Source organism: Somniosus microcephalus, unplaced genomic scaffold, assembly GCF_052327205.1.
Source record: "Somniosus microcephalus isolate GS21.2 unplaced genomic scaffold, FLI_Smic_1.0 unresolved_chr4, whole genome shotgun sequence".
In the NCBI taxonomy this organism is placed as follows: Eukaryota; Metazoa; Chordata; class Chondrichthyes; order Squaliformes; family Somniosidae; genus Somniosus; species Somniosus microcephalus.
In genome coordinates this window covers 1998782-2142960 of record NW_028225182.1, presented here as the reverse complement: position 1 = coordinate 2142960, position 144179 = coordinate 1998782, and the positions used below count along the sequence as shown (strand labels likewise).

The window sequence follows — 144179 nt, the reverse complement described above, 5'->3', positions numbered from 1 at the left end:
AGAGAGAAAAACCTTGAGTATTGTGTGCCATTTTGGTCGCCTTATCTGAGGAAGGATGTTCTTGCCATGGAGAGTGCAGCAACGATTCACCAGACAGATACCTGGGATGGCAGGAAAGACGTATGAGGAGAGATTGGGTTGATTAGGCTTATATTCGCTAGAGTTAAGAAGAATGAGGGGATCTCATTGAAACTTATAAAATTTTAACAGGACTAGACAAACTAGATGCAGGAAGCATGTTCCCGATGGCGGGGGATTCCAGAGCCAGTGGTCATAGACTAAGCATAGTGGGTAAGCCAATTAGGACTGAGATGAGGAGGAATTTCTTCACCCAGAGAGTGGTGAACCTGTGGAATTCTCTGCCACACGGGGCAGTTGAGGCACATTCATTAAATATATTCAAGAAGGAGTTGGATATATTTCTTGAGGCTAAAGGGATCAAGGTGTATGGGGAGAAAGCAGCGACAGGGTACTGAATTTGGATGATCAGCCATGATCTCATTAAATGACAGAGCGGGCTCGAGGGGCCGAATGGCCTACTCGTGCTCCGATCTTCTATGTTTCTATGAAACATACAGAGAGAAGCTGTCGGGGAATTGAATACTCACCGCTATACTATCAAGGACGTGGTAGAGGAAGTAGTTATGCAGTGTTTGTGACAAATGCTCAAACACACACAGACACAGACATGTGTCTCTTTGTGTGTGTATGTCTCAGATATCCATCTGAGTTTCATTGATTTACGGAGGCTTGCATTACATTGGAAGGCCATTCGGCCCATCGTGCCTGTGCTGTCTCTTTGAAAGAGAAGTCGTGCTTAGTCCCAAACCCCAGCGATTTGTGCGTAACCCTGTTAATCTCATTTGCTCTGCCCCTCTCTCCCTCCTCCGTGCCCCACACAAAAGGGAGAGGGAAACTATGCTAATGAGGAAATGTTGCAGGAAATTGTTATACATTTCTTCATATGCCAGTACATCTTTTAAAATTCATTTAGTTATTTTTTTCTGTTCAAAAAGGAGCATTTTAAGGTGATGTCCAACGGTTTATAATGGGGGATGTTAAAAATCATCTGCCCTGTCGGGGAATTGAACCATCGGTCTCACGCATGACATCTTTCATAACCATATTAACATATAACAGAATCTGTCAGAGTAACAGTCCAGCTGTGAATAGAGTGAGAAAGAGACGGACATAGAAAGAGCAATAGACAGAGCGAGAGACAGATAGAGACAAAGAGAGAGCAACAGACACATAGAGCGAGAGCCTCGGTTTGAAGTCTCAGAGTGGTCGCAGGGATGAGAGACTTCAGTTATGTGGAGAGACTGGAGAAGCTGGGATTCTTTTCCTCAGACGGTTAAGAGGAAGTTTAATAGAGGTTTTCAAAATTTCAAGGGGTTTTGATAGAGTAAATAAGGAGACACTGTTTCCAGTGGCAGGAGGGTTGGTAACCAGAGGACACCAATTGAGGATAACTGTCAAAAGGACCAGAGGGGAGATGAGGAGAATTTTTTTACGCTGTGAGTTATTCTGATTGGGAATGCACTGCCTGAATGGGTGGTGGAAGCAGATTCAATAGTAACTTTCAAAAGGGGAATATTGATAAGGAGAAATTTGGAGGGCTGTGAGGAAAGAGCAGGTGAGTGGGACTAATTGGAGAGCTCTTTCAATGTAACAGTGCAGACTTGATGGGCCGAATGGCCTCCTTCTGTGCCGTATCAATCTATGATTCTATGGTCTATGTCTCTCTCCACCCTTGTGTCAAAGGTGCAATGGATGTTCATCCAAATAATTCCCCCGTGAGATACGGTTTGGATTTGTTCCCTTATAAATTTTATATTTCAAATGTTATGAAACACCGTAAAATGATAAAAATATTCTGATGGCCCATGCGGTGATCAAGCCGTTGCTGAAGAGTTCATTAGATTCTTTTCTCAAAATCAACAATATTACCGTCTCCACCATTATACTTTGTCTCAGCTTGGTCTCATCCTTAACTTCAGCTTGCCCACTTACCCCTCTGCTAAGCCTCGCTTCTGAGCAAATCACACAGCTGCCTTGATGGCAATCGGTTCACAAATCTCTGCTTCTTTTTCACACTGCTCATAGCAGCTTGTATTGCAGTCCTGCCAGGTAAAATGTGTATAATCTTCGCAAGGCAATGCTGCACGAAAGAAAAACAATTGTTAACTTTTTTCGAGAGTACGAAGTGCAATGCGTGCGTTTCAAGAAGCACTGCTTTCAATTTCAAATATTTTGCCAGCCGAATGCTGCTTGCAAAGAAAATGTTGAGCAATCTGCTGTGCAGTCAAACGAAGCACTGGACAACACACATATTTCTGCCCCGCTTATTTGGAACTGGGAATGAGAGGTTAAGTCTATCATCTGATGTCGAGAACAATAAATCAATCAGCACTGATTCAGGCAGCAAACGGTCCAGTAACCGTGGTTGATATGCAGACGTCAAGCTCGTATGTCCCAAATTTGCAGCAGCTGGGACAAGAATTTAGATTCCACCGAGATTTGAACTCGGATCACTGGATTCCGCAGTCCCGAGTGCTCACCATTACACCATGGAACCTTTGCTGAAGAATTCATTAGATTCTTTTCTCAAAATCAACAACATTACCATCTCCACCATTATACTTTGTCTCGGCCTGGTCTCATCCTTAACTTCAGCTTGCCCACTTGCCCCTCTGCTCAGCCTCGGTTCTGAGCAAATCACACAGCTGCCTTGATGGCTATCGGTTCACAAATCTCTGCTTCTTTTTCACACTGTTCACAGCAGCTTGTATTGCAGTCCTGCCAGGTAAAATGAGTATAATCTTTGCAAGGCACTGCTGCACGAAAGAAAAGCTATTGTTAACTTTTTTCGAGAACACGAAGTGCAATGCCTACATTTCAAGAAGCACTGCTTTCAATTTCAACAATTATGCCAGCCGAATGCAGCTTGCAAAGAAAATGTTGAACAATCTGCTTTGCAGTCAAACGACGCACTGGACAACACACATCTTTCTGCCCCGCTTATTTGGAACTGGGAATGAGAGGGCAAGCCTATCATCTGATGTCGAGAACAATAAATCAACCGTCATTGATTCAGGCAGCAAACGGTCCAGTAACAGTAGTTGGTATGCAGATGCCAAGCTCGTATGTCACAAATTTCCAGCAGCTGGGACAACAATAAATCAACCATCATTGATTCAGGCAGCAAACAATCCAGTAACCGTGGTTGGTATGCAGATGCCAAGCTTGTACTGTAAGTGTTGGGGGGCTTCTTTAAACTGGTTTAAAGTAAATTTCCTGGTCTTGCAGCCTTTGCCTGCCATCAGGCCAATTCCAATAAAACCAATTTTAAAACAGCGGCTCCGAATCGCTACCCCTCCTTTAGTTCTGAGTGGAGGAACTGATAATTAATGATATTAAAATGGAACATGTCGTTTGGATGAGAGAAAAAAATCAAGTTTTATTAACTAAATAAACTACAATCCAAAGAATAAACTATACCACACGAACACATTAATTATATTAAAACTATATAACAGGGGGGTTGCAGACGGCGAAAACAAGGGATAGGATAACTACAATGTTATTTAAACAAGCTTAGCAATTACCCTCAAATCAGCACCCCAAACTCCTGCTAGGTTACCTTGTTGAGGAGTCAGAACACCCTGCTCACCTTTGGTCCAGCGAAGTAAGAGAGAGAGATAGGTTCTCAGCTGCTATCTTTATACCTGGTGAGGCCCCTGCTGTTCTGCCGCCTTGCAAGGGCTGTGAGCAAAATTCCCCACCCAAAGGGTCCAATACACAAGAGAAAGCTGTGATTGGCTAACTCAAAGTGGTTAGACTGGGTTAATGTGCCTTCCGGAGCTCCCTGGGCTGAAACAAAAGAATGCAACAGCCCTATTGTCCAGTGCTGGGTGATTTAAAACCCATTCAATTGTTAAACGTTTCCCATTCAAGGTACAAAAGTCTCTTTTGCAGTTTAGATGTATCCACTCGATATACAAACAAATGCTAATAGCATTCAATTGCGTTGTAAACAAAGCATTGTCCTTTGTCTTCAGCCATGTGGTGACCGCCAATTTTATCCCTGGAAATTTATAAGCACAACGCCCAGGGATTCCTTAATCAAAAAAAATTGATCTTCAGAACTGTAAATTATTGCGAATTCTTACAGTATGTCCCAAATTTCCAGCAGCTGGGACAACAAAAATACAGGCTTCATCGAAATTTGAACGCAGATCGCTGGATTCAGAGGCCAGAGTGCTCACCATTACACCATGGAACTGTTGCTAAACCAATCATTACATTATTTTCTCAAAATCAACAACATTACCGTCTCCACCATTATACTTTGTCTCGGCCTGGTCTCATCCTTAACTTCAGCTTGCACACTTGCCCCTCTGCTAAGCCTCGGTTCTGAGCAAATCACACAGCTGCCTTGATGGATATCTGTTCACAAATCTCTGCTTCTTTTTCACACTGCTCAGAGCAGATTGTATTGCAGTCCTGCCAGGTAAAATGTGTATAATCTTTGCAAGGCAATGCTGCACGAAAGAAAAGCAATTGTTAACTTTTTTCGTGAATACGAATGGCAATGCCTACGTTTCAAGAAGCACTGCTTTCAATTTCAACAATGAAGACAGCCGAATGCAGCTTGCAAAGAAAATGTTGAGCAATCTGCTGTGCAGTCAAACGAAGCACTGGACAACACACATCTTTCTGCCCCGCTTATTTGGAACTGAGAATGAGAGGTTGAGCCTATCATCTGATGTCGAGAACAATTAATCAACCGCCATTGATTGAGGCAGCAAACGGTCCAGTAACCGTGGTTGGTATGCAGATGCCACCTTGTATGTCCCCAATTTCCAGCAGCTGGGACAACAAGAATTCAGGTTCCACCGAGATTTGCACTCAGATCACTGGATTCAGAGCCCAGAGTGCTCACCATTACACCATGGAACGGTTGCTGAAGAATTAATTTGATTCTTTTCTCAAAATCAACAACATTACCATCTCCACCATTATACTTTGTCTCGGCCTGGTCTCATCCTTAACTTCAGCTTGCCCACTTGCCCCTCTGCTAAGCCTCGGTTCCGAGCAAATCACACAGCTGCCTTGATGGCTATCGGTTCACAAATCTCTGCTTCTTTTTCACACTGCTCATAGCAGCTTGTATTGCAGTCCTACCAGGTAAAATGTGTATAATCTTTGCAAGGCACTGCTGCACGAAAGAAAAGCAATTGTTAACTTTTGTCGAGAATACGAAGTGCAATGCCTACGTTTCAAGAAGCACTGCTTTCAATTTCAACAATTATGCCAGCCGAATGCAGCTTGCAAAGAAAATGTTGAGCAATCTGCTTTGCAGTCAAATGAAGCACTGGACAACACACATCTTTCTGCCCCGCTTACTTGGAACTGGGAATGAGAGGTTGAGCCTATCATCTGATGTCGAGAACAATAAATCAACCGTCATTGTGTAAGAATTCGCAATAATTTACAGTTCTGAGGATCAATTTTTTTGATTAAAGAATCCCTGGGCGTTGTGCATTTAAATTTCCAGGGATAAAAATGGCTGTCACCACATGGCCGAAGACAAAGGACAATGCTTTGTTTACAAAGCAATTGAATGCTATTAGCATTTGTTTGTATATCGAGTGGATACATCTAAACTGCAGAAGAGACTTTTGTACCTTGAATTGGAAACGTTTAACAATTGAATGGGTCTAAATCACTTAGCATTCTGGACAATAGGGCTGTTGCATTCTCTTTTGTTTCAGCCCAGGGAGCTCCAGAAGACACATTAACCCAGTCTAACCTCTTTGAGTTAGCCAATCACAGCTTTCTCTTGTGTATTGGACTCTTTGGGCGGGGAATTTTGCACACAGCCCTTGCAGGGCAGAACAGCAGGACCTGACCAGGTATAAAGATAGCTGCTGAGAAGCTATCTCTCTCTCTTACTTCGCTGGATCACAGGTGAGCAGTGTTTCTGACTCCTCAACAAGGCAACCTAGCAGGAGTTAAGGGGTGGTGATTTAAGGGCTTTGCTAAGATCGTTTAAATAACATTGTAGCCATCGTATCCCTTGTTTTCGCCATCTGCAACCCCCTGTTTTATAGTTTTACTGTAATTACTGTGTTCGTGCGGTATAGTTTGATATTTTGATTATAGTTTCTTTTAGTTAATAAAACTTGATTTTTTTCTCTCATCCAAACTCCGTGTCTGTTCTAATATCAATAATTATAAGCCCTGCAGTCAGAACTGGAAGGCGGGGTAGCGATTCGAAACCGCTGTTTTAAAATTGGTTTTATTGGAGTTGGTTGAGTGCAGGCATAGGCTGCAAGACCAGGAAAATTACTTTAATCCAGTTTAAAGAAGCCCCAACCCTTACAATGGCGACCACGGGCAGGACTGCAGGCCGTTTTTGATATGATGAGTGGTCTGGATCTAGAGAAAGCATCAGTTATTGTCTTTCTTGCTTTCAGTCTGTGGGCAGCCCTACGGAAGGTAGTGGCAGTGTGTAAGCTGACCTATCGGGGTATAGGTGGCTGGGATAGGAAGGGTGAGATGGGAGAGCAGGAGGAGTTTAAAGAGGCCAAGAATCGGGAGTCCCAGTTTGAGACATGCCAGGCATTTATAGAGCGCCTGGTGCAGGAAGTCACTGAGACCAGGGAAAGTGAGATGAGACTGCGGAAATAGAATGCCCGCCTCATCTCAGAAGTAAAAGAGCAGGAGGAAAGGTTTAGGGAACTAAGGACAGCTTATAAGCTGGCCTGCGCAAAAAAGTTTTGTGAAACCATCCCACAGGCAGCATCCATAACGGGGCTGGATAGGCATTTAGAGATCCCAAGCCTGCAGCCCACAGCTCCGAGTTCTGAGGAGCCCTGGCAGCGAGGAGGGGTGGACAATGGGGTGGTAGGAGAATACCAGCAGGTCCCGCTAGGCAGGCGGGGACCAGGACCAGTGTACCCCCTCCAACAATGGAGGTGCGGTCCACCCGTGAGGAGTGAGCCTGAGAATAGGAATCCTCAGCCCACACCAAGTTCGAGTTCACAGGCAAGCACTGTGGCTTGTGTGGAGGGAGGAGCCATTCATGTTCAGAGTAAGCTGTTTAAGCCAGGGAGCAGGGAAGGAGAGTTCTGGGACCCCTGTAGAGCAGGTCCAGTGGCAGAAATCCGGGACAAGGGAGGCACACAGGGGATAGTTTTGGCCCCAGAAAAAGAGCAGGTCCAAAATTTCCCAGTTAAAGCCACCTGGGTGAGGAAACATGAGTTTGCTGTCCATGCAAGTTCAAGTTCACCGCCTGTAAAGAGAGGCACTGTGGCCTGTTTAAAGGGACCAGCTTCCCAGCCCGCTTCTAGAGTGGTCCCCCCCATGAAGTGGGACCCTGCGGGGGCAGGGATAGCAATCCCTCTTGCAGGATACATAGGGAGGGAGCTGACACCAGGTTTTAAACATGGGGAGGAAACTTTCCAGCCACCAGCAGCGGGTGGTGAGAGTATACCTGCCCCCAGCGCAGGAGTAGGCAGGGAAGAGCTGACAAACCCAGAGAGAGATTTGCACCGGCAGGCTACCAGGTACATTATACAGTGCGGGCTATTTGGACATGGGGGAGAAGGTTCCCAGCCAGCTCGGGCTGTGACCCAAGCTCAGGGTCCGCCAGCCAATGTTTCCCCCAGAGAGACACCCCTCAGAAGGTCTCAGCGGGTGCCCCAGCCTAAGAAAGCATGGTCACGCACTTTACAGTGGAGTAGGGTGGTCTCCCGAGCCAGGGAGTAGCCAGAGAACAGAGGCCCACACTCAACAGCCATAAGCTGCGAGGGAACAGAGACAGGAGGCAGTCCAGTTTCGCTGCAGCCAGCAGCAATCTGTGACAGTGCCAGAGATTAGTCTGGCCGTTCGGAGATGGGCGGCATCTGTATTATAGCTATGTGTGTGTATATATCGTGCTTTTAAGGTGTATTTTAAGTTTTGTTGATTTAACTAGTTTTAAGTTAAAGTGCAAAGAGTTTAAGTTTACATGTGTGCCAAATGTTTGTATTTTTGGTTCGAGGTCGAGAGACCCGACCATGTCTCCAGCTAAGGCAGTAGTCAGTGAGACCTGGCTGCATGTCCCTTTTAAGTTTTTGCAGGAGATGGGAAAATAAAGCAGTCATGTTCGCCCAGCCCACCTGGACATCGAATGAAGATACGGAATGTTGGGGATCATCCAGGAGACCCTGCAGCGATCTTCGGGAAAAACCGGACAGAGTCCAGAGGAATATACCTACTCCCCCTACGGGGAGGAGATGGCCTCAGCTGGGTGGGGCACGGCCCCCAACCCAGCACTATCCTGACCGAAGTTCACTTGCGGGAGACCTCGCTGTTGAGGAGTCATGATGGGGAAGCGTGGGCACCTGGTGATAGCGACGCGTTCCTCGGTGGTGGGTGGTGATGGCCCGGTAAAGATCGTATAGAGGAGGGGGAGACCCAAGAGTCACGTGGGTGCGGTCGGGAGAGGGAGGAACTCACCCGGGGGCCCACAGGCAAAGAGGATAAGTGTGGCTGGGAAGGATTAGTGGGTGGCCGGATCCGTGTGGGCCCAGGGAGAGCCGCCACACAGCCACCCATCATTTTCTGCAGCCAGTGGAGGGAAGATGGGAGGGGGAGGGACTGGGAGTCATGAGATCCCATACACCCCAGTCTCGGACTGTGCCAAGTTAATTTTAAACGTGAGGAGTACCCCGCCTCCACAAAGCGACAAGGGAACGGTTCGGGGCTGGCAGAGCAGGCTGGTCGGTAAATCCATTCTGCCTGTTTTAAAGTTTAAGACGATCAAAGCGGGGTGGAAGGCACTTTTACTGCCCGAGTGAGAGGAGCAATGCCCACTCGAATCCCGTGACACATCATTGGCACGTGATGATCGGGCTTCATTTAAGCATGTTGTTTAATGATTTTTTTGTATTTTGTGTTGCAGCCCCAAGTTGAGCAGAGGCGTAGGCTCCTCTCCGTGCTTGGGACCAGTTTGTGACAACTCCAAGTTGAGCAGAGGCGTAGGACCCTCTCCGTGCTTGGGATCATTTTGATTACATTGCGTAACTAAGATTGCAACATTTTGTAATAACTTATGATGAAAAAAAGTGACTGTAAGTTTCGTTTACACTGTATAATTTTACAAGCGTGTAGGGGTATGAGACCCCTTATTGAGAACTGAAGTATCTGTAAGATGCCCACCGTACCATAGTTTTTTCTTGAATTTAAGGGGAATAGACGGGACGGGGATCAGTGGCAGGTAGCTATTAGGTAAATACAGGGGATGGTTGTTTGTGAGGGGTCAGAAATTATTGCTCATTTCTTCAAGAGGATACTACAAGCAAGCTGGAAGTATCCAAGGGCGGACTGGAAGAATTTGCAATAATTTACAGTTCTCAAGATCAATTTTTTTGATTAAAGAATCCCTGGGCGTTTTGCTTTTAAATTTCCAGGAATAAAAATGGCTGTCACTACATGGCCGAAGACAAAGGACAATGCTTTGTTTACAAAGCAATTGAATGCTATTAGCATTTGTTTGTATATCGAGTGGATACATCTAAACTGCAGGAGAGACTTTTGTACCTTGAATGGGAAACGTTGAACAATTGAATGGGTCTAAATCACTTAGCATTCTGGTCAATAGGGCTGTTGCATTCTCTTTTGTTTCAGCCCAGGGAGCTCCGGAAGACACATTAACCCAGTCTAACCACTTTGAGTTAGCCAATCACAGCTTTCTCTTGTGTATTGGACTCTTTGGGCGGGGAATTTTGCACACAGCCCTTGCAGGGCAGTATAGCAGTACCTGACCAGGTATAAAGATAGCTGCTGACAAGCTATCTGGCCTCTTACTTCGCTGGATCACAGGTGAGCAGAGTTTCTGACTCCTCAACAAGGCAACCTAGCAGGAGTTAAGTGGTGGTGATTTAAGGGTATTGCTAAGATTGTTTAAATAACATTGTAGCCATCGTATCCCTCGTTTTCGCCGTCTGCCACCCCCTGTTATATAGTTTTATTTACTGTAATTACTGTGTTCGTGTGGTATAGTTTGATATTTTGATTGTAGATCTTTCAGTTAATAAAACTTGATTTTTTTCTCTCATCCAAACTACGTGTCTGTTTTAATATCAATAATTATAAGCCCTGCAGTCAGAACTGGAAGGTGGGGTAGCGATTCGAAACCGCTGTTTTAAAATTGGTTTTATTGGAATTGGTCTAGGAGCAGGCAAAGGCTGCAAGACCAGGAAAATTACTTTAAACCAGTTTAAAGAAGCCCCAACCCTTACAATTGATTCAGGCAGCAAACCGTCCAGTAACCGTGGTTGGTATGCAGATGCCAAGCTTGTATGTCCCAAATTTCCAGCAGCTGGGACAACAAGAATTCAGGTTCCACGGAGATTTAAACTCGGATCGCTGGATTTAGTGTCCAGAGTGCTCACCATTACACCATGGAACCGTTGCTGAAGAGTTCATTCGATTCTTTTCTCAAAATCAACAACATTACCGTCTCCACCATTATACTTTGTCTCGGCCTGGTCTCATCCTTAATTCAGCTTGTCCACTTGCCCCTCTGCTAAGCCTCGGTTCTGAGCAAATCACACAGCTGCCTTGATGGCTATCGGTTCACAAATCTCTGCTTCTTTTTCACACTGCTCACAGCAGCTTGTATTGCAGTCCTGCTAGGTAAAATGTGTACAATCTTTGCAAGGTACTTGTGGTGTATGTGCCTTTAAGAGCCCCCTGTGTACTGTAATGCCGGTAATGGCCACTCGGGCTATATAAGCCTGTATATTGTCTTGTATCTGTTAGTTCACCTCCAGACTTTGTTCAGTAACCACCTGTGAAACCAAATACTGGCTTCCGTGTCTCCATTAACACACGGATACAACAGTGGTGACGAATTGGAAACGGACTTACCTGCAGTTCGGCAGCACCTCAAGGAGATCGAATCCTCAGACGAAAGTCGAAGAAAGGCAAGAAAGAAAAAAAAAAGAAAAAAAATCTGTTATTTCACCAGCTAGCCCAGCTGGTGGCAGGTACTGCAATAATCCTTCCTGGGCGGCGGGCTGGGGCTCCATCGGCTGGCTCTGCAGCAGGGCCGAGCAGCGAATGCGGACGCAAACAGAGAGAGAGGGGGGGAGCACTCGGGAGACGGCCGGCGCTGCAAAGCAGGTCGGTGTTTGGACCAAGCAGAGGGAGGGAAATGTCCCAGAGAGTCTGGCGGGAACGAGTCTCCACCTGTAAATAAAAACCACGGAAAACAGCGTTGTCAGCAGCAGCAGCGGCGGGAAAGCGCGGGAAGCGCCATTTTTTTTCTGCAGGGAAGAAAGGAAAGGGCGGGAGGCGCCATTTTTTTTTCAGGATGCCTAAGGCTGGCAATATTAATGCTATCGATAACGATACAGAGGATTGGACCTCATATCTGGAAAGAGTGGAGGTATATTGCACAGCAAATGATATAGAAGATGATAAAAAGGCATCAGTACTTCTAAATCTAATGGGCGCAAGGACATACGGGCTGTTACGAACCTTAGTCACTCCAGCCAAACCAAAGGACAAGAATTTTAAGGACATTGTTGATACCCTACAGGAGCACTTAAACCCAACACTGCTGCTGATAGCGGAACGATTCAAATTCTTCAAGAGGAATCAGCACAAGAATCAAAGTAACGCTGATTACCTCACCGAATTAAGGAAGCTATCAAAGCACTGCCAATTCGGGACAGGACTGGTACATTCTCTTCGAGACAAATTCGTCTGCGGTCTCCTAAGTGAAGGAACACAGAAAAGGCTACTTTCTGAAAAAGGTTTGACACTGCACAAGGCTTTCAGTATGGCTGTATCATACGAAGCAGCCGCAAGAGGAGCTGCAGAGATACAGCAAAAGCCACAGGACTTCGGCACCCATGAAATGACACAGGGTTTTGAGAGATGTTATCGCTGCGGCAGATCCACCCATGACCAGAGGGACTGCTGGTTCAAGGACAAAGCATGCAGGCAATGCGGAAAGATTGGACACATTGCACGTGTATGTCGATCTGGACACAAAAAAAATCCACGGACAGGAAAAAAGTCAATAAGGAAAAGTAAAGAAAGGTACAAATGATGATGGACAGCAGCTCCGAAGACCAGAAGAGCGATAGCAACTCCGGAAACAAGAGACTAATCTGTCTCAAATTACATAATGTAATTGCCAAAGAAGATTACCAGACGATTTGGGTTACCCTCACGATAGCGGTGTCCCCAGTTAAAATGGAGCTAGATACAGGATCAGCTCTGACCATCATAAGTCGACGGGATTACGAGCGGCTATTTCCGCATATACCTTTGAAAGACACATCCATTATCTTGATAACATATACGGGGTAGAAAGTATACCCCAAAGGGAAAATAAGGGTGCCTGTTGTATACAACGGCAAGGAAATACAGAAGTTGTATTTATACGTTCTGCAAGATGGTGATCCACTGCTGTTGGGACGTGAATGGATCAGGAAGATATGTTTAGACTGGCACTCCATTCAGGCACTGACGGTGACCAGTAAGAAAAAAAATGACGATGATGTCATACCTGAACGATTAAAAGACATCTTGGCCAACGCCAAGGAAGTGATTCCACAGATACTAGGAACCTTGAAAGGCTTCAGCGCCTCAATAAAAGTGGAAGATGCGGCAATTCCCAAGTTTTTTAAGGCAAGGCCGGTGCCATACGCAATTCGGCCAGCAGTCGAGGCAGAGCTGGAGAATTTGGAAAAGGCAGGCGTATTATCCAAGATAGATTGGAGCGAGTGGGCAACACCCATCGTCCCGGTCATGAAGAAAACGTTGAATAATGATAAATCTGAAGAACAGAGAAAAATTCGCATCTGTGGGGACTTCAAGGTGACTGTAAACCCGGTCCTTCACATGGTACAGTATCCTCTTCCGAGGATAGAAGATATTTTTGCCTCACTATCCGGAGGGAAACGTTTTACCAAAATTGACTTGGCACAGGCATATCTACAGATGGAGGTTGAAGAGGCCTCTAAAAAGAATCTCACGATAAATACACACAAAGGCCTGTACCAGTACAATCGACTGGTTTTCGGAGTAGCATCAGCTCCAGCTATCTGGCAAACAGATATGGAGCAAGTCATCCAAGAGATTCCGGGGGCTCAATGCTACCTAGACGACATCCTTGTAACAGGAGAAAACGACAACGAGCACCTTGCCAATTTGGATCAGGTGCTCACTAGGCTGAGAGAACGGGGCCTATGAGCAAATCGCCCCAAGTGCGAATTTTTCCAGAAACAACTATCATATTGTGGCCACATAATTAACGAGGAAGGGTTGCATAAGTCACCTGAAAAAATTGAAGCTGTCATAAAAGCCCCAGCACCTGAAAATGTCTCACAATTAAGGTCGTTCCTGGGATTGATAAATTACTATCATAAATTTTTACCGAACTTGTCAACTCTTCTGCACCCTCTTAACGAACTGCTACAAACGGGAGTAATTTGGAAATGGAGCGAAGATTGGAAACGTGCCTTCCATAAATGCAAAGGCTTGATCACGTCCAAGGAAGTTTTGGCTCATTACAACCCATCACTGCCAATCAGACTGGCGTGCGATGCATCCCCTTATGGCGTAGGAGCGGTATTATCGCATAGATTCCCTGATGGCTCGGAGCGGCCGACAGCTTTTGCGTCATGCTCATTGAACTCAGCTGAGCGTAACTATGCCCAGATCGACAGGGAAGCACTCAGCCTGGTATGGGGAGTGAAGAAATTCAACCATTACCTACACAGGCACAAATTTACCTTGTTGACTGACCATCAACCCCTCATCTCCATATTCAACCCTAAAAAGGGTGTTCCCATTATGACAGTGCAAAGGCTACAGAGGTGGTCCCTTTTCCTTGGGGCACACCAATATGACATAGAATACAAAGGATCAAAACAGCATGGGAATGCTGACGGTTTATCGCGCCTACCATTGCCAATGGTAGAAGAGGCACCTACAGTAGACCCAGTGGAGATGTTCCACTCAACCATAGTGGAATGTCTACCAGTAACAAATTCTGCCATTGGAAAGGAAACGAGAAATGACCCGACTCTCTCACGAGTCTACGATTTAACGGTGAAGGGATGGCCAGCACATGGCGAACCACTGTTGCCAGCATTCTCGCAAAGAAGAGAACAGCTGTCAGTGTGCCGAGGAACCTTGATGTGTGGATCCAGAGTGGTGATTCCACCCAAACTCCAGGATAAAGTGCTAAAGGAGCTTCACGAGGGGCATCTGGGTGGAGTGAAAATGAAGAACCAAGCCAGAGCGTTTGTGTGGTGGCCAGGTATCGATAGAGACATCGAAGAAGTGACCAAGAGCTGCCTAGGATGGCAGAAGGTCCAAAACGCCCCACCACAAGCCCCTCTACATCCATGGGAGAGGCCCTCATCTCCATGGCAAAGGGTACACATCGACTTTGCTGGTCCATTTATGGGCTCAATGTTCTTAATCACGGTTGATGCACACTCCAAATGGCCGGAGGTAATAAAGATGTCCTCCACCACCACGGAAAAAACCATCACAGTATTAAGGACCATATTTGCCAGGAATGGGCTGCCTGAACAGATCTGTTCTGATAATGGACCGCAATTTGTGTCCGAAGAATTCAGGAATTTCTTAAAAAACAATGGGGTTAAGCATTACACGTCCGCCCCATACCATCCCGCCACCAATGGATTGGCTGAAAGGTTTGTCCAGACCTTCAAGAAGGCCATAAAGGCCATGGGTAATGAAGACATAAAACTTCAGCATAAGGTAGATAACTTCTTGTTTGCATACAGGAATGCAACACATGTGGTTACAAACCAAACTCCCACTCTGATGTTCTTCAATAGAAGCCTAAGATGCCGGCTGGATTTGATCAAGCCAAACATCAGAAGGGACGTGGAGAACGGACAATTTCAAGGCATGAATGAAAGGCCAACTAGAACCTTCCAGATAGGTCAACAAGTTTTGGCCCGGGAGTACCGTACCGAGAAATGGCAGCCTGGAACTATTTGCACATGACTAGGACCACTGAAGTATACCGTGGACATTGGAGAAAGCATAATAAGGCGCCATGCTGACCAGATCATAGAGTCATCCGAAAAGGGACAACCTACACCACAACTCTATACGCCTAATGATGAAGCAGAGATACCCATAGTATCTACCTCCGATCCGGTGATACTGGAACCAGATGAACCTGACACTGGCATTCAAGCCGAATCAGCCTTGCCAAAAGAACCTACTACACCACCAGAAACTATTACACCACGGAGGCTTTATCCGGACCGAGTCAGGAAGCCTCCAGAGAGGCTGACTTATAATTGATTAACTGCAGCAAATGTGTAGATTATTGTTCATGTAACATATTAATTAATGATTACTTAAAATATTATGTACTGGTTGTCTAAAAGGGGAGGAATTGTGGTGTATGTGCCTTTAAGTGCCCCCTGTGTACTGTAATGCTGGTAATGGCCACTCGGGCTATATAAGCCTGTATATTGTCTTGTATCTGTTAGTTCACCTCCAGACTTTGTTCAGTAAACACCTGTGAAACCAACTCCTGCCTTCTGTGTCTCCATTAACACACGGATACAACAGCACTGCTGCACGAAAGAAAAGCAATTGTTAACTATTTTCGAGAATACGAAGTGCAATGCCTACGTTTCAAGAAGCACTGCTTTCAATTTCAACAATTATGCCAGCCGAATGCAGCTTGCAAAGAAAATGTTGAGCAATCTGCTGTGCAGTCAAACGAAGCACTGGACATCACACATCTTTCATGCCCTGCTTATTTGGAACTGGGAATGAGAGGTTGAGCTTATCATCTGATGTCGAGAACAATAAACCAACCGTCATTGATTCAGGCAGCAAACGGTCCAGTAACCGTGGTTGGTATGCAGATGCCACCTTGTATGTCCCAAATTTCCAGCAGCTGGGAGAACAAGAATTCAGGTTATACCGAGATTTCAACTCGGATCACTGGATTCAAAGCACAGAGTGCTCACCATTACACCATGGAACCGTTGCTGGAGGATTCCTTAGATTCTTTTCTCAAAATCAACAACATTACCGTCTCCACCATTATACTTTGTCTCGGCCTGGTCTCATCCTTAACTTCAGCTTGCCCACTTACCCCTCCGCTAAGCCTCGGTTCTGAGCAAATCACACAGCTTCCTTGATGGCTATCGGTTCACAAATCTCTGCTTCTTTTTCACACTGCTCCGAGCAGATGGTATTGCAGTCCTGCCAGGTAAAATGTGTATAATCTTTGCAAGGCAATGCTGCACGAAAGAAAAGCAATTGTTAACTTTTTTCGAGAATTCGAAGTGCAATGCCTACGTTTCAAGAAGCACTGCTTTCAATTTCAACAATTATGCAAGCTGAATGCAGCTTGCAAAGAAAATGTTGAGCAATCTGCTGTGCTGTCAAACCAAGCACTGGACAACACACATCTTTCTGCCCTGCTTATTTGGAACTGGGAAAGAGAGATTGAACCTATCATCTGATGTCGAGAACAATAAATCAACCGCCATTGATTCAGGCAGCAAACGGTCCACTAACCGTGGTTGGTATGCAGATGCCACCTTGTATGTCCCAAATTTCCAGCAGCTGGGACAAAAAAATTCAGGTTCCACCGAGATTTGAACACGGATCGCTGGTTTCAAAGTCCAGAGTGCGCACCATTACACCATGGAACCGTTGCTGCAGAGTGCATTAGATTCTTTTCTCAAAATCAACAACATTACCGTCTCCACCATTATACTTTGTCCCGGCCTGGGCACATCCTTAACTTCAGCTTGCCCACTTGCCCCTCTGCTAAGCCTCGGTTCTGAACAATTCACACAGCTGCCTTGATGGCTATCGGTTCCCCAGTCTCTGCTTCTTTTTCACACAGCTCAGAGCAGATTGTATTGCAGTCCTGCCAGGTAAAATGTGTATAATCTTTGCAAGGCAATGCTGCATGAAAGAAAAGCAATTGTTAACTTTTTTCGAGAATTCGAAGTGCAATGCCTACGTTTCAAGAAGCACTGCTTTCAATGTCAACAATTATGCCAGCCGAATGCAGCTTGCAAAGAAAATGTTGAGCAATCTGCTGTGCAGTCAAACGGAGCACTGGACAACACACATCTTTCTGCCCCGCTTATTTGGAAATGGGAATGAGAGGTTGAGCCTATTATCTGATGTCGAGAACAATAAATCAACCGGCATTGATTCAGGCAGCAAACGTGGTTGGTATGCAGATGCCAAGCTTGTATGTCCCAAATTTCCAGCAGCTGGGTCAACAGAAATTCAAGTTTCACCAAGATTTGATCTCGGATCGCTGGTTTCACATTCCAGTGTGCTCACCATTACACCATGGAACCGTTGCTGATTCATGCTTTACATTCTTTCTCAAAATCAACAACATTACCGTCTCCACCATTATACTTTGTCTCGGCCTGGTCTCATCCTTAACTTCAGCTTGCCCACTTGCCCCTCTGCTAAGCCTCGGTTCTGAGCAAATCACACAGCTGCCTTGATGGCTATCGGTTCTCAAATCTCTGCTTCTTTTCACACTGCTCATATCATCTTGTATTGCAGTCCTGCCAGGTAAAATGTGTATAATCTTTGCAAGGCACTGCTGCACGAAGGAAAAGCAATTGTTAAATTCTTTCGAGAATATATCTAGCAACCGTAATTGTAATTGTAATTAGTTATAATTTAGTTGTTAAATGAATGTTATGTACTGTTTATCTAAAAGGGGAGGAATTGTTGTGTATGTACCTTTAAGGGAAAAACTGGTCTCAGACTGCAGAACCGGCAGTGACCACCCCTGTATAAAAGGCCCTAGCAGGCTTCTGTAGTTTCAGTTTCCATGTTGTTTCCATTCAGTAAAGACTTGTTATAATCAACTCCTGCAGTCCGTGTCTCAATTATACACAGACATAATAATCACAGGCACGGCTATCAATCAATTCATTGCCAGTATCAAAAATGCAATATTTGAAAGTTAGCAACGTGTGCAAGACTGGAATCAGAGACTCCGTGGCCCGTGCTAACTTGAGCATTAAGATGTTCATTAGCCCTTCCTGTATTGCTCAGTAGCCCACCTTGTGAGGAACTATGAACTATGGGCATTTTCAGTTCTGTGTGGGGCTCAGCACCGTACCTGCAGCTGAAGATTGAACTTGATTTGGCTCGTGATCAGTGCGGCTCAGCGAGACTTCGGCCAGACTTTCCCTTCACATCCCATCAGTGTGGAGAAAAGAACAGGGAATTTTACACATGTTGAACATAGAAACATAGAAGATAGGAGCAGGAAAAGGACATTCGGCCTTTCGAGCCTGCTCCGCCATTCAATGAGATCATGGCTGATCATCCAAATTCAGTACCCTGTCCCTGCCTTCTCCCCATATCCCTTGATCCCTTTAGCCTCAAGAAATATATCCAACTCTTTCTTGAATATATTTAATGAACTGGCCTCCTCCGCCCTCTGTGGCAGAGAATTCCACAGGTTCACCACGCTCTGGGTGAAGAAATTCCTCCTCATTTCAGTCCTAAATGGCTTACCCCGTATCCTTAGACTATAACCCCTGGTTCTGGACTCCCCAGCCATCAGAAACATCCTTTCTGCATCTAGTCTGTCCAGACCTGACAGAATTTTATAGGTTTCGATGAGATCCCCTCTCAATCTTCTAAACTCCAGTGAGTATAAGCCCAATTGACACAATCTCTCCTCGTACGTCATTCCTGCCATCCCTGGTGAATCTTTGCTGCACTCCCTCCATGTCTCCCTACATGTGCTCGGTAAATTTATTTGGACATTTCATTGCATTTCACGCTGTGTCCAACACAGTGAGGTCCCCCGTGCTGTGTCAGCTTTGTATTTTTAGCAACACTCCAGCTTTACATTAACACAACCTGAGCTCCGAGATCTGGTCTGGTCATATTGCCCGAAGTGAGGAATGAGCGACAGGGGCAATGCCACCCGGGGTTAGAAAATGCTCCAAAAGAATGACAGAAAGCTATCTTTGAAGTGAAGCCGAAATAGCTCAGTTGGGAGAACGTTAGACTAAAGATCTAAAGGTCCCGGGTTTCAGGCAGGTTTTAGTTACTTTTTTCTCCTTCACTACAAGAGGAGCGAATCAGCAGAGATTTTACACGCCTGATGCCGCGTTTCCCAAACGAATGGGAGTGAAACCACATCGGACATGCTGGATCCAGCTCCAAGCGTCCGGTGCAGGTTTGAATCCGGTCGGGGTCTCGCCGTCTGCTTTTATGCCGGGACAGTTTTTGAGGGAGTGGCTGTGGTGCGATAATAAATTTTAGAATGAGGTTTGTTAGACCATAGATCTCTCTTTCTGTTACTTTCGATTTACACACTGCCCAGTTGTATATACGAACAGTTAACAAAGTTTAAGCGATGTGGTCTGTTCAAAGTTTGTGCCGTAACTCGGTCACCCAGTGTGAGCCTGAAAGACAATCTCCCAGCCTGGGTTCGAGCCTGCCCAACAGAAGCATTGTGGCTGGTTAGCTCAGTTGGTGAGAGAGTGGTGCTAATAACGCCAAGGTCGCGGGTTCGGGCCGTCGGAATATTTTTATAATTTTACTCTTTTCCCGCACATTTAAAATACAAACTTTATAAGGAAGCCAATGCACACAGAATCTCACAGGGAATTTATTTGGATTAACATCCATTGCACCTTTGCCACCGGGGCTGAGAGACACATCTTTCTGGTTGTTTATCTTTCTGGGTTTGCTATTGAAAGTTGAACAGGCGGCCTGTTCCCGATAATGGTCACATGCAGGTAAGAGACAGACAGAGCGGCTCTGACCGCGCGAGATGGGCAAAAGGCTTCAGATCAGGACAAATGCATCAATGAATTGTTTGCCCAGCATCGAGAGAGAAAACATCTAGAGAAAAACACAGGAGGAAATCGATTTCAAGTGGATGCCTACCCGCACTTGGTGCCGTGCTTTCACGAACACGTCTTTTGTGTGCTCATCTACAAAGTGTCATTTGTGCGAACATTTTGCCTGGCGTGAAAGGATCTGAATTGCAAAGGAGCAGGCAGGAAACACTGCATTGCTGTGCTTGCTGGCAGGCAACCTGCTGCAGCTTCCATGGTGGTCTAGTGGTTGGATTTGATACTTTCACTGCTTGTGGCCCGGGTTTGATTCCCACTCAGGAAACAGTGCATTTGGGGCTGTTTGAATTGCTACCATACAACGCACCCTTACAGAGCAATGCTCGCCCCTGATTCAACTTTCTCAAAGTCAGCAGGAATTGGTTTCTGTCAACTTTTAGACTGGCTGACTTTAAATGTTGCCAACATTTAACTGCAGCTCACAGTTTCAGGGCAGTCAAGGTTTTTATCAGTCTTCCGTGTATCTTCTTATGTACTGCATCTCCCTAACAAACTTACCTTATCACAGGCACGGCTATCAATCAATTCATTGCCAGTATGAAAAATGCACTATTTGAAACTTAGCAACGTGTGCAAGACTGGAATCAGAGAGTCCGTGGCCCGTGATAACTTGAGCATTAAGATGTTCATTAGCCCTTCCTGTATTGCTCAGTAGCCCACTGTGTGAGGAACTAAGAACCACGGGCATTTTCAGTTCTGTGTGGGGCTCAGCACCCTACCTGCTGCTGAAGATTGAACTTGATTTGGCTCGTGATCAGTGCGGCTCAGCGGGACTTCGGCCCGTCTCTCCCTTCACAACCCATCAGTGTGGAGAAAAGAACAGGGAATTTTACACATGTGTTGTGCTCTGTAGCTTTATTTGAACATGTCATTGCATTCCACGCTTTGTCCAACACGGTGAGGTCCCCCGTGCTGTATCAGCTTTGTATCTTTATCAACACTCCAGCTTTACATTAACACAACCTGAGCTCCGAGATCTGGTCTGGTCACATTGCCCGAAGTGAGGAATGAGCGAGAGGGGCAATGCCGCCCCGGGTTAGAGAATGCTCCAAAAGAACGACAGAATACTGCATTTGATGTGATCCGGAAATAGCTCAGTTGGGCGACCGTTAGACTGAAGATCTAAAGATCCCAGGTTTCGGCAAGTTGTAGTTACTTTTTGTGTCCTTCACTACAAGACGAGGAAATCAGGAGAGATTTTATGCGCCTGATGCCACGCTTCCCAAAGGAATGGGAGTGAAACCACATCGGACATGCTGGATGCGGCTCCGACCGTCCGCTGCAGGTTCGAATCCAGTCGGGGTCCTGCCGTCTGCTTTTATACCGGGTCAGAGTTTGAGGGAGGGGCTGTGGTGCGATAATACATTTTAGGATGAGGTTTGTTAGACCATAGAGCTCTCTTTCTATTACTTTCGATTTTCACACTGCCCAGTTGTATATACGAACAGCTAACAATGTTTAAGCGATGTGGTGTGTTCAATGTTTGTGCCGTAACTCGGTCACCCAGTGTAAGCCTAAAAGACAATCTTCCAGCCTGGCTTCAAGCCTGACCAACCAGAGCATTGCGGTCGGTTAGCTCAGCTGGTGAGAGCGTGGTGATACTAAAGGCAAAGTCGCAGGTTCCATCCCCGTGCGGACTATCTGAAATTTTTTATAATTTTACGCTTTTCCCGCACCTTTAAAATACAAACATTATAAGGAAGCCAATGCACACAAATTCTCACGGGGGATTTATTTGGATTAACATCCATTGCACCTTTGCCACCGGGGCTGGAGACTTGCTGCAGCTTCCCTGGTGGTCTAGTGGTTAGGATTCGGCGCTCTCACTGCTGCAGCCCGGGTTCAATTCCTGGTCAGAGAACAGTGTGTTTTGGGGCTGTTTGAATTGCCACCATACAAAGCACACTTACAGAATTAATGCTCTCCCCTGATTCAGCTTTCCACACCACTGCTCAACACCACTCTTCATACAGCGATACAAAATGAATTTCCTTGACTTCTGTAAAATGCGTGCTGTTTCAAAGTCAGCAGGAATTGATTTCTGTCATCATTAAGACTGACTGATTGAAACTTTAAACAGTGTCAGGACAGTCACGGTTTTTGTCAGTCTTCCGTGAATCTTCTTGCCCACTGCATCTCCCTAACACACTTACCTTATCACAGGCACGACTATCAATCAATTCGTTGCCAGTTTGAAAAATGCATCATTTGAAACTTAGCAACGTGTGCAAGACTGGAATCAGAGAGTCTGTGGGCCATGAAAACTTAACCTGAGCATTAAGATGTTCATTAGCCCTTCCTGTATTGCTCAGAACCCCACTGAGTGAGGAACGAAGAGACCACAGGCCGGGCATGGAGCTTAGTCATTTTCAGGTCTGTGTGGGGCTCAGCACCATACCTGCAGCTGAAGATTGAACTTGATTTCAGTTTGGCACTTGATCAGTGCGGTGAGAGCGCCGAATCCTAACCAGTAGACCAGCAGGGAAGCTGCAGCAAGCCTCCTGCCAGCAAGCACAGCAACACAGTCTTTCCTGCTTGCTCCTTTGAATTTCGTGCCAGGCAAACTGTTGGAATGAGGTTTGTTAGCTTAAAGAGCTCTTTTACCTGCCCAGCTTCATTCCCTAAAACTAAGTCCAGAACCGCCCCCTCCCTTGTTGGGCACGGATGTTGCTTTCCACTTATCAGCCCGACTGAATGTTGTCCAGGATTTCCATCATGCGGGCACAGACTGCTTCATTATCTGAGGAGTTGTGAATTGAACTGAGCATCCCAACTTCTGACCTTACAACGGAGGGAAGGTCTTTGATGAAGCAGCTGAATATGTTGGGCCTAGAACACTGCCCTGAGGTACTCCTGCAGCGATGTCCTGGAGCTGAGATGATTGGCCTCCACCAACCACAACCATCGTAATTTGATCTAGGTGTAAATCCTGCTAGTTGAGAGAGCCCCTGTGATTCCCATTGACTTCAATTTTCCGAAGGCTCCTTGATGCCACAGTCGGTCAAATGATGCAATGATATCAAGGGCAGTCACCTTCAACTCAACATTGGAATTGAGCTCTTTAGTCGATGGTACAACAGAGGCTGTAATGAGGTCTGAAGCTGAGCGGTCCTGGGGGAATCCAATTTGAGAATATGGGAGCAGGTAATTGGTGTGTAAGCCACACCATCCATCACTTGTGGTGGTGATTGAGAGTGGAGTGATTCGGCAGTAATTGTCCGCTTTACATTTGTCCCACTTCTTGTGGACAGGATATACCTGGGCAATTTTCCACTTTGTCGGGTAGATACCAGTGTTTTAGCTGTACTAGAACAGCTTCCCCGAGGCGTGGCTATTTCTGGAGCACAAGCTTATAGTGCTGCAGACGGAGTGTTGTCGGAGCACATTGCATTTGCTGTAACTAATGAGCTCAACTGTTTCTTAATATCGCTTGGAATTAATCGAATTGAATGATGACTGGCTTCTCTCAGGATGGTTACAGACACTTCAGCTTTGTCTTTTGCATTCATTCATCTTTTCTGTTTATTTACTCCATCTAATCATTTTCTTGATTTTAAAACCCTCTGTCAAATTTCCTCTTAGTCGTCTATGCTCTAAGGAGAACAGCTCCAGCTTCTCTGGTCTATCCGCGTAACGGCAATCGTTCATCACTGGAACCAATGAAGTAAATCTCTTCTGTGCTCTCTTCAAATCCTTCATGCCCTTCTGAAAGTGCGGCGCCCAGAATAGGACTCAATACTCCACCTGCTGCCAAACTAGTATTTTATATTGGTTATCCACAACTTCATGCCATTTGGACATTATGCTTCTATTTATATAGACAAGGATCATACATGGTTTATTAACAGCGTTCAAAAGCTGTTCTGCCATCTTCAACGAATTGTTCACAAACACCCCCAGTTATGTCTGTCCGTTAACCCTTTTAAAATTATTCAATTTAGCTTGTAATCTCGTCTTATTCTTCCTACCAAATCATATCAACTCACAATTTTCAGTGTTGAATTTCATCTAAATGTGTCCGCCCATTACAACAGCCTGTCTATGTCCTCCTTTTTTAAAATTCGTTCATGGGATGTGGGCGTCGCTGGAAAGGCCAGCATTTGTTTTCCATTCCTAATTGCCTTTGGGAAGGTGGTGGCGAGCCGTCTTCTTCAACCGCTGCAGTCCGTGTTGTGAAGGTAGTCCCATTGTGCTGTTAGGGATGGAGTTCCAGGATTTTAACCCAGCGACTATGAAGGATGGTGTGTGACTTGGAGGGGAACTTGGAGGTGGTGCTGTTCCCATGCACCTGCTGCCCTTGTCCTTCTAGGTGGAAGAATTCACGGGTTTGGGAGGTGCTGCCGAAAAAGTCTTGGCGAGTTGCTGCAGTGCATCTTGTAGATGGTACTCACTGCAGCCATGGTGCACCGGTGGTGGAGGGAGTGAATGTTTAAGGTGGTGAATGGGGTGCCAATGAAGCAAGCTGCTTTGTCCTGGATGGTGTCTAGATTCTTGCGTATTGTTGGAGCTGCACTCATCCAGGCAAGTGGAGATTATTCCATCACACATCTTGTCTGTCCCTTGTAGATGGTGGAAAGTGTTTGGGGAGTAGGGAGGTGAGACACTCGCCGCAGAATACCAACCCTCTGACCTTCTCTTCTTGATACACTATTTATGTGGCTGGTACAGTTAAGTTTATGTTCAATGGTGACCCCCAGGATACATATGCTGGGGAATTCGCCGATGGTAATACCGTTAATTGTCATGGAACGGTGGTTAGACTCTCGGTTGTTGGAGATAGTAATTGCCTCGCACTTCTGCGGCGCAAATGTTACCTGTCACATATCAGCCCAATCCTGAATGCCGCCCTGGTCATGTTGCATGCGGGCTTGGACTGCTTCTTTATCTGAGAAGTTGTGAATTGCGCTGAACACTGTGCAGTTATCATCGAACATCCCCATTTCTGACCTTATCTTGAAGGGAGGGTCATTGATGAAGCAGCTGAATATGTATGGGCCTAGGACACTACCATGAGGAAATCCTGCAGCGATGTCCTGGGCTGTGATGATTGAACTTCAACCACCACGAATTGAAGTCTCTTACTCTCTTCCTCACTGTTACATGTTTCGTATCCTCTGCAAATTTCAAAATTTTGTCTATACCCCCAAATCCATGTCGTTAATGTATGCCAAGCACAGCAGTGGTCCGAGTAGTGAACCCTAGGGAACACCAATTTACACCTCTATACATTCTGCAATAACAGCCATTCACCACAAATCGCTGTTTTCTATCCCTTTGCCCCCCTTTATATCCATGCTGCTACTCCCCCTTTTGTTGCATGGGTTTCAAATTTGCTCAGATGCCTAATATATGGAGCATTATCAAACGACATTTTAAAGTCAATATTCACAATAACACAATCACTGCCCTCACCCACCCTCTCTGTTATCTCAGCAAAAAACTCAATCATGTATCCCACATAACTCTCTTGCGCAAAAATCATTTGACGCTGGGTCAATTGTTAATTTTAAATCTGATATTGATAGATTTATGTTACCCAAAGTAATCAAGGGACATGGGGCAAAGCCCGGTAAATGGAGTTAGGTAATAGATCAGCCGTGATCCCCTTGAATGGCACGAGGGGCTGAATGGCTACTACTACTGTTCCTATGTTGCTATGCTCCTGTGTTCCTAACAGGTTTATTGGGGATCGCCAGCTTATATTTCTGAGGTTATGACGGATTACTGGGTCGACAGCCAATATATCTGTGATTAGGAGGGTTTATTGTGACCAACTGCCTATATATATATGGGTTTATCGTAATTTACTGCAAGCTACAGCCGTTATATCTGGGGTTATCAGGGTTCACTTGGATTACCAGCTATATTATTGAGTTTTTCGGGATTTACTGGGATCAACAGCCTATATATTTTGCTGTCCATAGTTTATTAGAATTGCCAGCTTACATGTTCAGTATTTATTGGGAAAGTGTTCCTGTGTAACAGCCTCTGTCTGTAGCATAACACATTCTGCCGAGTCTCCGAGATAACCAGGGCCTCACAATAAGATATATTTAGGTGCAACCTCCAGAATGATAAATGCTTATTGAGATCAGTGACTTCTAGATAAGGTGGCTCTTACAGAGCACGGTTCAGTGAAGTGCACATCGTTCAATGAACATCGTTATATTTTTAAGCAATGCGAGGAGCTCACGGGTTTCTAAGTCATTGAGCTAAAGACAATCCATTCAGCTGCCAGTTCTGCATCCCTTTTCTCATTATCAGTGATTACCCACCAATGCAAGACTGCCGCATCTACACTCTACCCCTGAACATCGGCCTCTCTTAAATTTCTCTCATCTGCCTACCGCTCTTTGACCCCATTCCAACTCGGTGTCGTACCACCAGCTTAATCAGAAAACAATTCCATATCTACCACTGGCACATCTCCCGCCTTAATTTTGACCACATCCCAACCACCACTGAAAAACTCATCCGTGTCTTTTCATCTCCGATCTCAAGACTTCCAATAATCTTCCAGGCGGCCCCCCATCATCTACCATCCATGAAATTAAGAGCATTCTTATATCTGCAACCCATATCATAGCACAGACCAAGGCACACTGCCTAGCACCTCCGTCATTGCTAAACTGTATTCTGGTATGCAAACGTCTCAAATTTATAATTCATATTATTGTATTTATCTCCATCATTGCCCTATAGACTATTCAGGTGCTGCAACTTTCCCCATAAATTTCCCATTCTATACTACCCGTCTGCTGTCCACTCCCTTTCCTTTCAGCTATCTGGGATTCACGTATGAAATTCTCTCATTAACAACAACAGCAGCAACAACTTGTATTTACATAGCGCCATAAACGTGGAACAATGTCACAAGGCGCTTCACAGGAACGGAATCACACAGAATTTGACACCCAGTAACATAAAGAGATAGTAGGACACAAGACTAAAAGCTTGGTCAAAAGTTAGAATTTAAGGGGCGTTTTATGAGGAGAGAGTGGTAGAGATTCGAAGGTTTACGGAGCGATTTGTGGAGCCTAGGGCTTAAACGTACTCTTGGCACCTCCCTCTGACCGTTTAATACATTGCTTAACAAACCACCCACTTTGACTGAGAATATGGTCAGTTCTCTTATTTCCTCCTTCTTTGCTATGAGGTGTCCCTCTTGTCTGGTGGAATCATCGAGAGAGCGTTTTCTCCATTAAATGTGATATATAAAAAATAAGGTATTTTTGCTGATGAAATATGAATTCCTAGAATGAATATCGTATCATGGCCGTTTGCACAGATTAGTCAGTCCCACAATGCAATGCTTAATATTATATGGTAGTGGTGATTCAGTGCTGGTCAGTGAGATGGCGTGGCAAGTGCATGGGCTGAATTAGAATCAACAGGTGCGCTTCAATGTGATAGATGGCCAGTTAAAAGGGTAGTGCTGAGCTCAACAGGCAACTCAGTGCTGGTCAGTGGGAAGGAGGGGATAGAGGGCTGAATGGTACAAGGTTAAACAATTGACTCATTACAGGTCAGTGAGATGGGGTTAGTGGTACCGATATTACAGGCTCAATTGGCGAGTCAGTGTAGGTTACTGAGATAGATCGGGTAGTGGAACTGCAGGTATGAGGCTCAGTGAATGAGTCAATGCTGGTCAGTGAGTTAGAGCGAGGGTGGGCTAAATAGGTGAATTAATGCTGGTCATTAAGATGGAGGGGTAGTGTAAAGGGCAGTACTGGCCACAACAGGCAAAAAAATGTTGGTCAGTGAAATCGAGGGAGTAGTGCGAAGTGCAGTCCGAGGGTCTATAGGTGAATCAATGTTGGTTAGTGAGATGGAGATGTACTGGAACAGTAGGTGCTTTTAGGTTCAGTGGGTGAATAGCTGCAGATGATTGAGATGAACACCGAGTAAAGGAACTAGCCTTAGGCGCGTCAGAATGCTGAAGGTATATTGAATTGACCTGTACTGTACTATAAAACCCACTGCTCAGTGAAGGGGTCAAGTTGTGGTTATATATTTGGTGAACTAATTGATACCCCACAGGCCAAAGAGACAATTGCACGAGCAGAACTGAAAGGCGACTGTTGGTCTTTCATGGTAAGAAATGGGTAAAACACAGGGCATCAGTGAGTAGACGGAGTGAGTGGCAGAGTGCCGCTTTTGCAGCTAAACCATATCACCAGGTCGGAAGTTGCTGAAGGTGTGGGTGGCACGCTTGTTCAGATAATCTCCGTCCAATATCAAAAAAGCACTAAAATGTGGCGGTAATATGGTGGAGAACAAACGCTTGATCAGCTGGTCTCAAATCCCTCTCCCTGTTAATTAATCAAAAATATTACATCTTATATCAATCAATAATAAACGGTCTCTAGCATTTCTGTATTTAAATCTGGTCAGTGCTTGCTCCAAAGTTGCCTACATTACAACAGTGAGTACAGTTTCTGTCTTTCTTTCTTGCTTTCTTACATTTATTTTTCTTTCTTTATAACTATTTTTCTTTCTTTCTGCACAACATACATATTGGCCCAGTAATTCCTCTCTCAACGCGTGAGTACGGACGGGGTCCTCACGTGTGTGCCCGGAGGAATTGCCAGTTTTCAGCATGCACAGTGCATGCAGGGAAAACCGGCATTTCCTCTCCTCTGACCCAAGGGGTTAAGAGGCTGAACGCGTGCGACTACACAGGCAGCGCGTGCGACTTGGATTTCCTTTATTTTTAGAGAGTTGCGCAAGTGTAAAACCTCCGGTTTTTACACATTGAAAAACCACACGTAAGTACTTAGTTTTACAGGTAAGTGGTCTATTAATACAATTTATTAAAAAAATTTCCACAGGTTTAACATTTTTAAAGAATTTACAGTAAGGTAAATTTAGTTTTAGCCCCGATTTTTTATATAATAATTTTTTTCAAATTTTAAAATTATTGTTTAAAATAGTTTTTTTACAGTTATTTATGGTTCATTTAAGTAGTGCAATGCTTTTTTTAAATTTTCTTTCAAGTTTAAGTAGTGTTTTGGGGCCAGGAGTTTTCATGAGTTTGACAGCTCTTACTTTCAAACTCATGAATGAACTTTTGCAACCTCCATTGGTTGTCCTGTGCTCACGTGATCCCAGCTGGCTCATTGCACTAAGTATGCCGCTGGGTCACACACGCACAGCGGGTCAGTGAGAAGAAATGCAATGCGGGCCAGGATTGAAATGTCAGCGCGCCGGGTAAGTGCACATCGGGGGCTTGCACGCGAGGCAAGCTCCCGATCCTAATTTCAGGGCCATTGTGATGGATGTCATCAACTGGAATAGATATGTTCTGCGGTGAATGGATTTTATGTTAGATGGGGCCCAGAATAAATGCTCAGGCTATGTTTTATAAATTCTTAGAACAGAAGGAGAATGCTGCAGTGCTGGAAATCTGAAATAAGGGCAGAACATGCAGTAAACAGTCAACAGGTCAGGCAGCATCTGTGGAAACTGCAGCGCAGGGACTGGAGGGTGTGCTGCACACTAGGATTAACATTATTATTTAAGTTCATAAGTTTCCTTTGTTTAGCTTTGTGCTAATGTTCTTTGTTAGTTTTTACCTCTAAAAAGGCGCAATTGTGTTTTTTTGTTTGACACTGGGACATCCCGGTCTTTCCTTGTAGCTTTACTAAGGAAAGGCATCTATGGAAGTTCTTGTTAGAATTCTAAGACTTGTATGAATATATGAATGTGCAGCCTGTCTCCTGACCTTATGGGTTTGAATGGATTGGGAATTCCGCTCTTCTTGTTAACATTCTTTTTCTGAAATTTGCTGGCGTCATCTGTTTGTTCAATGACTGCAATTAAACCCAATCAGCAGGGGAGCCGACTTTCTGACTGGATGGAATTTCTCTTCAATAAATAAGGGGCTTTTTTTTCAACGTGTCAATTGGAGAATCGCTCCCAGCATCACAACCAACCATCGAATCATCGAATCTAACAGAAAGGGATAAAATGTCTCTTGGTTTTCTAATCAAGCTCAAGATTCTGTGGGTGATTAATGAGTTACAAATGATTTATTACCCCTTCCTGGCTGCAGTCGGTGTCCCAGGTAAGTTACTACCTGGGTCAGGTACTTCAGGAACTGGAGAATAAAAGTATGTGACATCTTATTCTGTGTGGGCAGCTCTTTGTTTTATTACTTTCCTTATATGACAGCAGTAACTACACTTCAAATTACTGCTCAGGCAGTATAGCACTATTGGATGTCCGGAGGTTGTGAAAGATCCGATAGAAATGAGAACTCTTCTTTCTTTCCAACTTTCATTCATTCTTTCTTTCTTTCTTTCTTTCCTTCTTTCTGTCTTTCTTTCCAACTTTCTTTCTTTCTTTCTTTCTTTCTTTCACTCTTCCTTTCTTTTACTTTTTCCATTCTTTCCTTTTATAGATTTCCAACTTTCTTTATGTTGTGTGTTTAATGTTGACTCACGTTTCTTTTATTGTTGTCAAAGAAAATCTTGCAATTTTCACCAAATTTTTCCTTCATTCTTTATTTCTTCCTTTTCTTTTTGTTTTCTCTCTTTATTTTTTCTTTCATACTTAATTCCTCCCTTCCTTCATTGCTTCCTTCCTTATTTCTTTCTTTCTTTCTAACTCTCTTTCCTTTTTGCTTTCTTCCTTATTTTCTTGTGTTCTTTCTTTCTTATTTCATTCACTCTTTCTTCCTTTCTTTCCTTTCCTTCACTTTTTCCCATCTTTCCTTCTGTTGTAGATTTCCAGCTGTGTTGATGCTGTGTGTTTAATGCTGACCCAGGTTCCTTTTATTGTGGTGAAGAAACTTTAGCAATGCTCGCAAACTATTTCCTTCCTTCTTTCTTTCTTTCTTTCTTTCTTTCTTTCTTTCTTTCTTTCTTTCTTTCTGTCCTTATTCTGTTCTTTATTTCATTCATTTGCTCTTTACCTTTTATCTCACTTAATTTCATTTTTTTGTTTGGTTCTTTCATTTTTTCATTCTTTCTGTCTTTCACTCTTACCTTATTCCGTTCTTTATTTAATTCTTTCACTCTTTCTCTCCTCCTTACTTAATTTATTTGTTTCTTTCTTTTAACCTTTCTTTCTTTTTTCTTTCTGTCTTTCTTTCTTTCTTCCATTCTTTATTTCATTCTTTTGTTCTTTCTCTTTCTTCTTATTTAATTTATTTTTATTTCTTCTATCCTTTCTTATGCCTTGCTTTCTTTTCATTCTTTATTCCTTCCTTTATTACATTCTATCCCTCTTTCTCTCTCTTCTTTCTTAATTTCTTTCATTCTTTCTCCTTTCCTTCCTGCATTTCTTTCTTCATTTCGTTCTTTCTTTCTTTCTTTCTTTCTCTCTTTCTTAATTTATTTCTTCTTTCCTTCCTTTCTTTCTTCCTTTTTATTTTTTTCTTCATTTCTCTCTTTCTCTTTCACTCTTTCTTCCTTTCTCTCTTATTTTCTTTCTTTTCCTTCTTCCTTTCTTCGTTTTTTGGTACTTTTCCTCTATTTTTCCCTTTCTTTATACATTATTACTCTCTTTCTCTCTTTCTTCTTTATTGCTTTATTTTCATCTTTCTATTTTTATCTGGTGTTTGTGTTTTATAATGGCACAGGCTCCACTGATGTGAACTCGCAATCACTGGTTCAATGCAATGACTGGTGCGTCCTAACTTGTCACAATAGTTACATTTCAGCCAATCGCTTTAAGACCCCATTGTTCTTTCAGTCTACAGCAGGAGACATGTCCTGCGATTATTTTCTTTCCTTGCTGTAAATACTGAGTCAGAATGTCAGATGATAAATTGCTTTATGACCTCACACAGTCTTCGGATTCTGCAGGATACTTTCATTTATTTTGTTGTACAAATCAATCCTAACAGATAAATCAGAAATGCATCGATGATCCAATATGATTCAGCTGTCTCACTTTCCAACGTTACCTGCTCTATGTCAGTGTCACAGTTTCTGAAATGTTACGATAGAATAGTAAGATTGATTTACTGTTTATTATTACTCAACTCATTTAATGATTTAATTTGAGTAATTAATTAGCATTATTAATTAATCCCATGCATCCGTGGTAAAGTTCTTCATATCTCTGTGTAGGACACTTGCCATTTTGGTACTGTTCATCGTATCTCTCATTTGTATCCACAATGTTTGAAAGGGGAATGTTTTGCGATTGAACCCACTCGATCAATGATTGTGTCATGCTCTGTTCATTAATTGCAAATCGACTGATTTCACAGCATCTGAGGGAGAGAACAAGATTAACATTATTTGTCTAGAATTAAGCTCTTTGCTGAAATCTCAAGATGGTGTGTTATATTATCATTCATATTATGCCTCAATTTACAAGAAATGAGCATTGTTACAAATGTTACATGTAATTCAATTCCAAAACCTACCATGAACTACACTAAATGTTAATTTTTTGCCTTTGTAGATTTAGTGACTCTGTATATACAATTACCGAGCATGGAGCGTAGTGTGACTGTAACTCGTCTGAACCAATGATTGACCATTGGTAATCCAGGAGCAGAGGATCTGACTGTGCCTCACGTCTCACATCCAAAACAAGCAGGGATACTGTATTTAATATGTCAGGCCAGTAGCAGAAAAGTGGAAGAAATACATTACAAGCATTGAATGGGAAGGTTTGATTTCTGAAATTATACTCAAGCGCTCAATGGTTTGAACAAAATTGATCACAGTAATTGCATGAGCAAAGAGTGGGTGTCGCTAGCTACCTGTTCCATTCAGAGTGCTCCTACTAATCACCCACTCCTCTTACTCCCATGCCCTTTTTCGCATCACCCCTCCTCAGGACATTTAGTTCAAATATAACACCACTACAACAAACTCACACACACGCTGCAATGCAACTTTCAAAATGTCCCAACTGTTGCAAGTGAGGCTCCCAATTCCCAATTGGATGCATTTGTATATATACTAAACTCTAGTTTCTGTTTTTAACCTTGGTTTGTTTAACAAATGCGATGCAGACTTTTCATCCTCTCGAGCCATTCAAATAGATACTGGATGAGTTTTAGCTTCGCTCCATCGACCAGCCTTGGTTCCATATGCCTAAACACCATTGTCTATCAATAATCTATCACTTTCAATTTGATATTTTACTTGAGCCACAACCTGAAAAGCATTTTTGGGGAGAGAGGTCCCGATTTATACTTCCCTTCTTATAAGAACATAAGAAAATAAGAAGTAAGAGCAGGAGATGGCCATACGGCCCCTCGAGCCTGCTCGGCCATTCTATATGATCATGGCTGATCATCGACCTCGACTCAACTTTCCCTCCAGATCTCCATATTCCTTGATTCTCCTTGGATCCAAAAATCTATCTCAGCCTGGAGTAAAGAAGTGCTTCCTTGAACCCTTGAACGGCCTAGCTTTAATTTTAGTGACTCCGCCAAAAGAGATATTAGGTTACCCCTATATACTCTATCAAATCCTATAATCATCTTAAATGGATCACCCGTAATATTATATACTCCAGGGAATACATTACTAGCCTGTGTAATTTGATCACGTTGTGTCACTTAAATGACGATTCATCGCTGGCACGCCGAGTACAACCCCTGTCTCCAGGATGCCCTATCACAGGTAGAATAATCACGATCCATCACTGGATGCAAAGCCAAGCTGCACATTTTCGAAGCGTTTCAGGTAATTGTGAAGAACGTTAATGTCCCTGTTATATAACGGACTGTTACTTCCATGCAAACACGAAAAACTACTGTTAATGCCCCGTGTCTTGTGAATGATTATCGTATTTTATTGCTGCACACAGTTAACGTGGTGACGATTGCGATCCTGTCTCGGGGAAAGTGTGGACTCTCCAAATGTGTCACTCACTACCTGGTGGCCATGGCAGCGGCAGATCTACTGGTCGTGATTATCGATCTGATACTGAGGCAGATTCCTATTGTTTATCGGAAAGAATTTTTGTTTTTGAGGGAAACTAGAGTGTGTAATATTCACGCCGTCCTGCTTTATGCCACCACAGACTGTTCTGTCTGGTTCACAGTCACTTTCACTTTTGATCGATTCGTGGCCATTTGTTGTCAGAAGGTGAAATCTAATTATTGCACCGAGAAAATGGCGTCTGTGATTCTAGGCACAGTGACTGTGCTGAGCTGTTTGAAGAACATTTTCGGGAATTTTCTATATACAAGTCAGTATTGGCTTTCTAACACTCCCTGGTTTTGCCACGTTACCCTTGTTGTATCACGTTCACTGGTCTGGGCCGTGGTTGAATTAATGAATTATATCTTAACGCCATTCAAGCCGTTTCTTTTGATTCTACTGTTCAATGCTTTAACAGTCAGGCACGTTTTAGTGGCCAGCAGAGCCCGCAGAAGACTCCGGGCTCGGAGCAGTGGCGAGAGTCCCAGTGACCCAGAGATGGAGAGCCAAAGGAAATGCACGATTGTACTGTTCGTTACATCAGGGAATTTCATACTGTTATGGGTGGTGTTTATGGTCTGTTCTATACTGAGGCGGTTGGATTACTTGGGATATCCTGCCCCTCTGCCCACATTTGTACCTGAAATCGGCTTCATGCTCCAGCTCCTGAGTTGCTGCACCAACACTTTTATTTATGCTGTGACCCAGAGGGAATTTTGAGAGGAATTGAGGAGAGGAGTGAAGTATCCCCTCGCAATGATGAACAAATTAAATAGATGAGAAGGGCTAACACTTTCTAACAATATCCTGTATTTTTGTTTCATGTGTAGATTTCACTGGGTTCCATTTGGCCTTTATATTTTCGGAAACATTTCACAATCTGGTCCAGTGTTAAAACGCAAGTTAATATCATAGTTCGGGACCTTCTCGCCTTTTTGCGCAAGGACAGGACCTGGACACAAGCTATCTACAGCTGTGGTTTTAGCAGGTACTCGCCCAGGAGTGGGTAGCTGCTTTACTCAGTCTCATGCTGAGGTCGCAGTACAAGGGTGTTTTGGGAATGAGTCCTTGTTGTGACTGATTCCAAAAAATAGACAAATCGTGTGAAATTTCCCGACATTCAGACCGGGTTTAGATCCTCAGAGTTGACAGCTTTATCCGATCTGTGCTAGTCTGTAAAGGAAGACTTGTTTTAAAAATAAAGATCAGAAAAATTTAAGGCAGCAGGATGGTTGCGATATATATTAATCTCTGCCTCGTCACTGGGAAAGATATTGAAAAGGAATCAATCTATATTAAATTCCAGTCAACCCCGTGCGTTCGTCTAAGCCTGTTCTTCATTTTGTACATTTCCGGGCAGGTGCCGTTCTGATTAAAGTGAACATATTGCATCCCATTCAGTGTTATGTATATTTTACCTGTTGTTGAATGAAACAGAATGTGACCTGAAATAAATGACATTTTGCCCAGTGATAATTTCGTCCACATATAGAGTTCTTGCCAAATTAGTTGGGAATAATGGCCCGCATTTTCCAATCCCTACGGGTGTGTACGAGCTGTGTACACACCTGTCGGGAGCTCATAAGTGCCGGATTCACGCATGTGAAGCTCATGCCCTGAAAACCGGCCCTTCCGATCTGTCAAGCATCCTCTCGGCTGATCATGCACCTGCAGAAGAGAAGGGCCACTGTGGGCAGAGCGTTCCGCTTTCTGCAATATCTCCGCCCGCTGAAATCTCTTTAAAATGTTTTGCCTGGTAAAAGGAGGCGTAAGGCCTGCTTTTACCAGCAAAGAGTTTAAAAAAGTAAAAATATTTTTTTACACTCATTTATCATTTAAAATACATTTCAAAAAGGTAAGTTTATTTTAACCCCGTAAAATATATATATCTTTTTGAAATAATTACATTTTTGTTTAAAATATTTAATTTAATGTAATTTTAAATAATTTTAAAAACGTGATTTAAAAAAATATATATTTATTGTTCTGATATATTTTTTCATTGATGCCCATTCATAATTTTGACAGGTCTAAGCTGAGAGACCTGTCAAATATATGAAGGGGGATTCCCTTCTTTCATTGGTTCCCCATGGCGCACGTGATCCCAGGGACGCTTGCGAACCGCCTGTGCCCGTGGGAGACCTGGGCCCTACGCATTTCGTAGAGCAGAGGCTCAGGAGTGGAACTGTCCGGACCTCCGGAGCCCTCAGGTAAGGGCGCATGCAGGAATCCTCTGATTGGAAAATACGGGCCGACATTGCTTAACAACTGGGTTCCTGTGCAGCACACTCCTTGGTCCCAGTATGGGAAACTACCGTGTCCCGTACTGCACATTCAGTGTTACCATTACAGCACTTCCCCATTCCCAATACCGCATACTCCCTGATTCCGAGGCTGCACACTCCCGGATACCGTTACAGCACATTCCCTGGTCACATTACTGCACATTTCCCGCTCCTGCTACAGCAGCAATAGAAAACTGCTTGTAGTTCTCATCCGGAAAAAGCAAGTTACCGGATTTCTTAAGGAAGTGACTAATTTAACTGAACAGCAGTAGACACCTGCAGCAGACCCGAGTTGGCTAGAGTTTGCAAATTTAGATAAGCGTCATACTCTCTGTAAAATGTATATAATGTCTGTGTATTCATTAAACTACTGTTAACACATTATCATGAAATCTTTTTAAATTTTCATTAAAAAAATCTCTCCAGAATAAACTCATTCCACCATCCCTGTTGTTATTTGTGCCGAATCTCAAATATCGGTGTTGGCATCAATAGTCCAGCAAGACTTGCGACTGTGCCTGTTATTATACCTGTCTATGCTGAATAGCTACATACCCGGTGTGTTGAATGGGTTAATACCCAGTGTGTTAAATGGTTATTACCCAGTGTGTTAAATGGTTATTACCCAGTGTGTTAAATGGGTTAATACCCAGTGTGTTAAATGGGTTAATACCCGGCGTGTTAAATGGGTTAATATCAGGTGTGTTAAATGGGTTAATATCCAGTGTGTTAACTGGGTTAATGTCGGTTGTGTTAAATCGGTTAATACCCGGTGTGTTAAATGGGTTAATACCAGGAGTGTTAAATGAGTTGATACCCGGTGTGTTAAATGGGTTAATACCAGGAGTGTTAAATGGGTTGATACCAGGTGTGTGAAATGGGTTCATACCAGGTGTGTGAAATGGGTTGATACCCGGTGTGTTAAATGGGTTAATACCCGGTGTGTTAAATGAGTTGATACCCGGTGTGTGAAATGGGTTAATACCAGGAGTGTTAAATGGGTTAATACCAGGTGTGTTAAATGGGTTGATACCCGGTGTGTTAAATGGGTTATTACCAGGAGTGTTAAATGGGTTAATACTAGGTGCGTTAAATGGGTTGATACCCGATGTGTTAAATGGGTTATTACCAGGTGTGTTAAATGGGTTAATACTAGGTGCGTTAAATGGGTTGATACCCGCTTTACAATAGCAGACTGTGGAAAGTAAATGAGACAGACTCACTGTTCAGAAAATAATTTCCCAGAATGCCATAATCGAGCTCAGAAGTGTAACCTGTCCCGGTCCTTTCAGCATCCCTGTTCTTCCTGCCAGTGGCTTCTAAGCCAGGGCTCAGAGGAAGGAGCAGTGGAACCCGGGAGAACTAACATAAATATGGGGGATAAGTATTAAGGTAACGATGTAAGATTATATAAAAAACTGGAACTGTGTATCAGGAGATAGTCACACCAATTAGATTAATTAATTCAGATGTAGTCCGTGGCCAGGGGCAGGATGGTGTGACTAGAAGTGAGGCAGGTACGGGGATCCAGGAGGTAGTGTTGGAGGAGCCGCAGCCCTTGCACTTGTCCAACAGGTTCAAGGCTCTTACTCCCTGTGAGGATGGGAACAGGGACTGCGGGGAGGATGAGAAACCTGGCCACAGCACCGTGGAGCGGGGGACCATTCAAGTGGGGGGAGTTAAAAGAAATGTTGTAGTGGTAGGGGATAGTATCGTTAGGGGGATAGATAGAGTTCTCTGCAGCCGAGAGCGAGAGTCCCGAAGGCTGTGTTGCCTGCCCAGTGCCAGGGTTAAGGACATCCCCTCTGGACTGGAGAGAAACTTGGAGTCGGAAGGGGAGGATCCAGTTGTCGTGGTCCATGTTGGTACCAACGACATAGATAGGACAAGGAAGGAGGTTCTGCTGAGGGAGTTTGAGCAGCTAGGGGCCAAATTAAAAAGCAGAACAACAAGGGTAATAATCTCTGGATTACTACCTGAGCCACGAGCGAATTTGGCTAGGACAAATATAATTAGAGAGTTAAATGCGTGGCTCAAAGACTGGTGTGGGAGAAATGGGTTTTGATTCCTGGGACACTGGCACCAGTACTGGGGCAGGAGGGAGCTGTTCCGTTGGGACGGGCTTCACTTGGCCAGTGCTGGGACTAGAGTCCTGGCGGATCATATAACTAGGGCTGTAGAGAAGGCTTTAAACTAACTAGTGGGGGGGAGGTTCCTAGAGAGCAAATAATACAAATGACAACAGAGAAGGTCATAGACCTAGGTAGCAGTGGGGAAATTAAAAACCAGAGCATGTCAGGAAGGGGCAGAAGGTATGGAGTAAAAGGTAAAGTAATAAAAAGGGCAAAAGCAGGAACTAAGTGTCACAAAACATCTTTGAAAGTTCTCTATCTGAATGCACGTAGCATTCGTAACAAAATAGACGAGTTAATGGCACAAATAACTACATATGGGTATGATGTTGTGGCCATTACAGAAACATGGCTGCAGGGTGACAATGCCTGGGAATTAAACATACCAGGTTATTTAACGATCAGGAAGGACAGGCAGGAAGGAAGGGGAGGTGGGGTGGCAATGTTAATAAAGGAAGGAATCACTGTAATACAGAGAAATGATATTGGGTCAAAAGATCAGGACAATGAAACAGTTTGGGTGGAGGTAAGGAATAATAAGGGAAAAAAAACACTAGTGGGCGTAGTCTATAGGCCTCCGAACTGTGGCAACTCTGTTGGACGGAGTATCAATCAGCAAATAGTTGAGGCTTGTAATAAGGGAGCATCTATAATTTTGGGGGATTTTAACTATCATATTAATTGGAGAAATCAAATTGGGCAGGGCTGCCTTGAGGATGAGTTCATTGAGTGTATTAGGGATGGGTTTCTTGAGCAGTATGTAACTGAACCGACCAGGGGGCAAGCAACCTTAGATCTGGTCCTGTGTAACGAGACAGGATTAATTAAAAATGTCCTAGTAAAGGTTCCCCTTGGAATGAGTGAGCATAACATGGTTGAATTCCATATTCAATTAGAGGGTGAGAAGGTTGGATCTCAAACAAGCATGCTAAGCTTGAATAAAGGAGACTATGAAGGTATGAGAGCGGAATTGAGTAGAGTGGATTGGGAAAATAGATTAAAGGGTAAGACGATACATGATCAGTGGTGTACATTTAAGGAGTTATTTTACAACTTCCAAAAAATATATATTTCACTGAGAAGAAAAGGGTGTAAAAGAAAAGACAGCCATCCGTGGCTAAGTAAAGAAATTAAGGATAGTATTCAACTAAAAACAAGGGCATATAAGGTAGCCAAATCTAGTGGGAGGATAGAGAATTGGGAAAACTTTAAAAGACAGCAAAAAATAACAAAAAGATTGATTAAGAAAGGGAAGATAGATTATGAAAGTAAATTAGCAAACAATATAAAAACAGATAGTAAGAGTTTTTATAGTTATATAAAAAGAAAAAGGGTGGCTAATGTAAATGTTGGTCCCTTAGAGGATAAGACCGGGAAATTAATTGTGGGAAATATGGAGATGGCAAAAACACTGAATGAATATTTTGTATCAGTCTTTACAGTAGAGGACACTAAGAATATCCCAACGCTGGACAAACAGGGGGCTATAGGGGGGGAGGAGCTAAACACGATCAAAATCACTAAGGAAGTGATACTCAGTAAATTAATGGGACTCAAGGCGGATAAATCACCTGGACCTGATGGCTTACATTCTAGGGTCTTGAGGGAAGTGGCGGTAGGGATTGTGGAAGCATTGGTAATAATTTTCCAAAACTCCCTGGACTCAGCAAAGGTCCCGGCAGACTTGAAAACTGCTAATGTAACACCCTTATTTAAAAAGGGCAGTAGACAGAAGGCTGGAAATTATAGTTAGCCTAACATCTGTGGTAGGTAAAATTTTGGAGTCCATTATTAAGGAGACAGTAACAGGACATTTGGATAAACATAATTTAATAGGACAAAGTCAGCATGGTTTTATGAGGGGGAAGTCATGTTTGACAAATTTGCTGAAGTTCTTTGAGGAAGTAACATATAGGGTGGATAAAGGGGAACCAGTGGACATAATGTATTTAGACATCCAAAAGGCATTTGACAAGGTGCCACACATAAGATTATTGCTTAAGATAGAAAATCACGGGATTGGGGGTAATATTCTGGCATGGATAGAGGATTGGCTATCTAAGAGAAGGCAGAGAGTTGGGATAAATGGTTCATTCTCAGACTGGCAATCAGTAACTAGTGGTGTTCCGCAGGGGTCAGTGCTGGGTCCCCAACTCTTCACAATCTATATTAACGATTTGGAGGAGGGGACTGAGTGTAACATATCAAAGTTTGCAGATGATACTAAGATGGGAGGGAAAGTAGTGAGTGAGGAGGACATAAAAAACCTGCAAGGGGACATAGACAGGTTAAATAAGTGGGCAGAGATTTTACAGATGGAATACAATACTAGAAAGTGTGAGGTTATGCACTTTGGCAGGAAAAATCGTAGAGCAAGTTATTATCTTAATGGCCAGAAACTGGAAAGTACTGAAGTACAAAGGGATCTGGGGGTCCTGGTGCACGAAACTCAAAAGGTTAGTATGCAGGTGCAGCAAGTGATTAAGAAGGCCGATGTAATGTTGGCTTTCATTGCTAGGGGGATAGAATATAAAAATAGGGAGGTATTGCTTCAGTTGTACAAGGTACTGGCGAGACCGCACCTGGAATACTGCATACGGTTTTGGTGTCTATACTTAAGAAAAGACATACTTGCTCTCGAGTCAGTACAAATAAGGTTCACTCGTTTAATCCCGGGGATGAGGGGATGGACATATGAGGAGAGGTTGAGTAGATTGGGACTCTACTCATTGGAGTTCAGAAGAATGAGAGGCGATCTTATTGAAACATATAAGATTGTGAAGGGGTTGGATCGGGTGGATGCGGGGAGGATGTTCCCGATGATGGGCGAAACTAGAACTAGGGGGCATAGTCTTAGAATAAGGGGTTGCTCTTTCAAAACTGAGATGAGGAGGAACTACTTCAGTCAGAGGGTGGTAGGTCCATGGAATATGCTGCCCCAAAAAGCTGTAGAAGCTACATCATTACATAAATTTAAAACAGAAATAGACAGTTTCCTAGAAGTAAAGGGAATTAAGGGTTACGGGGAGCAGGCAGGAATTTGGACATGAGTCTAGGTTCGGATCGGTCATGGCCCTGTGGGTAGCGGAGCGGGCCCAGGGGCCGTGTAGCCTGATCCTGCTCCTATTTCGTGTGTCTAATTCTGTTAGATTCAGGAGATGGTTCTGTGATTGTAGATTGGCAGTTAGGATCAGATCAGCCATGATCTTATTGAATGGCGGAGCAGGCTCGAGGGGCCGATTGGCCTACTCCTGCTCCTATTTCTTTTGTTCTTATGTTCTTATGTTCACTGAACCGTGCTCTCTAAGAGATACTTTATCCAGAAGTCACTGATCCCAATAAGCATTTATCATTCTGGAGGTTGCACCTAAATCAATCTTATGCAGAGCCGCTGGTGATCTCGGAGACTCATCAGAATGTGTTATGCTACAGACAGAGGCTGTTACACAGGAACATTTTACCAATAAATACTGGACATGTAAGCTGGCAATTCTAATAAACCCTGGAAAGCAAAATATATAGGCTGTTGATCCCAGTAAATCCCGACAAACCCAATAATATAGCTGGTAATCCAAGTGAACCCAGATAAACCCAGATATCTTGGCTGGAGTTTACAGTAAATTACGATTAATCCATATATATATATAGGCAGTTGTTCTCAATGAGCCCTCATAATCACAGATATATTGTCTGTCGATTCTAGTAATCTGTCATAAACCCAGAAATATAAGCAGGCGATCCCGAATAAACCTGTTTGGAGCACAGGAGCATAGCAACAGTAGTAGTAGCCATTCAGCCCCTCGAGCCATTCAAGGGGATCACGGCTGATCTATTGCCTAACTCCATTCACCTGGCTTTGCCCCATATCCCTTGATAACTTTGGGTAACTGAAATCTAATAATATCAGATTTTAAATTAACAATTGACCCCACATCAAATGTTTTTTGTGGAAGAGAGCTTTATGAGATATTGTATTGAGTGTTTTGCTGAGGTAACAGAGAGGGTGGGTGAGGGCAGTGCATTTGCTATTGTGTATATGGACAATACAAATCTTTTGATAAAGCTCCATATATTAGGCATGTGAGACAATTTGAAGCCCATGCAATAAAAGGGGAAGTAGCATCATGTATATAAAGGCGGCGAAGGGATAGAAAGCAGCGAGTTGTGGTGAATGGCTGTTATTGCGTAATGTATAGAGGTGAAAATTGGTGTTCCCTCGGGTTAACTACACGGGCCACTGCTGTGCTTGGCATACATTAACGTCATGGACATGGGGGTATAGGCCCAATTTTGAAAATTGCAGAGGATACGAAATATGTAAGAGTGAAGAAGATAGTAAGAGACTTCAATTCGTGGTGATTGAAGGTCAATCATCACAGCCCAGGACATCGCTGCAGGATATCCTCATGGTAGTGCCCTAGGCCCAACCATCTTCAGCTGCTTCATCAATGACCCTCCCTTCAAGATAATGTCAGAAATGCGGATGTTTGATGATAACTGCACAGTGTTCAGCGCAATTCACAACTTCTCAGATAAGAAGAAAGCAGTCCAAGCCCGCATGCAACATGACCTGGATGGCATTCAGGATTGGGCTGATATGTGGCAGGTAACATTCGTGCCACAGAAGTGCCAGGCAATTACTACCTCCAACAACCGAGAGTCTAACCACCGTCCCATGATATTTACCAGTATTACCATCGCCGAATCTCCTACCATCAGCATCCTGGGGGTCACCATTGACCAGAAACTTAACTGTACCAGCCACATAAATACTGTGGCAACAACAGCAGGTCAGAGGGTCGGTATTCTGCGGCGTGTGTCGCACCTCCTGACTCCCCAAAGACTTTCCACCATCTACAAGGGACAAACAAGGAGTGTGATGGAATACTCTCCACTTGCCGGGATGAGAGCAGCACAAACAACACGCAAGAATCTCGACACCATCCAGGACAAAGCAGCTCGTTTATTGGCACCCTATTCACCATCTTAAACATTCACTCCCTCCGCTACCAGTGCATGGTGGCTGCAGTGTGTACCATCTATAAGATGCTTTGCAGCAACCGCTAAGGCTTCTTCGGCAGCACCTCCCAAACCCGCGACCTATTCCACCTAGAAGGACAAGGGCAGCAGGTGCATGGGAACAGCACCACCTCCAAGTTCCCCTACAAGTCACACACCGTCCTGCATCGTCGCTGTGTTAATATCCTGGAACTCCATCCCTAACAGCACAATGGGACTACCTTCACATCACGGACTGCAGTGGTTGAAGAAGGTGGCTTGCCACCACCTTCCCAAAGGTAATTAGGAATGGAAAATAAATGCTGGTCTTTCCAGCGACGCCCACAGCCCATGAAAGAATTTTTAAAAATGATGGCATAGACAGGCTGTTGTAATGGGCGGACACATTTAGATGAAATTCAATGCTGAAAATTGTGAGTTGATATGATTACAAGCTAAATTGAATAATTTTAGAAGGGTTAACGGACAGATATCACTGGGGGAGTTTGTGAACAATTCGTTGAAGATGGCAGAACAGCTTTAGAACGCTGTTAATAAACCATGTGTGATCCTTGTTTATATAAAAAGAAACATGAAGTCCAAACGGCATGAAGTTGTGGATAACCATAATATAATATACTAGTTGGGCTGCAGCTGGAGTATTGAGTCCTATTCTGGGCGCCGCACTTTCAGAAGGACATGAAGGATTTGAAGAGAGCACAGAAGAGATTTACTTCATTGGTTCCAGTAATAAACGATTGCCGTTACGTGGATAGACCAGAGAAGCTGGAGCTGTTCTCCTTAGAGCATAGACGGCTAAGAGGAAATTTGACAGAGGGTTTTAAAATCAAGAAAACGATTAGATACAGTAAATAAACAGAAAAGATGGATGAATACAAAAGACAAAGCTGAAGTGTCTGTAACCATCCTGAGAGAAGCCAGACTTCATTCAATTCGATTAATTCCAAGCGATATTAAGAAACAGCTGAGCTGATTAGTTGCAGCAAATGCAATGAGCTCCGACAACACTCCGGCTGCAGCACTCAAAGCGTGTGCTCCAGAACTAGCCACGCCTCGGGGAAGCGGTTGTGTTAAGAGATTGAGTAAACTAGGCCTGTAATCTCTTGAATTCGGAAGAATGAGAGGGGATCTCATGAAGCATGCAAAATTATTACACGGTTTGATCGGTTGGATGCTGGGAGAATGATTCCCTTGGCTGGGGAGTCTAGAACCAGCGGACACAGCCTCAGGATAAAGGTTAGGCCATTCAGGACTGAGAGAAGACATTTCTTCACACAGAAAGTGGTGAATCTTTGGAATTCTCTTCCCCAGAGTGCTGTGGAGGCTCAGTTATTGGGTATATTCAAAACAGAAGTGGGTAGATTTCTGACTGGTAAGGGCATCAAGGGATATGGCGATAGGGCCGGTGAGTGGAATTGAGGCAGGAGATCAGCCATGATCTCATTGAATCCCCTGCACTGCTTAAAAATCTGTTCCATTACCTTTTTTTTTATAGTTCTGACGAAAGGTTATCGACCTGAAACGTTACCTCTGTTTCTCTCTTCGCAGATGCTGCCTGACCTGCTGAGTATCTCCAGCATTTTCTGTTTCAATTCATATTTCCAGCATCTGCAGTATTTTCTCAGTTCGCATTTCTTTCATTGTGCAAAACAAGGATATCGCTTAATTAATGACGCTTTGAAAGCAACATAAAAGTTTAACAAAATAACTACCGCCCAACGTGGGGCTCGAACCCACGACCCTGAGATTAAGAGTCTCATGCTCTACCGACTGAGCTAGCCGGGCCTGTTGCAGCAACATTGCCTTGTCGCTGATTGCAGTCAGGAACCTTGTGGCTCCGGCCGGTCACAACAGCATGTCTGAGCCGCGTTTCTGCAAACTACGAAACAAGTTCTCCAGAAGCCCGAGGCGTATAAGGAACTCAAGCAGCAAAATCCCTTTCATTAACCACAGGGTTTCAGGCAAATTTCTGATCACAAATCGCTTTAGTCCTTGTCAATATCGCTTGTCTATTTCACGGAGATTCCCGATTCTTTCTTTCTCTCTGGCTCTGTTTATTGTGTCTGTGGCCACCTGCGGGTAGATTTTGAACGAATTACCTGTGTTTGTGTCTGCTTGTTACTTTAAACAAATGAGGGCATCAGGCGCTTCTGTGCATGACACTGAGGAATCAGGAGAAGGCAGGAGGAATGAAACAGTGTTTGTGGAACGAGTATATATACAAACTACGAACATCCGTGGTTATGTTGTGGACCTCATGGTGCAAAGGTAGCGCATCTGACTCCAGCATCAGGAAAGTCTGCGTGTTCAAATCTAATCGATCTCCCAACTGAGCTATTTCAGCGTTGTATGGTGGCAATTCAACCAGCCCCAAAACGCACTGTTTCCTCACCGGGAATCGAGCCCGGGCCGCGGCGGTAAAAGTGCCTGAATCCTAACCACTAGACTACCAGAAAAGCTGCAGCAAGTCTCCTGCCAGCAAGCACAGCACAGCAATGCAGTGTTTCCTACCTGCTCCTTTGCAATTCAGATCCTTTCGCACCAGGCAAACTGTTCGGACAAAATGATATTTTTAACATGAGAACACAAAAGACGTGTTCGCGAAAGCACGGCACCAAGTGCGGGTAGGCATCCACTTGAAATCGATTTCCTTCAGTGGTTTTCTCTGGATGTTGTCTCTCTCGGTGCCGGCGAACATTTCATTGATGCATTTGTCCTGAACTGAAGCCTTTTGCCCATCTCGCGGGGTCAGAGCTGCTCTGTCTGTCTATTACCTGCCTGTTAACCTTATCGGGAACAGGCCACCTGTTCAACGTTCAATAGCAAACCCAGAATGACAAATAAACAGAAAGATGTGTCTCTCAGCCCCGGTGGCAAAGGTGCAATGGATGATAATCCAAATAAATCCCCCGTGAGTCTGTGTGCATTGGCTTCCTTATAAAGTTTGTATTTGAAATGTGCGGGAAAAGTGTAAAATTATGAAAACATGCTGATGGCCAGTACGGGGATCAAACTCGCGACCTTGTCGTTATTAACACCAGGCTTTCACCAACTGGGCTAACCGGCCACAATGCTCTTGTTGGCCAGGCTCGCACCCAGGCTGCGAGATTGTCTTTCAGCCTCACACTGGGTGACCGAGTTACTGCACAATCATTGAACACACCACATCGGTTAAACATTGTTAACTGTTCGTATATACAACTGGGCAGAGTGTAAATCGAAACTAACAGAAAGACAGCTCTATGGTCTAACAAACCTCATTCTAAAATTTATTATCGCACCACAGCCCCTCCCACAAACACTGCTCCGGTATAAGAGCAGACGGCGGGACCCCGACTGGATTCGCACCTGCAGCGGACGGTTGGAGCCGGATCCAGCATGTCCGATGTGGTTTCACTCCCATTCGTTTGGGAAACGCGGCATCAGGAGCGTAAAATTTCTCCTCATTCACTCCTCTTGTAGTGAAGGAGACAGAAAGTAACTAAAACCTACCGAAACCCGGGACCTTTAGATCTTCAGTCTAACGCTCTCCCAACTGAGCTATTTCGGCTTCACATCAAAAGCAGTATACTGTTGTTCTTTTGGAGGTTTTTCTATCCCCGGGTGGAATTGCCCCTCTCGCTCATTCCTCACTTCGGGCAATGTGACCCGACCAGATCTCGGAGCTCAGGTTGTGTTAATGTAAAGCTGCAGTGTTGATAAAGATACAATGCTGACACAGCACGGGGGACCTCACTGTGTTGGACACAGCGTGAAATGCAATGACATGTTCAAATAAAGTTACAGAGCACAACACATGTGTAAAATTCCCTGTTCTTTTCTCCACACTGATGGGTTGTGAAGGGAGAGATGGGCCGAAGTCTCACTGAGCCGCACTGATCACGAGCCAAATCAAGTTCAATCTTCAGCTGCAGGTATGGTGCTGAGCCCCACACAGAAGTGAAAATGCCCGTGGTTCTTAGTTCCTCACGCAGTGGGCTACTGAGCAATACAGGAAGGGCTAATGAACATCTTAATGCTCAAGTTATCACGGGCCACGGACTCTCTGATTACAGGCTTGCACACGTTTGTATGTTTCAAAATTTGCATTTTTCACACTGGCAATGAATTAATCGATAGCCGTGCCTGTGATAAGCTAAGTTTGTTGGGAGGTGCAGTGGGCAAGAAGATACATGGAAGACTGATGAAAACCGTGACTGCCCTGACACTGTGAGCTGCAGTTAAATGTTGGCAACATTTAAAGTCAGCCAGTCTAAATTTGACAGAAATCAATTCCTGCTGACTTTGAAACAGCACGCATTTTACAGAAATCAAGGATGTATATTTTGTATCGCTGTATGAAGAGTGATGTTGAGCAGCGGTGTGGAAAGTTGAATCAGGGGCGGAGCATTGCTCCGTAAGGGTGCGTTGCATGGTGGCAATTCAAACAGCCCCAAAACGCACTGTTCCCTGACCGGGAATTCGAACCCAGGCCGTGGCGGTGAAAGCGCCGAATCCTAACCACTAGACCACCAGGGAAGCTGCTGCCAGCCTCCTGGCAGCAAGCACATCAACGCAGCTTTTCATGCCTGCTCCTTTGCAATTCAGATCCTTTCGTGCCAGGCAAACTGTTCGGACAAAATTATATTTTTTACATGAGAACACAACAGACGTGTTCGCGAAAGCTCGGCACCAAGTGCGGGTAGGCATCCACTTGAAATCGATTTCCTCCTATGTTTTTCTCTGGATGTTGTCTCTCTCGGTGCGGGGCGAACAAATCATTGATGCATTTGTACTTCATTGGTTCCAGTGATGAACGATTGCCGTTACGTGGATAGACCAGAGAAGTTGGAGCTGTTCTCCTTAGAGCATAGACGGCTAAGAGGAAATTTGACAGAGGGTTTTAAAATCAAGAAAACGATTAGATAGAGTAAATAAACAGAAAAGATGGATGAATACAAAAGACAAAGCTGAAGTGTCTGTAACCATCCTGAGAGAAGCCAGACTTCATTCAATTCGATTAATTCCAAGCGATATTAAGAAACAGCTGAGCTGATTAGTTACAGCAAATGCAATGAGCTCCGACAACACTCCGTCTGCAGCACTAAAAGCGTGTGCTCCAGAACTAGCCACGCCTCGGGGAAGCGGTTGTGTTAAGAGATTGAGTAAACTAGGCCTGTAATCTCTTGAATTCGGAAGAATGAGAGGGGATCTCATGAAGCATGCAAAATTATTACACGGTTTGATCGGTTGGATGCTGGGAGAATGATTCCCTTGGCTGGGGAGTCTAGAACCAGCGGACACAGCCTCAGGATAAAGGTTAGGCCATTCAGGACTGAGAGAAGACATTTCTTCACACAGAAAGTGGTGAATCTTTGGAATTCTCTTCCCCAGAGTGCTGTGGAGGCTCAGTTATTGGGTATATTCAAAACAGAAGTGGGTAGATTTCTGACTGGTAAGGGCATCAAGGGATATGGCGATAGGGCCGGTGAGTGGAATTGAGGCAGGAGATCAGCCATGATCTCATTGAATCCCCTGCACTGCTTAAAAATCTGTTCCATTACCTTTTTTTTTATAGTTCTGACGAAAGGTTATCGACCTGAAACGTTACCTCTGTTTCTCTCTTCGCAGATGCTGCCTGACCTGCTGAGTATCTCCAGCATTTTCTGTTTCAATTCATATTTCCAGCATCTGCAGTATTTTCTCAGTTCGCATTTCTTTCATTGTGCAAAACAAGGATATCGCTTAATTAATGACGCTTTGAAAGCAACATAAAAGTTTAACAAAATAACTACCGCCCAACGTGGGGCTCGAACCCACGACCCTGAGATTAAGAGTCTCATGTTCTACCGACTGAGCTAGCCGGGCCGGTTGAAGCAACATTGCCTTGTCGCTGATTGCAGTCAGGAACCTTGTGGCTCCGGCCCGGTCACAACAGCATGTCTGAGCCGCGTTTCTGCAAACTACGAAACAAGTTCTCCAGAAGCCCAAGGCGTATAAGGAACTCAAGCAGCAAAATCCCTTTCATTAACCACAGGGGTTCAGGCAAATTTCTGATCGCAAATCGCTTTAGTCCTTGTCAATATCGCTTGTCTATTTCCCGCAGATTCCCGATTCTGTCTGTCTCTCTGGCTCTGTTTATTGTGTCTGTGGCCACCTGCGGGTAGATTTTGAACGAATTACCTGTGTTTGTGTCTGCTTGTTACTTTAAACAAATGAGGGCATCAGGCGCTTCTGTGCATGACACTGAGGAATCAGGAGAAGGCAGGAGGAATGAAACAGTGTTTGTGGAACGAGTATATATATAAACTATGAACATCTGTGGTTCTGTCGTGGACCTCATGGTGCAACGGTAGCGCATCTGACTCCAGATCAGAAAGTTCTGCGTGTTCAAATCTAATCGATCTCCCAACTGAGCTATTTCAGCGTTGTATGGTGGCAATTCAAACAGCCCCAAAACGCATTGATTCCTCACCGGGAATCGAACCCGGGCCGCGGCGGTAAAAGTGCCTGAATCCTAACCACTAGACTACCAGAAAAGCTGCAGCAAGTCTCCTGCCAGCAAGCACAGCAATGCAGTGTTTCCTACCTGCTCCTTTGCAATTCAGATCCTTTCGCACCAGGCAAACTGTTCGGACAAAATGATATTTTTAACATGAGAACACAAAAGACGTGTTCGCGAAAGCACGGCACCAAGTGCGGGTAGGCATCCACTTGAAATCGATTTCCTTCAGTGGTTTTCTCTGGATGTTGTCTCTCTCTGTGCCGGCGAACATTTCATTGATGCATTTGTCCTGAACTGAAGCCTTTTGCCCATCTCGCGGGGTCAGAGCTGCTCTGTCTGTCTATTACCTGCCTGTTAACCTTATCGGGAACAGGCCGCCTGTTCAACGTTCAACAGCAAACCCAGAAAGACAAATAAACAGAAAGATGTGTCTCTCAGCCCCGGTGGCAAAGGTGCAATGGATGTTAATCCAAATAAATCCCCCGTGAGTCTGTGTGCATTGGCTTCCTTATAAAGTTTGTATTTGAAATGTGCGGGAAAAGTGTAAAATTATGAAAACATCCTGATGGCCAGTACGGGGATCAAACTCGCGACCTTGTCGTTATTAACACCAGGCTTTCACCAACTGGGCTAACCGGCCACAATGCTCTTGTTGGCCAGGCTCGAACCCAGGCTGCGAGATAGTCTTTCAGCCTCACACTGGGTGACCGAGTTACTGCACAATCATTGAACACACCACATCGGTTAAACATTGTTAACTGTTCGTATATACAACTGGGCAGAGTGTAAATCGAAACTAACAGAAAGACAGCTCTATGGTCTAACAAACCTCATTCTAAAATTTATTATCGCACCACAGCCCCTCCCACAAACACTGCTCCGGTATAAGAGCAGACGGCGGGACCCCGACTGGATTCGCACCTGCAGCGGACGGTTGGAGCCGGATCCAGCATGTCCGATGTGGTTTCACTCCCATTCGTTTGGGAAACGCGGCATCAGGAGCGTAAAATTTCTCCTCATTCACTCCTCTTGTAGTGAAGGAGACAGAAAGTAACTAAAACCTACCGAAACCCGGGACCTTGAGATCTTCAGTCTAACGCTCTCCCAACTGAGCTATTTCGGCTTCACATCAAAAGCAGTATACTGTTGTTCTTTTGGAGGTTTTTCTATCCCCGGGTGGAATTGCCCCTCTCGCTCATTCCTCACTTCGGGCAATGTGACCGGACCAGATCTCGGAGCTCAGGTTGTGTTAATGTAAAGCTGCAGTGTTGATAAAGATACAATGCTGACACAGCACGGGGGACCTCACTGTGTTGGACACAGCGTGAAATGCAATGACATGTTCAAATAAAGTTACAGAGCACAACACATGTGTAAAATTCCCTGTTCTTTTCTCCACACTGATGGGTTGTGAAGGGAGAGACGGGCCGAAGTCTCACTGAGCCGCACTGATCACGAGCCAAATCAAGTTCAATCTTCAGGTATGGTGCTGAGCCCGACACAGAAGTGAAAATGCCCGTGGTTCTTAGTTCCTCATGCAGTCGGCTACTGAGCAATACAGGAAGGGCTAATGAACATCTTAATGCTCAAGTTATCATGGGCCACGGACTCTCTGATTACAGGCTTGCACACGTTTGCATGTTTCAAAATTTGCATTTTTCACACTGGCAATGAATTAATCGATAGCCGTGCCTGTGATAAGCTAAGTTTGTTGGGAGGTGCAGTGGGCAAGAAGATACACGGAAGACTGATGAAAACCGTGACTGCCCTGACACTGTGAGCTGCAGTTAAATGTTGGCAACATTTAAAGTCAGCCAGTCTAAATTTGACAGAAATCAATTCCTGCTGACTTTGAAACAGCACGCATTTTACTGAAATCAAGGATATATTTTGTATCGCTGTATGAAGAGTGATGTTGAGCAGCGGTGTGGAAAGTTGAATCAGGGGCGGAGCATTGCTCCGTAAGTGTGCGTTGCATGGTGGCAATTCAAACAGCCCCAAAACGCACTGTTCCCTGACCGGGAATCGAACCCAGGCCGCGGCGGAGAAAGCGCCGAATCCTAACCACTAGACCACCAAGGAAGCTGCTGCCAGCCTCCTGGCAGCAAGCACATCAACGCAGCTTTTCATGCCTGCTCCTTTGCAATTCAGATCCTTTCGCGCCAGGCAAACTGTTCGGACAAAATTATATTTTTTACATGAGAACACTACAGACATGTTCGCGAAAGCTCGGCACCAAGTGCGGGTAGGCATCCACTTGAAATCGATTTCCTCCTGTGTTTTTCTCTGGATGTTGTCTCTCTCGGTGCGGGGCGAACAAATCATTGATGCATTTGTACTTCATTGGTTCCAGTGATGAACGATTGCCGTTACGTGGATAGACCAGAGAAGTTGGAGCTGTTCTCCTTAGAGCATAGACGGCTAAGAGGAAATTTGACAGAGGGTTTTAAAATCAAGAAAACGATTAGATAGAGTAAATAAACAGAAAAGATGGATGAATACAAAAGACAAAGCTGAAGTGTCTGTAACCATCCTGAGAGAAGCCAGACTTCATTCAATTCGATTAATTCCAAGCGGTATTAAGAAACAGCTGAGCTGATTAGTTACAGCAAATGCAATGAGCTCCGACAACACTCCGTCTGCAGCACTAAAAGCGTGTGCTCCAGAACTAGCCACGCCTCGGGGAAGCGGTTGTGTTAAGAGATTGAGTAAACTAGGCCTGTAATCTCTTGAATTCGGAAGAATGAGAGGGGATCTCATGAAGCATGCAAAATTATTACACGGTTTGATCGGTTGGATGCTGGGAGAATGATTCCCTTGGCTGGGGAGTCTAGAACCAGCGGACACAGCCTCAGGATAAAGGATAGGCCATTCAGGACTGAGAGAAGACATTTCTTCACACAGAAAGTGGTGAATCTTTGGAATTCTCTTCCCCAGAGTGCTGTGGAGGCTCAGTTATTGGGTATATTCAAAACAGAAGTGGGTAGATTTCTGACTGGTAAGGGCATCAAGGGATATGGCGATAGGGCCGGTGAGTGGAATTGAGGCAGGAGATCAGCCATGATCTCATTGAATCCCCTGCACTGCTTAAAAATCTGTTCCATTACCTTTTTTTTTATAGTTCTGACGAAAGGTTATCGACCTGAAACGTTACCTCTGTTTCTCTCTTCGCAGATGCTGCCTGACCTGCTGAGTATCTCCAGCATTTTCTGTTTCAATTCATATTTCCAGCATCTGCAGTATTTTCTCAGTTCGCATTTCTTTCATTGTGCAAAACAAGGATATCGCTTAATTAATGACGCTTTGAAAGCAACATAAAAGTTTAACCAAATAACTACCGCCCAACGTGGGGCTCGAACCCACGACCCTGAGATTAAGAGTCTCATGCTCTACCGACTGAGCTAGCCGGGCCTGTTGAAGCAACATTGCCTTGTCGCTAATTGCAGTCAGGAACCTTGTGGCTCCAGCCCAGCCACAACAGCATGTCTGAGCCGCGTTTCTGCAAACTACGAAACAAGTTCTCCAGAAGCCCAAGGCGTATAAGGAACTCAAGCAGCAAAATCCCTTTCATTAACCACAGGGGTTCAGGCAAATTTCTGATCACAAATCGCTTTACTCCTTGTCAATATCGCTTGTTTATTTCCCGGAGATTCCCGATTCTGTCTGTCTCTCTGGCTCTGTTTATTTTGTCTGTGGCCACCTGCGGGTAGATTTTGAACGAATTACCTGTGTTTGTGTCTGCTTGTTACTTTAAACAAATGAGGGCATCAGGCGCTTCTGTGCATGACACTGAGGAATCAGGAGAAGGCAGGAGGAATGAAACAGTGTTTGTGGAACGTGTATATATACAAACTACGAACATCCGTGGTTCTGTTGTGGACCTCATGGTGCAACGGTAGCGCATCTGACTCCAGATCAGAAAGTCTGCGTGTTCAAATCTAATCGATCTCCCAACTGAGCTATTTCAGCGTTGTATGGTGGCAATTCAAACAGCCCCAAAACACACTGTTTCCTCACCGGGAATCGAACCCGGGCCACGGCGGTGAAAGTGCCTGAATCCGAACCACTAGACTACCAGAAAAGCTGCAGCAAATCTCCTGCCAGCAAGCACAGCAATGCAGTGTTTCCTACCTGCTCCTTTGCAATTCAGATCCTTTCGCACCAGGCAAACTGTTCGGACAAAATGATATTTTTAACATGAGAACACAAAAGACGTGTTCGCGAAAGCACGGCACCAAGTGCGGGTAGGCATCCACTTGAAGTCGATTTCCTTCAGTGGTTTTCTCTGGATGTTGTCTCTCTCTGTGCCGGCGAACATTTCATTGATGCATTTGTCCTGAACTGAAGCCTTTTGCCCATCTCGCGGGGTCAGAGCTGCTCTGTCTGTCTATTACCTGCCTGTTAACCTTATCGGGAACAGGCCGCCTGTTCAACGTTCAACAGCAAACCCAGAAAGACAAATAAACAGAAAGATGTGTCTCTCAGCCCCGGTGGCAAAGGTGCAATGGATGTTAATCCAAATAAATCCCCCGTGAGTCTGTGTGCATTGGCTTCCTTATAAAGTTTGTATTTGAAATGTGCGGGAAAAGTGTAAAATTATGAAAACATCCTGATGGCCAGTACGGGGATCAAACTCACGACCTTGTCGTTATTAACACCAAGCTTTCACCAACTGGGCTAACCGGCCACAATGCTCTTGTTGGCCACGCTCGAACCCAGGCTGCGAGATTGTCTTTCAGCCTCACACTGGGTGACCGAGTTACTGCACAATCATTGAACACACCACATCGGTTAAACATTGTTAACTGTTCGTATATACAACTGGGCAGAGTGTAAATCGAAACTAACAGAAAGACAGCTCTATGGTCTAACAAACCTCATTCTAAAATTTATTATCGCACCACAGCCCCTCCCACAAACACTGTTCCGGTATAAGAGCAGACGGCGGGACCCCGACTGGATTCGCACCTGCAGCGGATGGTTGGAGCCGGATCCAGCATGTCCGATGTGGTTTCACTCCCATTCGTTTGGGAAACGCGGCATCAGGAGCGTAAAATTTCTCCTCATTCACTCCTCTTGTAGTGAAGGAGACAGAAAGTAACTAAAACCTACCGAAACCCGGGACCTTTAGATCTTCAGTCTAACGCTCTCCCAACTGAGCTATTTCGGCTTCACATCAAAAGCAGTATACTGTTGTTCTTTTGGAGGTTTTTCTATCCCCGGGTGGAATTGCCCCTCTCGCTCATTCCTCACTTCGGGCAATGTGACCCGACCAGATCTCGGAGCTCAGGTTGTGTTAATGTAAAGCTGCAGTGTTGATAAAGATACAATGCTGACACAGCACGGGGGACCTCACTGTGTTGGACACAACGTGAAATGCAATGACATGTTCAAATAAAGTTACAGAGCACAACACATGTGTAAAATTCCCTGTTCTTTTCTCCACACTGATGGGTTGTGAAGGGAGAGACGGGCCGAAGTCTCACTGAGCCGCACTGATCACGAGCCAAATCAAGTTCAATCTTCAGGTATGGTGCTGAGCCCGACACAGAAGTGAAAATGCCCGTGGTTCTTAGTTCCTCGCACAGTGGGCTACTGAGCAATACAGGAAGGGCTAATGAACATCTTAATGCTCAAGTTATCACGGGCCACGGACTCTCTGATTACAGGCTTGCACACGTTTGTATGTTTAAAAGCTTGCATTTTTCACACTGGCAATGAATTAATCGATAGCCGTCCCTGTGATAAGCTAAGTTTGTTGGGAGGTGCAGTGGGCAAGAAGATACACGGAAGACTGATGAAAACCGTGACTGCCCTGATACTGAGCTGCAGTTAAATGTTGGCAACATTTAAAGTCAGCCAGTCTAAATTTGACAGAAATCAATTCCTGCTGACTTTGAAACAGCACGCATTTTACAGAAATCAAGGATGTATATTTTGTATCGCTGTATGAAGAGTGATGTTGAGCAGCGGTGTGGAAAGTTGAATCGGGGCGGAGCATTGCTCTGTAAGGGTGCGTTGCATGGTGGCAATTCAAACAGCCCCAAAACGCACTGTTCCCTGACCGGGAATCGAACCCAGGCCGCAGCGGTGAAAGTGCCAAATTCTAACCACTAGACCACCAGGGAAGCTGCTGCCAGCCTCAGGGAAGCTGCTGCCAGCCTCCTGGCAGCAAGCACATCAACGCAACTTTTCATGCCTGCTCCTTTGCAATTCAGATCCTTTCGCGCCAGGCAAACTGTTCGGACAAAATTATATTTTTTACATGAGAACACAACAGACGTGTTCGCGAAAGCTCAGCACCAAGTGCGGGTAGGCATCCACTTGAAATCGATTTCCTCCTGTGTTTATCTCTGGATGTTGTCTCTCTCGGTGCGGGGCGAACAAATCATTGATGCGTTTGTACTTCATTGGTTCCAGTGATGAACGATTGCCGTTACGTGGATAGACCAGAGAAGTTGGAGCTGTTCTCCTTAGAGCATAGACGGCTAAGAGGAAATTTGACAGAGGGTTTTAAAATCAAGAAAACGATTAGATAGAGTAAATAAACAGAAAAGATGGATGAATACAAAAGACAAAGCTGAAGTGTCTGTAACCATCCTGAGAGAAGCCAGACTTCATTCAATTCGATTAATTCAAAGCGATATTAAGAAACAGCTGAGCTGATTAGTTACAGCAAATGCAATGAGCTCCGACAACACTCCGTCTGCAGCACTAAAAGCGTGTGCTCCAGAACTAGCCACGCCTCGGGGAAGCGGTTGTGTTAAGAGATTGAGTAAACTAGGCCTGTAATCTCTTGAATTCGGAAGAATGAGAGGGGATCTCATGAAGCATGCAAAATTATTACACGGTTTGATCGGTTGGATGCTGGGAGAATGATTCCCTTGGCTGGGGAGTCTAGAACCAGCGGACACAGCCTCAGGATAAAGGTTAGGCCATTCAGGACTGAGAGAAGACATTTCTTCACACAGAAAGTGGTGAATCTTTGGAATTCTCTTCCCCAGAGTGCTGTGGAGGCTCAGTTATTGGGTATATTCAAAACAGAAGTGGGTAGATTTCTGGCTGGTAAGGGCATCAAGGGATATGGCGATAGGGCCGGTGAGTGGAATTGAGGCAGGAGATCAGCCATGATCTCATTGAATCCCCTGCACTGCTTAAAAATCTGTTCCGTTACCTTTTTTTTTATAGTTCTGACGAAACGTTATCGACCTGAAACGTTACCTCTGTTTCTCTCTTCGCAGATGCTGCCTGACCTGCTGAGTATCTCCAGCATTTTCTGTTTCAATTCATATTTCCAGCATCTGCAGTATTTTCTCAGTTCGCATTTCTTTCATTGTGCAAAACAAGGATATCGCTTAATTAATGATGCTTTGAAAGCAACATAAAAGTTTAACAAAATAACTACTGCCCAACGTGGGGCTCGAACCCACGACCCTGAGATTAAGAGTCTCATGCTCGACCGACTGAGCTAGCCGGGCCTGTTGAAGCAACATTGCCTTGTCGCTGATTGCAGTCAGGAAACCTGTGGCTCCGGCCCGGTCACAACAGCATGTCTGAGCCACGTTTCTGCAAACTACAAAACAAGTTCTCCAGAAGCCCAAGGCGTATAAGGAACTCAAGCAGCAAAATCCCTTTCATTAACCACAGGGGTTCAGGCAAATTTCTGATCACAAATCGCTTTAGTCCTTGTCAATATCGCTTGTCTATTTCCCGGAGATTCCCGATTCTGTCTGTCTCTCTGGCTCTGTTTATTGTGTCTGTGGCCACCTGCGGGTAGATTTTGAACGAATTACCTGTGTTTGTGTCTGCTTGTTACTTTAAACAAATGAGGGCATCAGGCGCTTCTGTGCATGACACTGAGGAATCAGAAGAAGGCAGGAGGAATGAAACAGTGTTTGTGGAACGAGTATATATACAAATTACGAACATCTGTGGTTATGTTGTGGACCTCATGGTGCAACGGTAGCGCATCTGACTCCAGCATTAGAAAGTCTGCGTGTTCAAATCTAATCGATCTCCCAACTGAGCTATTTCAGTGTTGTATGGTGGCAATTCAAACAGCCCCAAAATGCACTGTTTCCTCACCGGGAATCGAACCCAGGCCGCGGCGGTAAAAGTGCCTGAATCCTAACCACTAGACTACCAGAAAAGCTGCAGCAAGTCTCCTGCCAGCAAGCACAGCAATGCAGTGTTTGCCTACCTGCTCCTTTGCAATTCAGATCCTTTCGCACCAGGCAAACTGTTCGGACAAAATGATATTTTTAACATGAGAACACAAAAGACGTGTTCGCGAAAGCACGGCACCAAGTGCGGGTATGCATCCACTTGAAATCGATTTCCTTCAGTGGTTTCCTCTGGATGTTGTCTCTCTCGGTGCCGGCGAACATTTCATTGATGCATTTGTCCTGAACTGAAGCCTTTTGCCCATCTCGCGGGGTCAGAGCTGCTCTGTCTGTCTATTACCTGCCTGTTAACCTTATCGGGAACAGGCCACCTGTTCAACGTTCAACAGCAAACCCAGAAAGACAAATAAACAGAAAGGTGTGTCTCTCAGCCCCGGTGGCAAAGGTGCAATGGATGTTAATCCAAATAAATCCCCCGTGAGTCTGTGTGCATTGGCTTCCTTATAAAGTTTGTATTTGAAATGTGCGGGAAAAGTGTAAAATTATGAAAACATCCTGGTGGCCAGTATGGGGATCAAACTCGCGACCTTGTCGTTATTAACACCAGGCTTTCACCAACTGGGCTAACCGGTCACAATGCTCTTGTTGGCCAGGCTCGAACCCAGGCTGCGAGATTGTCTTTCAGCCTCACACTGGGTGACCGAGTTACTGCACAATCATTGAACACACCACATCGGTTAAACATTGTTAACTGTTCGTATATACAACTGGGCAGAGTGTAAATCGAAACTAACAGAAAGACAGCTCTATGGTCTAACAAACCTCATTCTAAAATTTATTATCGCACCACAGCCCCTCCCACAAACACTGCTCCGGTATAAGAGCAGACGGCGGGACCCCGACTGGATTCGCACCTGCAGCGGACGGTTGGAGCCGGATCCAGCATGTCCGATGTGGTTTCACTCCCATTCGTTTGGGAAACGCGGCATCAGGAGCGTAAAATTTCTCCTCATTCACTCCTCTTGTAGTGAAGGAGACAGAAAGTAACTAAAACCTACCGAAACCCGGGACCTTTAGATCTTCAGTCTAACGCTCTCCCAACTGAGCTATTTCGGCTTCACATCAAAAGCAGTATACTGTTGTTCTTTTGGAGGTTTTTCTATCCCCGGGTGGAATTGCCCCTCTCGCTCATTCCTCACTTCGGGCAATGTGACCCGACCAGATCTCGGAGCTCAGGTTGTGTTAATGTAAAGCTGCAGTGTTGATAAAGATACAATGCTGACACAGCACGGGGGACCTCACTGTGTTGGACACAGCGTGAAATGCAATGACATGTTCAAATAAAGTTACAGAGCACAACACATGTGTAAAATTCCCTGTTCTTTTCTCCACACTGATGGGTTGTGAAGGGAGAGACGGGCCGAAGTCTCACTGAGCCGCACTGATCACGAGCCAAATCAAGTTCAATCTTCAGGTATGGTGCTGAGCCCGACACAGAAGTGAAAATGCCCGTGGTTCTTAGTTCCACACGCAGTGGGCTACTGAGCAATACAGGAAGGGCTAATGAACATCTTAATGCTCAAGTTATCACGGGCCACGGACTCTCTGATTACAGGCTTGCACACGTTTGTATGTTACCAAATTTGCATTTTTCACACTGGCAATGAATTAATCGATAGCCGTGCCTGTGATAAGCTAAGTTTGTTGGGAGGTGCAGTGGGCAAGAAGATACACGGAAAACTGATGAAAACCGTGACTGCCCTGACACTGTGAGCTGCAGTTAAATGTTGGCAACATTTAAAGTCAGCCACTCTAAATTTGACAGATATCAATTCCTGCTGACTTTGAAACAGCACACATTTTACAGAAATCAAGGATGTATATTTTGTATCGCTGTATGAAGAGTGATGTTGAGCAGCGGTGTGGAAAGTTGAATCAGGGGCGGACCATTGCTCTGTAAGGGTGCGTTGCATGGTGGCAATTCAAACAGCCCCAAAACGCACTGTTCCCTGACCGGGAATCGAACCCAGGCCGCGGCGGTGAAAGCGCCGAATCCTAACCACGAGACCACCGGGGAAGCTGCTGCCAGCCTCCTGGCAGCAAGCACATCAACGCAGCTTTTCATGCCTGCTCCTTTGCAATTCAGATCCTTTCGCGCCAGGCAAACTGTTCGGACAATATTATATTTTTTACATGAGAGCACAACAGACGTGTTCGCGAAAGCTCGGCACCAAGTGCGGGTAGGCATCCACTTGAAATCGATTTCCTCCTGTGTTTTTCTCTGGATGTTGTCTCTCTCGGTGCGGGGAGAACAAATCATTGATGCATTTGTACTTCATTGGTTCCAGTGATGAACGATTGCCGTTACGTGGATAGACCAGAGAAGTTGGAGCTGTTCTCTTTAGAGCATAGACGGCTAAGAGGAAATTTGACAGAGGGTTTTAAAATCAAGAAAACGATTAGATAGAGTAAATAAACAGAAAAGATGGATGAATACAAAAGACAAAGCTGAAGTGTCTATAACCATCCTGAGAGAAGCCAGACTTCATTCAATTCGATTAATTCAAAGCGACATTAAGAAACAGCTGAGCTGATTAGTTACAGCAAATGCAATGAGCTCCGACAACACTCCGTCTGCAGCACTAAAAGCGTATGCTCCAGAACTAGCCACGCCTCGGGGAAGCGGTTGTGTTAAGAGATTGAGTAAACTAGGCCTGTAATCTCTTGAATTCGGAAGAATGAGAGGGGATCTCATGAAGCATGCAAAATTATTACACGGTTTGATCGGTTGGATGCTGGGAGAATGATTCCCTTGGCTGGGGAGTCTAGAACCAGCGGACACAGCCTCAGGATAAAGGTTAGGCCATTCAGGACTGAGAGAAGACATTTCTTCACACAGAAAGTGGTGAATCTTTGGAATTCTCTTCCCCAGAGTGCTGTGGAGGCTCAGTTATTGGGTATATTCAAAACAGAAGTGGGTAGATTTCTGACTGGTAAGGGCATCAAGGGATATGGCGATAGGGCCGGTGAGTGGAATTGAGGCAGGAGATCAGCCATGATCTCATTGAATCCCCCGCACTGCTTAAAAATCTGTTCCATTTCCTTTTTTTTTATAGTTCTGACGAAAAGTTATCGACCTGAAACGTTACCTCTGCTTCTCTCTTCGCAGATGCTGCCTGACCTGCTGAGTATCTCCAGCATTTTCTGTTTCAATTCATATTTCCAGCATCTGCAGTATTTTCTCAGTTCGCATTTCTTTCATTGTGCAAAACAAGGATATCGCTTAATTAATGACGCTTTGAAAGCAACATAAAAGTTTAAGAAAATAACTACCGCCCAACATGGGGCTCGAACCCACGACTCTGCGATTAAGAGTCTCATGCTCTACCGACTGAGCTAGCCGGGCCTGTTGAAGCAACATTGCCTTGTCGCTGATTGCAGTCAGGAACCTTGTGGCTCCGGCCCGGTCACAACAGCATGTCTGAGCCGCGTTTCTGCAAACTACGAAACAAGTTCTCCAGAAGCCCAAGGCGTATAAGGAACTCAAGCAGCAAAATCCCTTTCATTAACCACAGGGGTACAGGCAAATTTCTGATCACAAATCGCTTTAGTCCTTGTCAATATCGCTTGTCTATTTCCCGGAGATTCCCGATTCTGTCTGTCTCTCTGGCTCTGTTTATTGTGTCTGTGGCCACCTGCGGGTAGATTTTGAACGAATTACCTGTGTTTGTGTCTGCTTGTTACTTTAAACAAATGAGGGCATCAGGCGCTTCTGTGCATGACACTGAGGAATCAGGAGAAGGCAGGAGGAATGAAACAGTGTTTGTGGAACGAGTATATATACAAACTACGAACACCCGTGGTTATGTTGTGGACCTCATGGTGCAACGGTAGCGCATCTGACTCCAGATCAGAAAGTTTGCGTGTTCAAATCTAATTCGATCTCCCAACTGAGCTATTTCAGCGTTGTATGGTGGCAATTCAAACAGCCCCAAAACGCACTGTTTCCTCACCGGGAATCGAACCCGGGCCACGGCGGTAAAAGTGCCTGAATCCTAACCACTAGACTACCAGAAAAGCTGCAGCAAGTCTCCTGCCAGCAAGCACAGCAATGCAGTGTTTCCTACCTGCTCCTTTGCAATTCAGATCCTTTCGCACCAGGCAAACTGTTCGGACAAATGATATTTTTAACATGAGAACACAAAAGACGTGTTCGCGAAAGCACGGCACCAAGTGTGGGTAGGCATCCACTTGAAATCGATTTCCTTCAGTGGTTTTCTCTGGATGTTGTCTCTCTCGGTGCCGGCGAACATTTCATTGATGCATTTTTCCTGAACTGAAGCCTTTTGCCCATCTCGCGGGGTCAGAGCTGCTCTGTCTGTCTATTACCTGCCTGTTAACCTTATCGGGAACAGGCCACCTGTTCAACGTTCAACAGCAAACACAGAAAGACAAATAAACAGAAAGATGTGTCTTTCAGCCCCGGTGGCAAAGGTGCAATGGATGTTAATCCAAATAAATCCCCCGTGAGTCTGTGTGCATTGGCTTCCATATAAAGTTTGTATTTGAAATGTGCGGGAAAAGTGTAAAATTATGAAAACATCCTGATGGCCAGTACGGGGATCAAACACGCGACCTTGTCGTTATTAACACCAGGCTTTCACCAACTGGGCTAACCGGCCACAATGCTCTTGTTGGCCAGGCTCGCACCCAGGCTGCGAGATTGTCTTTCAGCCTCACACTGGGTGACCGAGTTACTGCACAATCATTGAACACACCACATCGGTTAAACATTGTTAACTGTTCGTATATACAACTGGGCAGAGTGTAAATCGAAACTAACAGAAAGACAGCTCTATGGTCTAACAAACCTCATTCTAAAATTTATTATCGCACCACAGCCCCTCCCACAAACACTGCTCCGGTATAAGAGCAGACGGCGGGACCCCGACTGGATTCGCACCTGCAGCGGACGGTTGGAGCCGGATCCAGCATGTCCGATGTGGTTTCACTCCAATTCGTTTGGGAAACGCGGCATCAGGAGCGTAACATTTCTCCTCATTCACTCCTCTTGTAGTGAAGGAGACAGAAAGTAACTAAAACCTACCGAAACCCGGGACCTTTAGATCTTCAGTCTAACGCTCTCCCAACTGAGCTATTTCGGCTTCACATCAAAAGCAGTATACTGTTGTTCTTTTGGAGGTTTTTCTATCCCCGGGTGGAATTGCCCCTCTCGCTCATTCCTCACTTCGGGCAATGTGACCCGACCAGATCTCGGAGCTCAGGTTGTGTTAATGTAAAGCTGCAGTGTTGATAAAGATACAATGCTGACACAGCACGGGGGACCTCACTGTGTTGGACACAGCGTGAAATGCAATGACATGTTCAAATAAAGTTACAGAGCACAACACATGTGTAAAATTCCCTGTTCTTTTCTCCACACTGATGGGTTGTGAAGGGAGAGACGGGCCGAAGTCTCACTGAGACGCACTGATCACGAGCCAAATCAAGTTCAATCTTCAGGTATGGTGCTGAGCCCGACACAGAAGTGAAAATGCCCGTTGTTCTTAGTTCCTCACGGAGTGGGCTACTGAGCAATACAGGAAGGGCTAATGAACATCTTAATGCTCAAGTTATCACGGGCCCCGGACTCTCTGATTACAGGCTTGCACACGTTTGTATGTTTCAAAATTTGCATTTTTCACACTGGCAATGAATTAATCGATAGCCGTGCCTGTGATAAGCTAAGTTTGTTGGGAGGTGCAGTGGGCAAGAAGATACGCGGAAGACTGATGAAAACCGTGACTGCCCTGACACTGTGAGCTGCAGTTAAATGTTGGCAACATTTAAAGTCAGCCAGTCTAAATTTGACAGAAATCAATTCCTGCTGACTTTGAAACAGCACGCATTTTACAGAAATCAGGGATGTATATTTTGTTTCGCTGTATGAAGAGTGATGTTGAGCAGCGGTGTGGAAAGTTGAATCAGGGGCGGAGCATTGCTCCGTAAGGGTGCGTTGCATGGTGGCAATTCAAACAGCCCCAAAACGCACTGTTCCCTGACCGGGAATCGAACCCAGGCCACGGCGGTGAAAGCGCCGAATCCTAACCACTAGACCACCAGGGAAGCTGCTGCCAGCCTCCTGGCAGCAAGCACATCAACGCAGCTTTTCATGCCTGCTCCTTTGCAATTCAGATCCTTTCGCGCCAGGCAAACTGTTCGGACAAAATTATATTTTTTACATGAGAACACAACAGACGTGTTCGCGAAAGCTCGGCACCAAGTGCGGGTAGGCATCCACTTGAAATCGATTCCCTCCTGTGTTTTTCTCTGGATGTTGTCTCTCTCGGTGCGGGGCGAACAAATCATTGATGCATTTGTACTTCATTGGTTCCAGTGATGAACGATTGCCGTTACGTGGATAGACCAGAGAAGTTGGAGCTGTTCTCCTTAGAGCATAGACGGCTAAGAGGAAATTTGACAGAGGGTTTTAAAATCAAGAAAACGATTAGATAGAGTAAATAAACAGAAAAGATGGATGAATACAAAAGACAAAGCTGAAGTGTCTGTAACCATCCTGAGAGAAGCCAGACTTCATTCAATTCGATTAATTCCAAGCGATATTAAGAAACAGCTGAGCTGATTAGTTACAGCAAATGCAATGAGCTCCGACAACACTCCGTCTGCAGCACTAAAAGCGTATGCTCCAGAACTAGCCACGCCTCGGGGAAGCGGTTGTGTTAAGAGATTGAGTAAACTAGGCCTGTAATCTCTTGAATTCGGAAGAATGAGAGGGGATCTCATGAAGCATGCAAAATTATTACACGGTTTGATCGGTTGGATGCTGGGAGAATGATTCCCTTGGCTGGGGAGTCTAGAACCAGCGGACACAGCCTCAGGATAAAGGTTAGGCCATTCAGGACTGAGAGAAGACATTTCTTCACACAGAAAGTGGTGAATCTTTGGAATTCTCTTCCCCAGAGTGCTGTGGAGGCTCAGTTATTGGGTATATTCAAAACAGAAGTGGGTAGATTTCTGACTGGTAAGGGCATCAAGGGATATGGCGATAGGGCCGGTGAGTGGAATTGAGGCAGGAGATCAGCCATGATCTCATTGAATCCCCTGCACTGCTTAAAAATCTGTTCCATTACCTTTTTTTTTATAGTTCTGACGAAAGGTTATCGACCTGAAACGTTACCTCTGTTTCTCCCTTCGCAGATGCTGCCTGACCTGCTGAGTATCTCCAGCATTTTCTGTTTCAATTCATATTTCCAGCATCTGCAGTATTTTCTCAGTTCGCATTTCTTTCATTGTGCAAAACAAGGATATCGCTTAATTAATGACGCTTTGAAAGCAACATAAAAGTTTAACAAAATAACTACCGCCCAACGTGGGGCTCGAACCCACGACCCTGAGATTAAGAGTCTCATGCTCTACCGATTGAGCTAGCCGGGTATGTTGCAGCGATATTGCCTTGTCGCTGATTGCAGTCAGGAACCTTGTGGCTCCGGCCCGGTCACAACAGCATGTCTGAGCCGCGTTTCTGCAAACTACGAAACAAGTTCTCCAGAAGCCCAAGGCGTATAAGGAACTCAAGCAGCAAAATCCCTTTCATTAACCACAGGGGTTCAGGCAAATTTCTGATCACAAATCGCTTTAGTCCTTGTCAACATCGCTTGTCTATTTCCCGGAGATTCCCGATTCTGTCTGTCTCTCTGGCTCTGTTTATTGTGTCTGTGGCCAACTGCGGGTAGATTTTGAATGAATTACCTGTGTTTGTGTCTGCTTGTTACTTTAAACAAATGAGGGCATCAGGCGCTTCTGTGCATGACACTGAGGAATCAGGAGAAGGCAGGAGGGATGAAACAGTGTTTGTGGAACGAGTATATATACAAACATCCGTGGTTATGTTGTGGACCTCATGGTGCAACGGTAGCGCGTCTGACTCCAGATCAGAAAGTCTGTGTGTTCAAATCTAATCGAACTCCCAACTGAGCTATTTCAGTGTTGTATGGTGGCAATTCAAACAGCCCCAAAACGCACTGTTTCCTCACCGGGAATCGAACCCGGGCCGCGGCGGTAAAAGTGCCTGGAATCCTAACCACTAGACTACCAGAAAAACTGCAGCAAGTCTCCTGCCAGCAAGCACAGCAACGCAGTGTTTCCTGCCTGCTCCTTTGCAATTCAGATCCTTTCGCGCCAGGCAAACTGTTCGGACAAAATGATATTTTTAACATGAGAACACAAAAGACGTGTTCGCGAAAGCACGGCACCAAGTGCGGGTAGGCATCCACTTGAAATCGATTTCCTTCAGTGGTTTTCTCTGGATGTTGTCTCTTTCGGTGCCGGCGAACATTTCATTGATGCATTTGTCCTGAACTGAAGCCTTTTGCCCTTCTCGCGGGGTCAGAGCTGCTCTGTCTGTCTATTACCTGCCTGTTAACCTTATCGGGAACAGGCCGCCTTTTCAACGTTCAACAGCAAACCCAGAAAGACAAATAAACAGAAAGATGTGTCTCTCAGCCCCGGTGGCAAAGGTGCAATGGATGTTAATCCAAATAAATCCCCCGTGAGTCTGTGTGCATTGGCTTCCTTATAAAGTTTGTATTTGAAATGTGCGGGAAAAGTGTAAAATTATGAAAACATCCTGATGGCCAGTACGGGGATCAAACTCGCGACCTTGTCGTTATTAACACCAGGCTTTCACCAACTGGGCTAACCAGCCACAATGCTCTTGTTGGCCAGGCTCGCACCCAGGCTGCGAGATTGTCTTTCAGCCTCACACTGGGTGACCGAGTTACTGCACAATCATTGAACACACCACATCGGTTAAACATTGTTAACTGTTCGTATATACAACTGGGCAGAGTGTAAATCGAAACTAACAGAAAGACAGCTCTATGGTCTAACAAACCTCATTCTAAAATTTATTATCGCACCACAGCCCCTCCCACAAACACTGCTCCGGTATAAGAGCAGACGGCGGGACCCCGACTGGATTCGCACCTGCAGCGGACGGTTGGAGCCGGATCCAGCATGTCCGATGTGGTTTCACTCCCATTCGTTTGGGAAACGCGGCATCAGGAGCGTAAAATTTCTCCTCATTCACTCCTCTTGTAGTGAAGGAGACAGAAAGTAACTAAAACCTACCGAAACCCGGGACCTTTAGATCTTCAGTCTAACGCTCTCCCAACTGAGCTATTTCGGCTTCACATCAAAAGCAGTATACTGTTGTTCTTTTGGAGGTTTTTCTATCCCCGGGTGGAATTGCCCCTCTCGCTCATTCCTCACTTCGGGCAATGTGACCGGACCAGATCTCGGAGCTCAGGTTGTGTTAATGTAAAGCTGCAGTGTTGATAAAGATACAAAGCTGACACAGCACGGGGGACCTCACTGTGTTGGACACAGCGTGAAATGCAATGACATGTTCAAATAAAGTTACAGAGCACAACACATGTGTAAAATTCCCTGTTCTTTTCTCCACACTGATGGGTTGTGAAGGGAGAGACGGGCCGAAGTCTCACTGAGCCGCACTGATCACGAGCCAAATCAAGTTCAATCTTCAGGTATGGTGCTGAGCCCGACACAGAAGTGAAAATGCCAGTGGTTGTGGGTTGATTAATGATAATAGAAACAAATATGAAGTGTCTCACAGACTTCAATGATTCCTTAATACCGTTGGTTGTCTAAAAGCTATCAATCGCAGGTTAAAATGAGCAATTCATGATGCATCTTTGAAAGAGCTATCCAATCAGTCCCACTCCGCTGCTCTTCCCCCATAGACCTGCTGACACTCCTGCCAGCGGAAACTGTTTCCCCCATAATTTTGATCACCTCTATTAAATCTCCCCTGACCAGTGATTAATGGAGTTCAACGCGGGCAAGTATCAGATCATCCAATTGGGGCCGAGCAAAGATCGGTCAGTGTGTGGTCTGAAAACATCATGTGAGAGAATAGTTTTTTTCTGTGAAGTAGCTGGTCCCGTTAAATCTTACAAATGTTGCCCCAGATCGCTGCTCTCTCAAGCAATGAACATTTTAAACCATTCTCCTAAAATGCAATGTGTAAAATGAGATATGGGTTAACAGTTCAGGAGATGCAAAGAGCAAAATAAATGAATGAAGTTTCGACTGTCCCTCAGTAACCATATTATTATGACTTTCATTCCGCAAAATAAAGTTACCGGTTAATTAATGGTGATTAAAGCAGTTCTTATTTATTCACATTAGATGCATGTAATTAATTTAATAAAATTACATCGCATTCATGAATAACAAACGGTGGTATCAAAATTTCTTCCCTAACCGTGAATCGAACCCAGCCTGCAACACTGATAGGAATAAATTATTGAATCATTTAATGGTGCCTCGAAAAATATCACACTAGTGAATTAAAATCACTGCTATAATGTGTTTCGGTGTTGAAGGGGATTGAAAAAAGCCCAGACTGCGCCCGCGGTGAGACAGAATTCGAACCTACAAAGAAGTTGGTGCTGCGAAGTAACCGCCAAGCGAAAGCTGACACCGATTAAAGAAGGAGACACCGCTCAATATAAAGGAAGAGCTCACAAACGTTAACTTTCTGTATTCTGTGTAAAAGGACTCTCAAATCCTTGAATATACTCAATGACTGAGCATCCACTGCCCTCTGAGGTTGAGAATTGCAAAGATCACAAGCCTCTGAGTGAAGAAATGTCTCCTCATCTGAGTCTCAAATAGCCGGCCCCTAATCCTCAGACTCTGCCCCCCAGTTCTAGACTCTCCAGCCAGGGGAAACAACCTCTCAGCTTCTACCCTTTCAAGCCCTCCAAGAAAATTATACCTTTCAATGAGAACACCTCTCGTTCTTCTGAACTCCAAAGTTTATAGGCCCAATCTGCTCAATCTCTCCTCATAGGACAATCCAATCATCATTGAAAACAATCAGGTTTGATTCCCAGTCAGGGATTTCAGTTCTGACAAACACCATTGAAGTCTGTGAGAATCTTAATAATTGTATTAAAACCAACAAAAATGTGTGTTGCACACTGAAGGAAATTGTAACATGTTTGCCGGGTGACTGTCAAACTTTAATAACTTTCGTCAGAGATTCATAGATTTATAACAAAAGGCGACTGATTTCTCCAGCGTTTCCGTAGTGTAGTGGTTATCACGTTCGCCTAACACGCAAAAAGTCCCCGGCTCGAAATTGGGCGGGAACATTTTGTAAATCATGTTCATTTAAATCGTCGAAAAATGGATCAATTCCCATTTGTAATGCAAAGTAACAAAGTCCTGTTACATTTGTGTTATTCTGTACAGTTATGCACACACACAGAACACTACGGTGTCGCTCGCTCACTTCCGTTTCCAGCCCTGACCGTGCAGACAGCCCCTCTCAAAGCTATACAATCCGGCTGCTTTCAGTTGAATTGTGAAAGATTATTCAAGGATCCTGCAGCTTTACTTCGGTTCACAACAGCAGACCGAAGCCGCGTTGCTGCAAACAACAAACCATGTTTTCCAGAATTCCAAGGTGTAGACGGAACTCAACCATTAAAATTCCCTTCATTAACCTCAGGGGTTCAGGTAATTTTCTATGATTCTATAATAAGTTATTAAAGTTTGACTGTCATCCGGTATATATGTTAGCAATTCCTGCAGTGTGCAACAAAATGTTGTGGGTTGATTAATGATAATAGAAACAATTATGAAGTGTCTCACAGACTTCAATGATTCCTTAATACCGTTGGTTGACTAAAAGCTATCAATCGCAGGTTAAAATGAGCAATTCATGATGCATCTTTGAAAGAGCTATCCAATCAGTCCCACTCCGCTGCTCTTCCCCCATAGCCCTGCTGACACTCCTGCCAGTGGAAACTGTTTCCCCCATAATTTTGATCACCTCTATTAAATCTCCCCTGACCAGTGATTAATGGAGTTCAACGCGGGCAAGTATCAGATCATCCACTTGGGGCCGAGCAAAGATCGGTCAGTGTGTGGTCTGAAAACATCATGTGAGAGAATAGTTTTTTTCTGTGAAGTAGCCGGTCCCGTTAAATTTTACAAATGTTGCCCCAGATCGCTGCTCTCTCAAGCAATGAACATTTTAAACCATTCTCCTAAAATGCAATGTGTAAAATGAGATATGAGTTATCAGTTCAGGAGATGCAAAGAGCAAAATAAATGAATGAAGTTTCGACTGTCCCTCAGTAGCCATATTATCATGCCTTTCATTCTGCAAAATAAAGTTACCAGTTAATTAATGGTGATTAAAGCAGTTCTTATTTATTCACATTAGATGCATGTAATTAATTTAATAAAATTACATCGCATTCATGAATTAGAAACGGTGATATCAAAATTTCTTCCCTAACCGGGAATCGAACCCAGCTACCGATACTGATAGGAATACGTTATTGAATCATTTAATGGTGCCTCAAAGAATATCACACTGCTAAATTAAAATCACTGCTTTAATGTGTTTCGTTGTTGAAGGGGATTGAAAAAAGCCCAGACTGCGCCCGCGGTGAGACAGAGTTCGAACTTACAAAGAAGTTGGTGCTGTGAAGAAACAGCTGGGCGAAAGCTGACACCGATTAAAGGACGAGAAACCGCTCAATATAAAGGATGAGCTCACAAACGTTAATTTCTGTATTCTGTGTAAAAGGACTCCCAAATTCTTGAATATACTCAATGACTGAGCATCCACTGCCCTCTGAGGTTGAAAATTGCAAAGATTCACAAGCCTCTGAGTGAAGAAATGTCTCCTCATCTGAGTCTCAAATGGCCGGCCCCTTATCCTGAGACTCTGCCTCCTAGTTCGAGACTCTCCAGCCAGGGGAAGCAACCTCTCATCTTCTACCGTTTCAAGCCCTCCAAGAAAATTGTACTTTTCAATGACAACACATCTCGTACTTCTGAACTCCAGAGATTATAGGCCCAATCTACTCAATCTCTCCTCATAGGACAATCCAATCATCATTGAAAACAATCAGGTTTGATTCCCAGTCATAGATTTCAGTTCTGACAAAGACAATTGAAGTCTGTGAGAATCTTATTAATTGTATTAAAACCAACAAAAATGTGTGTTGCACACTGAAGGAAATTGTAACATGTTTGCTGGGTGACAGTCAAACTTTAATAACTTTCTTCATAGATTCATAGATTTATAGCCAAAGGCGACGCCTTTATACAGCATTTCCGCAGTGTAGTGGTTATCACGTTCGCCTGACACGCGAAAAGTCGCCGGTTCGAAACCGGGCGGCAACATTTTGTAAATCATGTTCATTTATGTCGTAGAAAAATGGATCAATTCGCATTTGTTATGCAATGTAACAAAGTCCTGTTACATTTGTGTTATTCTGTACAGTTCTGCACACACACTGAACACTACGGTGTCGCTCGCTCACTTCCGTTTCCGGACCTGACCGTGCAGACAGCCCCTCTCAAAGCTGCACATTCCGGCTGCTTTCAGTTGAATTGTGAAAAAATATTCAAGGATCCTGCAGCTTTACCTCGGTTCACAACAGCAGATCTAAGCCACGTTTCTGCAATCTACAAACCATGTTTTCCAGAATTCCAAGGTGTATACGGAACTCAAACATTAAACTTCCCTTCATTAACCACAGGGGTTCAGGCAATTTTCTCTGATTCTATAAAACGTTATTAAAGTTTGACTGTCATCCGTTATACATGTTAACAATTCCTGCAGTGTGCAACAAAATGTTGTGGGTGGATTATTGATAATAGAAACAATTATGAAGTGTCTCACAGACTTCAATGATCCCTTAATGCCGTTGGTTTACTAAAATCTATCAATCGCAGGTTAAAATGAGCAATTCATGATGCATCTTTGAACGAGCTATCCAATCAGTCCCACTCCGCAGGTCGTCCCCCATAGCCCTGCTGACACTCCTGCCAGTGGAAACTTTTTCCCCCATAATTTTGATCACCTCTATTAAATCTCCCCTGACCAGTGATTAATGGAGTTCAACGCGGGCAAGTGTCAGATCATCCACTTGGGGCCGAGCAAAGATTGGTCAGTGTGTGGTCTGAAAACATCATGTGAGAGAATAGGTTTTTTCTGTGAAAGAGCCGGTCCCGATAAATTTTACAAATCTTGCCCCAGGTCGCTGATCTCTCAAGCAATGAAGATTTTAAACTATTCTCCTAAAATGCAATGTGTAAAATGAGATATGGGTTAACAGTTCAGGAGATGCAAAGAGCAAAATAAATGAATGAAGTTTCGACTGTCCCTCAGTAACCATATTATCATGTCTTTCATTCTGCAAAATAAAGTTACCGGTTAATTAATGGTGATTATAGCAGTTCTTATTTATTCACATTAGATGCATGTAATTAATTTAATAAAATTACATCGCATTCATGAATAAGAAACGGTGATATCAAAATTTCTTCTCTAACCGGTAATCGAACACAGCTCGCGATACTGATAGGAATACGTTATTGAATCATTTAATGGTGCCTCAAAAAATATCACACTGCTAAATTAAAATCACTGCTTTAATGTGTTTCGGTGTTGAAGGGGATTGAAAAAAGCCCAGACTGCGCCCGCGGTGAGACAGAGTTCGAACTTACAAAGAAGTTAGTGCTGCGAAGCAACCGCTGAGCGAAAGCTGACACCGATTAAAGGATTAGAAACCGCTCAATACAAAGGATGAGCTCACAAACGTTAATTTCTGTATTCTGTGTAAAAGGACTCCCAAATCCTTGAATATACTAAATGACTGAGCATCCACTGCCCTCTGAGGTTGAGAATTGCAAAGATTCACAAGCCTCTGAGTGAAGAAATGTCTCCTCATCTGACTCTCAACTGGCCGGCCCCTTATCCTGAGACTCTGCCCCCTAGTTCGAGACTCTCCAGCAAGGGGAAACAACCTCTCAGCTTCTACCCTTTCAAGCCCTCCATGAAAATTGAACCTTTCAATGAGAACTCCTCTCGTTCTTCTGAACTCCAGAGATTATAGGCCCAATCTACTCAATCTCTCCTCATAGGACAATCCTATCATCATTGAAAACAATCAGGTTTGATTCCCAGTCAGGGATTTCAGTTCTGACAAAAATCATTGAATCTGTGAGAATCTTAATAATTGTATTAAAACCAACAAAAGTGTGTGTTGCACACTGAAGGAAATTGTAACATGTTTGCTGGGTGGCAGTCAAACTTTAAAAACTTTCTTCATAGATTCATAGATGTCTAGCAAAAGGCGACGGCTTGATCCAGCGTTTTCGTACTGTAGTGGTTATCACGTTCGCCTAACACGCGAAAAGTCCCCGGTTCGAAACCGGGCGGAAACATTTTGAAAATTATGTTCATTTAAATCGTAGAAAAATGGATCAATTCGCTTTTGTTATGCAATGTAACAAAGTCCTGTTACATTTGTGTTATTCTGTACAGTTGTGCACACACACAGAACACTGCGGTTTCGCTCGCTCACTTCCGTTTCTAGCCCTGACAGTGCAGACAGCCCCTCTCAAAGTTGCACATTCCGGCTGCTTTCAGTTGAATTGTGAAAGATTATTCAAGGATCCTGCAGCTTTACCTCGGTTCACAACAGCAGATCTAAGCCCCGTTTCTGCAAACTACAAACCATGTTTTCCAGAATTCCAAGGTGTATACGGAACTCAACCATTAAAATTGCCTTCATTAACCACAGGGGTTCAGGCAATTTTCTATGATTCTATAAAAAGTTATTGAAGTTTGACTGTCATCCGGTATACATGTTAGCAATTCCTGCAGTGTGCAACAAAATGTTGTGGGTTGATTAATGATAATAGAAACAGTTATGAAGTGTCTCACAGACTTCAATGATCCCTTAATACCGTTGGTGAACTAAAGTCTATCAATTGCAGGTTAAAATGAGGAATTCATATTGCATCTTTGAAAGAGCTATCCAATCAGTCCCACTCTGCTGCTCTTCCCCCATAGCCCTGCTGACACTCCTGCCAGTGGAAACGGTTTCCCCCTTAATTTTGATCACCTCTATTAAATCTCCCCTGACCAGTGATTAATGGAGCTCAACGCGGGCAAGTGTCAGATCATCCACTTGGGGCCTAGCAAAGATCAGTCAGTGTGTGGTCTGAAAACATCATGTGAGAGAATCGGTTTTTTCTGTGAAATAGCCGGTCCCGTTAAATTTTACAAATGTTGCCCCAGATCGCTGCTCTCTCAAGCAATGAACATTTTAAACCATTCTCCTGAAATGCAATGTGTAAAATGAGATATGGGTTAACAGTTCAGGAGATGCAAAGAGCAAAATAAATGAATGAAGTTTCGACTGTCCCTCAGTAACCATATTATTATGTCTTTCATTCCGCAAAATAAAGTTACCGGTTAATTAATGGTGATTAAAGCAGTTCTTATTTATTCACATTAGATGCATGTAATTAATTTAATAAAATTACATCGCATTCATGAATAAGAAACGGTGATATCAAAATTTCTTCCCTAACCGTGAATCGAACCCAGCCTGCAACACTGATAGGAATAAATTATTGAATCATTTAATGGTGCCTCGAAAAATATCACACTACTAAATTAAAACCACTGCTATAATGTGTTTCGGTGTTGAAGGGGATTGAAAAAAGCCCAGACTGCGCCCGCGGTGAGAGAGAGTTCGAACTTACAAAGAAGTTGGTGCTGCGAAGTAACCGCCAAGCGAAAGCTGACAACGATTAAAGAAGGAGACAGCGCTCAATATAAAGGAAGAGCTCACAAACGTTAACTTTCTGTATTCTATGTAAAAGGACTCTCAAATCCTTGAATATACTCAATGACTGAGCATCCACTGCCCTCTGAGGTTGAGAATTGCAAAGATCACAAGCCTGTGAGTGAAGAAATGTCTCCTCATCTGAGTCTCAAATAGCCGGCCCCTAATCCTCAGACTCTGTCCCCCCAGTTCTAGACTCTCCAGCCAGGGGAAACAACCTCTCAGCTTCTACCCTTTCAAGCCCTCCAAGAAAATTATACCTTTCAATGAGAACACCTCTCGTTCTTCTGAACTCCAAAGATTATAGGCCCAATCTGCTCAATCTCTCCTCATAGGACAATCCTATCATCACTGAAAACAATCAGGTTTGATTCCCAGTCAGGGATTTCAGTTCTGACAAAGACCATTGAAGTCTGTGAGAATCTTAAAAATTGTATTAAAACCAACAAAAATGTGTGTTGCACACTGAAGGAAATTGTAACATGTTTGCCGGGTGACAGTCAAACTTTAATAACTTTCGTCAGAGATTCATAGATTTATAACAAAAGGCAACTGCTTGATCCAGCGTTTCCGTAGTGTAGTGATTATCACGTTCGCCTAACACGCGAAAAGTCACCGGTTCGAAACCGGGCGGAAACATTTTGTAAATCATGTTCATGTAAATCGTAGAAAAATGGATCAATTCCCATTTGTTATGCAAAGTAACAAAGTCCTGTTACATTTGTGTTATTCTGTACAGTTGTGCACACACACAGAACACTACGGTGTCGCTCGCTCACTTCTGTTACCAGCCCTGGCCGTGCAGACAGCCCCTCTCAAAGCTGCACAATCCGGCTGCTTTCAGTTGAATTGTGAAAGATTATTCAAGGATCCTGCAGCTTCACTTCGGTTCACAACAACAGATCGAAGCCGCGTTGCTGCAAACAACAAACCATGTTTTCCAGAATTCCAAGGTGTATACGGAACACAACCATTAAAATTCCCTTCATTAACCTCAGGGGTTCAGGTAATTTTCTATGATTCTATAACAAGTTATTAAAGTTTGACTGTCATCCGGTATACATGTTAGCAATTCCTGCAGTGTGCAACAAAATGTTGTGGGTTGATTAATGATAATAGAAACAATTATGAAGTGTCTCACAGACTTCAATGATTCCTTAATACCGTTGGTTGACTAAAAGCTATCAATCGCAGGTTACAATGAGCAATTCATGATGCATCTTTGAAAGAGCTATCCAATCAGTCCCACTCCCCTGCTCTTCCCCCATAGACCTGCTGACACTCCTGCCAGTGGAAACTGTTTCCCCCATAATTTTGATCACCTCTATTAAATCTCCCCTGACCAGTGATTAATGGAGTTCAACGCGGGCAAGTATCAGATCATCCACTTGGGGCCGAGCAAAGATCGGTCAGTGTGTCGTCTGAAAACATCATGTGAGAGAATAGGTTTTTTCTGTGAAGTAGCCGGTCCCGTTAAATTTTACAAATGTTGCCCCAGATCGCTGCTCTCTCAAGCAATGAACATTTTAAACCATTCTCCTAAAATGCAATGTGTAAAATGAGATATGAGTTATCAGTTCAGGAGATGCAAAGAGCAAAATAAATGAATGAAGTTTCGACTGTCCCTCAGTAACCATATTATCATGTCTTTCATTCTGCAAAATAAAGTTACCGGTTAATTAATGGTGATTAAAGCAGTTCTTATTTATTCACATTAGATGCATGTAATTAATTTAATAAAATTACATCGCATTCATGAATAAGAAACGGTGATATCAAAATTTCTTCCCTAACCGGGAATCGAACCCAGCTCGCGATACTGATAGGAATACGTTATTGAATCATTTAATGGTGCCTCAAAAAATATCACACTGCTAAATTAAAATCACTGCTTTAATGTGTTTCGGTGTTGAAGAGGATTGAAAAAAGCCCAGACTGCGCCCGCGGTGAGACAGAGTTCGAACTTACAAAGAAGTTGGTGCTGTGAAGTAACAGCTGGGCGAAAGCTGACACCGATTGAAGGACGAGAAACCGCTCAATATAAAGGATGAGCTCACAAACGTTAATTTCTGTATTCTGTGTAAAAGGACTCCCAAATTCTTGAATCTACTCAATGACTGAGCATCCACTGCCCTCTGAGGTTGAGAATTGCAAAGATTCACAAGCCTCTGAGTGAAGAAATGTCTCCTCATCTGAGTCTCAAATGGCCGGCCCCTTATCCTGAGACTCTGCCTCCTAGTTCGAGACTCTCCAGCCAGGGGAAACAACCTCTCATCTTCTACCGTTTCATGCCCTCCAAGAAAATTGTACCTTTCAATGACAACACATCTCGTACTTCTGAACTCCAGAGATTATAGGCCCAATCTACTCAATCTCTCCTCATAGGACAATCCAATCATCATTGAAAGCAATCAGGTTTGATTCCCAGTCAGGGATTTCAGTTCTGACAAAGACAATTGAAGTCTGTGAGAATCTTATTAATTGTATTAAAACGAACAAAAATGTGTGTTGCACACTGAAGGAAATTGTAACATGTTTGCTGGGTGACAGTCAAACTTAAGTAACTTTCTTCATAGATTCATAGATTTATTGCCAAAGGCGACTGTTTTATCTAACGTTTCCGTAGTGTAGAGGTTATCACGTTCGCCTAACACGCGAAAAGTCCCCGGTTCGAAACCGGGTGGAAACGTTATGTAAATCATGTTCATTTAAATCGTAGAAAAATGGATCAATTCGCATTTGTTATGCAAAGTAACAAAGTCCTGTTACATTTGTGTTATTCTGCACAGTTGCACACACACACAAAACACTACGGTTTCGCTCGCTCACTTCCGTTTCCAGCCCTGACCCTGCAGACAGCCCCTCTCAAAGTTGCACATTCCGGCTGCTTTCAGTTGAATTGTGAAAGATTATTCAAGGATCCTGCAGCTTTACCTCGGTTCACAACAGCAGATCTGAGCCCCGTTTCTGCAAACTACAAACCATGTTTTCCAGAATTCCAAGGTGTATACGGAACTCAACCATTAAAATTCCCTTCATTAACCACAGGGGTTCAGGCAATTTTCTATGATTCTATAAAAAGTTATTGAAGTTTGACTGTCATCCGGTATACATGTTAGCAATTCCTGCAGTGTGCAACAAAATGTTGTGGGTTGATTAATGATAATAGAAACAGTTATGAAGTGTCTCACAGACTTCAATGATCCCTTAATACCGTTGGTTAACTAAAATCTATCAATTGCAGGTTAAAATGAGGAATTCATATTGCATCTTTGAAAGAGCTATCCAATCAGTCCCACTCCGCTGCTCTTCCCCCATAGCCCTGCTGACACTCCTGCCAGCGGAAACGGTTTCCCCCTTAATTTTGATCACCTCTATTAAATCTCCCCTGACCAGTGAATAATGGAGCTCAACGCGGGCAAGTGTCAGATCATCCACTTGGGGCTAGCAAAGATCAGTCAGTGTGTTCTGAAAACATCATGTGAGAGAATCGGTTTTTTCTGTGAAATAGCCGGTCCCGTTAAATTTTACAAATGTTGCCCCAGATCGCTGCTCTCTCAAGCAATGAACATTTTAAACCATTCTCCTGAAATGCAATGTGTAAAATGAGATATGGGTTAACAGTTCAGGAGATGCAAAGAGCAAAATAAATGAATGAAGTTTCGACTGTCCCTCAGTAACCATATTATTATGTCTTTCATTCCGCAAAATAAAGTTACCGGTTAATTAATGGTGATTAAGGCAGTTCTTATTTATTCACATTAGATGCATGTAATTAATTTAATAAAATTACATCGCATTCATGAATAAGAAACGGTGATATCAAAATTTCTTCCCTAACCGTGAATCGAACCCAGCCTGCAACACTGATAGGAATAAATTATTGAATCATTTAATGGTGCCTCGAAAAATATCACACTACTAAATTAAAATCACTGCTTTAATGTGTTTCGGTGTTGAAGGGGATTGAAAAAAGCCCAGACTGCGCCCGCGGTGAGACAGAGTTCGAACTTACAAAGAAGTTGGTGCTGTGAAGTAACAGCTGGGCGAAAGCTGACACCGATTGAAGGACGAGAAACCGCTCAATATAAAGGATGAGCTCACAAAAGTTAATTTCTGTATTCTGTGTAAAAGGACTCCCAAATTCTTGAATATACTCAATGACTGAGCATCCACTGCCCTCTGAGGTTGAGAATTGCAAAGATTCACAAGCCTCTGAGTGAAGAAATGTCTCCTCATCTGAGTCTCAAATGGCCGGCCCCTTATCCTGAGACTCTGCCTCCTAGTTCGAGACTCTCCAGCCAGGGGAAACAACCTCTCATCTTCTACCGTTTCATGCCCTCCAAGAAAATTGTACCTTTCAATGACAACACATCTCGTACTTCTGAACTCCAGAGATTATAGGCCCAATCTACTCAATCTCTCCTCATAGGACAATCCAATAATCATTGAAAACAATCAGGTTTGATTCCCAGTCAGGGATTTCAGTTCTGACAAAGACAATTGAAGTCTGTGAGAATCTTATTAATTGTATTAAAACGAACAAAAATGTGTGTTGCACACTGAAGGAAATTGTAACATGTTTGCTGGGTGACAGTCAAACTTAAATAACTTTCTTCATAGATTCATAGATTTATTGCCAAAGGCGATTGTTTCATCCGGCGTTTCCGTAGTGTAGTGGTTATCACGTTCGCCTAACACGCGAAAGGTCCCCGGTTCGAAACCGGGGGGAAACATTTTGTAAATCATGTTCATTTAAATCGTAGAAAAATGGATCAATTCGCATTTGTTATGCAATGTAACAAAGTCCTGTTACATTTGTGTTATTCTGTACAGTTGTACACACACACAGAACACTACGGTTTCGCTCGCTCACTTCCGTTTCCAGCCCTGACCGTGCAGACAGCCCCTCTCAAAGTTGCACATTCCGGCTGCTTTCAGTTGAATTGTGAAAGATTATTCAAGGATCCTGCAGCTTTACCTCGGTTCACAACAGCAGATCTAAGCCCCGTTTCTGCAAACTACAAACCATGTTTTCCAGAATTCCAAGGTGTATACGGAACTCAACCATTAAAATTCCCTTCATTAACCACAGGGGTTCAGGCAATTTTCTATGATTCTATAAAAAGTTATTGAAGTTTGACTGTCATCCGGTATACATGTTAGCAATTCCTGCAGTGTGCAACAAAATGTTGTGGGTTGATTAATGATAATAGAAACAGTTATGAAGTGTCTCACAGACTTCAATGATCCCTTAATACCGTTGGTTAACTAAAATCTATCAATTGCAGGTTAAAATGAGGAATTCATATTGCATCTTTGAAAGAGCTATCCAATCAGTCCCACTCCGCTGCTCTTCTCCCATAGCCCTGCTGACACTCCTGCCAGTGGAAACGGTTTCCCCCTTAATTTTGATCACCTCTATTAAATCTCCCCTGACCAGTGAATAATGGAGCTCAACGCGGGCAAGTGTCAGATCATCCACTTGGGGCCTAGCAAAGATCAGTCAGTGTGTTGTCTGAAAACATCATGTGAGAGAATTGGTTTTTTCTGTGAAATAGCCGGTCCCGATAAATTTTACAAATGTTGCCCCAGATCGCTGCTCTCTCAAGCAATGAACATTTTAAACCATTCTCCTGAAATGCAATGTGTAAAATGAGATATGGGTTAACAGTTCAGGAGATGCAAAGAGCAAAATAAATGTATGAAGTTTCGACTGTCCCTCAGTAACCATATTATTATGTCTTTCATTCCGCAAAATAAAGTTACCGGTTAATTAATGGTGATTAAAGCAGTTCTTATTTATTCACATTAGATGCATGTAATTAATTTAATAAAATTACATCGCATTCATGAATAAGAAACGGTGATATCAAAATTTCTTCCCCAACCGTGAATCGAACCCAGCCTGCAACACTGATAGGAATAAATTATTGAATCATTTAATGGTGCCTCGAAAAATATCAGACTACTAAATTAAAATCACTGCTTTAATGTGTTTCGGTGTTGAAGGGGATTGAAAAAAGCCCAGACTGCGCCCGCGGTGAGACAGAGTTCGAACTTACAAAGAAGTTGGTGCTGTGAAGTAACAGCTGGGCGAAAGCTGACACCGATTGAAGGACGAGAAACCGCTCAATATAAAGGATGAGCTCACAAACGTTAATTTCTGTATTCTGTGTAAAAGGACTCCCAAATTCTTGAATATACTCAATGACTGAGCATCCACTGCCCTCTGAGGTTGAGAATTGCAAAGATTCACAAGCCTCTGAGTGAAGAAATGTCTCCTCATCTGAGTCTCAAATGGCCGGCCCCTTATCCTGAGACTCTGCCTCCTAGTTCGAGACTCTCCAGCCAGGGGAAACAACCTCTCATCTTCTACCGTTTCATGCCCTCCAAGAAAATAGTACCTTTCAATGACAACACATCTCGTACTTCTGAACTCCAGAGATTATAGGCCCAATCTACTCAATCTCTCCTCATAGGACAATCCAATCATCATTGAAAACAATCAGGTTTGATTCCCAGTCAGGGATTTCAGTTCTGACAAAGACAATTGAAGTCTGTGAGAATCTTATTAATTGTATTAAAACGAACAAAAATGTGTGTTGCACACTGAAGGAAATTGTAACATGTTTGCTGGGTGACAGTCAAACTTAAATAACTTTCTTCATAGATTCATAGATTTATTGCCAAAGGCGACTGTTTTATCCGGCGTTTTCGTAGTGTAGTGGTTATCACGTTCGCCTAACATGCGAAAGGTCCCCGGTTCGAAAGCGCGTGGAAACATTTTGTAAATCATGTTCATTTAAATCGTAGAAAAATGGATCAATTCGCATTTGTTATGCAAGGTAACAAAGTCCTGTTACATTTGTGTTATTCTGTACAGTTGTACACACACACAGAACACTACGGTTTCGCTCGCTCACTTCCGTTTCCAGCCCTGACCGTGCAGACAGCCCCTCTCAAAGTTGCACATTCCGGCTGCTTTCAGTTGAATTGTGAAAGATTATTCAAGGATCCTGCAGCTTTACCTCGGTTCACAACAGCAGATCTAAGCCCTGTTTCTGCAAACTACAAACCATGTTTTCCAGAATTCCAAGGTGTATACGGAACTCAACCATTAAAATTCCCTTCATTAACCACAGTGGTTCAGGCAATTTTCTATGATTCTATAAAAAGTTATTGAAGTTTGACTGTCATCCGGTATACATGTTAGCAATTCCTGCAGTGTGCAACAAAATGTTGTGGGTTGATTAATGATAATAGAAACAGTTATGAAGTGTCTCACAGACTTCAATGATCCCTTAATACCGTTGGTTAACTAAAATCTATCAATTGCAGGTTAAAATGAGGAATTCATATTGCATCTTTGAAAGAGCTATCCAATCAGTCCCACTCCGCTGCTCTTCTCCCATAGCCCTGCTGACACTCCTGCCAGTGGAAACGGTTTCCCCCTTAATTTTGATCACCTCTATTAAATCTCCCCTGACCAGTGAATAATGGAGCTCAACGCGGGCAAGTGTCAGATCATCCACTTGGGGCCTAGCAAAGATCAGTCAGTGTGTGGTCTGAAAACATCATGTGAGAGAATCGGTTTTTTCTGTGAAATAGCCGGTCCCGTTTAAATTTTACAAATGTTGCCCCAGATCGCTGCTCTCTCAAGCAATGAACATTTTAAACCATTCTCCTGAAATGCAATGTGTAAAATGAGATATGGGTTAACAGTTCAGGAGATGCAAAGAGCAAAATAAATGAATGAAGTTTCGACTGTCCCTCAGTAACCATATTATTATGTCTTTCATTCCGCAAAATAAAGTTACCGGTTAATTAATGGTGATTAAAGCAGTTCTTATTTATTCACATTAGATGCATGTAATTAATTTAATAAAATTACATCGCATTCATGAATAAGAAACGGTGATATCAAAATTTCTTCCCTAACCGTGAATCGAACCCAGCCTGCAACACTGATAGGAATAAATTATTGAATCATTTAATGGTGCCTCGAAAAATATCACACTACTAAATTAAAATCACTGCTTTAATGTGTTTCGGTGTTGAAGGGGATTGAAAAAAGCCCAGACTGCGCCCGCGGTGAGACAGAGTTCGAACTTACAAAGAAGTTGGTGCTGTGAAGTAACAGCTGGGCGAAAGCTGACACCGATTGAAGGACGAGAAACCGCTCAATATAAAGGATGAGCTCACAAACGTTAATTTCTGTATTCTGTGTAAAAGGAATCCCAAATTCTTGAATATACTCAATGACTGAGCATCCACTGCCCTCTGAGGTTGAGAATTGCAAAGATTCACAAGCCTCTGAGTGAAGAAATGTCTCCTCATCTGAGTCTCAAATGGCCGGCCCCTTATCCTGAGACTCTGCCTCCTAGTTCGAGACTCTCCAGCCAGGGGAAACAACCTCTCATCTTCTACCGTTTCATGCCCTCCAAGAAAATAGTACCTTTCAATGACAACACATCTCGTACTTCTGAACTCCAGAGATTATAGGCCCAATCTACTCAATCTCTCCTCATAGGACAATCCAATCATCATTGAAAACATTCAGGTTTGATTCCCAGTCAGGGATTTCAGTTCTGACGAAGACAATTGAAGTCTGTGAGAATCTTATTAATTGTATTAAAACGAACAAAAATGTGTGTTGCACACTGAAGGAAATTGTAACATGTTTGCTGGGTGACAGTCAAACTTAAATAACTTTCTTCATAGATTCATAGATTTATTGCCAAAGGCGACTGTTTTATCCGGCGTTTCTGTAGTGTAGTGTTTATCACGTTCGCCTGACATGCGAAAGGTCACCGGTTCGAAACCGGGCGGAAACATTTTGTAAATCATGTTCATTTAAATCGTAGAAAAATGGATCAATTCGCATTTGTTATGCAATGTAACAAAGTCCTGTTACATTTGTGTTATTCTGTACAGTTGTACACACACACAGAACACTACGGTTTCGCTCGCTCACTTCCGTTTCCAGCCCTGACCGTGCAGGCAGCTCCTCTCAAAGTTCCACATTCCGGCTGCTTTCAGTTGAATTGTGAAAGATTATCCAAGGATCCTGCAGCTTTACCTCGGTTCACAACAGCAGATCTAAGCCCCGTTTCTGCAAACTACAACCCATGTTTTCCAGAATTCCAAGGTGTATACGGAACTCAACCATTAAAATTCCCTTCATTAACCACAGGGGTTCAGGCAATTTTCTATGATTCTATAAAAAGTTATTGAAGTTTGACTGTCATCCGGTATACGTGTTAGCAATTCCTGCAGTGTGCAACAAAATGTTGTGGGTTGATTAATGATAATAGAAACAGTTATGAAGTGTCTCACAGACTTCAATGATCCCTTAATACCGTTGGTTAACTAAAATCTATCAATTGCAGGTTAAAATGAGGAATTCATATTGCATCTTTGAAAGAGCTATCCAATCAGTCCCACTCCGCTGCTCTTCTCCCATAGCCCTGCTGACACTCCTGCCAGTGGAAACGGTTTCCCCCTTAATTTTGATCACCTCTATTAAATCTCCCCTGACCAGTGAATAATGGAGCTCAACGCGGGCAAGTGTCAGATCATCCACTTGGGGCCTAGCAAAGATCAGTCAGTGTGTTGTCTGAAAACATCATGTGAGAGAATCGGTTTTTTCTGTGAAATAGCCGGTCCCGTTAAATTTTACAAATGTTGCCCCAGATCGCTGCTCTCTCAAGCAATGAAGATTTTAAACCATTCTCCTGAAATGCAATGTGTAAAATGAGATATGGGTTAACAGTTCAGGAGATGCAAAGAGCAAAATAAATGTATGAAGTTTCGACTGTCCCTCAGTAACCATATTATTATGTCTTTCATTCCGCAAAATAAAGTTACCGGTTAATTAATGGTGATTAAAGCAGTTCTTATTTATTCACATTAGATGCATGTAATTAATTTAATAAAATTACATCGCATTCATGAATAAGAAACGGTGATATCAAAATTTCTTCCCTAACCGTGAATCGAACCCAGCCTGCAACACTGATAGGAATAAATTATTGAATCATTTAATGGTGCCTCGAAAAATATCACACTACTAAATTAAAATCACTGCTTTAATGTGTTTCGGTGTTGAAGGGGATTGAAAAAAGCCCAGACTGCGCCCGCGGTGAGACAGAGTTCGAACTTACAAAGAAGTTGGTGCTGTGAAGTAACAGCTGGGCGAAAGCTGACACCGATTGAAGGACGAGAAACCGCTCAATATAAAGGATGAGCTCACAAACGTTAATTTCTGTATTCTGTGTAAAAGGACTACCAAATTCTTGAATATACTCAATGACTGAGCATCCACTGCCCTCTGAGGTTGAGAATTGCAAAGATTCACAAGCCTCTGAGTGAAGAAATGTCTCCTCTTCTGAGTCTCAAATGGCCGGCCCCTTATCCTGAGACTCTGCCTCCTAGTTCGAGACTCTCCAGCCAGGGGAAATAACCTCTCATCTTCTACCGTTTCATGCCTCCAAGAAAATTGTACCTTTCAATGACAACACATCTCGTACTTCTGAACTCCAGAGATTATAGGCCCAATCTACTCAATCTCTCCTCATAGGACAATCCAATAATCATTGAAAACAATCAGGTTTGATTCCCAGTCAGGGATTTCAGTTCTGACAAAGACAATTGAAGTCTGTGAGAATCTTATTAATTGTATTAAAACGAACAAAAATGTGTTTTGCACACTGAAGGAAATTGTAAAATGTTTGCTGGGTGACAGTCAAACATAAATAACTTTCTTCATAGATTCATAGATTTATTGCCAAAGGCGACTGTTTTATCCAGCGTTTCCGTAGTGTAGTGGTTATCACGTTCGCCTAACACGCAAAAGGTCCCTGGTTCGAAACCGGGCGGAAACACTTTGTAAATCATGTTCATTTAAATCGTAGAAAAATGGATCAATTCGCATTTGTTATGCAATGTTACAAAGTCCTGTTACATTTGTGTTATTCTGTACAGTTGTGCACACACACAGAACACTACGGTTTCGCTCGCTGACTTCCGTTTCCAGCCCTGACCGTGCAGACAGCCCCTCTCAAAGTTGCACATTCCGGCTGCTTTCAGTTGAATTGTGAAAGATTATTCAAGGATCCTGCAGCTTTACCTCGGTTCACAACAGCAGATCTAAGCCCCGTTTCTGCAAACTACAAACCATGTTTTCCAGAATTCCAAGGTGTATACGGAACTCAACCATTAAAATTCCCTTCATTAACCACAGGGGTTCAGGCAATTTTCTATGATTCTATAAAAAGTTATTGAAGTTTGACTGTCATCCGGTATACATGTTAGCAATTCCTGCAGTGTGCAACAAAATGTTGTGGGTTGATTAATGATAATAGAAACAGTTATGAAGTGTCTCACAGACTTCAATGATCCCTTAATACCGTTGGTTAACTAAAATCTATCAAATGCAGGTTAAAATGAGGAATTCATATTGCATCATTGAAAGAGCTATCCAATCAGTCCCACTCCGCTGCTCTTCCCCCATAGCCCTGCTGACACTCCTGCCAGTGGAAACGGTTTCCCACTTAATTTTGATCACCTCTATTAAATCTCCCCTGACCAGTGAATAATGGAGCTCAACGCGGGCAAGTGTCAGATCATCCACTTGGGGCCTAGCAAAGATCAGTCAGTGTGTGGTCTGAAAACATCATGTGAGAGAATCGGTTTTTTCTGTGAAATAGCCGGTCCCGTTAAATTTTACAAATGTTGCCCCAGATCGCTGTTCTCTCAAGCAATGAACATTTTAAACCATTCTCCTGAAATGCAATGTGTAAAATGAGATATGGGTTAACAGTTCAGGAGATGCAAAGAGCAAAATAAATGAATGAAGTTTCGACTGTCCCTCAGTAACCATATTATTATGTCTTTCATTCCGCAAAATAAAGTTACCGGTTAATTAATGGTGATTAAAGCAGTTCTTATTTATTCTCATTAGATGCATGTAATTAATTTAATAAAATTACATCGCATTCATGAATAAGAAACGGTGATATCAAAATTTCTTCCCTAACCGTGAATCGAACCCAGCCTACAACACTGATAGGAATAAATTATTGAATCATTTAATGGTGCCTCGAAAAATATCACACTACTAAATTAAAATCACTGCTTTAATGTGTTTCGGTGTTGAAGGGGATTGAAAAAAGCCCAGACTGCGCCCGCGGTGAGACAGAGTTCGAACTTACAAAGAAGTTGGTGCTGTGAAGTAACAGCTGGGCGAAAGCTGACACCGATTGAAGGACGAGAAACCGCTCAATATAAAGGATGAGCTCACAAACGTTAATTTCTGTATTCTGTGTAAAAGGACTCCCAAATTCTTGAATATACTCAATGACTGAGCATCCACTGCCCTCTGAGGTTGAGAATTGCAAAGATTCACAAGCCTCTGAGTGAAGAAATGTCTCCTCATCTGAGTCTCAAATGGCCGGCCCCTTATCCTGAGACTCTGCCTCCTAGTTCGAGACTCTCCAGCCAGGGGAAACAACCTCTCAGCTTCTACCCTTTCAAGCCCTCCAAGAAAATTATACCTTTCAATGAGAACACCTCTCGTTCTTCTGAACTCCAAAGATTATAGGCCCAATCTGCTCAATCTCTCCTCATAGGACAATCCTATCATCACTGAAAACAATCAGGTTTGATTCCCAGTCAGGGATTTCAGTTCTGACAAAGACCATTGAAGTCTGTGAGAATCTTAAAAATTGTATTAAAACCAACAAAAATGTGTGTTGCACACTGAAGGAAATTGTAACATGTTTGCCGGGTGACAGTCAAACTTTAATAACTTTCGTCAGAGATTCATAGATTTATAACAAAAGGCAACGGCTTGATCCAGCGTTTCCGTAGTGTAGTGATTATCACGTTCGCCTAACACGCGAAAAGTCACCGGTTCGAAACCGGGCGGAAACATTTTGTAAATCATGTTCATGTAAATCGTAGAAAAATGGATCAATTCCCATTTGTTATGCAAAGTAACAAAGTCCTGTTACATTTGTGTTATTCTGTACAGTTGTGCACACACACAGAACACTTACGGTGTCGCTCGCTCACTTCTGTTTCCAGCCCTGGCCGTGCAGACAGCCCCTCTCAAAGCTGCACAATCCGGCTGCTTTCAGTTGAATTGTGAAAGATTATTCAAGGATCCTGCAGCTTCACTTCGGTTCACAACAACAGATCGAAGCCGCGTTGCTGCAAACAACAAACCATGTTTTCCAGAATTCCAAGGTGTATACGGAACACAACCATTAAAATTCCCTTCATTAACCTCAGGGGTTCAGGTAATTTTCTATGATTCTATAACAAGTTATTAAAGTTTGACTGTCATCCGGTATACATGTTAGCAATTCCTGCAGTGTGCAACAAAATGTTGTGGGTTGATTAATGATAATAGAAACAATTATGAAGTGTCTCACAGACTTCAATGATTCCTTAATACCGTTGGTTGACTAAAAGCTATCAATCGCAGGTTACAATGAGCAATTCATGATGCATCTTTGAAAGAGCTATCCAATCAGTCCCACTCCCCTGCTCTTCCCCCATAGACCTGCTGACACTCCTGCCAGTGGAAACTGTTTCCCCCATAATTTTGATCACCTCTATTAAATCTCCCCTGACCAGTGATTAATGGAGTTCAACGCGGGCAAGTATCAGATCATCCACTTGGGGCCGAGCAAAGATCGGTCAGTGTGTCGTCTGAAAACATCATGTGAGAGAATAGGTTTTTTCTGTGAAGTAGCCGGTCCCGTTAAATTTTACAAATGTTGCCCCAGATCGCTGCTCTCTCAAGCAATGAACATTTTAAACCATTCTCCTAAAATGCAATGTGTAAAATGAGATATGAGTTATCAGTTCAGGAGATGCAAAGAGCAAAATAAATGAATGAAGTTTCGACTGTCCCTCAGTAACCATATTATCATGTCTTTCATTCTGCAAAATAAAGTTACCGGTTAATTAATGGTGATTAAAGCAGTTCTTATTTATTCACATTAGATGCATGTAATTAATTTAATAAAATTACATCGCATTCATGAATAAGAAACGGTGATATCAAAATTTCTTCCCTAACCGGGAATCGAACCCAGCTCGCGATACTGATAGGAATACGTTATTGAATCATTTAATGGTGCCTCAAAAAATATCACACTGCTAAATTAAAATCACTGCTTTAATGTGTTTCGGTGTTGAAGAGGATTGAAAAAAGCCCAGACTGCGCCCGCGGTGAGACAGAGTTCGAACTTACAAAGAAGTTGGTGCTGTGAAGTAACAGCTGGGCGAAAGCTGACACCGATTGAAGGACGAGAAACCGCTCAATATAAAGGATGAGCTCACAAACGTTAATTTCTGTATTCTGTGTAAAAGGACTCCCAAATTCTTGAATCTACTCAATGACTGAGCATCCACTGCCCTCTGAGGTTGAGAATTGCAAAGATTCACAAGCCTCTGAGTGAAGAAATGTCTCCTCATCTGAGTCTCAAATGGCCGGCCCCTTATCCTGAGACTCTGCCTCCTAGTTCGAGACTCTCCAGCCAGGGGAAACAACCTCTCATCTTCTACCGTTTCATGCCCTCCAAGAAAATTGTACCTTTCAATGACAACACATCTCGTACTTCTGAACTCCAGAGATTATAGGCCCAATCTACTCAATCTCTCCTCATAGGACAATCCAATCATCATTGAAAGCAATCAGGTTTGATTCCCAGTCAGGGATTTCAGTTCTGACAAAGACAATTGAAGTCTGTGAGAATCTTATTAATTGTATTAAAACGAACAAAAATGTGTGTTGCACACTGAAGGAAATTGTAACATGTTTGCTGGGTGACAGTCAAACTTAAGTAACTTTCTTCATAGATTCATAGATTTATTGCCAAAGGCGACTGTTTTATCTAACGTTTCCGTAGTGTAGAGGTTATCACGTTCGCCTAACACGCGAAAAGTCCCCGGTTCGAAACCGGGTGGAAACGTTATGTAAATCATGTTCATTTAAATCGTAGAAAAATGGATCAATTCGCATTTGTTATGCAAAGTAACAAAGTCCTGTTACATTTGTGTTATTCTGCACAGTTGCACACACACACAAAACACTACGGTTTCGCTCGCTCACTTCCGTTTCCAGCCCTGACCCTGCAGACAGCCCCTCTCAAAGTTGCACATTCCGGCTGCTTTCAGTTGAATTGTGAAAGATTATTCAAGGATCCTGCAGCTTTACCTCGGTTCACAACAGCAGATCTGAGCCCCGTTTCTGCAAACTACAAACCATGTTTTCCAGAATTCCAAGGTGTATACGGAACTCAACCATTAAAATTCCCTTCATTAACCACAGGGGTTCAGGCAATTTTCTATGATTCTATAAAAAGTTATTGAAGTTTGACTGTCATCCGGTATACATGTTAGCAATTCCTGCAGTGTGCAACAAAATGTTGTGGGTTGATTAATGATAATAGAAACAGTTATGAAGTGTCTCACAGACTTCAATGATCCCTTAATACCGTTGGTTAACTAAAATCTATCAATTGCAGGTTAAAATGAGCAATTCATATTGCATCTTTGAAAGAGCTATCCAATCAGTCCCACTCCGCTGCTCTTCCCCCATAGCCCTGCTGACACTCCTGCCAGCGGAAACGGTTTCCCCCTTAATTTTGATCACCTCTATTAAATCTCCCCTGACCAGTGAATAATGGAGCTCAACGCGGGCAAGTGTCAGATCATCCACTTGGGGCTAGCAAAGATCAGTCAGTGTGTTCTGAAAACATCATGTGAGAGAATCGGTTTTTTCTGTGAAATAGCCGGTCCCGTTAAATTTTACAAATGTTGCCCCAGATCGCTGCTCTCTCAAGCAATGAACATTTTAAACCATTCTCCTGAAATGCAATGTGTAAAATGAGATATGGGTTAACAGTTCAGGAGATGCAAAGAGCAAAATAAATGAATGAAGTTTCGACTGTCCCTCAGTAACCATATTATTATGTCTTTCATTCCGCAAAATAAAGTTACCGGTTAATTAATGGTGATTAAGGCAGTTCTTATTTATTCACATTAGATGCATGTAATTAATTTAATAAAATTACATCGCATTCATGAATAAGAAACGGTGATATCAAAATTTCTTCCCTAACCGTGAATCGAACCCAGCCTGCAACACTGATAGGAATAAATTATTGAATCATTTAATGGTGCCTCGAAAAATATCACACTACTAAATTAAAATCACTGCTTTAATGTGTTTCGGTGTTGAAGGGGATTGAAAAAAGCCCAGACTGCGCCCGCGGTGAGACAGAGTTCGAACTTACAAAGAAGTTGGTGCTGTGAAGTAACAGCTGGGCGAAAGCTGACACCGATTGAAGGACGAGAAACCGCTCAATATAAAGGATGAGCTCACAAACGTTAATTTCTGTATTCTGTGTAAAAGGACTCCCAAATTCTTGAATATACTCAATGACTGAGCATCCACTGCCCTCTGAGGTTGAGAATTGCAAAGATTCACAAGCCTCTGAGTGAAGAAATGTCTCCTCATCTGAGTCTCAAATGGCCGGCCCCTTATCCTGAGACTCTGCCTCCTAGTTCGAGACTCTCCAGCCAGGGGAAACAACCTCTCATCTTCTACCGTTTCATGCCCTCCAAGAAAATTGTACCTTTCAATGACAACACATCTCGTACTTCTGAACTCCAGAGATTATAGGCCCAATCTACTCAATCTCTCCTCATAGGACAATCCAATAATCATTGAAAACAATCAGGTTTGATTCCCAGTCAGGGATTTCAGTTCTGACAAAGACAATTGAAGTCTGTGAGAATCTTATTAATTGTATTAAAACGAACAAAAATGTGTGTTGCACACTGAAGGAAATTGTAACATGTTTGCTGGGTGACAGTCAAACTTAAATAACTTTCTTCATAGATTCATAGATTTATTGCCAAAGGCGACTGTTTTATCCGGCGTTTCCGTAGTGTAGTGGTTATCACGTTCGCCTAACACGCGAAAGGTGCCCGGTTCGAAACCGGGCGGAAACGTTTTGTAAATCATGTTCATTTAAATCGTAGAAAAATGGATCAATTCCCATTTGTTATGCAATGTAACAAAGTCCTGTTACATTTGTGTTATTCTGTACAGTTGTACACACACACAGAACACTACGGTTTCGCTCGCTCACTTCCGTTTCCAGCCCTGACCGTGCAGACAGCCCCTCTCAAAGTTTCACATTCCGGCTGCTTTCAGTTGAATTGTGAAAGATTATTCAAGGATCCTGCAGCTTTACCTCGGTTCACAACAGCAGATCTAAGCCCCGTTTCTGCAAACTCCAAACCATGTTTTCCAGAATTCCAAGGTGTATACGGAACTCAACCATTAAAATTCCCTTCATTAACCACAGGGGTTCAGGCAATTTTCTATGATTCTATAAAAAGTTATTGAAGTTTGACTGTCATCCGGTATACGTGTTAGCAATTCCTGCAGTGTGCAACAAAATGTTGTGGGTTGATTAATGATAATAGAAACAGTTATGAAGTGTCTCACAGACTTCAATGATCCCTTAATACCGTTGGTTAACTAAAATCTATCAATTGCAGGTTAAAATGAGGAATTCATTTTGCAACTTTGAAAGAGCTATCCAATCAGTCCCACTCCGCTGCTCTTCCCCCATAGCCCTGCTGACACTCCTGCCAGTGGAAACGGTTTCCCCCTTAATTTTGATCACCTCTATTAAATCTCCCCTGACCAGTGAATAATGGAGCTCAACGCGGGCAAGTGTCAGATCATCCACTTGGGGCCTAGCAAAGATCATTCAGTGTGTTGTCTGAAAACATCATGTGAGAGAATCGTTTTTTTCTGTGAAATAGCCGGTCCCGTTAAATTTTACAAAAGTTGCCCCAGATCGCTGCTCTCTCAAGCAATGAACATTTTAAACCATTCTCCTGAAATGCAATGTGTAAAATCAGATATGGGTTAACAGTTCAGGAGATGCAAAGAGCAAAATAAATGAATGAAGTTTCGACTGTCCCTCAGTAACCATATTATTATGTCTTTCATTCTGCAAAATAAAGATACAGGTTAATTAATGGTGATTAAAGCAGTTCTTATTTATTCACATTAGATGCATGTAATTAATTTAATAAAATTACATCGCATTCATGACTAAGAAACGGTGATATCAAAATTTGTTCCCTAACCGTGAATCGAACCCAGCCTGCAACACTGATAGGGATAAATTATTGAATCATTTAATGGTGCCTCGAAAAATATCACACTACTAAATTAAAATCACTGCTTTAATGTGTTTCGGTGTTGAAGGGGATTGAAAAAAGCCCAGACTGCGCCCGGGGTGAGACAGAGTTCGAACTTACAAAGAAGTTGGTGCTGTGAAGTAACAGCTGGGCGAAAGCTGACACCGATTGAAGGACGAGAAACCGCTCAATATAAAGGATGAGCACACAAACGTTAATTTCTGTATTCTGTGTAAAAGGACTCCCAAATTCTTGAATATACTCAATGACTGAGCATCCACTGCCCTCTGAGGTTGAGAATTGCAAAGATTCACAAGCCTCTGAGTGAAGAAATGTCTCCTCATCTGAGTCTCAAATAGCCGGCCCCTTATCCTGAGACTCTGCCTCCTAGTTCGAGACTCTCCAGCCAGGGGAAACAACCTCTCATCTTCTACCGTTTCATGCCCTCAAAGAAAATTGTACCTTTCAATGACAACACATCTCGTACTTCTGAACTCCAGAGATTATAGGCCCAATCTACTCAATCTCTCCTCATAGGACAATCCAATCATCATTGAAAACAATCAGGTTTGATTCCCAGTCAGGGATTTCAGTTCTGACAAAGACAATTGAAGTCTGTGAGAATCTTATTAATTGTATTAAAACGAACAAAAATGTGTGTTGCACACTGAAGGAAATTGTAACATGTTTGCTGGGTGACAGTCAAACTTAAATAACTTTCTTCATAGATTCATAGATTTATTGCCAAAGGCGATTGTTTCATCCGGCGTTTCCGTAGTGTAGTGGTTATCACGTTCGCCTAACACGCGAAAGGTCCCCGGTTCGAAACCGGGGGGAAACATTTTGTAAATCATGTTCATTTAAATCGTAGAAAAATGGATCAATTCGCATTTGTTATGCAATGTAACAAAGTCCTGTTACATTTGTGTTATTCTGTACAGTTGTACACACACACAGAACACTACGGTTTCGCTCGCTCACTTCCGTTTCCAGCCCTGACCGTGCAGACAGCCCCTCTCAAAGTTGCACATTCCGGCTGCTTTCAGTTGAATTGTGAAAGATTATTCAAGGATCCTGCAGCTTTACCTCGGTTCACAACAGCAGATCTAAGCCCCGTTTCTGCAAACTACAAACCATGTTTTCCAGAATTCCAAGGTGTATACGGAACTCAACCATTAAAATTCCCTTCATTAACCACAGGGGTTCAGGCAATTTTCTATGATTCTATAAAAAGTTATTGAAGTTTGACTGTCATCCGGTATACATGTGAGCAATTCCTGCAGTGTGCAACAAAATGTTGTGGGTTGATTAATGATAATAGAAACAGTTATGAAGTGTCTCACAGACTTCAATGATCCCTTAATACCGTTGGTTAACTAAAATCTATCAATTGCAGGTTAAAATGAGGAATTCATATTGCATCTTTGAAAGAGCTATCCAATCAGTCCCACTCCGCTGCTCTTCTCCCATAGCCCTGCTGACACTCCTGCCAGTGGAAACGGTTTCCCCCTTAATTTTGATCACCTCTATTAAATCTCCCCTGACCAGTGAATAATGGAGCTCAACGCGGGCAAGTGTCAGATCATCCACTTGGGGCCTAGCAAAGATCAGTCAGTGTGTTGTCTGAAAACATCATGTGAGAGAATTGGTTTTTTCTGTGAAATAGCCGGTCCCGATAAATTTTACAAATGTTGCCCCAGATCGCTGCTCTCTCAAGCAATGAACATTTTAAACCATTCTCCTGAAATGCAATGTGTAAAATGAGATATGGGTTAACAGTTCAGGAGATGCAAAGAGCAAAATAAATGTATGAAGTTTCGACTGTCCCTCAGTAACCATATTATTATGTCTTTCATTCCGCAAAATAAAGTTACCGGTTAATTAATGGTGATTAAAGCAGTTCTTATTTATTCACATTAGATGCATGTAATTAATTTAATAAAATTACATCGCATTCATGAATAAGAAACGGTGATATCAAAATTTCTTCCCTAACCGTGAATCGAACCCAGCCTGCAACACTGATAGGAATAAATTATTGAATCATTTAATGGTGCCTCGAAAAATATCAGACTACTAAATTAAAATCACTGCTTTAATGTGTTTCGGTGTTGAAGGGGATTGAAAAAAGCCCAGACTGCGCCCGCGGTGAGACAGAGTTCGAACTTACAAAGAAGTTGGTGCTGTGAAGTAACAGCTGGGCGAAAGCTGACACCGATTGAAGGACGAGAAACCGCTCAATATAAAGGATGAGCTCACAAACGTTAATTTCTGTATTCTGTGTAAAAGGACTCCCAAATTCTTGAATATACTCAATGACTGAGCATCCACTGCCCTCTGAGGTTGAGAATTGCAAAGATTCACAAGCCTCTGAGTGAAGAAATGTCTCCTCATCTGAGTCTCAAATGGCCGGCCCCTTATCCTGAGACTCTGCCTCCTAGTTCGAGACTCTCCAGCCAGGGGAAACAACCTCTCATCTTCTACCGTTTCATGCCCTCCAAGAAAATAGTACCTTTCAATGACAACACATCTCGTACTTCTGAACTCCAGAGATTATAGGCCCAATCTATTCAATCTCTCCTCATAGGACAATCCAATCATCATTGAAAACAATCAGGTTTGATTCCCAGTCAGGGATTTCAGTTCTGACAAAGACAATTGAAGTCTGTGAGAATCTTATTAATTGTATTAAAACGAACAAAAATGTGTGTTGCACACTGAAGGAAATTGTAACATGTTTGCTGGGTGACAGTCAAACTTAAATAACTTTCTTCATAGATTCATAGATTTATTGCCAAAGGCGACTGTTTTATCCGGCGTTTTCGTAGTGTAGTGGTTATCACGTTCGCCTAACATGCGAAAGGTCCCCGGTTCGAAAGCGGGTGGAAACATTTTGTAAATCATGTTCATTTAAATCGTAGAAAAATGGATCAATTCGCATTTGTTATGCAAGGTAACAAAGTCCTGTTACATTTGTGTTATTCTGTACAGTTGTACACACACACAGAACACTACGGTTTCGCTCGCTCACTTCCGTTTCCAGCCCTGACCGTGCAGACAGCCCCTCTCAAAGTTGCACATTCCGGCTGCTTTCAGTTGAATTGTGAAAGATTATTCAAGGATCCTGCAGCTTTACCTCGGTTCACAACAGCAGATCTAAGCCCTGTTTCTGCAAACTACAAACCATGTTTTCCAGAATTCCAAGGTGTATACGGAACTCAACCATTAAAATTCCCTTCATTAACCACAGGGGTTCAGGCAATTTTCTATGATTCTATAAAAAGTTATTGAAGTTTGACTGTCATCCGGTATACATGTTAGCAATTCCTGCAGTGTGCAACAAAATGTTGTGGGTTGATTAATGATAATAGAAACAGTTATGAAGTGTCTCACAGACTTCAATGATCCCTTAATACCGTTGGTTAACTAAAATCTATCAATTGCAGGTTAAAATGAGGAATTCATATTGCATCTTTGAAAGAGCTATCCAATCAGTCCCACTCCGCTGCTCTTCTCCCATAGCCCTGCTGACACTCGTGCCAGTGGAAACGGTTTCCCCCTTAATTTTGATCACCTCTATTAAATCTCCCCTGACCAGTGAATAATGGAGCTCAACGCGGGCAAGTGTCAGATCATCCACTTGGGGCCTAGCAAAGATCAGTCAGTGTGTGGTCTGAAAATATCATGTGAGAGAATCGGTTTTTTCTGTGAAATAGCCGGTCCCGTTAAATTTTACAAATGTTGCCCCAGATCGCTGCTCTCTCAAGCAATGAACATTTTAAACCATTCTCCTGAAATGCAATGTGTAAAATGAGATATGGGTTAACAGTTCAGGAGATGCAAAGAGCAAAATAAATGAATGAAGTTTCGACTGTCCCTCAGTAACCATATTATTATGTCTTTCATTCCGCAAAATAAAGTTACCGGTTAATTAATGGTGATTAAAGCAGTTCTTATTTATTCACATTAGATGCATGTAATTAATTTAATAAAATTACATCGCATTCATGAATAAGAAACGGTGATATCAAAATTTCTTCCCTAACCGTGAATCGAACCCAGCCTGCAACACTGATAGGAATAAATTATTGAATCATTTAATGGTGCCTCGAAAAATATCACACTACTAAATTAAAATCACTGCTTTAATGTGTTTCGGTGTTGAAGGGGATTGAAAAAAGCCCAGACTGCGCCCGCGGTGAGACAGAGTTCGAACTTACAAAGAAGTTGGTGCTGTGAAGTAACAGCTGGGCGAAAGCTGACACCGATTGAAGGACGAGAAACCGCTCAATATAAAGGATGAGCTCACAAACGTTAATTTCTGTATTCTGTGTAAAAGGAATCCCAAATTCTTGAATATACTCAATGACTGAGCATCCACTGCCCTCTGAGGTTGAGAATTGCAAAGATTCACAAGCCTCTGAGTGAAGAAATGTCTCCTCATCTGAGTCTCAAATGGCCGGCCCCTTATCCTGAGACTCTGCCTCCTAGTTCGAGACTCTCCAGCCAGGGGAAACAACCTCTCATCTTCTACCGTTTCATGCCCTCCAAGAAAATAGTACCTTTCAATGACAACACATCTCGTACTTCTGAACTCCAGAGATTATAGGCCCAATCTACTCAATCTCTCCTCATAGGACAATCCAATCATCATTGAAAACATTCAGGTTTGATTCCCAGTCAGGGATTTCAGTTCTGACAAAGACAATTGAAGTCTGTGAGAATCTTATTAATTGTATTAAAACGAACAAAAATGTGTGTTGCACACTGAAGGAAATTGTAACATGTTTGCTGGGTGACAGTCAAACTTAAATAACTTTCTTCATAGATTCATAGATTTATTGCCAAAGGCGACTGTTTTATCCGGCGTTTCTGTAGTGTAGTGTTTATCACGTTCGCCTGACACGCGAAAGGTCACCGGTTCGAAACCGGGCGGAAACATTTTGTAAATCATGTTCATTTAAATCGTAGAAAAATGGATCAATTCGCATTTGTTATGCAATGTAACAAAGTCCTGTTACATTTGTGTTATTCTGTACAGTTGTACACACACACAGAACACTACGGTTTCGCTCGCTCACTTCCGTTTCCAGCCCTGACCGTGCAGACAGCCCCTCTCAAAGTTCCACATTCCGGCTGCTTTCAGTTGAATTGTGAAAGATTATTCAAGGATCCTGCAGCTTTACCTCGGTTCACAACAGCAGATCTAAGCCCCGTTTCTGCAAACTACAACCCATGTTTTCCACAATTCCAAGGTGTATACGGAACTCAACCATTAAAATTCCCTTCATTAACCACAGGGGTTCAGGCAATTTTCTATGATTCTATAAAAAGTTATTGAAGTTTGACTGTCATCCGGTATACGTGTTAGCAATTCCTGCAGTGTGCAACAAAATGTTGTGGGTTGATTAATGATAATAGAAACAGTTATGAAGTGTCTCACAGACTTCAATGATCCCTTAATACCGTTGGTTAACTAAAATCTATCAATTGCAGGTTAAAATGAGGAATTCATATTGCATCTTTGAAAGAGCTATCCAATCAGTCCCACTCCGCTGCTCTTCTCCCATAGCCCTGCTGACACTCCTGCCAGTGGAAACGGTTTCCCCCTTAATTTTGATCACCTCTATTAAATCTCCCCTGACCAGTGAATAATGGAGCTCAACGCGGGCAAGTGTCAGATCATCCACTTGGGGCCTAGCAAAGATCAGTCAGTGTGTTGTCTGAAAACATCATGTGAGAGAATCGGTTTTTTCTGTGAAATAGCCGGTCCCGTTAAATTTTACAAATGTTGCCCCAGATCGCTGCTCTCTCAAGCAATGAAGATTTTAAACCATTCTCCTGAAATGCAATGTGTAAAATGAGATATGGGTTAACAGTTCAGGAGATGCAAAGAGCAAAATAAATGTATGAAGTTTCGACTGTCCCTCAGTAACCATATTATTATGTCTTTCATTCCGCAAAATAAAGTTACCGGTTAATTAATGGTGATTAAAGCAGTTCTTATTTATTCACATTAGATGCATGTAATTAATTTAATAAAATTACATCGCATTCATGAATAAGAAACGGTGATATCAAAATTTCTTCCCTAACCGTGAATCGAACCCAGCCTGCAACACTGATAGGAATAAATTATTGAATCATTTAATGGTGCCTCGAAAAATATCACACTACTAAATTAAAATCACTGCTTTAATGTGTTTCGGTGTTGAAGGGGATTGAAAAAAGCCCAGACTGCGCCCGCGGTGAGACAGAGTTCGAACTTACAAAGAAGTTGGTGCTGTGAAGTAACAGCTGGGCGAAAGCTGACACCGATTGAAGGACGAGAAACCGCTCAATATAAAGGATGAGCTCACAAACGTTAATTTCTGTATTCTGTGTAAAAGGACTCCCAAATTCTTGAATATACTCAATGACTGAGCATCCACTGCCCTCTGAGGTTGAGAATTGCAAAGATTCACAAGCCTCTGAGTGAAGAAATGTCTCCTCTTCTGAGTCTCAAATGGCCGGCCCCTTATCCTGAGACTCTGCCTCCTAGTTCGAGACTCTCCAGCCAGGGGAAATAACCTCTCATCTTCTACCGTTTCATGCCTCCAAGAAAATTGTACCTTTCAATGACAACACATCTCGTACTTCTGAACTCCAGAGATTATAGGCCCAATCTACTCAATCTCTCCTCATAGGACAATCCAATAATCATTGAAAACAATCAGGTTTGATTCCCAGTCAGGGATTTCAGTTCTGACAAAGACAATTGAAGTCTGTGAGAATCTTATTAATTGTATTAAAACGAACAAAAATGTGTTTTGCACACTGAAGGAAATTGTAAAATGTTTGCTGGGTGACAGTCAAACATAAATAACTTTCTTCATAGATTCATAGATTTATTGCCAAAGGCGACTGTTTTATCCAGCGTTTCCGTAGTGTAGTGGTTATCACGTTCGCCTAACACGCAAAAGGTCCCTGGTTCAAAACCGGGCGGAAACACTTTGTAAATCATGTTCATTTAAATCGTAGAAAAATGGATCAATTCGCATTTGTTATGCAATGTTACAAAGTCCTGTTACATTTGTGTTATTCTGTACAGTTGTGCACACACACAGAACACTACGGTTTCGCTCGCTCACTTCCGTTTCCAGCCCTGACCGTGCAGACAGCCCCTCTCAAAGTTGCACATTCCGGCTGCTTTCAGTTGAATTGTGAAAGATTATTCAAGGATCCTGCAGCTTTACCTCGGTTCACAACAGCAGATCTAAGCCCCGTTTCTGCAAACTACAAACCATGTTTTCCAGAATTCCAAGGTGTATACGGAACTCAACCATTAAAATTCCCTTCATTAACCACAGGGGTTCAGGCAATTTTCTATGATTCTATAAAAAGTTATTGAAGTTTGACTGTCATCCGGTATACATGTTAGCAATTCCTGCAGTGTGCAACAAAATGTTGTGGGTTGATTAATGATAATAGAAACAGTTATGAAGTGTCTCACAGACTTCAATGATCCCTTAATACCGTTGGTTAACTAAAATCTATCAAATGCAGGTTAAAATGAGGAATTCATATTGCATCATTGAAAGAGCTATCCAATCAGTCCCACTCCGCTGCTCTTCCCCCATAGCCCTGCTGACACTCCTGCCAGTGGAAACGGTTTCCCACTTAATTTTGATCACCTCTATTAAATCTCCCCTGACCAGTGAATAATGGAGCTCAACGCGGGCAAGTGTCAGATCATCCACTTGGGGCCTAGCAAAGATCAGTCAGTGTGTGGTCTGAAAACATCATGTGAGAGAATCGGTTTTTTCTGTGAAATAGCCGGTCCCGTTAAATTTTACAAATGTTGCCCCAGATCGCTGCTCTCTCAAGCAATGAACATTTTAAACCATTCTCCTGAAATGCAATGTGTAAAATGAGATATGGGTTAACAGTTCAGGAGATGCAAAGAGCAAAATAAATGAATGAAGTTTCGACTGTCCCTCAGTAACCATATTATTATGTCTTTCATTCCGCAAAATAAAGTTACCGGTTAATTAATGGTGATTAAAGCAGTTCTTATTTATTCTCATTAGATGCATGTAATTAATTTAATAAAATTACATCGCATTCATGAATAAGAAACGGTGATATCAAAATTTCTTCCCTAACCGTGAATCGAACCCAGCCTACAACACTGATAGGAATAAATTATTGAATCATTTAATGGTGCCTCGAAAAATATCACACTACTAAATTAAAATCACTGCTTTAATGTGTTTCGGTGTTGAAGGGGATTGAAAAAAGCCCAGACTGCGCCCGCGGTGAGACAGAGTTCGAACTTACAAAGAAGTTGGTGCTGTGAAGTAACAGCTGGGCGAAAGCTGACACCGATTGAAGGACGAGAAACCGCTCAATATAAAGGATGAGCTCACAAACGTTAATTTCTGTATTCTGTGTAAAAGGACTCCCAAATTCTTGAATATACTCAATGACTGAGCATCCACTGCCCTCTGAGGTTGAGAATTGCAAAGATTCACAAGCCTCTCAGTGAAGAAATGTCTCCTCATCTGAGTCTCAAATGGCCGGCCCCTTATCCTGAGACTCTGCCTCCTAGTTCGAGACTCTCCAGCCAGGGGAAACAACCTCTCATCTTCTACCGTTTCATGCCCTCCAAGAAAATAGTACCTTTCAATGACAACACATCTCGTACTTCTGAACTCCAGAGATTATAGGCCCAATCTACTCAATCTCTCCTCATAGGACAATCTAATCATCATTGAAAACAATCAGGTTTGATTCCCAGTCAGGGATTTCAGTTCTGACAAAGACAATTGAAGTCTGTGAGAATCTTATTAATTGTATTAAAACGAACAAAAATGTGTGTTGCACACTGAAGGAAATTGTAACATGTTTGCTGGGTGAGAGTCAAACTTAAATAACTTGATTCATAGATTTATTGCCAAAGGCGACTGTTTTATCCAGCGTTTCCGTAGTGTAGTGGTTATCACGTTCGCCTAACACGCGAAAGGTCCCCGGTTCGAAACCGGGCGGAAACATTTTGTAAATCATGTTCATTTAAATCGTAGAAAAATGGATCAATTCGCATTTGTTATGCAATGTAACAAAGTCCTGTTACATTTGTGTTATTCTGTACAGTTGTACACACACACAGAACACTACGGTTTCGCTCGCTCACTTCCGTTTCCAGCCCTGACCGTGCAGACAGCCCCTCTCAAAGTTCCACATTCCGGCTGCTTTCAGTTGAATTGTGAAAGATTATTCAAGGATCCTGCAGCTTTACCTCGGTTCACAACAGCAGATCTAAGCCCCGTTTCTGCAAACTACAAACCATGTTTTCCAGAATTCCAAGGTGTATACGGAACTTAACCATTAAAATTCCCTTCATTAACCACAGGGGTTCAGGCAACTTTCTATGATTCTATAAAAAGTTATTGAAGTTTGACTGTCATCCGGTATACGTGTTAGCAATTCCTGCAGTGTGCAACAAAATGTTGTGGGTTGATTAATGATAATAGAAACAGTTATGAAGTGTCTCACAGACTTCAATGATCCCTTAATACCGTTGGTTAACTAAAATCTATCAATTGCAGGTTAAAATGAGGAATTCATTTTGCGACTTTGAAAGAGCTATCCAATCAGTCCCACTCCGCTGCTCTTCCCCCATAGCCCTGCTGACACTCCTGCCAGTGGAAACGGTTTCCCCCTTAATTTTGATCACCTCTATTAAATCTCCCCTGACCAGTGAATAATGGAGCTCAACGCGGGCAAGTGTCAGATCATCCACTTGGGGCCTAGCAAAGATCAGTCAGTGTGTTGTCTGAAAACATCATGTGAGAGAATCGGTTTTTTCTGTGAAATAGCCGGTCCCGTTAAATTTTACAAATGTTGCCCCAGATCGCTGCTCTCTCAAGCAATGAACATTTTAAACCATTCTCCTGAAATGCAATGTGTAAAATGAGATATGGGTTAACAGTTCAGGAGATGCAAAGAGCAAAATAAATGAATGAAGTTTCGACTGTCCATCAGTAACCATATTATTATGTCTTTCATTCCGCAAAATAAAGTTACCGGTTAATTAATGGTGATTAAAGCAGTTCTTATTTATTCACATTAGATGCATGTAATTAATTTAATAAAATTACATCGCATTCATGAATAAGAAACGGTGATATCAAAATTTCTTCCCTAACCGTGAATCGAACCCAGCCTGCAACACTGATAGGAATAAATTATTGAATCATTTAATGGTGCCTCGAAAAATATCACACTACTAAATTAAAATCACTGCTTTAATGTGTTTCGGTGTTGAAGGGGATTGAAAAAAGCCCAGACTGCGCCCGCGGTGAGACAGAGTTCGAACTTACAAAGAAGTTGGTGCTGTGAAGTAACAGCTGGGCGAAAGCTGACACCGATTGAAGGACGAGAAACCGCTCAATATAAAGGATGAGCTCACAAACGTTAATTTCTGTATTCTGTGTAAAAGGACTCCCAAATTCTTGAATATACTCAATGACTGAGCATCCACTGCCCTCTGAGGTTGAGAATTGCAAAGATTCACAAGCCTCTGAGTGAAGAAATATCTCCTCATCTGAGTCTCAAATAGCCGGCCCCTTATCCTGAGACTCTGCCTCCTAGTTCGAGACTCTCCAGCCAGGGGAAACAACCTCTCATCTTCTACCGTTTCATGCCCTCCAAGAAAATTGTACCTTTCAATGACAACACATCTCGTACTTCTGAACTCCAGAGATTATAGGCCCAATCTACTCAATCTCTCCTCATAGGACAATCCAATCATCATTGAAAACAATCAGGTTTGATTCCCAGTCAGGGATTTCAGTTCTGACAAAGACAATTGAAGTCTGTGAGAATCTTATTAATTGTATTAAAACGAACAAAAATGTGTGTTGCACACTGAAGGAAATTGTAACATGTTTGCTGGGTGACAGTCAAACTTAAATAACTTTCTTCATAGATTCATAGATTTATAGCCAAAGGCGACTGTTTTATCCGGCGCTTCCGTAGTGTAGTGGTTATCACGTTCGCCTAACACGCGGCAGGTCCCCGGTTCGAAAGCGGGCCGCAACATTTTGTAAATCATGTTCATTTATGTCGGAGAGAAATGGATCAATTCGCATTTGTTATGCAATGTAACAAAGTCCTGTTACATTTGTGTTATTCTGTACAGTTCTGCACACACACAGAACACTACGGTGTCGCTCGCTCACTTCCGTTTCCGGACCTGACCGTGCAGACAGCCCCTCTCAAAGCTGCACATTCCGGCTGCTTTCAGTTGAATTGTGAAAGATTATTCAAGGATCCTGCAGCTTTACCTCGGTTCACAACAGCAGATCTAAGCCGCGTTTCTGCAAACTACAAACCATGTTTTCCAGAATTCCAAGGTGTATACGGAACTCAACCATTAAACTTCCCTTCATTAACCTCAGGGGTTCAGGTAATTTTCTATGATTCTATAACAAGTTATTAAAGTTTGACTGTCATCCGTTATACATGTTAGCAATTCCTGCAGTGTTCAACAAAATGTTGTGGGTGGATTATTGATAATAGAAACAATTATGAAGTGTCTCACAGACTTCAATGATCCCTTAATTACGTTGGTTAACTAAAATCCATCAATCGCAGATTACAATGAGCAATTCATGATGCATCTTTGAACGAGCTATCCAATCAGTCCCACTCCGCAGGTCGTCCCCCATAGCCCTGCTGACACTCCTGCCAGTGGAAACTTTTTCCCCCATAATTTTGATCACCTCTATTAAATCTCCCCTGACCAGTGATTAATGGAGTTCAACGCGTTCAAGTGTCAGATCATCCACTTGGGGCCCAGCAAAGATTGGTCAGTGTGTGGTCTGAAAACATCATGTGAGAGAATAGGTTTTTTCTGTGAAATAGCCGGTCCCGATAAATTTTACAAATCTTGCCCCAGATCGCTGATCTCTCAAGCAATGAAGATGTTAAACTATTCTCCTAAAATGCAATGTGTAAAATGAGATATGGGTTAACGGTTCAGGAGAAGCAAAGAGCAAAATGAATGAATGAAGTTTCGACTGTCCCTCAGTAACGATATTATCATGTCTTTCATTCTGCAAAATAAAGTTACCGGTTAATTAATGGTGATTATAGCAGTTCTTATTGATTCACATTAGATGTATGTAATTAATTTAATAAAATTACATTGCATTCATGAATAAGAAACGGTGATATCAAAATTTCTTCTCTAACCGGGAATCGAACCCAGCTCGCAACACTGATAGGAATACGTTATTGAATCATTTAATGGTGCCTCGAAAAATGTCACGCCGCGAAATTAAAATCACTGCTTTAATGTGTTTCGGTGTTGAAGGGGATTGAAAAAAGCCCAGACTGCGCCTGCGGTGAGACAGAGTTCGAACTTACAAAGAAGTTAGTGCTGCGAAGTAACCGCTGAGCGAAAGCTGACACCGATTAAAGGACGAGAAACCGCTCAATATAAAGGATGAGCTCACAAACGTTAATTTCTGTATTCTGTGTAAAAGGACTCCCAAATTCTTGAATATACTCAATGACTGAGCATCCACTGCCCTCTGAGGTTGAGAATTGCAAAGATTCACAAGCCTCTGAGTGAGGAAATGTCTCCTCATCTGAGTCTCAAATGGCCGGCCCCTTATCCTGAGACTCTGCCTCCTAGTTCGAGACTCTCCAGCCAGGGGAAACAACCTCTCATCTTCTACCGTTTCATGCCCTCCAAGAAAATTGTACCTTTCAATGACAACACATCTCGTACTTCTGAACTCCAGAGATTATAGGCCCAATCTACTCAATCTCTCCTCATAGGACAATCCAATCATCATTGAAAACAATCAGGTTTGATTCCCAGTCAGGGATTTCAGTTCTGACAAAGACAATTGAAGCCTGTGAAAATCTTATTAATTGTATTAAAACGAACAAAAATGTGTGTTGCACACTGAAGGAAATTGTAACATGTTTGCTGGGTGACAGTCAAACTTAAATAACTTTCTTCATAGATTCATAGATGTATTGCCAAAGGCGACTGTTTTATTCGGCGTTTCCGTAGTGTAGTGGTTATCACGTTCGCCTAACACGCGAAAGGTCCCCGGTTCGAAACCGGGCGGAAACATTTTGTAAATCATGTTCATTCAAATCGTAGAAAAATGGATCAATTCGCATTTGTTATGCAATGTAACAAAGTCCTGTTACATTTGTGTTATTCTGTACAGTTGTACACACACACAGAACACTACGGTTTCGCTCGCTCACTTCCGTTTCCAGCCCTGACCGTGCAGACAGCCCCTCTCAAAGTTGCACATTCCGGCTGCTTTCAGTTGAATTGTGAAAGATTATTCAAGGATCCTGCAGCTTTTCCTCGGTTCACAACAGCAGATCTAAGCCCCGTTTCTGCAAACTACAAACCATGTTTTCCAGAATTCCAAGGTGTATACGGAACTCAACCATTAAAATTCCCTTCATGAACCACAGGGGTTCAGGCAATTTTCTATGATTCTATAAAAAGTTATTGAAGTTTGACTGTCATCCGGTATACATGTTAGCAATTCCTGCAGTGTGCAACAAAATGTTGTGGGTTGATTAATGATAATAGAAACAGTTATGAAGTGTCTCACAGACTTCAATGATCCCTTAATACCGTTGGTTAACTAAAATCTATCAATTGCAGGTTAAAATGAGGAATTCATATTGCATCTTTGAAAGAGCTATCCAATCAGTCCCACTCCGCTGCTCTTCCCCCATAGCCCTGCTGACACTCCTGCCAGTGGAAACGGTTTCCCCCTTAATTTTGATCACCTCTATTAAATCTCCCCTGACCAGTGAATAATGGAGCTCAACGCGGGCAAGTGTCAGATCATCCACTTGGGGCCTAGCAAAGATCAGTCAGTGTGTGGTCTGAAAACATCATGTGAGAGAATCGGTTTTTTCTGTGAAATAGCCGGTCCCGTTAAATTTTACAAATGTTGCCCCAGATCGCTGCTCTCTCAAGCAATGAACATTTTAAACCATTCTCCTGAAATGCAATGTGTAAAATGAGATATGGGTTAACAGTTCAGGAGATGCAAAGAGCAAAATAAATGAATGAAGTTTCGACTGTCCCTCAGTAACCATATTATTATGTCTTTCATTCCGCAAAATAAAGTTACCGGTTAATTAATGGTGATTAAAGCAGTTCTTATTTATTCACATTAGATGCATGTAATTAATTTAATAAAATTACATCGCATTCATGAATAAGAAACGGTGATATCAAAATTTCTTCCCTAACCGTGAATCGAACCCAGCCTGCAACACTGATAGGAATAAATTATTGAATCATTTAATGGTGCCTCGAAAAATATCACACTACTAAATTAAAATCACTGCTTTAATGTGTTTCGGTGTTGAAGGGGATTGAAAAAAGCCCAGACTGCGCCCGCGGTGAGACAGAGTTCGAACTTACAAAGAAGTTGGTGCTGTGAAGTAACAGCTGGGCGAAAGCTGACACCGATTGAAGGACGAGAAACCGCTCAATATAAAGGATGAGCTCACAAACGTTAATTTCTGTATTCTGTGTAAAAGGACTCCCAAATTCTTGAATATACTCAATGACTGAGCATCCACTGCCCTCTGAGGTTGAGAATTGCAAAGATTCACAAGCCTCTGAGTGAAGAAATGTCTCCTCATCTGAGTCTCAAATGGCCGGCCCCTTATCCTGAGACTCTGCCTCCTAGTTCGAGACTCTCCAGCCAGGGGAAACAACCTCTCATCTTCTACCGTTTCATGCCCTCCAAGAAATTTGTACCTTTCAATGACAACACATCTCGTACTTCTGAACTCCAGAGATTATAGGCCCAATCTACTCAATCTCTCCTCATAGGACAATCCAATCATCATTGAAAACAATCAGGTTTGATTCCCAGTCAGGGATTTCAGTTCTGACAAACACAATTGAAGTCTGTGAGAATCTTATTAATTGTATTAAAACGAACAAAAATGTGTGTTGCACACTGAAGGAAATTGTAACATGTTTGCTGGGTGACAGTCAAACTTAAATAACTTCCTTCATAGATTCATAGATTTATAGCCAAAGGCGACTGTTTTATCCAGCGCTTCCGTAGTGTAGTGGTTATCACGTTCGCCTAATACGCGGCAGGTCCCCGGTTCGAAACAGGGCCGCAACATTTTGTAAATCATGTTCATTTATGTCGGAGAGAAATGGATCAATTCGCATTTGTTATGCAATGTAACAAAGTCCTGTTACATTTGTGTTATTCTGTACAGTTCTGCACACACACAGAACACTACGGTGTCGCTCGCTCACTTCCTTTTCCGGACCTGACCGTGCAGACAGCCCCTCTCAAAGCTGCACATTCCGGCTGCTTTCAGTTGAATTGTGAAAGATTATTCAAGGATCCTGCAGCTTTACCTCGGTTCACAACAGCAGATCTAAGCCGCGTTTCTGCAAACTACAAACCATGTTTTCCAGAATTCCAAGGTGTATACGGAACTCAAACATTAAACTTCCCTTCATTAACCACAGGGGTTCAGGCAATTTTCTCTGATTATATAAAACGTTATTAAAGTTTGACTGTCATCCGTTATACATGTTAGCAATTCCTGCAGTGTGCAACAAAATGTTGTGGGTGGATTATTGATAATAGAAACAATTATGAAGTGTCTCACAGACTTCAATGATCCCTTAATAACGTTGGTTAACTAAAATCCATCAATCGCAGATTAAAATGAGTATTTCATGATGCATCTTTGAACGAGCTATCCAATCAGTCCCACTCCACAGGTCGTCCCCCATAGCCCTGCTGACACTCCTGCCAGTGGAACCTTTTTCCCCCATAATTTTGATCACCTCTATTAAATCTCCCCTGACCAGTGATTAATGGAGTTCAACGCGTTCAAGTGTCAGATCATCCACTTGGGGCCCAGCAAAGATTGGTCAGTGTGTGGTCTGAAAACATCATGTGAGAGAATAGGTTTTTTCTGTGAAATAGCCGGTCCCGATAAATTTTACAAATCTTGCCCCAGATCGCTGATCTCTCAAGCAATGAAGATGTTAAACTATTCTCCTAAAATGCAATGTGTGAAATGAGATATGGGTTAACGGTTCAGGAGAAGCAAAGAGCAAAATGAATGAATGAAGTTTCGACTGTCCCTCAGTAACGATATTATCATGTCTTTCATTCTGCAAAATAAAGTTACCGGTTAATTAATGGTGATTATAGCAGTTCTTATTGATTCACATTAGATGTATGTAATTAATTTAATAAAATTACATTGCATTCATGAATAAGAAATGGTGATATCAAAATTTCTTCTCTAACCGGGAATCGAACCCAGCTCGCAACACTGATAGGAATACGTTATTGAATCATTTAATGGTGCCTCGAAAAATGTCACGCCGCTAAATTAAAATCACTGCTTTAATGTGTTTCGGTGTTGAAGGGGATTGAAAAAAGCCCAGACTGCGCCTGCGGTGAGACAGAGTTCGAACTTACAAAGAAGTTAGTGCTGCGAAGTAACCGCTGAGCGAAAGCTGACACCGATTAAAGGACGAGAAACCGCTCAATATAAAGGATGAGCTCACAAACGTTAATTTCTGTATTCTGTGTAAAAGGACTCCCAAATCCTTGAATATACTCAATGACTGAGCATCCACTGCCCTCGGTGGTTGAGAATTGCAAAGATTCACAAGCCTCTGAGTGAAGAAATGTCTCCTCATCTGACTCTCAAATGGCCGGCCCCTTATCCTGAGACTCTGCCTCCTAGTTCGAGACTCTCCAGCCAGGGGAAACAACCTCTCCTCTTCTACCGTTTCATGCCCTCCAAGAAAATTGTACCTTTCAATGACAACACATCTCGTACTTCTGAACTCCAGAGATTATAGGCACAATCTACTCAATCTCTCCTCATAGGACAATCCAATCATCATTGAAAACAATCAGGTTTGATTCCCAGTCAGGGATTTCAGTTCTGACAAAGACAATTGAAGTCTGTGAGAATCTTATTAATTGTATTAAAACGAACAAAAATGTGTGTTGCACACTGAAGGAAATTGTAACTTGTTTGCTGGGTGACAGTCAAACTTAAATAACTTTCTTCATAGATTCATAGATTTATTCCCACAGGCGACTGCTTTATCCGGCGTTTCCGTAGTGTAGTGGTTATCACGTTCGCCTAACACGCGAAAGGTCCCCGGTTCGAAACCGGGCGGAAAAATTTTATAAATCATGTTCATTTAAATCGTAGAAAAATGGATCAATTCGCATTTGTTATGCAATGTAACAAAGTCCTATTACATTTGTGTTATTCTGTACAGTTGTACACACACACAGAACACTACGGTTTCGCTCGCTCACTTCCGTTTCCAGCCCTGACCGTGCAGACAGCCCCTCTCAAAGTTGCACATTCCGGCTGCTTTCAGTTGAATTGTGAAAGATTATTCAAGGATCCTGCAGCTTTACCTCGGTTCACAACAGCAGATCTAAGCCCCGTTTCTGCAAACTACAAACCATGTTTTCCAGAATTCCAAGGTGTATACGGAACTCAACCATTAAAATTCCCTTCATTAACCACAGGGGTTCAGGCAATTTTCTATGATTCTATAAAAAGTTATTGAAGTTTGACTGTCATCCGGTATACATGTTAGCAATTCCTGCAGTGTGCAACAAAATGTTGTGGGTTGATTAATGATAATAGAAACAGTTATGAAGTGTCTCACAGACTTCAATGATCCCTTAATACCGTTGGTTAACTAAAATCTATCAATTGCAGGTTAAAATGAGGAATTCATATTGCATCTTTGAAAGAGCTATCCAATCAGTCCCACTCCGCTGCTCTTCCCCCATAGCCCTGCTGACACTCCTGCCAGTGGAAACGGTTTCCCCCTTAATTTTGATCACCTCTATTAAATCTCCCCTGACCAGTGAATAATGGAGCTCAACGCGGGCAAGTGTCAGATCATCCACTTGGGGCCTAGAAAAGATCAGTCAGTGTGTGGTCTGAAAACATCATGTGAGAGAATCGGTTTGTTCTGTGAAATAGCTGGTCCCGTTAAATTTTACAAATGTTGCCCCAGATCGCTGCTCTCTCAAGCAATGAACATTTTAAACCATTCTCCTGAAATGCAATGTGTAAAATGAGATATGGGTTAACAGTTCAGGAGACGCAAAGAGCAAAATAAATGAATGAAGTTTCGACTGTCCCTCAGTAACCATATTATTACGTCTTTCATTCCGCAAAATAAAGTTACCGGTTAATTAATGGTGATTAAAGCAGTTCTTATTTATTCACATTAGATGCATGTAATTAATTTAATAAAATTACATCGCATTCATGAATAAGAAACGGTGATATCAAAATTTCTTCCCTAACCGTGAATCGAACCCAGCCTGCAAAACTGATAGGAATAAATTATTGAATCATTTAATGGTGCCTCGAAAAATATCACACTACGAAATTAAAATCACTGCTATAATGTGTTTCGGTGTTGAAGGGGATTGAAAAAAGCCCAGACTGCGCCCGCGGTGAGACAGAGTTCGAACTTACAAAGAAGTTGGTGCTGCGAAGTAACCGCCAAGCGAAAGCTGACAACGATTAAAGAAGGAGACAGCGCTCAATATAAAGGAAGAGCTCACAAACGTTAACGTTCTGTATTCTATGTAAAAGGACTCTCAAATCCTTGAATATACTCAATGACTGAGCATCCACTGCCCTCTGAGGTTGAGAATTGCAAAGATCACAAGCCTCTGAGTGAAGAAATGTCTCCTCATCTGAGTCTCAAATAGACGGCCCCTAATCCTCAGACTCTGCCCCCCAGTTCTAGACTCTCCAGCCAGGGGAAACAACCTCTCAGCTTCTATCCTTTCAAGCCCTCCAAGAAAATTATACCTTTCAATGAGAACTCCTCTCGTTCTTCTGAACTCCAGAGATTATAGGCCCAATCTGTTCAATCTCTCCTCATAGGACAATCCAATCATCATTGAAAACAATCAGGTTTGATTCCCAGTCAGGGATTTCAGTTCTGACAAAGACCATTGAAGTCTGTGAGAATCTTAATAATTGTATAAAAACCAACAAAAATGTGTGTTGCACACTGAAGGAAATTGTAACATGTTTGCTGGGTGACAGTCAAACTTTAATAACTTTCGTCAGAGATTCATAGATTTATAACAAAAGGCGACTGATTTCTCCGGCGTTTACGTAGTGTAGTGGTTATCACGTTCGCCTAACACGCGAAAAGTCCCCGGTTCGAAGCCGGGAGGAAACATTTTGTAAATCATGTTCATTTAAATCGTAGAAAAATGGATCAATTCCCATTTCTTATGCAAAGTAACAAAGTCCTGTTACAGTTGTGTTATTCTGTACAGTTCTGCACACACACAGAACACTACGGTGTCGCTCGCTCACTTCCGTTTCCAGCCCTGACCGTGCAGACAGCCCCTCTCAAAGCTACACAATCCGGCTGCTTTCAGTTGAATTGTGAAAGATTATTCAAGGATCCTGCAGCTTTACTTCGGTTCACAACAGCAGATCGAAGCCGCGTTGCTGCAAACAACAAACCATGTTTTCCAGAATTCCAAGGTGTATACGGAACTCAACCATTAAAATTCCCTTCATTAACCTCAGGGGTTCAGGTAATTTTCCATGATTCTATAACAAGTTATTGAAGTTTGACTGTCATCCGGTATACATGTTAGCAATTCCTGCAGTGTGCAACAAAATGTTGTGGGTTGATTAATGATAATAGAAACAATAATGAAGTGTCTCACAGACTTCAATGATTCCTTAATACCGTTGGTTGACTAAAAGCTATCACTCGCAGGTTAAAATGAGCAATTCATGATGCATCTTTGAAAGAGCTATCCAATCAGCCCCACTCCGCTGCTCTTCCCCCATAGCCCTGCTGACACTCCTGCCAGTGGAAACTGTTTCCCCCATAATTTTGATCACCTCTATTAAATCTCCCCTGACCAGTGATTAATGGAGTTCAACGCGGGCAAGTATCAGATCATCCACTTGGGGCCGAGCAAAGATCGGTCAGTGTGTGGTCTGAAAACATCATGTGAGAGAATAGGTTTTTTCTGTGAAGTAGCCGGTCCTGTTAAATTTTACAAATGTTGCCCCAGATCGCTGCTCTCTCAAGCAATGAACATTTTAAACCATTCTCCTAAAATGCAATGTGTAAAATGAGATATGAGTTATCAGTTCAGGAGATGCAAAGAGCAAAATAAATGAATGAAGTTTCGACTGTCCCTCAGTAACCATATTATCATGTCTTTCATTCTGCAAAATAAAGTTACCGGTTAATTAATGGTGATTAAAGCAGTTCTTATTTATTCACATTAGATGCATGTAATTAATTTAATAAAATTACATCGCATTCATGAATAGGAAACGGTGATATCAAAATTTCTTCCCTAACCGGGAATCGAACCCAGCTCGCGATACTGATAGGAATACGTTATTGAATCATTTGATGGTGCCTCAAAAAATATCACACTGCTAAATTAAAATCACTGCTTTAATGTGTTTCGGTGTTGAAGGGGATTGAAAAAAGCCCAGACTGCGCCCGCGATGAGACAGAGTTCGAACTTACAAAGAAGTTGGTGCTGTGAAGTAATAGCTGGGCGAAAGCTGACACCGATTGAAGGACGAGAAACCGCTCAATGTAAAGGATGAGCTCACAAACGTTAATTTCTGTGTTCTGTGTAAAAGGACTCCCATATTCTTGAATATACTCAATGACTGAGCATCCACTGCCCTCTGAGGTTGAGAATTGCAAAGATTCACAAGCCTCTGAGTGAAGAAATGTCTCCTCATCTGAGTCTCAAATGGCCGGCCCCTTATCCTGAGACTCTGCCTTCTAGTTCGAGACTCCCCAGCCAGGGGAAACAACCTCTCATCTTCTAACCGTTTCAAGCCCTCCAAGAAAATTGTACCTTTCAATGACAACACATCTCGTACTTCTGAACTCCAGAGATTATATGCCCAATCCACTCAATCTCTCCTCATAGGACAATCCTATCATCATTGAAAACAATCAGGTTTGATTCCCAGTCAGGGATTTGAGTTCTGACAAAGACAATTGAAGTCTGTGAGAATCTTAATAATTGTATTAAAACCAACAAAAATGTGTGTTGCACACTGAAGGAAATTGTAACATGTTTGCTGGGTGGCAGTCAAACTTTAAAAACTTTCTTAATAGATTCATAGATTTATAGCAAAAGGCGACTGCTTGATCTAGCGTTTTCGTAGTGTAGTGGTTATCACGTTCGCCTAACACGCGAAATGGTCCCCGGTTCGAAACCGGGCGGAAACATTTTGTAAATCATGTTCATTTAAATCGTAGAAAAATGGATCAATTCGCATTTGTTATGCAATGTTGCAAAGTCCTGTTACATTTGTGTTATTCTGTACAGTTGTGCACACACACAGAACACTACGGTTTCGCTCGCTCACTTCCGTTTCCAGCCCTGACCGTGCAGACAGCCCCTCTCAAAGTTGCACATTCCGGCTGCTTTCAGTTGAATTGTGAAAGATTATTCAAGGATCCTGCAGCTTTACCTCGGTTCACAACAGCAGATCTAAGCCCCGTTTCTGCAAACTACAAACCATGTTTTCCAGAATTCCAAGGTGTATAGGGAACTCAACCATTAAAATTCCATTCATTAACCACAGGGGTTCAGGCAATTTTCTATGATTCTATAAAAAGTTATTGAAGTTTGACTGTCATCCGGTATACATGTTAGCAATTCCTGCAGTGTGCAACAAAATGTTGTGGGTTGATTAATGATAATAGAAACAATTATGAAGTGTCTCACAGACTTCAATGATCCCTTAATACCGTTGGTTAACTACAATCTATCAACATACACTTAAAATTCGTTTAGGTAAATTTTGACAAGGTTTAAAATTTTAAGTTTTACATTTATATTTCAAAGCATTCAATTTGAATTTTAAATCATAGATTCATAGAATCATAGATTGATACGGCACAGAAGGAGCCCATGAAGCCCATTGAGTCTGTGCTGGCACTTTGAAAGAGCTCTTCAAATAATCCCACTCCCCTGATGTTTCACACAGAATCACACAGAAACCCCACAATGCAGATAGAGGCCATTTTGGCCCATCGAGCCTGCACCGACACATGTCCCACCCGATTCCCGTAACCCCTACACGAACACATATCCCACCCTATCCCCGTAACCCCACGTATTTAATCCCCCTAACACTAAGGGTCAATTTAACATAGCCAATCAACCTAACCTGCACACCTGCAAATTTCTCCTTTACAATGATTTATTCAATTCTCTTTTGAAAGTTACTATTGTGTCTGCTCCACCGCCCTTTCAGGCAGCGCATTCCCGATCACAACAACTGGCTGCGGTAAAAAAAACTCCTCATCTCCCCTCTGGTACCTTTTGCCGGTTTGGTTCAATCGATGTCCTCCAGTTACCGACCCTCCTGCCACTGGAAACAGATTCTCCTTATTTACTCTTATCAAAACATCTTGTAAATTTACAAACCTCGATTAAATTTCCTCTTAATCTTCTGCGGAAAAACAATTGCAGCTTCTCAGTCGATCAACATAACTGAAGTCAACTCATCCCTGGGGCCACTCGCTCTTTGTGCTTGTCTCTCTTTTTTGTCTCTCTCTGTCAATCTCTTTGTCCCTGCCTCTCTCTTTGTCCCTATCTCTCTCCTTGTCTCTGCCTCTCTCTTTGTCCCTGTCACTCTCTTTGTCTCTGCCTCCCTCTTTGTCCCTGTCTCTCTATCTGTCTGTCTGTCTCTTTCTCACTCTGTTCACAGTTAGCTTCTAGTTCTGATCAAACACTGCAAGTTTCAGTTCCACGTTAGTGTAGTGGTGAGTATCCCCGCCTGTCACGCGGGAGACCGGGATTCAATTCCACGATGGCAGGTTTTTTTTTAACAACCCCAATTTTTTAATTTCTTCCCAGTTCCTTGAAATGCTCCTTGGAAAAGTTGAACTGAAAAAGTTCAAGTGAAATAATTTTAAAAGATTTACCGACATAAGAAGAACTGTACAAAAACTTCCTGCACCTGTTCCTCGTTGGAATCGTGCTCCCCTCTATTTCCCTCTCACTGTTGTGTGGGGCAGAGAGGAGTCATAACGGCACAGAATGAGACCATTGAATGCTTAATTAAATTCATTTATTTTGAACATGTGACCATTTATTCTTACTTCCGTGGTGTGAAATGTTATTTATTTGGAGATTTCTATTATGCTTATGGGATTCCGTACATAAAGCATCATAGGAATCCCCTGCGTGATTGGTTGGCCTGGCCAATGGATGCTGCCGAACCATGAGCGCCAATGGTATCCGTGGGCCTTTATGCTTGCGTACGCCAGCAGGCCCAAGACCGCAAGAGTGCGAAGCTCCGGAGACACCAGTTAATTGGGATTTGTTTCTCGGTTCGGAGGCGAAAGCCGGCGCCAAACCTCCGATCACAATCTCAAGGCCCATCGTATTTTAGGAGGCTGGTTTAAAATGTTTATTACTTACGACATCAGGAATCTGGGGCAAATTTTGTTCAATATAACCGGGTCGGTTATTGCGCAGAATAAAAATCTTCCACTCGAACATATCCACCCGGGCTCGATTTGGGAACTGTTCATGTAGGAGGCGAACATGATCGTCGCTGCACTATGGAAACCGGTGCGTTAGTGTCCACGGAAAAGCGAATCAGCATCGAGCATAAAATCTGATGGCGATCATTTTCAGATGCAATGCAGTCAGCCATTACATAAATTGAATAATTTTACAGTGAAAAGATTTGGAAGTATTACTCGCATCTGTGCCTTTAGTTAAAGTTTGTGGCGTCTGACTCCCGCTCATGTCTCTGAATAAGAAAGGAGAGGCTTGACATTGACCAGACTGCACTGCGCCTGGTGTTTGTGAACTCATCCTTTTTATTGAACGGTTTCTCATTCATTGACCGGCGTCAGCATCAGCTCAGCGATTACTTCGCAGCACCAACTTAATTGTAAGCTCCAACCTCTCTCACCCCGGGCGTTGCATAGTGATTTTATCGTCATTTTCAATCCCCTTCTTCTGCACCGAAACAAATTGTTGCCGTGATTTTAAAACAATGCTGCGTGATTCATAGCGATCACCTTTAAATGATTCAGAAAACCAGTCCTTTCACCTCCGTAGCACGGGATCGATTCCTGGTAAGAAAAGTAACTTTTATAACACAGTTTTAAAATCAAAATCTGATGAAATTGACTACATTCAGCTGATGGGAAAATTTAGAATTGTTTTAATTACCATTAATTAACCGATAACTTTCTTTTGCAGAATGAATGAATTAATAGCTTTGCACCATTTAAAAAATATTCTGTTTGTCTATTCTCCCTACCACAGTGAATAACCTCACATTTCCCTACATTATACTCCGTCTGCCGCCTTATTGCTTATCACTGAATCTGTCTATATCCCATTGTAGGCTCTTTGTGTCCTCACAGCTTACTTTCCCACCTAGCTTTGTATCATCAGAAAACTTGGATACATTACTCTCTGTCCCTTCATCTAAGTCAGTAATATAGACTGTAAATAGCTGAAGCATGCGCACTTGATCCTTGCGGCACCCGACTAGTTACAGCCTGCCAATCTGAAAATGACCCGTTTATCCCTAATCTCTGTTTTCTGTCCGTTAACCAATGCTCTATTCTTGCTAATACATTACCTCCAGTCCCATGAGCCCTTATCTTGTGTAACAACCTGTTACGTGGTGCCTTATCGAATGCCTTTTGGAAATCCAAATATGCTGCCTCCACTGGTTCCCCTTATAGTTCCAATTAATGCCTGAAGCAGAACATCCCGTTGTGCCAATGGAGCCTGTTTGTCGGACAAGGCTACATGCAAGGAAGGAGTGTGGTAAGGAGAGAAGTGAAGTGATACTTTGGTAACAAGGTCGGGTAATATAAATAAAAGTGCTGGAAACACTCAGCAGGTCAGGCAGCATCTGTGGAGAGAGAAGCAGAGTTAACGTTTCAGGTCGAAAACCTTCCATCAGAAGGTGGCCAGTTGTGTTAGGTTACACTATTAAACGTGCAAATTGTCACATAGTAGAGGTAAGGAAAAGATATCAAAAGTTTGGAACAGATACTTTAGAATTCGATAAAGGTTTGAGCAACTTGTATATCGAACTCGGAACTTTATAGTGCTGGAGTTCCTCGGCTAAAATTCGCAAAGATTTGTTTAAAAGCTGTTGTTAATTATACTTCTAATTGTTGCAAGATTAATAAATCTGACATTTATTGTTGCGAACACTTTTCCTGCTCTGCGCGTTTCCCAGCTGTGCTCGGAGCGCCGTCCCCTTCAGTCCATCGCTCACAGGGTCTGTTCCATTCAGCGTTTCTACTCTCTGGACCTTGGTGAAATTTCATTGATTGAAAGGGACGCGTCTCAACCCCGAGATCGTCACCGACTCGCTCACCGGTGCACAGCGACCACACTCTGCTCCCGTGAGATGGAGGCCGAGGAGCTGTTTCAAGCTCGAGTGCAGTTTCAAGCAGAACTCATTCAAAGAAAGTCCAAGTCATTGAGGCGCCTGATTCTTTGCACCTTCCCAACGTTTTGAGATTCATGTGGGGGTGATTTGGGCACGCCTTTCCCCACATTGCAACACTTCAAAGGTACATTCAATGGTTATAAAGCGCTTTGGGGACGTCCTGAGTTCGTGAAAAGCTCTGTATCAATGCCAGTGCTTTTTTTTTTGCAGAAGTTCGAACAGCAAGTTCATAATTCGCTGGCAATATAAAGGCTCGTCCGGGATTTGAACCGGGAACGTCTCGCAAGTTTCAACCAATAACCCCGAAGCGAGAATCATACCACTAAAGCAACGAGCCAACTGATAGATGTTATTGGAAATAAGAGCTAACCATTGTAAAACCATTTTTTCTGTGTGGTTTTACTTGATGAGCAGAGCACTTGAGACCGAGACAGTGACTTTGCCTTTTGGACCTGTCTTCTGAAGCGCCGTCCGGTCCCAGACCTACAGTTATTGAGCTGTGGTTCAGATATTGGATGTGATAACAATTGTTAAAGAGGAGGTACCAGGAAAGCTGGCTGTATTTATGTCCATAAGTCACCAGGACCAGATGAAATGCATCCTAGGATGCTCGGGGAAGCACAGGTGGAAATTGTGAAGTTACTGGCCACAATCTTCCAATACTCATTGGATACGGCGGTGGCGCCAGACGTCTGGAGAATTGCAAATGTTACACCCTTGTTCAAAAAGGAGTATAAGGTTCAACCCAGCAACTACAGGCCAGTCAGCTTAACGTCGGTAGTCAGGAAGCTTTTAGACAGGATAATCCTGGACAAAATGATCGGTCACTTGGACAAGTATGGATGAATTAAGGAAAGTCTGCACGGATTTGTTAAAGGCAAATCGTCTTTTACCAACTTGGTTAAATTATTTGATGAGGTGAAAGAAAGGGTTGATGAGGGAAATGCGGTTGATGTGGTGAACATGGACTTCCAAAAGGCACTTGATAAAGTGCCGCATAACAGGCTTGCCAGCAAAGTTGAAGCCCATGGAATAAGAGGGACAGTGGCAGCAATGATGTGAAATTGGCTAAGAGACAGGAAACAGAGTAGTGGTGAACGGTTATTTCTCTGACTGGAGGAAGGTGTTCCCCAGGGGTCGGTACTAGGACCACGGCCCATCTTGACATATATTAATTATTTGGAGTTAGGTGTCCAGGGCACAGTTTCAAAACTTGCTGATAATACAAAACTTGGAAGTATAGTGAGCAGTGAGGAGTGTAGTGATAGACTCCAAGTGGACATGGACAGGCTGGTGGAATGGGCGGACATGTGGCAGATGAAGTTAAATGCAGAAAACTGTGAAGTGATACATTTTGTTTGGAAGAATGAGGAGAGGCAATATAAATTAAAGGATACATTTCCAAAGTGGGTGCAGGAACAGAGGGACCTGGGGGTATATGTGCACAAATCATTGAAGGTGGCAGGACAGGTTGAGAAATCAGTTTAAAAAGCTTATGGAACCCGGGGCTTTACAAATAGAGGCATAGAGCACAAAAGCAAGGAAGTTATGATGAACCTTTATAAAACACTGGTTCGGCCACAACTGCAGTATTCATGTTCCAGAAAATGTTATTCTGTGCAATAACCGGTCCTGTTAAATTGAACAAAAGTTGCACAAGACTCCTGGTGACATAAGCAATGAACATTTTAAACCAGACTCCTGAAATACATTGGCCTGGAAATTGCGATCGGGGGCTCGCCACCGGCTAAGGCCTCGGAATCGAAAAACAAATCGGAATTACCTGGTGTCTCCGGAGCTTCGGACTCTTGCCGCCCTGGGCCTGCTGGCGTCCGCCTGCATAAAGGCCCACGGATCCCAGGGGCGCACACGGTTCGCAAGCATCCCTGAGATCACATGGGACAGACCAACCAATCAAAAAGGGGGGTTCCTATGAGGGTAATGGGGATTCCATTTATGTGCAGAAACCCCATAACATAGTCGACATCTCCAAATAAATAACATTTCACACCACGGAAATAAAAATAAATGATGACTTGTTCAAACTTAATGAAATTAATTAAACATTTAAAATACAATTTTTAATTTTATGAAATATATATTTGAACATTTTAAAACGGGCCAGAGTTTACCTAAACTAATTTAAAATGTATGTATGTGTATATCATTAAAAAAAAAATTTAACATTTATTTTCACCCGTGCACTGGCAAAAGAAGGTCTTACGCCTGCTATTAGGCTGGATAGCTCTTTCGACCAACGTGGACACGAAGGGCCGAATGGCCTCTTTCTGTGCCGTAAATTTCTATGATTCTATTACCAGGTGTAAGGGTTTCCTGGGCATCCGCTGGGCAGTAGTTAGCCCAACTCTGCACCAGCAGAAGTGATGTTGTAGCGGATGCGGTGGCTCGGTCCAAGCGAAACTTGACAGATCACAAGTTCTGGGCTTTCGGGCGTGCGGAAACCTGGAACTTGCGGGGGGTTCTGAAGGCGTACGAGAGCCTACGCTGTGCATTCGCTGTCGGAAGCACCGTAAAATCCGGGCCATGGTGTAAAATCAGATATGCATAACAGTTCATCACATAGAAAGCACAATACACGTTATTGAAGCATCTTTATCATTTAATTCATTCTGCAAATTAAGATTATCGGTTAATTAATGGTAATTAAAACATTTGTTCACATTAGATACATGTAAGTAATTTTAACAAGTTAGTTTAAATTAATTAAAAACTGTTACAAAAATTTTATCCCTGACCAGTAATCGAACCCAGTCGCGGCGATAAGAGCGCCGAATTCTAACCACTAGACTACCAGGGAACACGGAAGCCTGATGCGATAATTGTAAATAGAATGGGTCAATCCGTATTGGATACAAATTCGTTTTGATTGTTTACATCAAAAAGCATTTCATGACACTGCGGCTTACAAATCTAGTTACATGTACCTGAAGCTATGATAAATTGACCCGTAGTGTTAGGGGGATTAAATACGTGGGGTTACGGGGATAGGGTGGGATATGTGTTGGTGTAGGGGTTACGGGGATCGGGTGGGATATGTGTCGGTGCAGGCTCGATGGGCCGAAATGGCCTCTATCTGCACTGTGGGGTTTCTGTGATTCTGTGATTCTGTGATTTATTGGGGTGCATTTATCTTCATTCGAAACCTCAGTAAAATGCTCCAACCTCTTCTGTTTCCCTCATACCGGCTGTGCAACAGCCACAACTCAAATGTAACCTCACACGGTGCGCTGGCGTCTTCCAGTTCTATATCTGTACATAGAGAATTAATGACGAAAGGTCATCGACCTAAAGATTACACATACATGTATAAATATTTATAGCATTCTGGACTCAACATCGAGTTCAACAATTTCAGACCATAACCTCTGCTCCTATTTTTTCAGATGGCAGCTGTTGATGATTCTGCCATTCCCATTTACACCTCCTCTGGTCCCATCTCTCCTTCCTTTACTTGTCCCATTGCCATCTCCTTTTGCCTCGCACCTTCATCCCTTTTGTCATTTAATCTCTCCTGCCTTCCACCTTATCACTAATATTGCCTCTTGCTGTTTCCTCCCCTCCCCATTTGCCTAAAATCTGTTTCATCTCTAACTTCTCCCAGTTCTGACGAAAGGTCATCGACCTGAAACGTTAACTTTGTTTCTCTCTCCACAGATGCTGCCTGACTTGCTGAGTATTTCTAGAATTTTCTGCTTTTATGTCAGATTCCCAGCCTCTGCAGTATTTCGCTATTGCATACTTTACTCCAAATAGACTCACATGCATTGATAAATATTGTGACGGTGCAATGCAACGTTCCCTAATGGGTAGGATTCAGCGTTCTCTTGGATTTGATTCCAGGTCAGGGGAGTAACAGTTTTTAATTCGAGACCTGATTTAAATGAATTACATGACTTTCATGTGGAAAAAAGAATAATTGGTTTAAACATCATTTATTAATCCATAAAGTTATTTTGTGGAACTTCAATCATTTAATTAGCCCTCAGCATGTGATGAACCTTTATCCCGAGCTCATTGTATTTTAGGAGCCTTGGTGTAAAATGTTGAGTGTTTATGACACGGACCCAGCCGCAGAATCGCCACTGTGAAAGTAGGAAACTGCTCGAAATACACAACAGGGCGGGCAGTTTGTGAAAAACAATTAAACTTTTGGCGTGTAGACTTTTCACAGAAATGGAACCAGCTTCGTGTGACAATATCAGGTGTGAATGTGTGTATATGGGTGGCATGTTTCTATATCAAGTGAGTGTTTGTGTTCTGATGCGATCCTTTGCATGTCATTGAGTCATAGAGTCATAGCGGCACAGAAGGAGGCCATTCGGCCCTTCGAGTCCGTGCCGGCTCTCTGTGGAGCAATCCAGTCAGTCCCATTCCCCCTGCTCGATCCCCATAGCCCCGAAAATTTATTTCCCTCAAGTGCCTATCCAGTCTCCCCTTGTGTGTCAGTTGTACATTTAATTTCTTGACTTTTATCATATCCATCAGGTTATCAATATATAAATATCTGTGTTTGAAAGTGAGATTCTTCTAAATGGATTTTAGGTGTATCAGTGAGATGGTGATGAATAAATGTGATTGTATCTGTGTGTTATTTCTCAATGTATTTGTGTGTATCTGTGTTCTGTATAAATGTATTTGCGTGGCATTTAAAGGTAAGACAGACATAAAGAGCCAGAACATGCTTTTTGAATGAGACAGATTCCCCCAAATAAATAAATCAATAACACAGATGCATGGAAATCTTGGATAAGTACCTGAAGGAAATAAAATGTGCAGGGCTACGGGGAGAGGGAGGGGGAGTGGGACTAGCTGAAGGGCTCTTGCAGAGAGCCGGCACGGGCTGGACGGGCCGAATGGCCTCCTTCTGTGCTGTATCCATTCTCTGATTCTATGATGTAGATCTACCTGTAAGTGGTGAAAGGCGACTACAGTGATTCACCACCATCTTGGTGATGGGCAATAAATGCTGGCCTTGCCAGCGAGACCTACATTCCAGGAACGAATATAAAAAATATATCTAATACCAGTACTCATTGTTTTGAGTTAACAAATAAGATATTAATTGTCCAGACTAATATGAGCTGTAAAAGAATAATGACTCCGACGTGATTTGAACACGCAGTCTTCTGATTTGAAGTCAGACTCGCTAACGTTGCGCCAGGAGCTCTAGGTAGCTTTTGCTCTGTATTCAAGTTCATATATACAGAAGTATCATACCTGGTTCCTGGTGGTCGAATGACACTCACCTGCTTTCGATTCTCAATCAAGGAATTTATGTTGACACAAGATTTGGGAACAGTAAATTACAGAAAGATAATTCAAGTCTGTGAGACGAGTGATAATTGCTTTAATCTTGGTTAATAAATCCATTACTTTCTGTTACAGATTTCGGTTACAGACGCTCTTTGTGTGACATTTGTTCCGCGTTTAATTTTGCAAACTGGGAGAGGTCGCTGATCGCGGGGAGACAGTGGGAGCTTCAGCGGCCCCACTGTCAGGATGTGGAAGGATTCACGTTAGGGGTGTGCGGGGGGAATCAGTGACATTTTTTGTAAAGGGCAGCGGGGGAGAAGGACTGAGAGCATTCAGTGTGGGACAGAAGCTGTTTACATTGAGGCAGCACATTGCCGATCAGCACAGAGGGAGTTAACTGACTCAGTGCCCCTCTGCTGCTGCTACAGAGCCTTGCTGTGGCGAACAAACAGAGGCGAATTTATTCTCTTGTCAAAAGGGCCACAGCGGCTTCTACCTTGTTCTTTAATTGCTCTTTATTTCACTTCACTGAGTTAGATATATTTCTTATGGCTAAAGGGATCAAGGAATATGGGGAGAAGGCAGGGACAGGGAACTGAATTTGGATGATCAGCCATGATCTCATTGAATGACGGAGCAGGCTCGACAGACCGAATGGCCTACTCCTGCTCCTACCTTCTATGTTTCTCTGTTTCTATGAATAGATAACTTTGAGTGAGAGAAAACTGATCCAGAAATATAATCCATTAATCTGCAGGGTGGCCGTCAGTAAGAGGCCTTTTCTCTCTGGTTCCGGTAGCGGTTCTGGTTTCAGGCTCAAGATTGCCGGTACTGTCGATAGACTTTAGTTCAGTAAGGGTATTAAGGGCTAAGGGACCAAAGCGGCTAGCTGGAGTGAAGATACAGACTAGCCCTGATCTAATTCAATGACGGAACAGGCTCGAGGGGCTGAATGGCCTCCTCCTGTTCCTATGCAGTCGCTGCAATGCAATGTACACGATGCTGGACGGTTTCTGGTGTGTAATAGTTATCGCATTCCGCTAACACACGAAAATTCAATGGTTCGAAAGTGGGTAGAGGCAATTTAATGTCTTTTCTCCATTCAAGATTACTAAATATGAAAACAGGAATAATTTACATGTTTGTACAAATAAAACACGCATTGTCAGGCGAATTATACCTTTCAAATGGCAGCGTTACAGTGGGTGAAGTAATTCCCAATAATATGTCCCATATAGGACACAGTTTGGGTTACGGTACTGTAAGCAGGGTTTGGGGAAAATTGGCATGATTTAGGGAATCTCCCCCTCGCGTGTCGGTACATTAAAGAGGTTCAGAATGTGGAAGCAAAACAACACAGATTAATAGGAAAACACAGGGTGAGCGCCGGGATTCAAAGTGCAGTTTCAATCGGTCTGCCTGGGTGTCCTTTCAATAACTAACAAAGAAAGCGCGTCTCCAAAAATGTCCCACACCGTGTTATGATTCAGGAAACTGGGACGGGGGTAGAAATAAGAAAAAAAAACAGAGTGATATCGAGAAGAGTAAGAGAGAAGGGGAAAAATACTGTTTCCACGGAGAACTAATGCAGAGACTCCTCTGCTGCGCCTGGGGTGGCCTCCTGCAGCCCGGATACATTAACATCCTAACAGCTCATTAACTGTATGAGTGGGACCGGGCGGCGCTTCAGAAGTCAGGGCGAAAAGGCAAAGACACTGTGTCGGTCTCAAGTGCTCTGCTCATCAAGAATAGCCACACACACAAAATGGTTTTAGCATGGTTACCTCTTATCTGCATTACCGCCAATCAGTCGGCTCTTTGGTCTAGGGGGTATGATTCTCGCTGCTTGAAACTTGCGAAATATTGTGGGTTGAAATCCTGGACGTGCACTACTTTTGTCCACGGATTTTGAACTTGCAGTTGAAACTATTGCAAAGAAAGTCTCCCATTGACACAGCGCTTTTCACGAACTCAGGACAGCCCAAAGCGCTTTACAACCATTGCAGTATTTTTGAAGTGTTGTAAGGTGGGGAAAGATGTGCCCAAATTCCCCCCACGTGAATCTCAACTCTATGGGAAGGAGTTTGGTGGAAAGACTCAGGCTCCTCAATGACTTGGACTTTCTTTGAATGAGTTCTGCCTGTAACTGCAGTCGAGCTTGAAACAGCTTCTGGTCCTCCATCTTATGGGAGCAGAGTGTGGTCGCTGTGCAGCGGTTAGCGAGTCGGTGACGAGCTCGGGGGTGAGACACGTCGCTTTCAATCTATGAAATTTCACCAAGGGCCAGAGAATAGAAACGCTGAATGGAATAGTCCCTGTGAGCGATGGGTTGAAGGGGACGGCGCACCGAGCACAGCTGGAGAACGCGCAGTGCAGCCAAAGTGTTCGCAACATTAAATGTCAGAGTTATTAATCCTGCAATAATTAGACATATAATTAACAACAGCATTTAGACAAATTCTTGCGAATTTTAACCGGAGAACTCAAATACGTTATAGTTCCGATCTCGATATACAAGCTAATCAAACCTGTATCGGATTCTAAAGTATCTGTTCCAAACGTCACTTTTACATCCTTTCCTCGCCTCTTCTTCGCGGCCCCTCAAAATATTACAGCTGTTCAAATGGATGCATCACCTCACCTAATACAAATTCTCGAACTGATACATTATCTCAAATTAATACACCTCAAAAAAATATAGCACCTCAAACTAATACAGCAACTCAAACCAATTCAGCTCCTCAAACTAATGCAGCACCTCAAACTAATCGAGCACCTCAAACAAATACAGGTCAAACTAATATGGCACATCAAATTATTACACCACCTCAAACTAGCACACCTCAAAATAATACACTACCTCCAACTAATACAAATTCTCAAACTAATACACTGTGTCATAATAATACAACACCTCAAGCTAATACACTGTGTCAAAATAATACAACACCTCAAAATAATGCAGCCCCTCAAAATAATATCGCGGCTCAAACTAATGCAACAGCTCAAAATCATACACCTCAAAATAGTACACTACATCAAACGAATACAAAACCTCAAACGAATACAGCAACTCAAACTAATACAGCCCCTCAAACTAATAAAGCACCTCAAACTAATACAGCACCTCAAAATAGTACACTACATCAAACGAATACAAAACCTCAAACTAATACAGCACCTCAAACTAATACAGCGCCTCAAACTAATAGAGCATCTCAAACTAATAGAGCACCTCAAACTAATACAGCACCTCAATCTAATACAGCACCTCAAACTAATACAGCGCCTCAAAGTAATACAGCACCTCAAACTAATACAACACCTGAAACTAATACAACACCTCAAACTAATACAGCGCCTCAAATTAATACAGCGGCTCAAACTAATACAACACCTCAAACTAATACAGCAGCTCAAACTAATACAGCACCTGAAACTAACACAGCCCCTTAAACTAATACAGTGCATCAAACTAATGTAGCACCTCAAGTCATAGTAAGATAGAGGATAGGAGCAGGAGTAGGCCATTCGGCCCCTCGATCCTGTTCCTTCATTCAATGAGATCATGGCTGATCATCCAAATTGAGTACCCTGTCCCTGCCTTCTCCCCATATCCCTTGATCCCTTTAGCCTTAAGAAATATATCTAACTCCTTCTTGAATATATTTAACAAATTGGCCTCAACTGCCTTCTCTGGTAGAGAATTCCACAGGTTCACCACTCTCTGGGTGAAGAAATTCCTCCGCATCTCAGTCCTAAATGGCTTACCCCTTATCCTTAGACTGTGACCCCTGGTTCTGGGGTCTCCCACCATCGGGAACATCCTTACTGCATCTAGCCTGTCTATTCATGTTAGAATTTTTTAAGTTTCAATGAAATCCCCTCTCATTCTTCTAAACTCCAGCGACTATAAGCCCAACCGACCCATTCTCTCCTCATACGTCATTCCTGCCATCCCAGGTAAATCAATACAGCATGTAAAACTAATACAGCACCTCAAACTAATACAGCACCTCAAACTAATACAGCCCCTCAAACTAATACAGCACCTCAAACTAATACAGTGCCTCAAACTAATACAGCGCCTCAAACTAATATGGCACCTCAAACTAATACAGACCCTCAAACTAATACAGTGCCTCAAAGTAGTACAGCAATGCAAACTAATACATACCCTCAAACTAATACAGCACCTCAAACTAAAAGATCACCTCAATCTAATACAGCACCTCAAAATAATACAGCACCTCAAACTAATACAGCCCCTCCAACTAATACAGCGTCTCAAACTAATACAGCACCTTAAACTAATACAGCACCTCAAACTAATACAGCACTTCAAACTAATACGGCACCTCAAAGTAATACAGCACCTCAAACTAATACAGCACCTCAAACTAATACATCATCTCAAACTAAGACAGCAACTCAAAATAATAAAGCACATCAAACTAATACAGGATGTCAAAATAATACAGCGCCTCAAACTAATACAGCACGTCAATCTAATACAGCACCTCAATCTAATACAGAGCCCCAAGCTAATATAGCACCTCAAATGAATACGGTGCCTCAAACTAATACAGCACCTCAAACTAATACAGCACCTCAAACTAATACAGAGCCTCAAACTAATACAGTGCCTCAAACTAATACAGCACCTCAATCTAATACAGCACCTCAAATGAATACGGCGCCTCAAACTAATACAGCACCTCATACTAATGCAGCACCTCAAACTAATACAGCCCCTCAAACTAATACAGCACCTCAAACTAATACAACCCCTCAAACTAATACAGCACCTCAAACTAATACAGTGCCTCAAACTAATACAGCGCCTCAAACTAACACAGCCCCTTAAACTAATACAGGGCATCAAACTAATGTAGCACCTCAAGTCATAGAATGATAGAGGATAGGAGCAGGAGTAGGCCATTCGGCCCCTCGATCCTGTTCCTTCATTCAATGCGATCATGGCTGTTCATCCAAATTGAGTACCCTGTCCCTGCCTTCTCCCCATATCCCTTGATCCCTTTAGCATTAAGAAATATATGTAACTCCTTCTTGAATATATTTAATAAATTGGCCTCAACTGCCTTCTGTGGTAGAGAATTCCACAGGTTCACCACTCTCTGGGTGAAGAAATTCCTCCTCATCTCAGTCCTAAATGGCTTACCCCTTATTCTTAGACTGTGACCCCTGGTTCTGGAGTCTCCCACCATCGGGAACATCCTTACTGCATCTAGTCTGTCTCTTCATGTTAGAATTTTTTAAGTTTCAATGAAATCCCCTCTCATTCTTCTAAACTCCAGCAAGTATAAGCCCATTCGACCCAATCTCTCCTCATACGTCATTCCTGCCATCCCAGGTAAATCAATAGAGCATGTAAAACTAATAAAGCACCTCAAACTAATACGGCACCTCAAACTAATACAGCACCTCAGACTAATACGGCACCTCAAACTAAAACAGCACCTCAAACTAATACAGCACCTCAAACTAATACAGCACCTCAATCTAACACAGCCCCTCAAACTAATACAGCACCTCAAACTAATACAGCGCCTCAAACTAATACAGCGCCTCAAACTAATATGGCACCTCAAACTAATACAGCACCTCAAACTAATACAGCACTTCAAGCTAATACAGCACCTCAAACTAATAAAGACCCTCAAACTAATACAGCGCCTCAAACTAGTACAGCAATGCAAACTAATACAGACCCTCAAACTAATACAGCACCTCAAACTAAAAGATCACCTCAATCTAATACAGCACCTCAAAATAATACAGCACCTCAAACTAATACAGCCCCTCCAACTAATACGGCACCTCAAACTAATACAGCACCTCAAACTAAAAGAGCACCTCAAACTAATACAGCACTGCAAACTAATACAGCACCTCAAACTAATACAGCACCTCAAACCAATACAGCGCCTCAAACTAATACAGCACATCAAAGTAATACCGCACCTCAAACTAATACAGCACCTCAATCTAATACAGCATCTCAAACTAATACAGCACCTCAAAGTAATACAGCACCTCAAACCAATACAGCGGGTCAAACTAATACAGCACCTCAAACTAATACAGCACCTCAAACTAATACATCACCTCAAACTAATACCGCACCTCAAACTAATACAGCACCTCAATCTAATACAGCATCTCAAACTAATACAGCACCTCAAAGTAATACAGCACCTCGAACCAATACAGCGGGTCAAACTACAAAAGCACCTCAAATTAATACAGATTCTCAAACTAATACAGCACCTCATACTAATACAGCGCCTCAAACTAATACAGCACCTTAAACTAATACAGCACCTCAAACTAATACAGCACTTCAAACTAATACGGCACCTCAAACTCATACAGCACCTCAAACTAATACAGCACCTCAAACTAATACATCACCTCAAACTAATTAAGCACCTCAAACTAATACAGCACCTCTAACTAATTAAGCACCTCAAACTAATACAGCACCTCAAACTAATACAGCACCTCAAACTAATACAGCACTTCAAACTAATACATCACCTCAAACTAATTAAGCACCTCAAACTAATACAGCACGTCAAACTAATACAGCACCTCAAACTAATACAGCACCTCAAACTAATACAGCTCCTCAAACTAATACATCACCTCAAACTAATACAGCACCTCAAACTAATACAGCACATCAAACTAATACAGCACCTCAAACTAATACAGAACGTCAAACTAATACAGCACCTCAAACCTAATCAAAAATAAAGAATGTCAGAAGTGGGATCTGAACCCACACCTCCAGGGGAGACCGCTCGACCATCCTGACTTCTAAACGTTATGTCGGGGCACCTGCTAGTTGTTTCTGAACGAATATCTGTGATCGTGTCTTGTCCGCTTATTTAACTGATGCCATCAGGCTCTTCTCTCCCTGACTCTGGGGAAACAGTGAGACAGAATTTCGAGCAAGCGTCTGGTTATTGTGAAACAGCAAAGAAAATATTAAATCCGGATTTATCCAAAAAAGTTGTGACCCGACCTGATTTGAACACACAGCTGACGTTGCGCCATTTGGTCGACAACAACAAGCGGGGATGTTTATATATATAAACGATCCTCAATAAAAGGGCTTTAAAGTCCCACTCCCACTCGGTGTCAGACAGCTGCAGAAGCAGCGCTTCCCTGTCACTCACCGGACGTCTTTGGTTAAACTGTGGTCTTTTTTTCACGGGAAAGCATAATTAATTAACCGATAATTATGTTTTACACAACTAAAGGAATGCTAACGGAGCGAGAATCGATTCTTCAATCATTTGTTCTGTGCTTTGCATGTTAACTGTTACCCATATCTCATTTTACACACTGTGCTTTAGGAACCTGGTTTAAAATGTTCATTGCTGATGACACCAGGAATCTGGGCCAACTTTTGTCAAATTGAACAGGACCGGTTATTTCTACTGTGCACAGAAAATAGAATCAGCAGTGAATATCAACTCCAATGGTGCTGACTTTCAGAGTTAACGCAGTCAGATTTGCAATCAAGTGAAATAATTTCACAGTGAAAATATTGTAAGTGTTACTCGCATTTGTGCCTTTAATTCAAGTTTGTGGCGTCTGACTCCCGTTCATGTCTCTTCTTCCTCCGTTGAATAAAACAGGAGGGGCTGGACGTTGACCAGACTGCACTGCCCCTGATATCTGTGAGCTCATCCTTTATATTGAGTGGTTTCTCGCCCTTTGATCGGCTGCAGTGTGGCGGTTACCGTGTCCGCCTCACACGCGATGGATCCTCGGTGAATCAGTTTACTCTCACTCAAAGTTATCGATTTAGTGAAGTGAAATAAGAGCAATTAAAGAATAAGTGAGCAGTCGCTGCAGCCCTTTTGGTTAGAGAATGAACTCGGAAGCAAGCTTAAACATAATGCTCTAGCTTGGGATCGAACCGGGAAGCTAACGCGTGCAAAGCGAACGTGATAACCACTACACGAAGGCAACCACTGACTAAGTACTTTTAACAGAGGGGAACTGACCAGTGAAGCAACTCTCTATTGGTTGGTTCACCTTAAACAGCATCACTCATGTGAAGGATGAGCTCACGAATATCAGGCGCAGTGCAGTCTGGTTAACGTCAAAACCCTCCTTTCTTATTAAACAGAGGAAGAAGAGACATGAACCGGAGTCAGACGGCACACAATTTAATTAAAGGCACAAATGCGATTAACACTTACTTACAATCGTTTCACTGATAATATCTTTCACTTGACGTAAAAGCTGACTACGTTGAATCTGAAAATGAGCACCGTGGGATATTTTGTTCACTACTGATTCTATTCTCTGTGATCAGCTGTGCAGCAGTGTCCGCAGTGTATCGGTTATCATGCTCCCCTCACACGCGGAAAGTCCCCGGTTCGAGCGCAAGTAAACACAATACATTCGCAAAAATGTTATTCTGTTCAGTGAATAGTCCTGTTAATTTTAGCAAAAGTTGCCCCAGATTTCTGCTTTCATTAGCAATTAATATTTTAAACGAGATTCCTAAAATGCAATGTGTAAAATGAGAGATGGTTAACAGTTGATTAATTACAAAGGGCAAAATGCGCTATTGAAGTGTGTATCGCCTTTCTTTCATTCTGTAAATTATGGTAATCGGTTATTTAATAGTGATTGCAAAAGATTCAACTGCAGGTTGAATAGTGGCCGGCGACACGAGCGCTCGTTTGGGATTTGGGGCTTCACTGAAATTTATTCAAACAACCGAAGCGAAAAATCGATCCCCGAGAACGCCGGTTCAAACCTAGCCAGGTGAGGAGCTAGCCATTGCAAAGCCATTGTGTGTGTGTGGCTATTCTTGATGAACAGAGCACTGGAGACCGAGACAGTGACTTTGCCTTTTCGACCTGCCTTCTGAAGCGCCGCCCGGTCCCACTGCTACAGTTAATGAGCTGTTAGGATGTTAATGTATCCGGGCTGCAGGAGGGCGCTCCAGGCGCAGCAGAGGAGTCTCTGCATTAGTTCTCCGTGGAAACGGTAATTTCCCCTTCGCTCTTCCTCCTCTCTATATCCCTGTGCTTTAATGTCTCTATTTCTCCCCCGGCTCAGTTTCCGGAATCATAACACGGTGTGGGGCATTTTTGGAGACGTGTTTTCTTTGTTTCTTATTGAATGGACACTCAGACAGACCGATTGAAACTGCACTTTGAATCCCGTCGCTGACCCTGTGTTTTCCTATTAATCTGTGTTGTTTTGCTTCCACATTCTCAATGAGAAAGTCCCCAGCCTCAATTATTAAATAAAATAAGGCCCACCTCGTCAAATTGCGACACGCGCGGCGGAGATTCCCTAAATCAGCGCCAACTTTCCCCAAATCCTCCATACAGTACCGCAACCCAAACTGTGTCCTATATGGGAAATACCATTGAGAATTACTTCACTCACTGTAACGCTGCCATTTGAATGGCATAATTCGCCTGTCAATGCGTGTTTTATTTATACTGAACCAATCATGCAAACTATTTCAATTTTCATATTTACTATGCTTGAATGGAGAAAATACTTTAAATTGCCTCTGCCCACTTTCGAACCATTGAGTTTTCGGAAAGCGATCACCATTACACACCGGAAACCCTCCAACACTCGAGTACATTGCATTGTAGCGACTCAATAGGAACAGGAGGAGGCCATTCAGCCCCTCGATCCTGTTGCGCCATTCAATTAGATCAGGGTTGATCTGTATCTTCATTTCATCTACACGCTTTGTTTCCTTAACCCGTAATAACCTTACCCAACAAAAAGTTATCGCCAGTAGCGGCAATCTTGAGCCTGAATCCAGCTGCACTCCCGGATCCGGACAGAAAAGGCTTCTCACTGACGGCCACCCTGCAGATCAATTAATTACATTTCTGAACTTCAGGGATTCGGAGATTCCAGGGTTTAAAAGGGAACAAACGATGAAATGGGCCTCACTGTGGATCAGTTTTCTCTCACTCAGAGGTATCTGACTAGTGAAGTTAAATAAAGAACAAGGGAGGAGCCGCTGTAGCCCTATTGACAGGAGAATAAACTGGCCATGCATCTCTCACGTTTCCCAATTCTAACAGAAGTGTAATCGACTTGAAACGTTCACTCTGTTTCTTTATCCACATATACTGCCTGACCTCTTGAGAAGTTTCACCATTTTCCGTTTCTATTTGAGATTTACAGCATTTGCAATAATTTTCTTTTGTCACTTAAAATAAACCCGCTGGCTGTTCATCCACAGCAGCATTAAACATAATGTTCCCGCCCGGGCTCGAACCGGAGACCTTTCGCGTGTAATACAAACGTGATAACCATTACACTACGGGAAGTGCTGGATCCGTATCTTCAACAGAGGGGAACTGACCAGTGAAGCCCCTCTGTGCTGATTGGTTCAGCTGAAACAGCATCAGTCAATATAAAGGAGGAGCTCACAATATCAGGCGCAGTGCAGTCTGGTCCACGTCAGCCCCTCCTTTGTTATTCAACAGAGGAAGAAGAGACATGAGCGGGAGTCAAACGTCACAAACTTTTATTAAAGCTACAAATACGAGTAACACATACTTCCAAATCGTTTCACTGAAAACTTCTTTCATTGATGAAAAAGCTGACTGCGTTGAATCTGAAAATGTGCACTGGGCGATATTTTGTTCACTACTGATTCTATTCTCTGTGAGCTATGCCGCAGCGGTTGGCGTAATGTACATGTTATCATGTTCGCCTCGCACGCGAATTGTGCCCGGGCGGGAAACATTTACATTCGCCAGGATTTCGTTATGTGCAGTGAACGATCCTGTTCGCCTTAAATAAAGTTGCGCTAAATTTCTGCTTTCTTAAGCAATTAGCAATGTAATCGAGATTCCAAAAATACAATGTGTGAAATGAGATATGGTTAACAGTTGATATCTTTCAAAGGGGAAAATGCGTCATTGAAGAGCGTTTCGCCTTTTTTGCATTCTGTAAATTATGGTAATCGGTTATTAAAGGGTGATTGCAAAAGATTCAACTGCAAGTTGAATAGTGGCCGGCGACACGAGTGCTCGTTTGGGATTTGAACCGTGGGCTTCTCGGAAATTTAAACAAACTCCGAAGCGAAAATCGGACTACCGAGAACGCCGCTTCAAAGCCGAGCCAGGTGAGGAGCTAACCATTGTAAAACCATCGTGTGTGTGTGGCTATTCTTGATGACCAGAGCACTTTAGACCGAAACAGTGACTTTGCCTTTTCGACCTGTCTTCTGAAGCGCCGCCCGGTCCCACTCCTACAGTTAATGAGCTGTTAGGATGTTAATGTATCTGGGCTGCAGGAGGCCACCCCAGGCGCAGCAGAGGAGTGCCTGCATTAGTTCTCCTTGGAAACAGTATTTTCCCCTTCGCTCTTCCTCTTCTCTATATCCCTGTGCAGTTTAATGAATCATAACAGGGTGCGGAAATTTTTGGAGACGCGCTTTTTTTTATTACTTATTGAAAGGACAGCCAGACAGACCGATTGAAACTGCAATTTGAATCCTGTCGCCGACCTTGTGTTTTCCTATTAATCTGTGTTGTTCTGCTTTCCACATTCTCAATGAGAAAGTCGCCGGCCTCGATTTTTAAATATAATAATGCCCAGCTCGTCAAATAGCAACACGCGAGTGGGAGATTCCCTAAATCAGCGCCAACTTTCCCCAAATCCTCCTTACAGTACCGCAACCCAAACTGTGTCCTTTTTGGGAAATGTTATTGAGAATTACTTCACTCTTTGTAACGCTGCCATTTGAATGGCATAATTCGCCTGTCAATGCGCATTTTATTTATACTGAACCAAGCATGCAAATTATTCCAGTTTTCATAATCACGAAACTTGAATGGAGAAAAGGCATTAAATGACCTCTACCCACTTTCGAACCAATGAGTTTTCGTGTGTTAGCGGAATGCGATAACCACAACACACCAGAAACCCTCCAGCACTCGGGTGCATTGTATTGCAGTGACTCCATAGGAAGAGGAGGAGGCCATTCAGCCCCTCGAGCCTGTTGCGCCATTCAATTAAATCAGAGCTGATCTGTATCTTCACTCCATCTACCCGCTTTGGTTACGTAACCATGAATACGCTTACCCAACAAAAATCTATCAACAGTGCCGGCAATCTTCAGCCGGAAGCCATCACCTCTCCCGGATCCAGACAGAAACGGTTTCTTACTGACTGCCACCCTGCAGATTCATGGATTACATTTCTGAACTTCAGCGATTCGGAGATTCCAGTGTTTAAAAGTGAACATAAGATGAAATGGCTCTCACTGTGGATCAGTTTTCTCTCACTCGAAGTTTTCTATTCAGTGAAGTGAAATAAAGAACAATTAAAGAACAAGGGAGAAGCCGTTGTGGCCCTTTTGACAGGAGGATAAATTCGCCTCTGGTTGCTCGCCAAACCTCGAACATGACAACCGCTACACTGCTGACACCCCGGCTCTATAGCAGCAGCAGAGGGGACCTGACTCAGTGAACTCCCTCTGTGCTGATCGGCAATGTGTTGCCTCACTTTAAACAACTTCTGTCCCACACTGAATGCTCTCAGTCCTTCTTCTCCGCTGCCCTTTACAAAAAATGTCACTGATTCCCCCCGCACACCCCTAACGTGTTCTCTTCCGCACCCGCACAGTGGGGCCACTCAGCCTCCCCATGCCTGATCACGATCAGCCATTTCACCCAGTTTGTAATATTAAACCCAGAACAAGCGCCCCGCAAAGAGAGTCTGTAACCTAAATCTGTAACAGAAAGTATTGGGTTTATTATCGGTGATGTAAGCAATTATAACTCGTCTCACAGACTAGAATTACTTTTATACAGTGAACTGTAGCCACATTTTTGTCACGCTGAATTCCTTGATTAAGAATCGTAACCGGGTGAGTTCCAGTCGACCACCAGGGACCAGCTATGATTCTTATATCAACCTGAATATGATTGGGAGCTGTCTAGACCTCGTGTCGCAACGGGAGTGCGCCTGATCCCGAGGCTGCGTGTTCAAATGACGTCGGGGTCATGGTTGCTTTGCAGCTCATATGAGTCTGGATAATTAATATATTAATCGTTATCTCACAACAATGAGAACTTGAATTAGATGTATTTTATTAGATTGGTTTCTGGGATGTAGGAATCGCTGGCAAGGCCAGCATGTATTGCCCATCCCTGAGGTGCTGGTCAGCCACTGTAGTCGCCTTTCACCACTTACAGAACTACATCATAGAATCAGAGAATGGATACAGCATAGATTGAGGCCATTCGGCCCGTCCAGCCCGTGCCGGCTCTCTGCACGAGCCCTTCAGCCATTCCCACTACTCCGCCATTTCCCCGTAGGCCTGCACACTTTATTCCTTCAGTTGCTTATCCAATATTTACATGTATCGGTATTATTTATTCATTTATTTGGGTGAAGCATATTCAAAAATATGTTCTGGCTATTTATTTCTGTCTTACTTTTAAATTACACGCAAATGACTTTATACAGAACACCGATACACACAAATACATTGATCAATAACACACAGATACATTCACATTTATTCATCACCAGCGCAATGATACACCCAAAATCCATTTAGAAGAATCACAGTTTCAAACACAGATATTTATATATTAATATCCTGAAGTATGTTATAAAAATAAAGAAAATAAATGTACAACTGACTCCAGTATTTTTACATGTATGTGTAACCTTTAGGTCGATGACCTTTCACCATTAATTCTCTATATACATATATAGAACTGGAAGATGCCAGCGCGTCGTGTGAGATTACATTTGATTTGTGGCTGTTGTACAGCCGGTATGATGGAAATAGAAGAGGTTCGAGCACTTTAATGAGGTTTCCAATGAAGATAGATGCACCCCAATAAATGACAAAATATTTCAGATATAATGTCAATAGATCTATAAGCCGCAGAGTCATGAAATGCTTTACATGTAAACACACGAAATTAATTTGTATCCAATACAGATTGACTCATTCTAATTACGATTATTGCGTCACTTTACTTCAGTGTTCCCTGGCAGTCTCATGATTAGAATTCGGCACTCTTACTGTCCGGGTTCAATTCCCGGTCAGGGAAGTCATTTTTATAACAGTTTTTTATTAAATTAAACTAATTTTGTTTCAACTCTAACACGCATCTAACCTGGAAAATTGTCTTAATTATTATTAATTAACCGATAATCTTAATTTACAGAATGACATAAATGCTAAAAAGATACTTCACTAACATATATTGTGCTTTCTATGTGATGAACTGGTATGCATATCTTATTTTACACCATGGCCCGGATTTTACGGTGCTTCCTACAGCGAATGCACAGCATAGGCTATTGTACGCCTTCAGAATGACTACACAAGTGCCAGGTATCCGCACGCCCAGAATTTGTGATCTGTCAAGTTTCGCTTCGACAGATTCAATGCATCCGCTACAACATCACTTTTGCTGTCACAGAGTTGGGCTAACTGCTGTCCAGCGAATGCCCAGGCAACCCTTACACTTGATAACAGCAGGCATAAGGCTTTCTTTTACCACCGTAAGGGTTAAAATCAATATTAAAATATATTTTTAAAGTGATATAAACATACACTTACATTTAAAATTCGTTTAGGTAAATGTTGTTACGTTTTAAAATGTTACATTTATATTTCAAAACATTCAATTTGAATTTTAAGTCATAGATTCATAGAATCATAGATGATACGGCACAGAAGGAGGCCATGCAGCCCATTGAGTCTGTGCTGGCACTTTGAAAGAGCTCTTCAAATAGTCCCACTCCACTGCTTTTCCCCATAGTCCTGCAAATTTCTCCTTTACAATTATTTATTCAATTCACTTTGGAAAGTTACTATTGTGTCTGCTCCACCGCCCTTTCAGGCAGCGCATTCCCGATCACAACAACTGGCTGTGGTAAAAAAAAACTCATCTCCCCTCTGCTACCTTTTGCCGGTTAGGTTCAATTAGTCTCCTCCAGTTACCGACCCACCTGCCACTGGAAACAGATTCTCCTTATTTACTCTTATCAAAACATCTTGTAAATTTAAAAACCTCGATTAAATTTCCTCTTAACCTTCTGCAGGAAACAATTCCAGCTTCTCAGTCTCTCAACATAACTGAAGTCAACTCATCCCTGGGACCACTCGCTCTTTGTGATTGTCTCTCTTTCTTTGTCTCTATCTGTCTCTCTCTTTGTCTCTGCCTCTCTCTTTGTCACTGTCTCTCTCTCTATCTGTCTGTCCCTTCTGTCCCTTTTTCACTCTGTTCACAGGTCCATTCTAGTTCTGATCAAACAGTGCAGTGCTCAGTTCCTCATTGGTATAGTGATGAGAATCCCCGCCTGTCACGCGGGAGACCGCGGTTCAATTCCCCGACGGGGAGGATTTTTTTTTTAAAAACCCCAATTTTAAACTTCTTCCCAGCTCCTTGAAATGCTCCTTGGAAAAGTTCAAGTGAAATAATTTTAAAAGATTTACTGGCATATGAAGAACTGTATAAAAACTTCCTGCACCTGTTCCTCGTTGGAATCGTGCTCGCCCTCTATTTCCCTCTCACTGTTCTCTGGGACAGAGAGGAGTCATAACGGCACAGAATGAGACCATTGAATGCTTAATTAAATTTATTTATTTTGAACATGTGACCATTTATTCTTACTTCCGTGGTGTGAAATGTTATTTATTTGGAGGTTTCTATTATGCTTATGGGATTCCGTACATAAAGCATCATAGGAATCCCCCTGTTAGATTGGTTCGCCTGGCCAACGTGAATCTAGGGATGCTGCCGAACCGTGAGCGCCAATGGTATCCGTGGGCCTTTATGCAGGCGTACGCCAGCAGGGCCAAGACCGCAAGTGTGCGAAACTCCGGAGACACCAGTTAATTGGGATTTGTTTCTCGGTTCGGAGGCGTAAGCCGGAGCCAAACCTCTGATCGCAATTTCAAGGCCCATCGTTTTTTAGGAGGCTGGTTTAAAATGTTCATTACTTACGACATCAGGAATCTGGGGCAAATTTTGTTCAATATAACCGGACCGGTTATTGCGCAGAATAAAAATGTTCCACTCGAACATATCCACCCGGGCTCGATTTGGGAACTGTTCATGTAGGAGGCGAACATGATAGTCGCTGCACTACGGAAACCGGAGCGTTAGTGTCCACGAAAAAGCGAATCAGCAGCGAACATAAAATCTCATGGTGATCATTTTCAGATTCAATGCAGTCAGCCATTAAATAAAGTGAAATAATTTTACAGTGAAAAGATTTGGAAGTGTTACTCGTATCTGTGCCTTTAATTAAAGTTTGTGGCGTCTGACTACCGCTCATGTCTCTGAATAAGAAAGGAGGGGCTTGACGTTGACCAGACTGCACTGTGCCTGATGTTTGTGAGCTCATCCTTTATATTGAGCGGTTTCTCATCCTTTGATCGGCGTCAGCATCAGCTCAGCGTGTAACTTCGCAGCCTTAACTTAATTGATAGCTCGAACCCTCTCTCACCGCGGGCGTTGTATGGTGATTTTATATTCATATTCAATCCTCTTCTTCTACACCGAAACAAATTGTAGCCGTGATTTTAAACTAATGCTGCGTGATTTATAGCGATCACCTTTAAATGATTCAGAAAACCATTCCTTTCACCTCCGCAACACGATTTCGATTCCTGGTCAGGAAAGTGACTTTTATAACACAGTTCTTAAATCACAACCTGATGAAATTGACTACATTCAGCTGATTTGAAAAAAATAGAATTGTATAAATTACCATTACTTACCCCATAACATTCATATGCAGAACGAAAGAATTAATAGCTTTGCACCGTTTAAAATTATTCTGTGTGTCTATTCTTCCTACCAAAGTGAATAACCTCACATTTCCCTACATTATATTCCATCTGCCACCTTCCTGCCCGCCCACTCACTTAATCTGTCTATATCCCATTGTAGGCTCTTTGTGTCCTTCTCACAGCTTACTTTCCCACCTAGATTTGTATCATCAGAAAACTTGGATACATTACACTCTGTCCCTTCATCTAAGTCAGTAATATATACTGTAAATAGCTGAAGCATGCGCACTTGATCCTTGCGGCACCCCACTAGTTACAGCCTGCCAATCTGAAAATGAACCGATAATTCCTACTCTCTATTTTCTGTCCATTAACCAAACCTCTATTCTTGCTAATACATTACCTCCAGTCCCATGAGCCCTTATCTTGTGTATCCAGCTTTTACGTGTTTGCTTATCGAATGCCTTTTGGAAATCCAAATATGCTGCCTCAACTGGTTTCCCTTATAGTTCCAATGAATGCCTGAAGCAGAACATCCCGTTGTGCGAATGGAGCCTGTTTGTCGGACAAGGCTACATGTAAGGAAGGAGTGTGGTAAGGAGATACGGGAAGTGATACTCTGGTAACAAGGTCGGGTAATAAAAATAGAAAGTGCTGGAAACACTCAACAGGTCAGGCAGCAGCTGTGGAGAGAGAAGCAGATTTAACGTTTCCGGTCGAAAACCTTCCATCAGAAGGTGGGCAGTTGTGTTAGGTTACACTATTAAACGTGCACATTGTCACGTAGTAGAGGTAAGGAAAAGATGTCAAAAGTTTGGAACAGATTCTTTAGAGTTCGTTAAAGGTTTGATTAACTTGTATATCGAACTCGGAACTATAACGTGTTGCAGTTCCTCGGCTAAAATTCGCAAAGATATTTTTAAGAGCTGTTGTTAAATATACTTCTAATTATTTCATGATTAATAAATCTGACATTTACGGTTGCAAACCCTTTTACTGCACTGCGCGTTCTCCAGCTGACCTCGGAGCGTCGTCCCCTTCAATCCATCGCTCACAGGGACTGTTCCATTCAGCATTTCTTTTCTCTGGGCCTTGGTGAAATTTCATAGATTGAAAGCGACGCGTCTCAACCCCAAGCTCGTCACCGACTCGCTAACCGCTGCACAGCGACCACACTCTGCTCCCGTGAGATGGAGGCCCAGGAGCTGTTTCAAGCTCGAGTGCAGTGAGAAGCAGAATTAATTCAAAGAAAGTCCACATCATTGAGGCGCCTGAGTCTTTGCACCGAACTCCTTCCCAAAGAGTTGAGATTAATGTGGGGGTGATTTGGGCACATTTTTCCCCACATTACAACACTTCAAAGGGACTTCAATGGGGGTAAAGCCCTTTGGAACGTCCTGAATTCGTGAAAAGCTCTGTATCAAAGCCAGTGTTTTTTTTTCCAGAAGTTCGAACAACAAGTTCATAATTCGCGGGCAAAATAAGGGCTCGTCCGGGATCTCTCGCAAGTTTCAACCAATAACCCCGAAGCGAGAATCATACCAACGAGCCAACTGATAAATTTGACTGGAGATAAGAGGTAAGCATTGTAAAACCATTTTGTTTGTGTGGTTGTTCTTGATGAGCAGAGCACTTAAGACCGAGACAGTGACTTTGCCTTTTCAAACTGTCTACTGAAGCGCCGCCCGGGCCCACTGCTACAGTTAATGAGCTGTAGTTGAATATTGGATGGGGTAAAAATGGATAAAGAGGAGGTACTAGAAAGCTGGCTGTACCAGGACCAGTTGAAATGCATCCTAGGATGCTGAGGGGAGTAATGGTGGGAATTACGGAGGTACTGACCATAATCTTCCAATACTCTTTGAATATGGGGTGGTGCCAGACGTCTGGAGAATTGCAAATGTTATACCCTTGTTGAAAAAAGTGTATAAGGTTCAACCCAGCAACTACACGCCAGTCAGCTTAACGTCGGTAGTGAGGAAGCTTTTAGAAAGGATAACCCTGCACAAAATGACCAGTCACTTGGACAAGTGTGGATTAATTAAGGAAAGTCTGCTCGGATTTGTTAAACGCAACTCGTCTTTTCCCAACTTGATTGAATTTTTTGATGAGGTGAAAGAGAGGGTTGATGAGGGAAATTCATTTGATGTGGTGGACATGGACTTCCAAAAGGCATTTGATAAAGTGCCACGTAACAGGCTTGCCGGCAAAGCTTAAGCCCATGTAATAAAAGGGACAGTGGCAGCATGGATGTCAAATTGGCTAAGTGACAGGAAACAGAGAGTAGTGCTAAACTGTTGTTTCTTTGACTGGAGGAAGGTACACAGTGGTGTTCCCCAGGGGTCGGTACTAGGAGCCTGCTCCGTCATTCATTGAGATCATGGCTGATCATCCAAATTCAGTACCCTGTCCCTGCCTTCACCCCATATCCCTTGATCCCTTTAGCCTTAAGAAATATATCTAACTCAGTGAAGTGAAATAAAGAGCAATTATAGAAAAGGTAGAAGCCGCTGTGGCCCATTTGACAGGAGAATAAATTCGCCTCTAGTTTTTCGCCACAGCAAGTTTAAAACATATATGTTTCCACCCGGGCTCGAACCTCATAACCGCTACAATGTGGAAACCACCGGCTCTGTAGCAGCAGCAGAGTGGTACTGAGTCAGTTAACGCACTCTGTGCGGATTGGCAATGTGTTGCCTCACTTTAAACACCTTCTGTCCCACACTGAATGCTCTCAGTCCTTCTCCCCCGCTGCCCTTTACAAAAAATGTCACTAATTCCCCCACACACCCCTAACATGAATCCTTCCACATCCTGGCAGTGGGGCCGCTAAAGCTCCCACTGTCTCCCCGCGATCAGCGATCTCACCCAGTTTGTAAAATTAAACGCGGAACAAATGTCACGCAAAGAGCGTCTGTAACCGAAATTTGTAACAGAAAGTGATGGATTTAATAGCCAAGATTAAACCAATTATTACTCGTCTCACAGACTTGAATTATCTTTCTGCAATGCACTGTTCCCAAACCTTATGTCAAGATGAATTCCTTGATTGTGAATCGAAAGCAGGTGAGTGTCATTCGACCACCACGGACCAGGTATGATACTTCTGTATATATGAACCTGAATACACAAAGAAAGTTGTCGAGATCTCGTGGCGCAACGGTAGCGCGTCTGACTCCAGATCATAAAGTCATAGAGTCATAGAGTTTTACAGCACAGAAAGAGGCCCTTCGGCCCATCGTGTCTGCACCATCCATCAATCCCTGTCCAGTCTAATCCCACTTTCCAGCATTTGGTCCATAGCCTTGTATGCAATGGCATTTCAAGTGCTCATCCAAATGCTTCTTGAATGTTGTGAGGCTTCCTGCCTCTACCACCCTTTCAGGCAGTGAGTTCCAGATTCCAACCACCCTCTGGGTGAAAAAGTTCCTCCTCAAATCCCCTCTAAATATCCTGCCCCTTACCCTGAACCTATGACCCCTTGTTATTGCCCCCCTACTAAGGGGAAAAGTTCCTCTTTATCTACCCTATCTATGCCCCTCATCATTTTGTACACCTCAATCAGGTCCCCCCTCAGCCTTCTTTGCTCCAAGGTAAACAACCCCAGCCTGTTTAGCCTTTCTTCATAGCTGAGGTACTCCATCCCAGGTAACATCCTGGTGAATCTTCTCTGCACCATCTCCAAAGCAATCACATCCTTCCTATAGTGAG

General features: G+C 43.0%; 24 non-coding genes across 24 annotated transcripts; 17 read left to right on the top strand and 7 right to left on the bottom strand.

The window, feature by feature from the left end:
* Window positions 1–44986: 44986 nt before the first annotated feature.
* trnak-cuu (transfer RNA lysine (anticodon CUU)) lies at window positions 44987–45059 on the bottom strand. The gene has a single exon. It is a non-coding gene; the product is annotated as a tRNA-Lys (tRNA).
* A 3989-nt stretch (window positions 45060–49048) lies between these two features.
* Window positions 49049–49121, bottom strand: trnak-cuu (transfer RNA lysine (anticodon CUU)). Its single transcript has one exon. It is a non-coding gene; the product is annotated as a tRNA-Lys (tRNA).
* A 3975-nt stretch (window positions 49122–53096) lies between these two features.
* On the bottom strand, window positions 53097–53169 carry trnak-cuu (transfer RNA lysine (anticodon CUU)). Its single transcript has one exon. It is a non-coding gene; the product is annotated as a tRNA-Lys (tRNA).
* Window positions 53170–57163: 3994 nt separating this feature from the next.
* Window positions 57164–57236, bottom strand: trnak-cuu (transfer RNA lysine (anticodon CUU)). Its single transcript has one exon. It is a non-coding gene; the product is annotated as a tRNA-Lys (tRNA).
* Window positions 57237–61214: 3978 nt separating this feature from the next.
* Window positions 61215–61287, bottom strand: trnak-cuu (transfer RNA lysine (anticodon CUU)). The gene has a single exon. It is a non-coding gene; the product is annotated as a tRNA-Lys (tRNA).
* Window positions 61288–63935: 2648 nt separating this feature from the next.
* trnae-uuc (transfer RNA glutamic acid (anticodon UUC)) lies at window positions 63936–64007 on the bottom strand. Its single transcript has one exon. It is a non-coding gene; the product is annotated as a tRNA-Glu (tRNA).
* Window positions 64008–65263: 1256 nt separating this feature from the next.
* Window positions 65264–65336, bottom strand: trnak-cuu (transfer RNA lysine (anticodon CUU)). The gene has a single exon. It is a non-coding gene; the product is annotated as a tRNA-Lys (tRNA).
* A 7772-nt stretch (window positions 65337–73108) lies between these two features.
* trnav-aac (transfer RNA valine (anticodon AAC)) lies at window positions 73109–73181 on the top strand. Its single transcript has one exon. It is a non-coding gene; the product is annotated as a tRNA-Val (tRNA).
* Window positions 73182–75159: 1978 nt separating this feature from the next.
* trnav-aac (transfer RNA valine (anticodon AAC)) lies at window positions 75160–75232 on the top strand. Its single transcript has one exon. It is a non-coding gene; the product is annotated as a tRNA-Val (tRNA).
* A 1977-nt stretch (window positions 75233–77209) lies between these two features.
* On the top strand, window positions 77210–77282 carry trnav-aac (transfer RNA valine (anticodon AAC)). The gene has a single exon. It is a non-coding gene; the product is annotated as a tRNA-Val (tRNA).
* Window positions 77283–79256: 1974 nt separating this feature from the next.
* Window positions 79257–79329, top strand: trnav-aac (transfer RNA valine (anticodon AAC)). Its single transcript has one exon. It is a non-coding gene; the product is annotated as a tRNA-Val (tRNA).
* Window positions 79330–83357: 4028 nt separating this feature from the next.
* Window positions 83358–83430, top strand: trnav-gac (transfer RNA valine (anticodon GAC)). The gene has a single exon. It is a non-coding gene; the product is annotated as a tRNA-Val (tRNA).
* Window positions 83431–85406: 1976 nt separating this feature from the next.
* On the top strand, window positions 85407–85479 carry trnav-aac (transfer RNA valine (anticodon AAC)). Its single transcript has one exon. It is a non-coding gene; the product is annotated as a tRNA-Val (tRNA).
* A 1977-nt stretch (window positions 85480–87456) lies between these two features.
* trnav-aac (transfer RNA valine (anticodon AAC)) lies at window positions 87457–87529 on the top strand. Its single transcript has one exon. It is a non-coding gene; the product is annotated as a tRNA-Val (tRNA).
* Window positions 87530–89507: 1978 nt separating this feature from the next.
* Window positions 89508–89580, top strand: trnav-aac (transfer RNA valine (anticodon AAC)). Its single transcript has one exon. It is a non-coding gene; the product is annotated as a tRNA-Val (tRNA).
* Window positions 89581–91554: 1974 nt separating this feature from the next.
* On the top strand, window positions 91555–91627 carry trnav-aac (transfer RNA valine (anticodon AAC)). Its single transcript has one exon. It is a non-coding gene; the product is annotated as a tRNA-Val (tRNA).
* Window positions 91628–93604: 1977 nt separating this feature from the next.
* Window positions 93605–93677, top strand: trnav-aac (transfer RNA valine (anticodon AAC)). The gene has a single exon. It is a non-coding gene; the product is annotated as a tRNA-Val (tRNA).
* A 1977-nt stretch (window positions 93678–95654) lies between these two features.
* trnav-aac (transfer RNA valine (anticodon AAC)) lies at window positions 95655–95727 on the top strand. The gene has a single exon. It is a non-coding gene; the product is annotated as a tRNA-Val (tRNA).
* A 1977-nt stretch (window positions 95728–97704) lies between these two features.
* Window positions 97705–97777, top strand: trnav-gac (transfer RNA valine (anticodon GAC)). Its single transcript has one exon. It is a non-coding gene; the product is annotated as a tRNA-Val (tRNA).
* A 1976-nt stretch (window positions 97778–99753) lies between these two features.
* On the top strand, window positions 99754–99826 carry trnav-aac (transfer RNA valine (anticodon AAC)). The gene has a single exon. It is a non-coding gene; the product is annotated as a tRNA-Val (tRNA).
* Window positions 99827–101795: 1969 nt separating this feature from the next.
* On the top strand, window positions 101796–101868 carry trnav-aac (transfer RNA valine (anticodon AAC)). The gene has a single exon. It is a non-coding gene; the product is annotated as a tRNA-Val (tRNA).
* A 4027-nt stretch (window positions 101869–105895) lies between these two features.
* Window positions 105896–105968, top strand: trnav-aac (transfer RNA valine (anticodon AAC)). The gene has a single exon. It is a non-coding gene; the product is annotated as a tRNA-Val (tRNA).
* A 4027-nt stretch (window positions 105969–109995) lies between these two features.
* Window positions 109996–110068, top strand: trnav-aac (transfer RNA valine (anticodon AAC)). Its single transcript has one exon. It is a non-coding gene; the product is annotated as a tRNA-Val (tRNA).
* A 4028-nt stretch (window positions 110069–114096) lies between these two features.
* On the top strand, window positions 114097–114170 carry trnav-aac (transfer RNA valine (anticodon AAC)). The gene has a single exon. It is a non-coding gene; the product is annotated as a tRNA-Val (tRNA).
* Window positions 114171–144179: the final 30009 nt, after the last annotated feature.